The sequence below is a fragment of the Drosophila mauritiana genome, chromosome 2R (assembly GCF_004382145.1).
Source record: "Drosophila mauritiana strain mau12 chromosome 2R, ASM438214v1, whole genome shotgun sequence".
Lineage (NCBI taxonomy): Eukaryota > Metazoa > Arthropoda > Insecta > Diptera > Drosophilidae > Drosophila > Drosophila mauritiana.
Window position 1 is genome coordinate 3,855,143 of NC_046668.1, and position 144,179 is coordinate 3,999,321.

General features: G+C 38.7%; 3 protein-coding genes and 3 long non-coding RNA genes across 11 annotated transcripts; 3 read left to right on the forward strand and 3 right to left on the reverse strand.

Annotated features, from left to right (window-relative positions):
* Positions 1-6,006: 6,006 nt before the first annotated feature.
* LOC117136224 lies at positions 6,007-9,063 on the reverse strand. The gene is made up of 3 exons (XR_004459082.1): positions 8,708-9,063; positions 7,716-7,742; positions 6,007-6,546 (listed from the first exon to the last, which is right to left on the reverse strand). It is a non-coding gene; the product is annotated as an uncharacterized LOC117136224 (long non-coding RNA).
* LOC117136223 (protein gustavus) lies at positions 8,048-16,268 on the forward strand. 4 transcript variants are annotated; one of them, XM_033296998.1, is made up of 4 exons: positions 12,292-12,521; positions 12,663-12,766; positions 12,851-13,740; positions 15,489-16,268. In XM_033296998.1, the coding sequence occupies exons 2-4, from the start codon at positions 12,705-12,707 to the stop codon at positions 15,626-15,628; spliced, it is 1,092 nt and encodes a 363-aa protein (XP_033152889.1). In that variant the 5' UTR covers positions 12,292-12,521; positions 12,663-12,704; the 3' UTR covers positions 15,629-16,268. The 4 variants fall into 4 exon arrangements, with proteins under 4 accessions (XP_033152893.1, XP_033152889.1, XP_033152890.1 ...); XM_033296999.1 differs by having other exon boundaries at positions 12,293-12,521; positions 12,663-12,730; XM_033297002.1 differs by lacking the exons at positions 12,292-12,521; positions 12,663-12,766 and adding an exon at positions 8,048-8,134.
* Positions 16,269-17,508: 1,240 nt separating this feature from the next.
* Positions 17,509-18,350, reverse strand: LOC117136518. The gene is made up of 2 exons (XR_004459097.1): positions 18,271-18,350; positions 17,509-18,203 (listed from the first exon to the last, which is right to left on the reverse strand). It is a non-coding gene; the product is annotated as an uncharacterized LOC117136518 (long non-coding RNA).
* Positions 18,351-20,705: 2,355 nt separating this feature from the next.
* On the forward strand, positions 20,706-32,050 carry LOC117135882. Its single transcript, XM_033296428.1, has 3 exons — positions 20,706-20,824; positions 23,689-24,638; positions 30,293-32,050. Exons 1-3 carry the CDS (start codon positions 20,797-20,799, stop codon positions 31,535-31,537), a joined length of 2,223 nt encoding a protein of 740 aa, XP_033152319.1. The 5' UTR covers positions 20,706-20,796; the 3' UTR covers positions 31,538-32,050.
* A 25,837-nt stretch (positions 32,051-57,887) lies between these two features.
* On the reverse strand, positions 57,888-114,982 carry LOC117137959 (transcription-associated protein 1). 3 transcript variants are annotated; one of them, XM_033299722.1, is made up of 21 exons: positions 114,694-114,968; positions 108,526-108,711; positions 103,843-104,040; positions 103,357-103,523; positions 94,810-94,900; positions 91,937-92,075; positions 90,324-90,696; positions 82,976-83,060; positions 82,787-82,921; positions 82,534-82,737; positions 79,637-80,254; positions 76,290-77,682; positions 75,470-75,765; positions 73,387-74,973; positions 73,044-73,326; positions 72,246-72,396; positions 66,291-69,084; positions 65,229-65,765; positions 64,513-64,632; positions 62,558-63,775; positions 57,888-58,560 (listed from the first exon to the last, which is right to left on the reverse strand). In XM_033299722.1, the coding sequence occupies exons 1-21, from the start codon at positions 114,928-114,930 to the stop codon at positions 57,988-57,990; spliced, it is 11,385 nt and encodes a 3,794-aa protein (XP_033155613.1). In that variant the 5' UTR covers positions 114,931-114,968; the 3' UTR covers positions 57,888-57,987. The 3 variants fall into 3 exon arrangements, with proteins under 3 accessions (XP_033155613.1, XP_033155614.1, XP_033155616.1); XM_033299723.1 differs by lacking the exons at positions 57,888-58,560; positions 62,558-63,775; positions 64,513-64,632; ... (15 more) ...; positions 103,843-104,040; positions 108,526-108,711 and adding an exon at positions 113,412-113,549 and having other exon boundaries at positions 114,694-114,982; XM_033299725.1 differs by lacking the exons at positions 57,888-58,560; positions 62,558-63,775; positions 64,513-64,632; ... (15 more) ...; positions 103,843-104,040; positions 108,526-108,711 and adding an exon at positions 113,575-113,844 and having other exon boundaries at positions 114,694-114,982.
* Positions 114,983-115,801: 819 nt separating this feature from the next.
* Positions 115,802-117,076, forward strand: LOC117137218. The gene is made up of 2 exons (XR_004459140.1): positions 115,802-116,435; positions 116,636-117,076. It is a non-coding gene; the product is annotated as an uncharacterized LOC117137218 (long non-coding RNA).
* Positions 117,077-144,179: the final 27,103 nt, after the last annotated feature.

Consider the following 144,179-nt stretch of genomic DNA (forward strand, 5'->3'; position numbering starts at 1 on the left):
CAACAACATCCCGATTTATTACATGCCCTACGACCCCCCACAACAACATCCGGTTGGCATACAAGAGATGGCAGAGGCACGAGAAGAGCCAACTGAACCTCCTATGGAATTAATAACAGAAGCTGAAACGGCTGAGAATTTTCGGCCCCAAGCCTCGGAACAAGCCAATTCATAATTATTAAACACAAAGGACTCAATTTAAAATGCTTAATAGACACAGGCTCAACAGTAAATATGGCCACTCAAAATTTTTTCAAATTACCAATCCATGAGATAGCAAAGAAAATAAACTCAAGTAATGGCCAGTTCATTGCACAAAAGAAAGTAACGTTACCAAAAAATAATCTTTTCCCTAAACCATACGATTTTTTGATATATCCTTTTTCAACTAAATACGACTTGATTTTAGGACGACTATTACTTGACGAAGGAACTACATCAGTAAATTACGGACCCCGTACAGTTACAATATACGGCCACGTGCACGAAATGATCGATGCCTTCCTTCCTTCAGAAGAAATACATATTCAAGATTCACAGAATAATTCCTTTAGGCTAGACCACTTAAATTCCGAAGAAAAAGCAAATTTGATAACCCTCCTAAAAGAATTCCAGGACCTTCAATATAAGAAGGGAGACCAGCTCACATTCACTAATAACGTAAAACACACTATTAGAACATCCCATAATGACCCAGTATACAGAAAGCCTTACGGATACGCACCCGGACTAGATACGGAAGTAGAAAACCAAATAAAAGAAATGTTAGATCAGGGAATAATCCGAGAAAGCAATTCCCCTTATTGTAGCCCCATTGTAGTAGTACCCAAGAAAACAGACACCTCCGGACAGAAGAAATACAGAATAGCCATAGACTACCGTAACCTCAATGAAATAACAATAGCAGACAAATACCCAATACCAAATATGGACGAAATCTTAAGCAAGTTAGGAGGATGCAACTATTTTACTACAATTGACTTAATCAAAGGGTTTCACCAAATAGAAATGGACCACGAGTCTATCCCCAAAACAGCCTTCACAACTAAGACAGGGCATTACGAGTATACCCGTATGCCATTTGGACTGAAAAACGCCCCAGCTACCTTCCAACGATGTATGAACGATGTACTTCGTCCACTATTAAATAAAATCTGTATGGTATACTTGGACGACATTATTGTATTTTCAGCTTCCTTAGAGGAACATCTTCAATCCCTTAGAGCTGTCTTTCAAGCATTATCTAATGCTAATCTAAAACTCCAATTAGATAAATGCGAGTTTTTAAAACACGACACATATTTCTTAGGACATTTGGTTTCTCCAGAAGGTATAAGACCTAACCCGGAAAAACTACGAGCAATTGAAAATTACCCCCTTCCTACTAAGCCGAAGGAGATAAAATCATTTTTAGGACTCACAGGTTTTTATAGAAAGTTCATACCCCATTTCGCACAGATTGCAAAACCCCTAACAACATGTCTTAAAAAGGACAAAAAAGTAGATAGTAAAAACCCGGAATATATTGAGGCATTCAAAAGGTTAAAACTCCTTATTTCTAACGATCCCATACTTCGATCACCAGACTTCAAGAAAAAATTTGTACTCACAACAGACGCTAGTAATGTAGCTCTAGGAGCAGTACTTTCTCAAGATGGTCACCCCATAAGTTATATTAGCAGAACACTTAACGACCATGAAACAAACTACAGTACGATTGAAAAAGAACTACTAGCTATTGTTTGGGCAACGAAAACGTTTAGACACTATTTGCTAGGTCGACATTTTGAAATAGCAAGTGATCACCAACCGTTGTGCTGGTTGCACAAGATGAAGGAGCCCAACGCTAAATTAACAAGGTGGAAATTCAGACTTGCAGAATACGACTTCGATATTAAATACGTCAAAGGCAAAGAAAATCATGTAGCAGATGCCCTATCCAGGATTACTATAGAGGAAGCGTTCTTTACTGAAGCTACACAGCACAGCGCCCAAGAAGACAACCAGAATTTAATTTCCCTAACAGAAAAAGCGGTAAATAATTACAATAGACAAGTCATTTTCACTAAGGGACCAGAAAAAGTAAAACAGGAGAATTATTATAAGAAAAAGATCATTCATATTTCGTACGAAACACTCACTTATAAAAAAGCCAAACAGTATTTGATAGATTACTTCGTAAACAACCACAGCGCTTTATACATAGACAGCGACGCTGATTTTGAAACAATACAGGCAGCCCATAAAGAAATTATCAACCCAAGCACCACAAAGGTAATTAGAAGCCTAACTTTACTAAAAAACATTAAATCATATGCAGAATTTAAGGAATTAATCCTTCAATCCCATGAAAAGTTATTGCAGTTAATCCAGAAAGTTAATCCAGAAAACTAAGAAATTAATTAGTGAAAACTACTTTTTTCCAAATAGCCAACTACAAATCCAAAACATTATAAACGAATGTCAAGTTTGTAATCTAGCAAAGTCAGAGCATAGAAATACCAAAGTCCCATTTAAACTCACGCCAAGTATAGAATTCTGTAGAGACAAATTCGTTATAGATATTTATTCAGCCGAAGGCAAACACTATTTGAGCTGCATAGACACTTATTCAAAATTCGCTACACTAGAGCAGATAAAAACCAAGGACTGGATAGAATGCAAGAACGCCCTGATGCGCATATTTAATCAATTGGGAAAACCGAAGCTATTAAAAGCAGACAGAGATGGTGCATTTTTAAGTCTAGCATTAAAAGAATGGTTAGAAACAGAAGGAGTGGAACTACAGCTAAATACCACGAAAACAGGAGTAGCAGATATAGAACGTTTTCATAAGACCATTAACGAAAAAATAAGAATAATCAATACTATGAAAAATACTGAAACAGACCTGAGTAAAATAGAAACTATACTTTATACTTACAATCACAAAACAAAACATGACACCACGGGACAAACGCCCGCTCACATATTCTTATACGCAGGACAACCTACCGTGAACACGCAGGAACTAAAGAGAACTAAAATAGACAAATTAAACAAAGGTAGAGAAGACCAGGATATCGACACAAGATACAGAAAAGGACCATTGCAAAAAGGCAAATTGGACAACCCATATAAACCAACCAAAAACGTAGAACAAACAGACCCTGACCATTACAAAATTACTAATAGAAACAGAGCTATACATTACTACAAAACACAATTCAAAAAACGAAAGAAAATTAATCAAACCCATACCCCGACTCAAATGGCTACCAGTTAGACTACACAGATTCACAATTATATTTTGAAAAAGAAAACAAAGTGTATAGTAATGAAAATAAAGAAATAAACAATGAATGTGTCACCAATATAATTAAGCACCTAAATCCAATCTGTAATTTTAAGCCAATACCCACAAATGAATTAATGAAATATATAGAATAATGATGTATACAAAACTAAAATTAAGAAAAAACCAAAATGGAATGGAATGGAAGAAGTTCCACTACCCTTACTATATCCATTAATCCCAGCCCAAGTATAGGCTTATCTTTAAGGGAAGGGAAGTGACGTATTCACGCCAACTCATCACGCTCAGTTAATTGAATATTCGCGCCACCCAAACTGGGCCGCTCTTGGTAAACGGATTCCCAAGCCTGACCTAGCAGTTTCGTCTGCTCTCTCTAAAGCTCTCCTTAACGTAAACATCCAAGAACATCACATGATTTTACTGTTTAAAGCTATTTTCTGCGTTATCTGCGTGTCGATCGTCTATTACTTCACTTCACAACCTTGGGAGATATTCCGTTTTTTTCCTATTCCTTATTTCTGTAACCCATAGAGGCCCCTCCTCAATCTCACTCACATTTGAAATCAGTCTTAAGTTGAAAGTTATACCGTAAAGTTCAATAAGTCTAAAACCGATACTTAATAAAAACCAAAACCGAATTTATTCAGTGTTTAATTTATTTCGGAGTTGATCCTAGTTTAAATACGGATCATTTGTTCGACTTGAAAAATAAAAACTATTTAACTTTCAGCGTTGATCTTAGTTTAAATACGGATCATTTGTTCGGCTCAATTAAAAAACTATTTAACTATATATATTCTTGATCAGGGTCAAAAGACGAGTCGATCTAGCTATGTCCGTCTGTCCGTACCGAGATCTCAGGAACTATTAAAGCTAGAAGATTGAGATTCAGCACACAGATTCTAGAGACATAGGCTCAGCGCAAGTTTGTTGCCACACCCACGCCCACAAACCGCTTCAAACTGTCACACCCACACTTTTGAAAAATGTGTTGAAATTTTTTAATATTTATATTAGATTTGTAAATTTTGTTAGATTCGCAAACAAATTTTCCCACGCCCACTCTAACGCCCTAAAACAACCCAAAACTGCCAGGCCCACATTCTTCCGTCCCTTATGGAGAGGCCTAATGAACTGCTAACAGTTAATGCTGCTGTCAAAGAGATTCCAAATATCCGGATCCAGCATGGCACACCAGAACAACTGCATAGAGGTGCCAACTTTACATTAGTGGCGGTGGAAAGGAAAGAGTACGCGGTCGCCGCTTTCTTGGACATCCAAAAAGCATTTGATACAGTGTGGCACCCTGGCCTCCTGCACAAAGTCAAAAGTCGCTATACAGTTGTTCCAAGTTTTTAAAAGTGTCTTGGAATAGTGCACATTTTGCGTGACGATCGATTGGTGAAAGTCTTCTCTAGAATGCATTGAGGCAGGTGTTCCTCAAGGAAGTATTCAGGGGCCAACATTGCATTCCACTCATACAGATTGCGACATATGCTGACAACACTGCAGTCTTACAAGAAGCAGCTGCATTAATCTAGCAACAAGCGGACTACAGGAGTACCTATACGCATTTCAGAACTGGGCTGCAAATTGGAACATCAGCATTAATGCAGACATTCGCAAGCCGGATAAAAGGCTACTCTGGTGTCTCACTATATGGAACAGTTTTAAAGCACATACCTTGGTGTCATTCTTGCCAGAAGATTAACCTTTGGAAGATATGTCACTCCTTTGAAGAATGTTTTCATATTTATTCTAAGTTTTATTAGTCTTGTAAGTGTCTATCTATTGGCCAAAATACTTTTTGCCCACAACTGTCACGCCCACACTTTTGAAACTTGTGTTAATATTTTTTCATATTATTCTTAGTCTTGCAAATTTCTATCGATACGCCAAAAACATTTGGCCAACCACTCTAACTCCCACAAACCGCACAAAATTGACACACACTTTTTTTACATTAAATTTTTAAATTTTCATTCACACTTCCAGCTCACTAAAGCATTCTCTCTGGTTAATTTTTAAATAAAGCACCAAAGACTGCACCTTGTGCTTTAGAGTCGTTTAGATGGCACGATTACCCCAGATATCTTGGTTAAGGAAAGTTGGTAAAAGGGTAAGAACCTTGGAGACGGACTTTAAGAAACGTAATCCTTACCACTGTATAAGCCCTAAGAGACTCTTCGGTATTGCCGGATTTCGTCAAAGATCTAATAACTTACGATAGGGATTCCGAGAAATATATTTCTTGGATTAATAGGGCTCAACCCATTGTGAATCGTTTGGGATGAGCCTATTTATAGGTCAATCCTTACTCAAATCGGACAGAAAGTTGGAGGCGGTGCTGATTCATCGCTTAATGCCATAATGTACGGGAGGACGATTGGCGAGACGGAACATATGTACCCTGGAATACGAACTCACACGAAGCATATATTATATTATTATTATATTATATTATATTATAATATTATATAATATTATTATATTATATTATATTATAATATTATATATAATATAATAAATTTCAGTATTAATTGGATTGAAATTTGAAGACTATGTCACATAGCAGTACAAGTATATTTTTAAAGAGTATTATTATCTTTTTAATGGAAAAGATATCTTAGAAAAAAACCTTATACCCGTATTTTGTACCACCATATTTTTTAAATTAATATTATTCCGAGCCAAAAAGGAAAGCAAAACCTTTTTCTAAAACTTTTTATTGCAGTTGCACTACCTAATTTTATGACCGGTATTGAAGCACTTTATGCAAAATGTGAGCATTTTCGCTTCTTTGAATTTATTAGCTCGGGTCCGGGTTTTGAAGCTCTGGCATTTATGAATTGAGTGCCAAGGAGCATTGCAGAACGCACAGGTCGCAGGGCTGAGGCATGAAGAAATCTGATGTTCTGCTACTTTGCACCTGGCTGCCTGGAGATTAGCTTGTTACGGCGAATTCCAGTTCTCCAGCGTCCTGCATCACTGATCTAGAAACGATGCCATGGATTCCCATGTTGGAAGTTTCTAGAAGACTGGTCCTCCAAATGCTCCTCCCATTTCGCCTGACTCTCCGGATCCAGCTTTTGAATAGATACTTGAGCGATAATTCATCCATCGATTTGTTCCCTTGAGCCCATTCCATTTAGCGGGCGAATAGGAGCGTTGAATTTATCAGACAGTTCACGAAGCATTGAAACAGAACCACTCTACACTGCCCTTAGCCTCAGAATCTCAGTAATGTGTGCCTGGAATGTAACAAATTCAATGCTATAGCATAGTTCCCATCCGAGCGCAGTGTCCCTCAGATATGCGTAGATGCTGCAACTGCAACTTTTCTATGTTTGTGAGTTCAGGATTGCTATGTATTATCGTCGTAAACATAGAATAGAAGTTCAGCCAGTTAGCTCGCTCAAGAGGGTCCTATGCCGGAGTGCTACTTAATTTAAACAGGTTTGTTAGATTTGCCCTATTTACGTCGGGGTCACCAAATCTTGAGCTTATTATTAGCTGTTTTTGAGCAATTAGAAGACGAGTTTTCTGTCGCGATTTTGAACGATATCTTTTATTGATTGAAGCGATATGTATCGCATCGATTCGATATGTACAAGATAACGATAGCGAATAATAATCAGAGACTCGATTGAAGAGCGAACAGCAAAACGCTAAGCCAAAAGTATTGGTGCGAGAGGGGAGAGCTTAAATGCTCACGCAGCTGATCTGCGTAGATAAAGATGATATTGCTACACAGCTGAGGTCTAGTAAAGTTGAACTGTGTCTTCAAAGCTAGCATGTAAACAAATAACAATATTAGGAATCGTTGGCGACTGCTTGACCCGACTGCGATGTTTAATTAAAATATATGTACCAACTTTTGATAGCCAATGTGTAAAAAAAGATTTTGGCAGAACTGATACATGAGAAATCATTAAAGCATAAGAATGTTGTGAACATTTTTAGAAATTAAATGAAAACTGGTAACAAACAAACTAGAACACAGATAAGTTCAGTCGTAAGAGTCAAAGCCAATAATCGATGCATCATCTTTTATTTTACTTCTGGTTCGTCGGAATCTCCCCTCTTCAGACATTTCAAGGAACTTGACCAAAACTTAATATATGTATGTTGCAACTTGGTTTCTTAGATCATAATTGATTTCGACCGGCAAATCGTATTCTAGCACAAGTACGCACACATGCAAACTTGCTCATGTATTGTTTTAGCAAACACAAGGAAGATCATTATATTTTTAGATTATTACGCTCTCAATCTTAGGCGAGCGGAGAGCAATTTTGGACGTCACAAAAAAAGTGCAAAGTGCAAAACCAATATATGGACGTTACGTTATTATTATCTTGTTATTCTTAATTCAGTGTAAACAAAATATGTATTTGCAGCTTTAAACTTATAAAGTTACCTTTACGGATTAGGGTCCATCAGGCACCTTTAATTAAAAAAATTTGTAATTTGGTGATAAAATTATGTACTTTTTCATTAGAAATGTAAGTCAGTTTAAATAGATTTTCAAATTTGTTTAATTTACATTATGTTCTGCTACGCATGTCTTGAAACGGCTTGACTTAGAAAGTCTTTACAAAACTGCAGTCTTTGAAGTTATTTATAGAAATTATATAATTTAGAAGATTTATCAGTCCTCAAAAATCCCACTCATTCCGCACATGACAAAAATCGTTACATGTCACAACACTGTTGATGTACGTGTATATGTGGATATACAAACAAATGAATGTTTTGTGCATCAAAGGTTCCTGAGTGATATTTTGCTTTATGTGTTGTTTTATTTTAATCATAGCAAATCGACAAGATAAAAGTAATGTAAGTTTCACAGGAACTGATAAATGAGATTCATACAAATCTAAGCGTCGGCATTGATAAATTTATTGTACATTTGGAATGTAAGAACATATGTATGTTCATATTTATAAACGTTAATCAAATAAAATTTTGAGTTATGTGATAAAAATAATTATATGTGAAAACCTGTCTGTACATATTGAATTTCATATATTCAGTCTCCTCGGATTGAATCGGTATGAGCGTACGAAAGTTCTTCATAAGAATATTAATTAGGAGTGACACCGATATCTTCAAAAATACACACATACGTAATTGCACACAATCTTAAAGATTTGTTGGAAAATATTTAAAAGCGAAGGAAACGTTTATCTAATGCATAAAGTTTTTGTATATAAATAACTATATTAATGATCAGGATTACTAGACAAGTCGATCTTGCCATGTGCTTCAGTTATACGATGAACTTTTCTCGAATTTGTTTTATGAGATGTACCGATTCGTCGGTGCATAAACAACTTTTCATTTATTTTCTATTAACTTTAAAAGTAACGTTGAATCAATGTGAAATTTTGGTTATTGCATAAAAATTACATTTAAACCAAGACTGCATCTCTACTTTCCTTTTAAAAGCTAACGTGCTGGCTTAACTCAAAGAAGGCGGCGTAAGCCGCTTTCACTCTTGCATATCGTTAATTCACACACACGTATATTCCCGAAACCCACAATGTAACGTTTACTTTAACTTACTTTACTGCATCCTTTAGTCTTTCAGATTATTACTATTTGTTATACCTGCTACCCCGTTGAAAGCTTTATAACAGGTAGAAGAATGCGTTTATCGACCATATAAAGTATATATATTCTTGATCAGGGTCAAAAGACGAGTCGATCTAGCTATGTCCGTCTGTCCGTATCGAGATCTCAGGAACTATAAAAGCTGGAAGGTTGAGAATCAGCATACAGATTCTAGAGACATAGACACAGGCCCATAACCCATGTTGCCATGACCAATCTAACGCCCACAAACCGCACAAAACTGCCACGCCGCCACTTTTGAAAATATGTTGATATTCTTTCACATTTTTATTAGTCTATTCTATTTATTAGTCTATTTATTACTATTTTATTAGTAATTTCTATCGATTTCCAAAAAAATTGCCACGCCCACTCTAACGCCCTTAAACCGCAAAAAACTGCCACGGCCACATTTTTTAACAAATTTCTGGATATTTTTTATAATTTAATTAGTCTGTTAAATTTGTATCGATTTGCCAAAAAACGTCAAATCAATACTATTTTTTGCATTGTTATCATTATTTGAATATCGCATAGAAATAGTAGTAGCCGAATATACATATTTTTTTTTGAAAAATTGATGTTACAAAAGATTCTACGCACAGTGCCCTGTTAAAGTATGTCGTCAGTCCCGTTTTACGTATTATTAATTATAAACACAAATTATAATATGAAACTGTTACTTAATTAAAAAAAAAACACTTCTTTAAAAAAAATAAATAGTCAAGGTATACATTTTTAAATAGTATTTGAGTAGATCATTTTGCAACGAAATTGCCCGAAACTCGAAATATGTAATTCCGGTTCGTAGAACAAAATTAATTTCGGCCAAAAATCGTCTTCTAGCACAAGTACGCACTTACTCGTTTATTCTTTTAACACACACAAGCAAGTACGTTTTAATTTTAAATTTTATACCCTCTCAGTTTTACGCGAACGGAGAGAGAGCAATTTTGGTCGTCAACAAAAAAGTGGATGCATAGTGTAAAACCAATGAATGGCCGTTTCGCATCTTGTTATTCTATTGTCTTTGCTTTAACCCGATCACTAAGTTCAAATCAATAAGGAATTCAATAAGACAATTTGGAAATCTTGATATACAAGCCTTAGGAATGATACGAATAAAAGAAAGATGTTAGACATTTCTTTAAGTGGTTGGCACGCACTAGGTATAAGTAGCCTTGATCTCGAAATCTACATTTTTTTTCGATTTCCTTTTGATTTTCCTTTATACTTGCGAATTTCTATCGATACGCTCACTAAGTTTTGAAATATCTTCCTAGCACACAGCTGAATATAGGATTCATGGTAGTCTTCAGAATCTGTGATTGTTATGAATATTATAAACTAGTACTAGGTGTTTTAAATTCGATAGTATTTTTTTCACAGTACTTAAAAAAATATCTCTTCATCATGTACTACCATATGTAATAAATATTTAAATTTGCTTATATTCTAGTCTTAAGTTTGAAAGCATTGGAAAAAACGGTTCATATAAAAATTGGAAAGAGACAGAAAAGAATCGCGAGGCATTTTTGTTGCACTTGCTATATAATTTATTATTTCTTGTGTTAAATTATAAATTAAAAATTTTGTGGCTGCTTTTAAATTATGGTTGGTATTTTGCAAGTAAGTAACAATATATCAATAAAATCAATACAAAAAATATTTTGATTATTCTTCGTTATTTTTTCTTTGTTTTGTAATTTTTTATCAGTTACCAAAACACAGTCGCCAAGCCTCTTCTTTCACTTATAAAACGCCCAAAACATTCACGCCCACACGTTTAAAAAACTTTTAAAATTTTTCTCATTTTATTCCCCAATATCTATCGATATCCCAGAAAATGATTTTCGCGTTTACATTCCCCATTACGAAAAATATAAAATATTTTGCAAAAGTGTGGGAGTGGCAGTTTTGGGCGGTTTTAGGGCGTGCCAAAAGGTTTTTTTTGCAAATCGATAGAAATTTACAGGACTAAAAATTCTTTTAAAAAAATACAACACATTTTTCAAACGTGTGAGTTGACAGTTTTGTGCTATTTATGGGCTTAAGAGTGAGCGTGTACAAAATGATTTTGTCATACCGATAAAAAGTTTCAAAACAAGTAATTAAACAAAAAATAAACCTAACATTTTTCGAATGTGTCATGGTTGTTGGTGACTTCATGCACCTTCTTAGCCATTTTTGGGGTCGAATTTTCTTGCTTTGCGGATGTGTATCGGGTAGAAATTTAAAAGCGGAACCAAATTAACGGTGTCTACTTTCAGGACTATCTCTACGACAATTCCGAGGCACCGGAAAAAAAGTACAGAGTCCCGACAAAAAAAGTTCTAATAACTCCGATGGAGATTTAAGCTAAACTTTCCAAAATAGCCACGAATTTAAAGAACGGGTCAAAGACTAATTTCCATAGATTGAAAAAGATTATTCTGGAGCTGCCGGCAGAGCGATGCGAAAGGCTTAATCATAGCTCGTATAGTATACTTTTAGGGTTCGAGTATATGCACATATACTTCGATTATAATGTTGTGACCAATTTCACTACAGTTATTCTTTCTTATGTTTTTACTGTATAGGTTAATTAACATGATGTATTGTCATTGTGTAGCGGATTGCGAGTCATAATACGACGAACTCTATTCGTTTGACCATATGGCAAATAGTTGCGAATATGACTTTAAAATTAAAAATTTACTGATTGCAGCTAAATTTTCATTTTAATGAAAACGCAGTTGTGTCATTCCAAAGTGCGAGTGTAATGCTGTTCCACTTTTTGTTTTAATTTAGAAAAAAAAACGAAGGCTAATATTTCCACTAGCCTTACCATAGGGGTATGTAAAAATGCTATTAAAAGGGTTAGCAGATGGAGCATTAACGTCACAAGTGCTGTTCTTCGGAAACAATCTGCGATGCCGAAATTGTTATAGAAACCTAAAATAAATTGTTTTGCTCATTAATGACAGAAGGACACGATATAGGAATATATATCTTTTTAATTCGTTTCCGATGTTATTGCTCTGGAAATGCATACTTTATCGTAGATTTCTATGTAATGTGCAATGTGTTCTATAATCTGCATGTTGCATCCCCAGATCTAGATTCTAGACGTCATTGTATCTTTGGAACAACATAAGTGTCAACATAATCAGTTTATCACACAAACTAGAAGTCCGCGAAATTGTAGTATTAATTAGGCAACTTAAGATATCTAATTTACGATAATCACTAGATTTGCAAAAACGAAAATTGAGCATTGAGAATGTTTAGTATTTAACAAAAATTGTGCCGTGTATTCCGCCCAAAAGAAATCTTTTATGATTAATGCCATAAGCACCCTGTTTTGTTGGCTCGGTTTTGTAATACTGTATGTAAGCCTACATATATTGTGATCGGACAACCCGTGTGTTATCTTGAATAACAAATTTTTTTATTTACGTTGAAAATAGTTGTTTGTTTCGTTTATATTTTAAATACTTTCTACATATTTCTGTGCATAATGAACATTACGATTTCACAACTAAGTAAGAAAAGAAATTAACTTCACTCGGTGACGCCATTTTGTCCAATTTTTGTATACTGCTTTATAAATGGAATTTGGTAAAAAAAGGTAAATTTTGTTCAAGTTTATGGCCAATTTAAGTAATAAATGCTCCACATACTTTTTGTGTTTTTACAAAAGTTTAAAATATGTAAATATGTACGAAATGTTTTATAATATTAACCAGTTTATCTGTATTATTGTTTAAAGGTAATGTAAAGTACATGGAATGTAGAAGTGTCTTCAACGCGAATGCACATATGCATATACATGTCTATGTATGTATGTATATGTATGTTTATATGTTTTTATATGTACGTATGTATGCTCTTTTATGTGTATACATAACGTATTTCATTTCAAGGTAACACAAAATCGTTAATTTTCTTTCTTTTAAGGTATAAGGGTGGTCGGACACCTTCTATTAGGTCCAGTGAAAGGCGTCGTCCTCAAAGTGTTTCATCTATATCCACACTATCCCCGAGAGTTGTTTTGTCAAGATTGGAACCAAGGGAGTTTGAACGTCTTCGACTATCCTACAAAATTGCAATCGACCAAAGAAGATCCAGAAGCTGCCGTGGCATGAACATGGGTCAAAAAATTAGTGGCGGAGTCAAAACAGTTAGTCGCAATGATTCACAGTCTACATTCAAACCAATAATACCAAGAGAGTTGCAAGCTGATTTCGTTAAACCAGCACGAATCGATATATTGCTTGATATGCCGCCAGCATCTCGAGATCTTCAATTGAAGCATTCATGGAACTCCGAAGATCGGTCTCTGAACATTTTTGTAAAAGAGGACGACAAGTTGACATTTCATAGGCACCCAGTGGCTCAAAGTACTGATTGTATTCGCGGCAAAGTCGGACTTACAAAGGGATTGCATATTTGGGAAATTTATTGGCCAACAAGGCAAAGAGGAACCCACGCTGTTGTCGGGGTATGCACTGCAGATGCACCTTTACATTCAGTTGGCTACCAAAGTTTAGTTGGATCCACTGAACAAAGTTGGGGCTGGGACTTAGGAAGAAATAAATTATACCATGACTCAAAAAACTGCGCTGGAGTTACATATCCAGCCATTCTTAAAAACGACGAAGCTTTTTTAGTTCCAGATAAGTTCTTAGTAGCGTTAGATATGGACGAAGGAACACTAAGCTTCATTGTTGATCAGCAGTACCTCGGTATTGCGTTTAGAGGACTGCGAGGAAAAAAACTATATCCAATTGTTTCGGCGGTTTGGGGACACTGTGAAATAACAATGCGTTACATTGGTGGATTAGATCGTGAGTAAATTTGATATATTAAATACATATAGACATACCAGATTCTATGCAAAATACGAGTATATGGGCATAAAGTACATTCGTTTATTGTTAATCGGGGTCTCGGAAACTATGCGAGCTAAAAAGTTAAGATTAGGTATGCAGATTTAATTAGGGAATATGGTGTGCAAGTTCGAAAAATACTTTTCGATTTCTATTAATATGCTCTGATAGGGCTGAGTACATCCCTTGAATATTTAAACTAAATTTGTTTAGCCTTGCAGAGGGATGTACATATGTTTCATGTATGTATGTACATACATATATATTTCAGTATATATGCATTTACATCTAATAACATAAGTACATAGAAATATACCTATTATATTAATACCTATTTGATATTTACCACTTTTTTGAGAGAAATGTTTTCAGTTTTTATTTGATCATATATATTCTTATAGAATAATATTAAATAGAAATATTAAACAAAGGAGAATGCTAAAGTCGAGTTGTCCGACTGTCCTTACTCGTTAGTGGAAATTTCATAATTTTTCAAATTTTAAAATTGTTTCAAAATATAAGTGTGACCGTTTTTGTCGTTTTTTTTGGTATACGAACAGACGGCCAGGCTAGATCGACTCGGCTCTTGATCCCGATCAAGAATATGTATACTCTATATAGTCGGGAACGCTTCCTTCTGCCTGTTACATACTTTTCAACGAATCTAGTATACCCTTTTACTCTACGAGTAACAGGTATAAGAGGAAGCGGGTATAAAAATATATATAGTTTCGTTATTTTTAATCAAATAGTTTTTTCATGCAATACACATAAAATGTTTTTAATATATAAAGTTGACACTTTTAAAATATATTTCTATTTTAGTTTTTGTCTTCTCAAAGTCTGTATTCCCTCAACTGGGATGTACCGTATGGAGTCTATTTCTATTTCGATCGTTGTCACTACCAACGTGCAAGTCCAATTATTGTTCGACGTGAAAAGGCTTAAAAATAACATATATGCTTCTGTTATAAAATAGCACAACACGTAATCTCTAAATGGTTTAGTTTGTAAAAGCAGTTTGTAGTAAAGACCGTTGCACATTGCTTTTGCCGAAGCGGAATGCGTTGCTCGGACGGCCCGAGTGGCATTCCGGTGGCATTGTACCCCTCCGACTTGCATTTGGAGGTTGTGAGTTGTGTCACTTTTCATAAGGATTGTGTAAATCTGTTTCGTACATATTCGTTTACCTTTGCAGCATAATCCACTGGTGTGATTATGATTATATTATTCATCATAAAAATTATTGATTAGAATCACTATTAGAATCACTTCCACATCGTCGAGATCTCGGGTAATGTAAAAGCTAAACAAGATTGGAGATGCAGATTCCAGAAAACGGGACGCAGCGAAAGTTGGTTAACTGATTTTGCCATGTACACAAGCTGGCCAAGCTGTTACGCCCCCACTTAAAGAATGTTATTATATTATTCCATTTTCTTATTTGTCTTATAATTTACTATAGAGATCTCAAAAACTTTTTGCCACGCCCACTCTAATGCCCACATATCCCCAATGTCAGAGAACTGGTAACGGGTATCTGATAGTCGGGGAACTCGACTATAGCACTCTCTTTTGTTTTAAATTAATTTCTGATTACATGATCATTGCGAAAAGTACATTAGTTATTTAGATGTCGTATGGTATTTATTAAAAAACTATATATATTCTTACAAAAAAACGATTTCTTACTTGTATCTTTTAAGCTGAACCGTTGCCCCTAATGGATCTTTGCCGAAGAACAATTCGTCAAAAAATTGGCCGCACAAACTTGGAGGAGCACATTCAACAGCTTCAACTTCCTTTATCAATGAAAACATATTTATTGTATAAAAACCGCAGATAATAGTTTTGTTAAGTAGATGGAGGAGCAATTTCAATTTTTGCTGCATGTGATGAAAGCAGCAAATACTAATTGTGTTAGATTATAATAGTATTAGATCAATGTTTGTCTGTCCTCCAACAGGAAAATCATAGGTATACAATTCGTAATAATACTTTACTTTAGCTATAAAGATTGATTGTATATTAAGAAGCATTCAAATAATAGTATGTACACGGAATGACATCTCATCTTGCAATAAATTGGAGAATCGTGTTTCTTCATGTAACATTATTTAAAAACTATACTCACTTCGTGTTATATAAAAAGCATATTTGTATAAATATTAAAACTTAAAAAGCGCAGTTTTAATTATATGTATGTATGTATAAATAATTCTAACAATATTTAACAAAACTAAGCTCTGAAAGTAATTGGTTTACTTTTTATAAATATATTTCGGGAGAACAACTTGAAATATCGAAAATATTTATTAAAATTTGTAAGCTGCTTTTAATTTTTAGGCAAAAGGCCTGAGGACATAGAAAATTCTGGAAGTAGCGCAAATCACAATTACAATATTGCTCTATAGTTGCTGAGTAGTATTCAATAAAATGATATTACATTTTTACATAAAAGTATGTAACGGCCTTAACATGCAAGATTCAATATATGTTTTCCTTTAAGTGTTCATAAACAGAAATGTGTTTATGCGATGTATATTATTTCTAAACCCAAAGTAAAGCATACAATTCAAAGGTTGGTTCCTGATGTGCGAGTTTTAATTTTTGCAGACTACAATATCTGACGTGACTGCATGCCTACTTCGACTTGCTACAGTGTTTCATACGGTATTTCCAAAAAATAGCATAGATCAGTAGAAAGGTATTTTACGCTTTTAGTATAAAAAAATTGTGCCTTACACCCGCTACTCGTAGAGGAAAGGGTATACTTCATTCGTTTAAAAGTATTTAACAGGCAGAAGGCTATATAATGTATAAAGTATATATATTAATGATTAGGATCAATACCCGAGTCGATCTGGCCATGTCCGTCCGCATGAACGTCAAGATCTCAGGAACTATAAAATCTAGAAAGTTGAGATTCAGCATACAGATTCTAGAGACAAAGAAGCAGCGCAAGTTTGTTGACCTATGTTGCCACGTCCACAAATCGCACAAAACTGCCGCGCCCATCCTTTTGATCAATTTTTCCAAATTTTTTCATAATTTTATTAGATTTGTAAATTTCTATCGATTTGCGAAAAAAAGTTTGCCACGCCCACATTTTTTAACCATTTTCATTTTTATAATTTTATTAGTCTTGTAAATTTTTATCGAGTTGCCAAAAAACTCTTTGCCTCTCTAACGCCCTAAAGCCGAACCGGTTCCGGTTTTTTTCTATTTTTTCCCCAATGTCAGAAAACTGTTGAACTTTCACATTCGGCCTTCCACTAGCTGAGTAACGGGTATCATTAGATAGGAAATGATGATGAATGGATGATTTTTTGTAATTTTTTTGAAGTAACAAGTCAATAACAGCCTCCCCCCACTTAACCTGAGCGCATGGCGAGAAGCGCGCTGTTTGACATGTCCATGTGTCCGTCCGTTTGATCTCAGAACTATCAAAAACAGAATGTTGACATTAAGCATGCAGCTTCCAGAGACAGAAACTGCTCAAGTTTCAGATACGCGTTACTCAGCTAGGGGAAGTGAGAAGGATAAATTTCATCATTTTTTTGGGATATCGATAGGTATTGGAAAATAAATTGAGAAAAAAATTAAAAGTTGTTCAGAAGTGTGGGCGTGACCATTTCAGGTGTAAGGAGGGGTGTGGCCAACGTGTTTTTGGTATACCGATAGAAATTGGCAGAACAAATAATAAAGCAAAGAAAAATAAAAAGATTTTTCAAACGTGTGACAGATTTTTGTTTAATCGATAGAAATTAACAAGACTAACATACATATGAAAAAATAACAAAACATTTTTAAAAGTGTGAGCGTGGCATTTTTGAGCGGCGAACGCCGGTTCGTGTTGGCGTGGCAAAAAGTTTTTTGGCATATCAATAGAAATTTTCAAAAATGAATAAAATATCAGAGCAGTTTTAAAAGTGTGGCCGATCTGCGTTTCGCCATATCCATCAGCATATTTTCGATGCTGGCAGAGCAGCAGCGTAAAAAATTTCAGCCCAACATTGTTGCTCAGTTCAAGTTGCTGGCGCTGCAGTTTTCATTTGTTCCAGAGAGGCGTCATGTTATTGCTGAAATGGGCATGCTATGGGCGGGCGGCGCATTTCTGTCGGCACACTGCTACCGCTGCTCTGTTGTTGGTGTCGAACCAACGATGGATGATATTCCAGCTCTTCGCTGTTGCTGCTGGTGTTATGGTGTATCGGCTACATTGTTGTAGGCACTTGAACTTCTGCGGGCAATAGGGCTGAAGTGGGGTAGCGGAAAGGGGGTGCCTGCTTAAACTCCTACCCACTACAAGATCTGTGTCCCACAGATCATTTGGTCTTAGGTGATGCTTGACGGCGTTCTCCGCCTTAGATTTGCTGCGGGATCTGGATCAAGGGAGTCGCCAGGGTAGGGACCTGGACCTAAAAGGAATGTTCAAGAAATTTCATAATTTGCTGCCTATCACGTAACTTCCCGTTGTTTATTTACACTATGTACTGTTCTTATTCTCTTAGTCAATCTGCCTCTACTTCTATCGATCTGCTTTCCATACATAAGCTGTTTGATAGGTGCTTTCACTAAGAGTTTCCAGTGTTGGAAGATGAATTCTACTAGATTAATGAATGGTCACGTCCTTTGGGTTCCTTTAACATTTGCTAGTAAATCAGCGGACAGACGGGCATGGTCAGATCCATTTGGCTATTAATCCTAATCAAGAATATGTATTCTTTACATGGTCGGAATCGCTTCCTTCTGTCTGTTAAATACTTTTCAAATAATCTATTATACCCTTTTACTCTATACTATACTATATAAATAGCTTACCAACCGAATAATTTCCTTTGGAAACATAATAGACTATAGACGTAAAAAGGAAAAATTTAGGTACGACTTAAAAAAAAGGACTCCCCTAACTCTTTCACCTCAACCTGCATTGACGTACAAATCCGTTACTTTTTTTTAATTCTAGGTATAACAATGAACGACAAATATAAACGGAACACACAGTCCAGTCCAGTCCTAAATTTAATTGCAACACGTATACCCTCATCGATGTCGCCAAGTCAACGGTCGGTCATAGCCAAATTAGAATACGGACTGTTTCTATACGGCCACGCTCCCAAAAGCATTCTAAGCATTCAACTTCGCAATCCGTCTAGCCCCAGGAGCCCATCGCTCCACCCCAAGCAACATTCTCTAGAAAGCAAATATTCCCTCCCTAGAAATGAAACGAGACCTTCAAACAAAACCTTTATTTTTCCAAAAACACTACTAATAATAGACCGAACTATCAAATTTAGCCTAGAACCTAACCTAGAACTTATAACCCCACAAGCCCGAAAAACTCCACAAATACAGACCATCATGACCATCCCAATTCTAATAGACACATCACTCCGAACCCATAAAAAACAAGAAACATCTCCAGAATCATACCGAAAACTGTACGAGCTCACAAAAAATAATCTCAAACAACATACTTTAATATTCACTGACGGTTCAGAAATTAAATGCACTATAAACATTCACCATCACAACGGAAACAGTGCAATTGGCAGTACCAATAAATCAATACGTGTAACCAAATTATACTATTAAATCTAAAAATTAATTTTAATTTAAAAATTACATACTAAACTCAACAAATCAAAAAATTTTACGGTTTCGAAAACCGGAGCACCGATTTTGCGATTTCAATTCGAAATCGTAATAATTTTACGAATTCGATTACCGGAGCATGCTTGAATATCTGTAATTTGACTTTCTTCGCTAATGTACCAATACTTATTCAACTGAACGGAAATTTTTGGCGGTTTGTGTGCGTTAGAGTTTGCGTGGTACTCTACAAGTAACGGAAGTTACCTCGTCAGAATTGTTAAACAGAGACTTTATTTCTGTATTTTGGCAAAGACTATTTTGCACTACTACCAAAACTATACATATGTACATAGATAATCTTCAAAACTCGGTAATCTTCAAAAGAATACTACTTTTGAAGTTATTGACGCTTCTGCTGGAGGCGTAATTACATAGCTGTTTTTTTTTAGGGCCAAAGGAAATCAGTGCCGAATAAAAAAAGCTATCAAGCAAATATTGAAGAACAAGAGGGAGCGCTACAGTCGATTATCTCAAATCACATATCCGTTACTTAGATAGTAATAGTGCTGGAAAACCTTAAAATATTTTGCAAGAACAAAAATAAAGTTAACGTTTTTTTGCAAAATGTTCTTATCGATAAGAATTTACAAGACAAATAATATAATAATAATAATTATAAACTAAATTCAATAGAGATAAAAATGCCAGTTCGGTTTGTGGGCGTTAGAGTGGGGCTGCTAAAAGTTTTGGCAGATCGATAGAAACTGGCGAGTACAATGATAAAATCGATAATAACTAGAGCTGTTTTCTATAGAGTGGTGACAATTAAATGTGGGCTCTTAAGTGGGGGTGGTAACGTTCTGAAATAACATTTCAGAGCGTTGCCGTCACTAGAATCAGCATGTCAAATCTTTCTAGCATTTATAGTTCCGGGGCACTCTCTTATATGAACGGACGAAAATTGACACAGCGATTCAATTGTGATAGGCGGGAATATGTATACAGCTATCAAAGCTTTGAATTCGCTTTCTACCTTTTATATACATACCTATGAATCTAGAGTACCATTGTACTCTAAAACTAGCGGATATAAAGCTAAGAAGGTTTAATCCGTCTTAAGTGAGGTAAACGGTTTTTACATGGTAAATTTGATAGTTTTTTTGTATTTGCTATATTTTTTTGTGATTGTTTCGAAAGTACATTTTTATATCGATATTTCTTAGGAAGTCCCAACTGCTCTGATGGATGTGAAAAGTACACTTACTATATAAGCGTAAAATGTGAAATTACTATTATAGTATGCATTGATGATTAATATTCTTATGTGCCAAACGTTGTGTATTTGCTGACGTCTGCTGTGGTAATCAATTCTGGCTCTTTTAACATATTCAATTAGAATTCTATGGCCGATTAGTTATGGACATCAATGAATATAAATTATACAGTAAGTTTCTTTCTTGTCAGTGACAAGCAAAGCAAGTTTAAAATGTCTTGCCTCAATATCTATTATCAAATTCATCATATTTATGAATATGTATGAAATAACACAATAATTTGCTGTGTGTTGTGCAGAGGCTTGCACCCGAGACTGAGCGAAATCGATTAAAAAAATTAAAAGATTTCCTAATAATTAAAAGTTCGCGTCCTTATCAATATTGTCTATCAAGAAATAATATATTTTTGCCGACCATCACTGATGCATTGCCATACGTAAAGGGCATACAGCTTATTTCGTGCAGTTAACAATATGAGTTCGAATCGTCACCGCTGCCAAACTTTTTAAAGGTTTAAACAAAATTTAAATATGGCTCTGAATTTAAACATGTAATTCATTTTTTATTAATTTATCAGGACAACCATAAAAAACTATGATCACGGAGCCTTCTGGGTGGGCGACCTCTGTTTAGTGCCTTGGCTAGGCGATTTCTATGCCGCTCTAACCTGTCGTGGTACCGGCTAGAGTGCATGTTTATTGCCTCGAAGTGTTCCTTCCGAACCAATCGCAGCCGGTAATCATCCTGGCGATTCTGCTTTGGGCAGCCTGAATACGACGGATTTGGCTGTCGCAGGCCAAGCCCCAGATTTGACATCCGTTCCTTTATATTGAAGCTATGATTTGCTTGTAAATTGCCACCTTGTTGGAGAGTGACAATTTACTTCGCGAATTTTTAAGCCAAAAATTCATTGACGCCGCGGCACGTATTCGCATTCTTTTCACACTCACATGCTTCGAGAAGGTGAGTCTCCTATCCAGGATTACTCCTAGATATTTGGCTGAGTTTGACTGGTGGACAGGGGTACCATCAATGAGCACAGCCGGTGGTGTTCTCCGTTTAAGCGTGTAGCACACATTCGCTAATTTGTCACCATTGCCCATTCCGTAAATGTTAATGCAAAGTCCTGGATGCCATCAGCAGCATCGTGTTCGCAGCGGGACCTGTAGGTGACACACACGTCATCTGCAGATGTGGCCAACATTGACGTCCTCTGTCTCTCGTCTGGCCGCGGCATGTCTTAGCTGTACAAGCAATAAAGCAGAGGCCCAAGTACACTTCCCCTTTGCACTCCGGCTGCCACAGAGAGAGCCGAATGGAGTGGGACCGCAAACCTTTTAGAGGTACGACCTCAGGAGACCGAAGAAAAGTGCAGGCAGCGTATGCTTTATTTTTCGCAGGATACATTGATTCATTGAAGAGTATGTAACAGGCAGAAGGAAGCGTGGATCAGGATCAATAGACAAATCGGTCTGGACCGTCTCTTCGCCTGTCTATATAAACGCTAGTAGGTCGAGATTAAGCAGATAGGTTCTAGAGACAAAGACGCAGCGCAAGTTCGTTGACCCATGTTACCACGCCCACAAACCGCACAGAACTGTCACGCCCACACTTTTGAACAATATTTTTATTTGTCCTGTAAATTTCTATCGATTTGCCAAAAAACATTTTGCCACGCCCACTGTAATGCCCTACAAACGCCTAAAAGTACCACGCCCACAATTTTGAACCATTTTTCGATATTCATAATTTTATTAGTTTTGTATTTTTCCATTGATTTGCCAAATAACTATTTGCCATGCCCACTCTATCTTTTGAACAATTTTAAATATTTTCTGATCCGATTGTCGAGGAACTCGGCTATAGCCTTAAGTCTGCTTGTAATTAGGAAAGTTTACAAGATTTCAAAAGATTTATTGTGGAAAATGTTGATTATTATGTATATGAGATTTATCATGTAGCTTTCAGATACAGACGCAGTGCAAGTTTGTTTTCTGATGTTGCCTCGCCCACAAACAGCCAAAAACTGCCACGCCTTCGCTTTTAAATTTTTCAATTTTGTTTCGTTTTATTATTTGGCTGGCCATTTTGGCCACGCCCACAAACCGCATAAAAATGACACCCCTCAGTTTTCATTTTTTTTTAATTTTTATTTGTTCTGAATATTTCTATCGAGTGTCCATAAAACAATAAACATAAGGGATCTGATTGTCGAGGAATTGTCGTTTTTTTTATTATATTATATATATAATATATAATATTATATTATATATATAATATATAATATATAATATATAATATTATATTATATATTATATATATAATATATAATATTATATTATATATATAATATATAATATTATATTATATATATAATATATAATATTATATTATATATATAATATTATATTTTTTATATATATATATTTTTTTTAGCACTCAAGTGCTGTAAGTAGCTGTAAAATTCAAACTCGTCAAGTATATTTTTGTGTGTTTGTCCTAGGCAGACTTTGTCGCACCGGCGTTGCAGATGCTGATCATCCAACTGGCAATTTCTTTTTATACATGTTGCTTTAAAGTAAAATCTTTTACTAGATTGATTAATCAAAAAGTTTGTTGCACACGCCTAATCTCACAAAACTGCCAATCCCACAGTTTTTAAACTTTGTTTTGACATTTTTTCATTTGCCACGCCCAATTTAACACCCATTACGTATTTGATAGTCCAGGAACTTTTTTATTTGTCTTGTAGATTTCTATCGATTTGCACAGACCGTCCAAAACTGCCACGCCAGAACTTTTTTAAAAAGTTTTGATTTTTCTTGCCAATTTCTACCTGTATACCAAAAACACTTTGGCCACGCCTCTTCTTAATACCCAAAACTGTTTTTAACAATTTATTAGTTTTTAATTTATTAACGGTTACCTGATAGTCGGGGAGCCCGACTATAGCATTTTCCCTTGTTCCTGTAATATTTTTAAGAATTGATAAAATGTTATTCTCTAAGATAAATTACGCAATGTTTTTTTTCAGACGATTTATCGCTGTTGGGAGAAGTGACTGAAAATAACTACGACAATAATGTTGTAAACGACATTCTGAACTCATCAGCATTCTACAATGATACATCGTTAGATCTAAGTGAATTAATACCTGACCTTCAAAAAGAAGCCTTTGGATTGCATTTCTCGTCAAACACATTAACTTCAGAATTTAGCTTGAATACAATGACTTCAAGTTCCGCGATTTCTTGTTTGAAACAAATTCCTTCAGCGTGTTCTGGTGAATTTAAAAGAAATGTAAATGACAATAATTTTCAATTGGATCTTAGGAACAGTAGACATGATTATCCTGAGCCTAGTTCCTATCCCACGAGAAGCTTAAATCGTTCAAATGTAAACGGTTCTTCTAACGAATTTCTGGAAGAAACGCTCTATCCACTCCTAGTCGATTCAGATAAGATTGATCCATTTTTTGAACCTGCTAAAGTTCGGAGCCCCAACAAAGAATTCAACAGCACAATTTCTAATCTATCAGATATCAAAAACGAAATTAAGGAAACTTCCCAGGACTTGGGTTTTACTTCATATCACATTTCAAGGAATAATTCAACTTTAACCAAAAGCTTGCCAATGAATACGAAGCTGAACCCAGATAATCAAGTTCCAAAAACAGTTTTACCTTTGGCACATGATTACAAAGGGCTTTTGCCAACAGAGAAATGTAACGGAGAAAGGACCTTAAAAAAAAATTGTTATGTCGGGACTAATATCGTTATTAAAAAAAAAAATTCAACTTTTATACAATCATTGAAAGAAAGCACTACATCACATAAAATGGATGATAAGATCTACAAAAAATATCAACGTATGATTAAGAACCGGGAGTCTGCTTCTTTATCACGCAAAAAAAGAAAGGAGTATGTTGTTTCATTAGAGACTCGAATAAATAAACTTGAAAAAGAATGCGATTCCCTAAAAGCTGTAAGTACTCACTTTCAATTTAAATAATAAACTATTTATACTAAACTAAATATTTTTACTTGTCATTCATTTGGTATTTTAATCGCATTCCTTCTTAACATAATAAGTTGTTTACCTATTCTTTAATTAACATTCCAATTTTCAATTGATCTTAACCTGTCTGGGAAAACTCATCAATAAGTTAGGTAGCAACAACAGATGCGTTTGGAATGCATGTTTTGGAATATTTTGAAAAACAATAATCCAATTTTTATAGAATCGTTGAAAAGTATGTAACAGGCAGAAAAAAGTGTTTCCGACCATATAAAGTATATATATTCTTTTGATTAGGATCAATAGCCGAGTTGATCTGGCCGTGTCCGTCTCTCTGTTTGTCCGTCAGATTCTAGAGAGAAAGACGCAGCGCAAGTTTGTTGACCCAGGTTGTCACGCCCACTCTTACGCTCACATTTTTAAAAATGTGTTGATATTTGTTCAGATTTGTATTAATCTTGTAAATGTCTGTCAATTGGCAAAAAACTTTTTGCCACGCCCTAAAACCGACCTACACTGCCACGACCAAATTTCTTAGAAATTGTTGGATATTTTTTCTTAAATTTATTAGTGGTGTAAATTTATATTTCAATTTTTACTCATTTTATTCCCCAATATCTATCGATATTCCAGAAAAATTGTGAAATTTGGCGTTCGCATTCACACTAGCTGAGTTTGCCACACCCATTCTAAAGCGTAAAGCAGCCAAACCGTTCACGTCCACACTTCTAAACAATTTTTAAAAAAATTATAAAATTTCGGGTTAGCAATCACAATAGCTGAGTAACGGGAATCTGATAGTCGGGGGACTCGGACTATAGCATTCTATCTTGTTAAAGAATAGTATTTGATTTTATTCTCTCTATTCCAAAAATATAAAAGCCAACCCTTAGTCGCCGATTCGATATGGCCATTTCCAGCTTTCCGTCCGTCTGTCTGCCTGTGATTACTGCAAGTTTAACAGCTAGTAAATTTACATTAAATATGAAGATTGTGAACGCAACTAATGACTGTTTCAGAAGATTACCTCGTGCACTATAACACCCACTATACAGACAGAAAACGTAACGAAAAGACTTTTAAAAATGATTAGGTGTTTTCAATTATTTTATTTTTTATATTTGTCGATATGCCTAAAACAGAAGAACCCGACTATAGCAATCTCGTAATTGGGATTAGTGAAACCCACGCACCCTTACAAATCTTTTGGCGTCCGATTCTCGTTAAAAGCATAGCCATGCCAAACTCATCTTAAACAATTCGATATGTTTTTCAGATTCCCGCATTGTAATTAGATTTTCTAAGTCATATCAAAGAGACTAGAATATTCTAGTGTCTTTGCTCATATCATATTTTTGGATACCACTTCCCGTGGTGTAAATAAAAGTTCCAAATTAATACATTTACAACATAATAAAGTAAAGGAGGAAGTAATTAAAAAATTTGAAAACCCCTTATTCAAAAAAATTCTGATTTACTATTAAAATTGGAAAAAAATCGTATCTTATATATAAACAGCAAGAGAGAATGCTATAGCCGAGTTCCCCGACTATCAGATACCCGTTACTCAGCTGTTGTGATTGCTAACGCGAAATTGTATAATTTTTTTTAAAATTGTTTAGAAGTGTGGACGTGAACGGTTTGGCTGCTTTACGCTTTAGAATAGGTGTGGCAAACAATTTTTTTCAAACCGATAGAAATTTACCCGAATAATTATGAAAACTATCCAAAAAATTTTCGCAAATGTGTTTACAAGACTTATAAAAAAATGAAAAAATATCAAAACATTTTTCAAAAGCGTTAGAGTAGGATTTCCTTGAATCTGTAAGCTTAATCTCAAACTTCTAGCTTTTATAGTTCCTGAGATCTCGATGTTCTTACGGACGGGCAGGACAGATCGACTCGGTTATTGATCCTGATCAAGAATATATGTATATACTTTATACAGTCGGAAACGCTTCCTTCCGCCTGTTACGTACTTTTCAACGCATCTAGTATGTCCTTTTACTCTACGAATAACGGGTATAGTTACACCAGTTGCTAACTGAACTTACAAGCCAATAACTGCCGAAGAAAATAAATACATTGGAAAAATGCATTACCAGTATTCATTAAGCCATACCAAAAGCAATGGTGTTCGTTCAGGAATTAAAGGGTAATAATGTAAATCGAATTTTATAATATAATTCCCTAATAGTTTCGTGGTAAATTGCTGGCACTGTGATAATTCTGCTTCATGCGTCGGATTCATTCGTCAAATTTCTGACCGGCTTAGGCAAATCATTGGGTTGAACTGGAATTGTTGGTAATGCCGCCGGCCCCTTGAATCTGAAATTATGCGACAAACGCATTCAGTGTGTCCGGCCTTATCTGCTGGATTAAATGCATTTCACACACAATTTATGGAAATTGAATTTTAAAGTGAAAGTCTTTATTACAAACGTTTTGACATTCAGTCAACTCCCGCACATGCAAGTGCTCCCTTCTTACTTCTGCTCTTAGGTCGGTGATCCTTCGGGACTCGCAAATGAATTCACTGCCTTTGATACCATATTAGTAGCCTAAGCTACAGCAGCGGCTCCTGATGGTGGGGTTGCCTCTACTTTACTGGTGCTGTTACCAAAGTCAGTCAACCTACAGTTAGCAACTACGCAAGCCGAAGCCAATTCTGTTTTTTCAGGTGTTCACCAAATGCAATGTTGACATGGAGTTACTTTCCGTCAAAATATGCCGTTCTAATGGCAACTTATTTGTTTAATTCTGCTACGACCCAACATTCTGAATTCGGTTTTTCCAAACTGCAAACTACTTGCAGATATTTCCCCTTATTTACTAGGCATGCTTGGACATCCTTCAACTCAATGATGCAGTGTCGTACCCATGATTTACAACATAATTTACTTGCCGTTACAATAACTACTGCTCTTTCACTACCACATTTGAAAAATATAATGTCCAAATTGTACAACCGTACCATAAAACAGTATTGCATAGTCATCCGAAATTACTTTTTTTCTTTTTCAATTCGAAGTTCCACACACCATTTTATAATAACTACATAAGACACGAATAATGCTCACCTGCTTGCTGATTTCTTGCAAACTACATAGTTGTGATAGGGATGCATCAAAGACACTAGAATAACAAGATGCGTAACGGCCATATATTGGTTTGACCAAAGACACTAGAATACATTGAGAAATAACTGTTTCATAAAAATAATTCGTAGTAGTAAATAAAAATTTATAAAATAAATAAAAATATGAAAACTGTTTATGGCAAAAGTCATATCTTGAGGCACGAAGTGCGGACACAAGCACTCAACAATCATTGCCTTATTAATTTTTCACGCGTCGCTGAATACTCGAATGACAAATATTCTAATATAAAGTAATTTTTGAAATTTTTTTCGTGATACTATGATATGGCTATTACTATTTCTAAGCTTTATTTAAATAATAATAACGTTAGGGCAATGCAAAACAAGAATTTTTAACAAGTGCCAATTGATCAAAAATAATATAGCTTTAAAGTCTAAGAACTTCTAAGGTGAAGGGCATATTCTGCAAAATTTACAATGCATGAGCACACGTGTGCACACATACAGTTGTCTGCTATCACTGTATGCGTAGAAAAGAGCTGTTCGCTGTAGAGCTCTCCGCTCTCTCTCTCTCTTGAATAAAAATTCAAGAGAGCCTGAGAGAGAGAGAGAGAGAGAGAGAACCACCTCTAGAGACACGGCGAAAAAATCGTTTGCCAAAAAATCGTATGGCGTTACGCATCTTGTTATTCTAGTGTCTTTGAATGTTTGTTAAGATTAATGCGCTTTCCTTTTTATGGACTATGAGCTGGATGAGCTGGCTACTAAACGAGGTAGCAAGCATAATAATAGAGTCCTAATCGGTTATGGTACCGGATAAGTGTTCGTATCCGTCACAGTTCAAAGGGGGTTGGTGGATGACAGTTTCCAAACATCAAGCTCTATTCGCTTGCCGAAGCTTAGCCAGGTCTTTCAATGTGTTCAAGGCTGTATAGATCTGCAAAAACTGCAAGGTGTATTCTTTTAAACTGACGGAGAAATGCTGTCATTTTAAGCATCAGTACATGACGTGAAAACTCGCTCTTATGCTCCACAGGCTGTGTGTTGCAAAAGACTAGCGGCTTGGCATAATTGCAATAAGAAATTTATTACAACCAAGGCATTGAAAAAATTCAGACCGGACTATTAATTGAAGCTCTGATTTATTTATCAAGGTTTAAACCTCTAATGGAAAATATATATAGAATCATCATGAAAATAAATAGTTTATCAAACTGCCACGCCCACACTTTTAGAAAATGTTTGGATTTTTTATTTAATTTTTTATGAGCCTTGTAAATTTCTATCGATTTCGAAAAAAACCGTTTGCCACGCCCACTCTAACGCCAACAAACCGCCCGTGGAGTAGGCTGACTCGCCCACACAAACAATTAATTAAATTTAAATAAAATATTAAATAATAATAACTAAAAGTTAACTTTCTCCAAAACACTAGACAAAATCTGAAAGTCATCACAGCTTTTTAAGACATCAGAAAACAGTTTTTGTGATACCGAAATATTAGGTGGATAGTGTTCACAGTATTTCATTATTACAACAAAAGGTAAGGTATTAACCTGTCTGCTGCCCTAAGTGATAGCCGGTTGGTCCGTAGTAGGCGTGGCGTAGCCCACTTCACGCACTCTCGGGTTCACTGCGGAACACGTGGTTTGCTACTCGCGTCGAGTTCCACGGGATAACACGTCTGCCCTCGCTGGCTGACGGAAGGGAAGGAGGGCAAGCTAAATGAATGACAAGCTGGCGATCGTACGTACGTTATTATCGATAGATCGGAACCGCCACCCTAAGCTTCTTGTCTAACTAACTAAATACTAAAACGATGGTTTCATCTTAGTCTATTTTAAATGAGATTTCTCGTGTCCTAATAAATAAGGAATAGACTCCGTGTCCTTAATCTCGTCCTCAACATAATGGTAACAAAATACGAATACTAACAATGCTAATAATAAAGGGAATAATAATCGTGTCTGAAATGTTGGTATGTATTTAACCGGAAACGATGGTGGTGATGACTGTCGTCGTCTCAGAATGTATATTTTTATAACCGTTAAAATGGATATTCTAGATTCGTCATAAAGTATGTATTCAGATATTAGGAAGCGTGTTTGACCCTATAAAGTGTATTTATTCTTGATCAGTATCACTAGCCGAGTCAATCTGGCAATATATTTGTTAAATTAACAATGCAGATTCCATTAGAAAAGAGCGACACGACCAGAACTGTCACGTTTACAATTTTTACAATATTTTATCATTTTATTATTGTCTTGCTAATTTATATTGATATACAGTTAGGTCATGCCTACAAATCGCAAAAAAAAACGTAACTCCAAAAACATTGTATATATTTTTATATTTGATTTTTTATTATATATTTTATTTATTAATTATTTATATTTGATATTGCTGTTTTGTGTCAATTTTTTGAATGTTCTAAAAGAAATTGTACTTTCCCCTAGCTCCGATTATCTGATGACTTTTGAACTAAATTACGTTTATTTGTTTTAAAACTTTCTTGCAGGAAAATATCACATTACGAGATCAGCTATTTATGTTTGCCACCTCTTGCCAGTGTGAATCTGGAAATGCAAATGGTATTTTACATAACTGTTTAGGATCTGAACGAAGCGAAAATAAAAACGGAAGATTTACATCGAAGGCAAAGCATTGCAATAAAAATAATACTACGGCAACCATTAAAAAAAATGTTGCTATATTATTTGCTATGGCTTTTGTGGTATCTCTAAACGCTGGAAATTTTCAAAAATATCTCAACATGCCAAATAATTTGGAAGGTGGGAGTGAGATTGAGCCTGTCGGAAAACAATTAAGCATTTCCAATCGACGGTTACTATGGGCTGATTCAGAGGAGGAATATAACGAAAAAACCAATCTAAGTACATTTCTTTCAGACAAACAGAAAGAACCGTCTCTATATTTTTTAAGTTCTGGTATACGCAATCAAAAAATTAATTCCTTGGACAACATTGCCAAAAATGTATCTCATACTTACTCATATAATGAACCTCCACCCTTAACATATTTAAGTACACGAAACTGTATAAACAGGTGCAGGTCCCTTAATGGTTCTTCCAATCAATCAAAATACTTTATGCTCGCTCAAAATTTACATAAATGGATTAGCGGCACTTTAAACATATCCAATTTTTCAAAGGAAAAAGAGGACTCAAGTGGTTTTGAATTTTTTAATAATTATTTTGAGGAAAAACGTGACATACACATCAAACACGAAAAGCAAAAAATGTTTATTGATTTAAATGATTATACATCTGTTTTGCCAGAAAAACGGCGAAAACTGAACAATACGAAATCCTTTGAAAATATGCGCGAACAAATAAATGTAATTAGTAAAATCAAGAGAAGGGATGATACTTTTTACGTATTTTCATTTAATATGGATCACGCACTACTTCCAGCATTAAGTTACAACAGTAGTTATCGTCCAAAATTGTCGTTGGTACTTCCCTTAGAAAATCCGGGAATTAACGGTAAAATGAAAATGATTCAGGTAGACTGTGAAGTATTTAATACAAAAGACTTTGAAGTTAGCCATCATTTGCTTCCAGCTAAACTGCGTCAAAACATCAGTACACGGAAGCCCAACAAGCTAAATATAAAAAAAGCTAGTACTGAAACGCCAGTTAGCAAGACCCAAAGAGTTCGTAATTTTTACAAGGTTGGCTCTAGAAATCAAGCTACCGTCGCATCTAGTTTTAATAAGGAAACAAAGTTTAACAACAACTAACTATCAGCCTTATCTTGTTGTACAGTATCACATGTATTTATACCCGTAACTCGTGGAGCAAAAGGGTATTTTAGATTTATTAAAAAGTGTGTAGCAGGTTAAAGAATTCTTTTCCGACCTTTGAAAGTGTACATATTCTTACACCCGTTACTCTTAGAGTAAAAGGGTATACTAGACTCGTTGACAAATATCTAACAGGCAGAAGGAAGCGTTTCCGACTATATAAAGTATTATATTCTTGATCAGGATCAAGAGCCGAGTCGATCAAACCATGTCCGACTGTCCGTATGATCGTCGAGGTATCAGGAACTATAAAAGCTAGAAGGTTGAGATTCAGCATTTAGATTATAGAGACAAAGACGCAGCGCAAGTTTGTTGACTCAGGTTGCCACGCCCACAAACTGCACAAAACTTCCACGCCCACACGTTTGGACCAATATTCGATTTTTTTTTCTAATGTTATAGGACTTGTAAATTTCTATCGATTTGCCAAAAAACTTTGAAACTATGAAATTTCGCGTTCGCATTCACACTAGCTGAGTATCGGGTATCTTATAGTCGGGGAACTCGACTATAGCATTTTGTTGTTTTTGTTTTAGTATTTTCCTAGCTAATTTGTATTGTTGTAAAGTGTCAGGCGCTATTTTTTTTATTCTTTGTAAACTCTTTCAAAAATAAATCCATTTTGAACTATTATACATTTTATTAATAAAAACTGGTTATGTGATCGATGTAAAATACGTGAGCAGCGGAGTACAAAATTTAAAAGCTGAATAAATAAATAATTATAACGGAAATTTTATTCTAAACATCTTTAAATTTGGTCATGTAAATGGATAAGGGTTTACGATTGCTTAGTAAAGTGATGTCACAGTAATGTGGAAACTGACGAATAACAGTGGATTGTTTTCGGATTGAACATGCTGTTTGCAACAGCAAATGCTGATTTGGCCAACCCTGTCAACATACAGGCGGAGTCTGTCCAACAATGAAAGTTGGCGGTAAGCATGGGCATTCATCAAGGAACAGCTTTATCCATTTCCGATGTAGCTTTAACTTTGGTTAATTCAATTCACAGCTTCGAGTACTTAGCAATACTAAAGCCATCCAGGAATTGCAACCCGGAATTATAATCGCAAGTGCACTTGTAAACACTAAGAATGCAATGAGTCGAATAGTAAATTCAACAACTAAAGGCACTATTGCAAACTGCGCAAATTAAAAAAGCGAAACGTTGCAAGATTAAGATTAACAACGCAACGAACTTCAAAAGTATTAAAGTTTTTAATTTTTCATCGTCGTTCAAAAACGGCAAGTTGACAAACTGATGACAGCATCGTCGAGCCAACTGTACCCACGAAATAACTGCCTAATTCGGCGAAAACGCGATGGAAACTAGTAGTCGACTATCGCGAAATAAATAAATTCCATCTTCCAAGAATATAAGATATTTTTGATAAATTAGGACGAGCAAAATATTTCTTTTGGCTAGACCTGATGTTTGGATTCCGCCAAATGGATAATGCTATAGATTTGGGTCACAAGTGTACTAATAGAGGTATACTTCCTAATGATTCTAAAGACGATGTTACCAAAAACTATCCCAAACCAGCAAATGCAGACAGAGCCAAGCGATTGGTTGCATTTTGTAATTACTATAGAAGGTTCATTCAACATTTTTCAGAAAATTCGGGAATCTAACATTTAATGGACAACCAAATGCGAAGAAGTATCTAAGTATCTTAAAATGGTATTAATGCAACCCATATTTCAGCAAAGAATTTTGTAAAGCCACGAATGCTAGTAAACAAGAATGTGAAGCAGTACTATCCCAAGGACATAACGGCTAACAACTACCACTGGTGTACGCTTCAAGAAGCTTTACAAAAGGCGAAAGTAATGAGTGCACGACAGAACAAGAATTAGAAGCAATTCACTGGGCAATAAACCACTTCAGACCATATTAAGATAGGATGTATGGTACGTTTTTGTGGCAAAAATTAAGAACTTCAAAACGGAGAGTGTTTTTTGCATTGGGTTACACTAGCCCATATCTTTTATGATACCAAAATTGTAGGCGTGGCGCCGCCCCTTACATTTAATTAAATAATTTTAATTTTAATTTTCTAGCCGAAGCAAAATACAACTGATTTCGTGCTAGTGATTGCATATTAAATTATTTTACAAATAATAACCACCAAAATAATAAAAAATTAATGAAACAATTCAGCAACAGCCTTGTTTGACTCCCTTTTGGCGGAAATTACTCTGCTATGGTACGGCATTAGGGAACCTGAAGGTGCGGCCTAAAAACGTTAAATATTAAGATTACATTCAAATGAACACGAATTAAATTACCCACATCTTGTGTTTCAACATTGTTTCTGGGTAAACACAAGTGCCCAAAATGCTGACCAGAGGTCTGCATAATTTCCGTTGCCATCAACGTCAACGAACGGCTAAAGTTCGATCATCAGCACTTCTCCGCTGCGCCGCAGCTGACGCCCCCTGGGACTTAGGGAAATATTTTGTATCGTAGTTTCAATTTTAAATAAGCATTTACAATAAACGGTCGCTTGACACCTACAAAACTAAAAGAAATAACTGTAATTATTTACTGGCGTCCGAACAGGGACGAACGAATAAACGCGAACGACAGACAAAAATTATAAGTCTCGGTGCAAAATCAAAATTTTGCAAAAAAAAAACGTTCCAGTGTAAAATTCAGGCGCCACGTTTCTGGAGATCTTCTGATAAAACAATTCTCTATTTACAGTTCTTTTTTTTCCTCGTTCTCTGTTCTCATAGTGAAGCAGCCGCGGCGTGATTAAATTGTATTGCGTCCAAAATTGTTAAAAACAATGAAACCGAAACATAAATAGGCAAACAGTAGGTGGTCTCCTGACCACCAAAACACTTAGGCCAGCCATTCGCTGCGCCAAGACAATATGTGTCTAATTACGGTAATGCACCGTTCGCCGCACCCCGACAAAACTATCAACAGCAATGGCAACAATATAATGCCACACACCGTCCCTTTGCGACCATACCACAACTAAGACCAGAACCAATGGATGTGGACCGCAGTATACAGTCGCGAAACGTAAATTATATGAACAGCCCACATTTTGACGCCGGAAAACAACCGAGCCGATTTCAGACATAAACAAACGACAAAGAACCTACAACATCCAAACAATGAAAATGGGACAACCAAGTGTTGAAATAGCTGGGTCCAGTTCAAGCATGGCAGGCTATCAACGGTCGATGCAAGTATATGAAACCCAGAACGACATAAACGGCACCCTGAATGAAAATTGGTGATGGACAAACAGACAATTTGGACGGCGGGCAACGAGACCACGTTTTGCATTTTTTAGAGTAGAAGACTCCTCACTACCATACTTTGAATGTAGAGTGGGGATAGGAAAGGTTTTAAGAGTGTTGATTGACACGGGCTCTAACAAAAATTACATCCAGCTCAATTTGCTGTCGAACGCGATACCTCATAACAAGCCTTACATAGCTGACACTCCAGGCGGCGATGTGAAAATATCGCATTACAAAAGAGCAAACCTTTTCGACTTTTAATTAAAATTCTTTCTATTACCATCGCTGAAGGCTTTTGACGCCATACTTGGCAAAGATACAATGAAGGGAATGGGAGCCCAAATTGTCTCAGAAAACCTAACCAGGACACTGGAAAATAGGAAAAGAATCGTCCTCAAAGAAAAACACTTCGAGGCTGTTAGCACAATTAGTCCCAGAATAAAAAACTTAGAGGTAGAACGGAGAAAGAAATTAAATAAAATAATTAATTCTCATCCAGGTCTCTTCGCAGACCCCAATCAAAAACTAACCTACACAACCAGTGTAAGGTCACCAATCCGAACCACATCGGATACACCAGTGTACTCAAAATTCTACCAGTACCAAAAAAAAATCCCGACTTCTCTGGCAAAAAAAATACAGGGCTGTAATTTACTACCGAAAACTTAATATGGTAACTGTAGCGGACAGATACCGTATCTCTGATATTAATGAAGTGTTGGCCCTATTGGGAGACAACAAGGTTTTCTCAGTGTCCAATGTGAAAAGTGGGTTTCATCAGATTCTTCTAAAGGAATCTGATATTGAAAAGACATCCTTCTCCATCAATAATGGAAAATACGAGTTTCCCATTCCCATTCGGTCTGAAAAATGCACCGTCAATTGTCACGAACATATGGGTAAGATATGTTTTATTTATATTGACGACATCATCATATTTAGTAAAGATGATGAAACACACTACCAGAACCTTGACAACATTTTCAGAACTCTTCAGCAAGCCAACATGAAATGTTAGTTGGATAAATACGAGTTCATGAAGAGAAAAGTGCAGTTCCTAGTTTTCGTTGTGTTTGGCAAGGGCATTGAAACCAACCCAACCAAGGTACCGGCTATCTTAGACTTTCCAATTCCAAGAACAGTCAAAGAATTGAGATGATTCTTGGGATTATCTGGATATTACAGAAGATTTATTCCTAACTACGCAAAGTTAGCAAAACCACTTAGCTCGCATTTGAGAGGGGAGGATGGACATATTTCCAAGACATTATCGTCAAAAAAATCCGTCTCCCTTAATAGTGAAACAATGGAAGCCATCGAGAAATTGAAGAGCAGTTTTGTTTCTCCAGACGTAATACTCCACTACCCAGACTATTTTTTATTATTATCTGGGCTCTAAAAATGCTCAATTTTACCTTTAGGGTAAATAAATAAAGCAAAGGTGAAAGTCTTTACTGATCATCAGCCTCTGACCCATTCTTCAGTAGTGGGAATGGGAATGCGAGGATAAAAAGGTGGAAAGCGTATCTTGAGGAATATGACTATGAGATTTTCTATAAACCAGGCAGAGAAAATACTGTAGCCGACGCTCTGTCCAGAGGACCGACAGTCGAACAGAAAAACTCAGTAGCCTCAACAATGCACAGCTCCGACAGTTTGAGGCTGATACGTTGCGTTGAAGGCCCTATGAATGCATTCTAAAATCAAATTTTTTTCAGGAAGTCCGAGTCGGAGAATTACTCATTCAACATTCCAAACCGGCATTCCACAGGCATTTAGTGGATCATAAATTGTTCACACAAGATAGCCTCTTGTCAGATTTGAAGAAATATCTTAACCCATCCGTTATTAACGGAATTTCCACATCTGATTTTTAGGTTTTCAAGATTAGATTCTCTCAAACTAAAGTCAAAGACCTTGTTAACGAAGCCGAACAGGAGCAAGAAATACTTATTACACACAACACTGCCTGCGGCCAATTGCTGCCCGACGCTTTCACTGTTTATTCCTTCTCTCTACTCCTTCTTTCACGTTCCGTCTCACTACTTAATCTAACGCGCGGTCTGGCTGACTGATCCCGATCCGTGCTTGCGCCGACCTTTTATAGGCAGTAGGAATCCCGTTATTTCCCTTTTTGCGTACGTCCAGCTCGCGTGCAAGGTCCACTTATTGTACCGTTAATTCACGGTGCGTCCTCTTTGTGCACGCACCGCTATCGGTCGACCTCTGTGCCCTTGGACAATTTGAGTCCAGAAACCAGAGCGGTACCGTTAGTTCACGGTGCGTCCTCTTTGTGCATGCACCGTTGCCTCCCTCATGGACGATACACCCTGCCCCATAACCTCCTAATTCCGGCCGGGCCGAATCGCCGTCCGCTGTCAAGGAGTACACAGGACAACGCAAGGCGACTGCAGGAGAAGCGCCGCAGGAGAAGCGAGATCGCCGGAGCAGTTATGAATAAGATTGTAGAATAAATTGACTATCATAAGAACCCTCTGCTTTTACTTGGTCGGGCAATCACAGAAATCATAAATTTGGTGGGACGAACGCACAATCTCTCTAAGCTAGCTAGCTAACGAGCAAAAATAGAAAATCAGTTCGTTACATCTGGCGCCCAACGTTATCATTGGCCGGGAATGCATCGAGACATAAGAAAGTATGTGCGGAGCTGTGAGAGCTGTATGAAGTACAAGCCCAGCCAGCTACAGGCGGACGGGAAAATGTTGACACAGGTGCCGGAAGAACCATGGGAAACCATGTGCGCAGATTTCGCGGACCTTTTCGCGGTCGAAACACGGAAATTCGATGCTGTTGGTCCTGGTGGACAGATTCTCAAAGTGGACCGAGATGAGGAGGTCGAGGACTGAGACGCTGCGAAAGGCTGTTCGAGAGCGGATAGTGGCCAAATACGGGGTGCCCAAAATTGTGATCACAGACAATGGGGTGCAGTTCACAAGTAGGGCGTTCAGGAGGTTTCTGGAGGGGCTTGGGGTGCGACACCAGCTCACGGCTCCATATACTCCGCAAGAGAACCCTACGGAAAGGACCAACAGGACCGTCAAAACAATGATCGCGCAGTTCACAGGTGCCGATCAGAGGACATGGGACGATTACTGGCCGGAGCTGCAGCTGGCGGTTAACAAAAGTGTGGCGGAGACCACAGGATACTCGCCGGCATTCATAACGCAGGGAAGGAGCCGAGGCTGCCCAACGCGTTGTTCGACGAACAGACGACCGGGGCTGGCAAGTGCACACAGACACCGGCGGAGAACGCGGAGAAATTAAAGGAAATCTTCGAGCTGGTGCGGAGAAACATGGAGAGGGCGGCGCAGGATCAGGCGCGCCACTATAATCTCCGAAGACGGCCGTGGAAACCCAAGGTGGGGGACACAGTATGGGCCAAAGAGCACCACCTGTCAAAGGCAGCCGAAGGTTTCGCGGCAAAATTGGCCCCGAGATTTAATGGGCCGTTCACAATAAAAAAGTTCACATCACCAGTTATTTGCGTCCTGGACTACAATGCAACCAGGAGAGAGAAGACGGCACACATCAGCGATCTGAAGCCGGGAAGCGTTGGCGCCGGCGGGCCAGGGGACTTCGAGTGACAAACGGATACAAAAAAAAAATAAAAAAAATGGAAAAACACCGTTCGGTGAGGAAAGGGAGAAGACGATACAAGGTATCGAGGCAGAACAGAAGTCACACACACACACAGGCCCTCTGGAGCGCGAAAGCGGGACAGGGAGGGTATGCAGCCAAGAACCGTTAACAGTTGACACACACACACAGATGCGCATTCCGTGGGAGGCAAGTATGCGGACGGGAAAAGCTCCGTTACCGGTACGAGCCCGCGGCACAAGGAGCAGATACGGCACAACAGCCCGGGGCGATATGGAATAGGGATTCCGATTCCGGGGAGTGTGGAGGACCCGGAGGAGATTCCGTATGTCGAACTGGAGGACGAGCATCCGGTAGTGGACACGGAGGGCGCGGTGGAGGTCATTACCCTCTCTCCAGAGAGTGAGGAGGACGACGACGGGGGCAAGAAGGCCACCCCGGAGGTGTCATCGGACGAGGACGAGACCGCGCGGATGGCCAAGGCGCGGATTGCTTACCGAAGCGTGCGGCAAGCTACGCAGGGTCAGGGGTCGCGCCACCGACCGAGGACCCGGTGGATATGAGGAGGTTCATGGAGGCGCGGCGGTTCCAGCAGATAGTGGATGCGCGAAAGGTCGCCGCCGCCAAGGCCGCATGGCAGGAGTGGCTGGCTCGACTGCAAAAGGAAGAGGAAGCACTGTGGGCACCAGCGGCAGATCACAGAACTCCCTTGCCAGAATACCCCGGACAAATTATATATATCTGTTATATCTTATTGGGACGTTTGCCTCAATAATACGAATTAGTATTTGGTAGAACAAACAATTTACCAAAACATTTTAATAGAATAACTAGCATAGAACCATCTTATTATATTAATGATTATGCTTAAGAAATTAAATTCAGATTAGAAGTATCTTTCAAAAGAGCAAGAAAAATGCCTGAAGAGCATAAAATAACAAATAAAAAAATTGTGATTTAAATACAAATAATATAGATACATATATCATTAGGAGTTAAAGTTCTGTTAGGAAGTTAAGTAGGACATAAGTTAGAATTGAAATACACGGGACCATAAAATGTAGAAAATATAGAAGATAGATAACATAATAATATCAGGTATCAAGACCCGCACCCGTACTCTTAGAGCTGGAAAACCATCGATGGCACTATCGAAACTATCGATGGTCTTAAGTTTTTTTTCAAGCCATCGATGCTTTTCGAAAACAAACGATGGTTTCTCTGCACTGACGTCACTAACACTTTGATACAGCGAGAGAGAATTGTAAGATTGGTAAATTTTATACGGAATGAAATTTATAGTTTTTTTTAGATTATAGAAAAGAAGTAACTATTTGAGAAGATTGGTGGTGTTGGAAGAGGTTGGAGATGGATAAATACTTGAAAAGTAAGTACTTTTAATGCAAACACTCAAACTCGTTCGCGTACAATGTGCATATTTGTATGTTTATACATATGTGCATGTAGCCACAAAATATGCATTTACACCACTATGTTCTTGATTTCAGACCCTTTATCAACTGTGGATAACATGACTCCAAACCGTAAAAAGGAGATTTCACTGGTATGGGACCATTTCAAGAAAACTAAGGATGCTCACAGAGCGGTTTGCAACAGATGTGGTAAGCTTTATAAAACTTCTGGGAACATATCCAATTTATTGCATCACTTAAAACGTGCAGATCCCTAATATCTGCAGGCTGAAAAGGTTGCTCCTTTCACTAGTTTGGAACGGTTCCTAAAGACTTACCTCACTTATAAAAATGGGTCAGCAAAAAAAAAAGGAGCTGGACAAGGCAGTAATGCGTATGATCGCGCTGGATGTCCAACCCTTTTCTATTGTTGAAGATAGGGGATTCTGCGATTTGATTAGAAAGCTAGACCCGATGTACAAGCTACCCAGTAAAACCCATCTCTAAAATGTTGATCATCCACGTGAATATGAAGGTTTAAAATTGAAGTTGCAGGAGGATTTAAGTTACGTTGACAATGTATCCATTACTACTGATTGTTGCACATCGCGTGCTAATGAGGCGTATTTCACTATAACGTGCCACTTCATTAACGAATGCTATGTACTTAAATCAGTAGTTTTGTCGACGCAAAAACTTGTAGATGCAACTAACCACTGCTCTAGTAATATTGCGAACTCACTCAGCGCCGTTTTGAATGAGTGGAACCTTTTAAATAAGGTAGTAACGATTGTAACAGACAATGACGCGTCTATGAAAGAAGCGTGCGAGTTAATGAAAATGAAACATTTACCTTGTGTCTCGCATACTATTAATGTATTAGTGCAAGATCTCCTCAAAATAGATTCTATAGTGCCCTTACTAGCAAAGTGTAAGAGAATCGTATCGTTTTTCAAATCGAGTTCAATCGCAACAAAGAAACTTAAAAGTGAACAAACTTCTGAATCACGCTATGGACTTATACAAGAAGTTCCAACGCGTTGGAATAGCGCGTACTATATGATTCAACGGATTATTTTAGTAAATGACTCAATTTCTGCAGTGCTTCTTAACTCAACCAAAGCTCCAAGTCCATTATCAGCGGACGAAATGATCGTTCTGTCTAAATATCGACAAACAAAACGGTTTCGATTTCCTTAATAATACCTCTTATTTATGAGTTGCAGCAAAAATCATGCAAAGTATACAGCCAAGTGAAATCACAGCCTGCGCTTGATATTTGCGAGGCAGTAAAAAAACGATTGCCAGAGCGTTTCTCGCATTACGAAACTCGGACTGTTACTAGAATTGCTACATTACTGGATCCCAGATTTAAAAAGGACGGCTTTTTGTTTACATCGAACTCAGAGCAAGTCGCGAAAGCTTTGCAGTTGGAGTTATTTTCAAGTTTGTCCCGAGTTCCTTCCACACCTGATATTTCTACAAAAAAAAAACCAGGTTCTTTACTTTTTTAGAGACGAATATTTCAAATAAAGTTTACTCAAACAGAGCAGACTCAATAATGCTCTTGAGGACGTATTTTGAGAGACCTAATGAGACGGAGGATAAGGACAGTAGTAGACATGCTACTTTTTGTAAACAGAAACCAGAAACAATGATCACGTGTTGTCTTATTATGAATATAAAAAAACATTATTTTGTTATTACTAAATATTTTGAATACTGTCTTAATTTAAATAATAGTTTGCATTGAAGCAAATAAAACGTTTTTGTTTTTGTTTAAAAAATGCATTTTAATTCCTTTGCAGGCCCTTCTGCATTTTTCTAAAGGGCTACTGTAATATATTTTTTTTTATTCTGCGGGTATATAAACTTCGGTTCACGTTAAATTATAGTTTACTTTTTTTTTTTTTTTTTAAACTATCCATGGTTTTCTTACAAAACCATCGAAACCATCGATAGTGATCGATGGTTTTCCAGCTCTATTTTACGAGCTCCAATAAATGTTTACAGTTCACTTCTTGAGAGAATTACATATGTTCCTCTCCGCCGTGAACCTGGAGCAGTGCATTAGCACATGTTCTGCTGTTTCTTCACCGTCGACGCAGAACAAGCATTGGGCTGACTCTACGTGACGGAACCGGAGTAGGTAGGCCCGGATGCAGTAATGGTCCGTGTTAGGTTAGGTGGTTTAGCCGCCGTTTACAGAAGTTAACATTCGAAAACTATTTCAATTGTCTCTTTTATTTCGATCTGTACTCTAGCTTGGTTCGATCAGTCGATAGGTTTCTCGATAATATTTGTATGTATGTATATAGTAAGGATGGGTGTATGAATGTATAAGCTTATGACTAGATTGGCTATGTATAATTAGGTATGTATGACTAGGAATGTATGACTAAGAGTAAAGGAAGAGAGTAGAAGGAGCAGCCTACTACAGTGGTAGTCCAAGCATTTGTGTTGGAACTCTGCCCAAACCGCCATCTCTTGGATGAGCTGATAAGTCCATCTTTCCCATCGCGACGTTTGCCATCTGCTCTGCCACTCACCCAGTAGCCACTCGTGTGCCTCTAGCCTGGAAGCGCGACCACGCATTAGGCTTTTTACTAACGTTGGCGATGTTACTAACGGCCGAAAGAGCGTCCATTGTGCTCTTTCCTTTCCGGAAGCCATATTGATGGCTTCCTAGGCCGTTGATGCTCTCGGTGATTGCCTCTATTCCTGTATACAGGATACGTTCGAACAGTTTTCCAACTATATCCAGTAGGCATAAGGGCGGTAGCTGTTTGCAGCATGTGCTGGTCCCTTGCCTTTCGGCAACAGGACTAGCTTCTGGCTTTTCCACCTTGTTGGGAAGATTCCGTCCAGAAGACATTGCTGGAAGGTGGCCCTGAAGATAATAACAGCTCCAGGAATACCATCTAGTCCAGGGGCTTTGTTGGGTTTAATGCGCTTGGCTGCCTCAACGACTTCTAGTTCTGTAACGCACTGGAAATCTGGGGCAGGTGCTCCCTCTGTTCGCCTCCATAGTGTTGTCTGTTTTGGAAATAGCTCCCCTACAATGTTAGCCAGGACCACCGGGTCGGATGGGGTTACCGCTCTCCTCCTTAGCTTGTTGGTAACAGGCTTGTAGGCGAGGTCACAGATATCGCTGTCTACGCCATCCTGCAGCTCCTTAAACGACCGCGCTTTGACAGCCGCAATGCCGTGCTTGAACTCTATGCCTTTCCTCCTGAAAGCCTCTAAGAGCTCAGCGTGGTGGGTACTGCCTCTGGCTTGTTGCGCCGTTCTCCTAGCCCTTAGGCAATCAGACCGTAGTTGGCTTAGGGGGGCACTCCACGAAGAGACGGGTGGTTTGGGCTGTACCTTATTTTTCTTTGGCATGGTTGCGTCGCAAATTCTTCCCAGCATATTCATGAGGCCTGCCGCCATGGTCTCTGCGTCCCCATTTGGGATTTCCAGGGAATTGATTTGATAGGCCAGCATGGCCTCATCGACCTTCCTGGTGTCCCATGCTTGTCCGGCTGTTCTACTCTGCCGTCCCCTGGGCGTGCCCTCCGGGGTGAGACTGAAGGAGATCAGAGCGTGGTCGCTCAGCGTTATGACGTCATTGACCATCCAGTTGTTGTTGTCCACTAGCCCTCTGCTGACAAAGGTAACGTCAATAAAGGACGTACCCCTATCGTTGTTGAACGTCGGTTTCCGTCCGTCGTTCAGCAGTATAAGGTCCAGCATTCCCATGGCGTCAATCACAGCTCGGCCTCTGGCGTTGGATGTCCTGCTGCCCCATTCCACTGCCCAGGCATTAAAGTCGCCGGCAACGACCTTCGGGCTTCGCCCTCTCGCATGGTCCACGAGCGCCTCCAGAAACTTCTCGAACTGATCGGGGGTGTCGCTCGGCGGAGCGTAGCAGCTGTACATGTGCACGTGTTTTAGCTTCGCATAAGCGATACCCCGCATAGGTAAAGCAGCCAGTTCCTGGACGTGGAGAGAGCTGCAGCATTTGATAGCTGCTTTACCTGTCTCGTCAAGGATCATGAATGATTGTCCACTACCAGAGACGTAGGGTTCGCTTAGGAGCATGATGTCCACATTGCGCTCAACCGCAGTCTGGGTCAGGAGGCTCTGAGCTGCTGCGCAATGATTGACATTGAGCTGTACTACGCTAATATGGGCGTGCATTAAGGTGGTTCTTGGCTTCTTTTAGGGTCGCTCTGTAGGTCGGGCACGCAAAGCTACCCGTCGGGTGGTTTCTGTCCACCTCGCTGCTGCAGATCAGGCATTTTGGTGCTGCAACGCACCCCTTTGCCTTGTGCCCATGCTCACCGCATCTAAGACAGCAGTCTGCCCTGTCAGCGTCCTTGCAGGTTGCTGATCGATGACCATAGCCCAGGCACCTGTAGCATCTCGTGGGTCGGACGTCCTGGGTGAAACGACATCTTGACCATCCACGATTAAGGTGCCCTGTTTAAGGACTGCTATCGCATCGTTCGCGTTCAGCAGCACTGGGGCTATCTGCGTGCCATCCCGCATTCTGCGAAGGCCCCTGATATCCTCAGGATTTATCTGCAGACCCTGAAATTGGGCGACCATGTAGCTGTGGAGTTCATCTGCTGTCGTAGCCTCGTCCAACCCGCTGCAAGATAGAGCTATTCTTTGCGCTCCCGTGCGCACAGAGGCCAAGTCATTGAGCGCCGCTTCCAGGTCGCTCTTAAACTTGGGAACGCTTTCAGAAGCTTTCCCCTCTACCTCAAGAAACAGCTCACCTTTCTGCGTTCTCCGGATTTTTCGCACGTGGCTGCCCAGTTCGTTAAGGCTCGGGTCCGATCTTAGCTTCCGAAGCATCTCTGCGTACGAAGCCTCTCCTGTCTTTTTTACGATGAGTGCCTCAGGTTTTTTACGCAGGCGCGTAGGCTTCACCTTGGTCCACTCTGCACCCGTGCTAGCATTCTTGGCGACAGATGCGTAGCTGCCTGGCTTGGACTCGTTTGGTCTGGATGGCGCCTTTTCTTCACCGTTGCCACCCAACGTAGGGTTGCTCGGCTTGGGCGCCTGGGCGTTTGGCACTTGCACCTTGGGTACCTGCGCCTTTTGAGGAGCCTTTTTGGAAGGCTTTTGTACCTCCGTCTGGGTAGCACTGCTCTACAAGCGGTGCTCGCTAGAAGTACCTTCGTACAGCTCTATCGCTCTGTTGTTAAGGGCTGAGAGTTCGGAAGCTATGCCCTTTGTCTCTCGTGTCACGTGGCGTTTGGTCTCGAAAGCGGATAGCAGGATGTTAATCTTGCCATTCATCCTGGTGAAAATCCCCTCAGGTCCTCGTTCTGGAGAGCCGTGGTCAGGTCCGAAGACCGATGAGGGGAACCAGCTGGGGACTTCCCTCCCGTCTTTTGGGATGGCACGGCGATGTGGTCCATTGTCTTCTGACTTGTCGCGGTCGTAGATGCTGTTGGAGCCAAGTTCTCCACCTCTACAGCATCGCTGCAGTCGCTAGTCAACGGCGGCTGGGAGCCTGCGTGCGCACCCCTCGCCACCGACGGGACTGAGATTCCGTCACCATGGGTCGTGTTACCGACTCCTCTGGTGGGGGATCTCGAAAGTCGGGAGCTCCTCCTGAACGGGTCGTTGCGATCAGGGGGACTGCCCCCCACTGAGCTGTCCATCAACTGAAGGATGGCCTAAGGTTACCTAGGCGAAGCACCAGCCTTAGAAAGGGGTTCCCACGTAGGCCACGGATTTCCCCCTGGCTTTTACGGATGGAGGTTTGTACCGCCTCGAATCGGACACCAGAGCCTCTGCTTAGGCACCAGTACGGTGAGAGGATGATATTTGGTCTGTCCGCGACCTTTGTGCCTTTTCCCCTTTTTTAACGACTTGTGCGCTCCCAGTAACCAGTAACAAAATTAAATTAAATTAAATTTCAACGGTTTAATTTTAAATTTAATTTTGAATTTCGAGCCCTTCTGTCGCAACACAACACAAATCAGACGGTTGATCTGGAAACGCCGCCCTCTCCAGATCACCCGTTGCGCCGAGTTGGCAGCGCTATCAGCTGTTTTATCCGCTGCAACAAACGCCAGCTAATAAATTACCTATTTACATGAAACAGGCGCGCAATTAACTCGCGTGATTGCAGCGCAAAGCTGTGGCGCGACTCCACCGTGTGGTTTTGTCAGTTTGCCGCGCACACCGGCCGACACAACTTCTATAATTTCGGATTTTTCGCGCAGCGTTACTTTAAGACGTCCGTCTTCGCGGCGATGTAGACTTGGTCCCCCAAAGCAGGCGAACAGCATTTGACATTATGTAGTGTGTTTAGCTATTGAGCTTTTTCAATAGCTGTTGCGAATAATAAAAGCCGAAGAAAGTTTGTTTATTTTACGACACTGTTTATTTTGCGAATTGTTTACGGCAGTTAGGGCCGACAAAGAGCTATATCGAATGCACAAGTTTAGTCTTTTCCGAAACACGAAGAAGTGGCAATTGGCGGGACAGACAGCCGAAATGCAGCGCCCAAGCTTAACGTAGGTAGATAACAAAAAAGAACAAGGAATGAGCGCCGTACAGCATTTATGCGTGCGAGAACAGCGGTTTGCACTTGGGGCATCGCAACTGCTACCACTGACTAATTCGGCTTACAATATTAAAGAGTATGAGATTAGTCTACTGCACAGTTTTGGCGGCTGCATGACCCAACATCCTCCCCCCGTTGGAAGCTTGGCTTCCAACAGAGTCCTCAAGGGGAAGCAGACACAGCTTGTTCACTGCCCGCCCCGCAGGGGCTGCCTCTGTTGGCCTCCATAGAGTGGTTTGCTTTGGAAATAGCTCCCCTACTATGTTAGCCAGGACCCCCGGGTCGGAAGGGGTTGCCGCTCTCCTCCTTAGCTTGTTGGTAACAAGCTTATAGGCGAGGCCCCAGGTATCGCTGTCTACGCCATCCTGCAGCTCCTTAAACGACCGCGCTTTGGCAGCCGCGATGCCGTGCTTGAACTCTATGCGTTTCCTTCTGAAAGCCTCCAAGTGTTCCGCGTGGTGGGTACTGCCTCTGGCTCGTTGCGCCGTTCTCCTAGCCCTGAGGCAATCAGACCTTAGTTGGCTTAGGGAGGCACTCCACCAGTAAACGGGTGCGCTGTGCCTTACTTTTCCTAGGCATGGTTGCGTCGCAGATTCTTCCGAGCATAATCATGAGGCCTGCCGCCATGTTCTCTGCGTCCCCATTTGGGATTTCCAGGGAATTGATCTGATAGGCCAGCATGGCCACATCGATGATTGAGATTGAGCTGTACTACGCTAATATGGGCGTGCTTCTTTTAGGCTCGCTCTGTAGGTCGGACACGCAAAGCTACCCGTCCGGTGGTTTCTGTCCACCTCGCTGCTGCAGATCAGGCATTTTGGTACTGCAACGCACCCCTTTGCCTTGTGCCCTCGCTCACCGTATCTAAGACAGCAGTCTGCCCTGTCAGTGTTCTTGCAGGTTGCTGATCGGTGACCGTAGCCCAGACACCTGTAGCATCTCGTGGGTCGGACGTCATGGATAATGCGACACCTTGACCATCCAACGATTAAGGTGCCCTGTTTAAGGACTGCTATCGCATCGTTCGCGTTCAGCAGCACTGATGCTATCAGCGTCCCATCCCGCATTCTGCGAAGGCCCCTGATATCTTCAGGATTTATCTGCAGGCCCTGGAATTGTGCGACTATGCTGTGGAGCTCCTCTGCTGTCGTAGCCTCGTCCAGTCCGCCGCACGATAGTGCTATTCTTTGCGCTCCCGTGCGCAGAGGCCAAGTCATTGAGCGCCGCTTCCAGACCGCTCTTGAACTTGGGAACGCTTTCCGATGCTTTTCCCTCTACCTCAAGCAACCGCTAACCTTTCTGGGTTCTACGGATTTTGCGTACGTGACTGCCCAGTTCGCTAAGGCTCGGGTCCGATTCTAGCTTCCGACGAATTTTGCGTACGAAGCCTCTCCTGTCTTTTTTAAGATCAGTGCCTCAGGTTTTTTAGGTGCTAGCATTCTTGGCGACCGATGCGTAGCTCCATTGCCACCCGACGTGGTGTTGCTCGGCTTGGGCGACTGGACTTTGGGCACTTTCACCTTGGGCACCTGCGCATTGTGAGGAGCCTTTTTGGTAGGCTTTTGTACCCCCGTCTGGGTAGCACTGCTTGCTACTAGAACCTTCGTACAGCTCTATCGCCCTGTTGTTAAGGGCTGAGAGTTCAGAAGCTATGCCCTTTTTCTCTCGTGTCACGTGCCGTTGGGTCTCGAATGCGGATAGCAGGATGTTGATCTTGCCATTCACCCTGGTGAGTATGCCCCTCAGGTCCTCATTCTGGAGAGCCGTTGTCAAGTCCGAAGACCGATGAGGGAATCCAGCTGGGAACTTCCCTCCCGGCCTACGGTTACCTAGGCGAAGCACCAGCCTTAGAAAGGGGTTCGGATGGAGGTTAGTTCCGCCTCGACTCGGACACCAGAGCCTCTGTTTAGGCACCAGCACGGTGAGAGGATGATATTTGGTCTGTCCGCGACCTTTGTGCCTTTTCCCCTTTCTTAACGACTGGTGCGCTCCCAGTAACCAGTATCAAAATTAAATTAAATTAAATTTCAACGGCTTCATTTTTAAATTTAATTTTGAATTTCGAGCCCTTCTGTCGCAACACAACACAAATCAGACGGTTGATCTGGCAACGCCTCCCTCTCCAGATTACCCGCTGCGCCAAGCTGGCAGCGGTATCAGCTGTTTTATCCGCTGCAACAATCGCAAGCTTATATATCTGTTATTTACCTGAAACAGGCGTACAATTAACTCGCGTGATTGCAGCGCAAAAGTATGGCGCGACTCCACCGTGTGGTTATGCCAGTTTGCCGCACACACCGGCCGACACAACTTCTTTAACTTCGAGTATTTCGCGTAGCGTTAATTTAAGGCGTCCGTCTTAGACCTGTAGACTTGGTCTCATCATATATATGATGACGTTACCAGGTGGAATGAAAAATCTGTGCATTGTTATGAACCTGACCGATTAATACCATTAACCGATAGATACCAACTCTGGTATTACGCTCAGGCCACATACTGTCCACCGAGATTGCACGTGCGTGTTTTGTTTGCAACGATTTCAACCGAATAAAGGAATTGTTGATGAAAACGATGTAGAGTACGGTACTCTACTCGTGTTCTAACTGGCCGACCCGCGCTTGGTTCGTCTCTGTATAGGCAGGGGCGGTCCAGTAATTTCCCTATTTTGCGCACACGGTTAAAGGTCCACAAATTTCCTGTTAGTTCACGGTGCGCCCTCTTTCTGTTGCCGTTACCGTTCGACCTCCAGCGGGTACCGTGAGATCAAGGTCTCTCCGCTTTGCCGGAGTCCGAGGTCCATTACTCTTCCCGCATTCCAGCCTTCTTTGCTGTTTCTATGTGGGGAGTCTTAAGACTCCTGGCGTTACCACTTCATTGTCGTATCGATGTTGCCGAATGCTGCCCATACTGGGACCGCGTGTTGAGAATCCATGACCGCCGCTATCGCAGCGCCCTCATCTAGATTTTTTCCACATGTAATTCCGGTGTTGCAGCTCATCGAAGTTACGTATTGCGGTTCATGTTAAAAAAGTGGTCATATTCACTGCTCTTTTCTTTTCAGCTCCGCTACGTATGGATACCCCTTGATGATCCGCGGTGGCTGAACCTGGGGACCCGAGCGCCGTGGAGACCAACTTTCGGCTCGAAGTGCCATTTCTCGTCTCGCGTCTACGGCAGCCGGCCTGCCTTCCTGGCCCAGCGCGCTGCCTCACCCCCGCATCTTTTTATTTTCCAGTGAAATGCAGTGCCACCCACCGTATAATGCTATATGGGATTTAGTTTTAAATTGATCGAAATTACCTTTGTGAACTATTGCAAAAGGGACTTGCCCATTTCCTGTGAAATTACGCAACCAGTAAGACCGTGCAATAAGATTTACTACTTTGCTTTTTTGGACATGATCCCTTTTATTGTGGTATTTTTATTCCATTAATATAGCTATATATATGGTAGTATTGATTATTTTTATCTTTTGTGTGTATTTAATACGGTCAGCCGATGACGTCCACCAATCAGACCCTATCCCCACTATGGGGGTGGAAGGTCTGGCTGACTTAAACCGAGACGACGATGATAGTCAGCAGGGCCCGCCGCCCCGATGTGTTTGGGTTTCGCGGTCGCCCGTTGCTGACTGCTCCGACTGGCCTGGACGACCTCAACGGTGGTGAAAAGAGTACCGAGAGTACCAACTTGAAAATTTTGCAAGGAACTTGCACGGAACGGCAAGGGTATCTAGATCGGATTAGACTCCTTTCAAATACTCTCTACCAATCAATCAATCGAGCTGCGGTCCGCGCCCTGCTGTGATTTATGGATGGGGGATTTTAGACGAGGCATTCATATAAGAATCTAGGTATCCTTGGTTATAGGGCTTTGCGCATGAATATGGCACGCTGAAGATGCAATTTGAGCCCCACAACTTTAGTATCTCACACACCACGCCTACATCGACAGTCAGTCTAAAGTCGGTGCTCGAGGGAATGGAGATTTTTTAGAGACTAAAGACAAAAGAGCTTGAGACGAAAGCTTTGCTCGCCAAACACAATTGCAATCTTTAAAGCGTTAGAGTGGAAGTGGCATGTGCCAAAGTACTCGCGGTGCGGTTATGTATCTAGAATCTAAATGCCCATTTAAAATTCTTAAAATTCTTTTAAGAATAGTCTTTTTTTTAATTATATGGGGTACTATATGGGGTCAAATACGCTTCCACATCAACATTTAGGATTTCTGGAAAGCACTCTGGAAAACGTAAACTTATAATTTCTTCTGTATAGCAGAAACAAAAAATGCGTGCTTCCATTTGGTCCTATTAATTTGAAGGTACCAAAGGAAAACAGGATAAGTTTTTTCGAACGCCGCGAAGTTAAGATTGCAGCAATTAAGAAGGTCTCTAATTTAGCCATGTTAAATATGTTAAAACAATTCATTTTTTCAACACCACTTAAACTCAACAAACTACACTTCCTCACATCGCGGAGGTGATTTACATGGAGCTCGGGCACCCCTCCAATTGGCAAGTGAAAGGACAAAAACTAATCTCTAACAACAAGCCCAAAGCACTATCTTATACCCGCTACTGTTACTCAGCTAATGGAAGCGAGAACGGGAAATTTCACAATTTTTCTGGCATATCGAATTGATATTGGACAATATAATTAGGAAAAATAAGCGGCTTGTGGGCGTCAGAGTTGTTATGCGGAAAAGTTTTTTTTATCACATCGATAGAAGTTTAATATGAAATGCTATAGTCGAGTTCCCCGACTATCAGATACCCGTTACTCAGCAAGTGTGAATGCAAACGAGAAATTGCATCATTTTTCTGGGATGTCATAGATATTAAATTAGAAAAATATAAATAATAAATAAATCATATAAAATTAGAAAAAATTAAGAAAAAATTCCAACGTGTGCGTTAGAGAGGGCGTGGCAAAAAGTTTTTCTACGATTAAATGTATTACTATTAGTTTTCATAAATATCATTATTATTATATATATGTGGGAAATGAACCAGATCAGGGAACTAAAATGAACGATGAAACAGAGAGCAAGAGAGTAACGCGCAGTGGCAACGCTCATTAACGGAAAAAACAAAAGAAACAGTTGGAGTAGAATGGTGAACGAGTGCAGTCACGAGTTTTTCAATCGCGCTATATACTTATGCAACTAGAGCTAAACAATTGTCATCAAACAATTAAATAATAATAAGCAAGAATTGTCATTAAAGAATATAAAGTGTACAATAAACAATTGTCATTAAACAATAAAGTAAAACTATAAAATAAATATACTACAATTTTGGGGGCTCAACCGGGATGGCCCAAGTTGTGTATGCATAAGTGCGAATTTAATGAGTGCGAGCGAGACAGAACGTGACGCCGCATCAATTAAAAGAAAAACGACAGTCTCTTCAGTAGCAGAAGAAGAATAACGGCGCAACGAAATACGCCGTCACATATACGAAGGCGATCGAGCGACAACAGCGACGAGAGAAGCGAAGCAGGAGAAACGAAAGAGGCGAGGACAACGAAGAGGCGAAAACGACGCTGCAAGTTGTGTATCGCTTGCTGTTAACATAGACTTAACAGAGTTGGCTGAGTAGTGTTGAAAACTTTAAAGAGAGGAATGGATCGGATTGAAATTCTTGCGTTGCGCGTTGATGACCTACGAAATAAGCTCTCTGAGTTAAATTTGCAGACAAGTAGTACTAAAAGCATGCTGCAACAGCGGCTCCTTGCTCACTACAGATTAAACAATGAAGAACAAAACATTTCGGACGATGAGTCAGTAGCAACTGCACCAATGATGACAAATGAAAATAATAAGTCATCTCTAAAAGATGTCGAAGGTAGTATATCTGAATTCTCAGGTACTATTGGTCGTGTTGATGTTGATCAGTGGATAAATGAGGTAGAAGAATGTGGGAGTACAGTTCAGTGGAATCAATTACAAATGTTTGTCTATGCGAAGCAGCTTTTACGAGGTGCTGCTAGATCGCTTGTTAAAAGTCAACAAAACATTCGAAGTTGGGAGATATTGAAAACTGTATTGCTAGATGAGTTCGAAGTTAAAGTGTCATCAGCAGAAATACATCCAAGTCTCTGTGCTTTTTGCCGACTCGAATGACGGTTAATGAACGGTCGTAAGGAATAAAAGGGATCACCCGGGATCTTGCGGCAGGCATTATGCGATCCCCACAATATCTGTGTCTCCGCCAAAAAATGAGTTTTCTCTCTGTCCTTTATCCAAATTCCGCTTTTCTTCTGATTTTTATCCTTCGGTGAATTTTGTTTATCATATCTTCGGGCTTAGTTCTAACTTATAGTTTTCGCAGCACGCTCGATTTCTTGTCTTGTTAATAATGATGTGTAGTCCGTGTCCGAGATCTGGGTAAACACTACCACCACCCCCCCAAGAGCAAGAACATACCGTTAACATACAGCGTACCCCAACAGCTCAGATCCTCCCAAAGCAGATGAACTTTCGCTACAGCTATAATTATTTATTACTAATGAGGCGCCACCTTAGTACAAAAAAAAATAAGGGTTTTTTCTTATCTCTTTAACAAATTCATTATTTATTAAAAAACTCTTCCTCGTCTATATAATTCTTTGATAACAGTTTTCTGATGAGATCTCGTCACCCGTTGGACAAGACGGAATGGAATCGAGCGCTGAGTAGGCTCCGATGCGCGTTGGTGCTGCACAAATTCGCATGGTTCGACGAAAGGCTTGCCAATACTGGAATTGAAAGCGAAGCGACGCATTCTCTGTGGAAGGCCACGCGCGCAATCAAAAGGCGTTGCACGAGTAAGGCGCCTTTAGTCTATAGCAATACTTCCCTTATCAGTGGAAGCTCGGGATAATCTCTATGATCCACAAACCTGGCAAGCCGGAAAGGGAGCCCGCCTCCTACCGGCCGATCAGTCTCCTCCCTTCAATTTCGAAGGTGTTTGAGAGACTGATTGTAAGGATTATGGAAGCCCAGGGGATTACCCCTGAGCACCAGTTCGGTTTTCGTGCTGGCCACTGTACTGTCGAGCAGATACATCGGGTCGTCAAATTCTGACTGCCTACGACAGTAAGTAATATTGAAACAGCTTCTTCTTGGACATTCGAGAAGTGTTTGATCGAGTGTGGCACATTGGACTTGAAGTAAAAATCAAGCAGACGCTGCCTGCTCCATATTTTGGGTTGCTAAAATCGTACATGGATGGAAGGAGGTTCGCTGTGCGCTTTCATTCAGCAATTTCCACCGAGCACAATGTGGCAGCTGGTGTTCCACAAGGTAGTGTCCTCGGCCCCCTACTCTACTGCCTGTATAGCCACGACATGCCGCAGCCGGATGTAAGCCTTTACGGGAAATCAATGCTGGCCATATTTGCCGATGACGTGTGCGTCACCTACAGGTCCCGATGCGAGCACGACGCAGCCGATGGTATCCAGGACTTTGCAGATCAGTTCTCGGAATGGGCAAGACGTTGGAACATTGTCATCAATAGCAGTAAATCCAACAACGTCTGATCCACCGCCCGTCTGCATCGAGGAAGCCCCCGTACCACAGCCGAACGAAGCAAAGTACCTTGGAGTGCTTCTGGATCGCAGACTCACATTTTCCAAGCATGTGACCGAAATCAGAACGCGCCTACGTGCTAAGGTGGCGAAGCACTACTGGCTACTTTGCTCGCGAAGTAAATTGTCGCTATCCAACAAGCTGACAATTTACAAACAGATCTTAGCACCAAACTGGAAGTATGGGTGCCAAATCTGGGGCTTGCCATGCGACAGCCAAATCAAAAGGATCCAGGCTATTCAAAATAAGGTAGCAAGACTCATCACCGGCTGCGAGTTGTTTGTTCGAAACACCACCCTGCACAGAGACCTGACACTCGCAACGGTATTTGACGAAATAAACCAGCACTCGAGTAGATACCATGACAGGCTGGAGCGCTTAAGAGAGATTACAACGATGACATTCTATATACCCACAGTGAGCATACGATGCATGTGTGGATACGTCAGACAAGTGTCCCGGACTAGAATCCATAGCTATGTACATAGCGACCACCCCACTATACCCCATGTGTCTTCGGCATGATCTTCCACGAAGCGTTTCCAGTCATCCATTTTCGCCCTCCCAATGACCTTCTTGTAGTCGGCTGAGGCTCAGCCCGACCAATAAGAGCTCTGCAGCGGCATCGTCATCACGTCGCCTTCCAACTTGGAGTAGGCGACGAAGTCTCCGTCTCAGTCTACCAACGTGCTCTCCTGCTGGGCGATCGAATCGACTTTCTTCCCAGCGCAAAATCGCCTCTGAGAAGTTTTCTGGAAGTTCGGCTACTCTATTCAGCATTTCCTCCTTGAACAATCGCCAACGTGATTGAAGAAGTTCCACGACGGCACAGGAGCTATGCTCTCAACTACTCTCGCGGTAGTTGGTTCGGCCACAACAGTAATTATGTTGTGGTCATTCAATTCCCACTCGTCCACTCTCCACTCATATGTCGCCCATATAGATGCTGCCTCGTTTGTTAAGTCACTACGAGCTCTGTAGTTATTGAACGTGTACACCTCTGTTGACTGGTTTAGGGCGGCAATTCTTGCCTCTTGCATCCAATCTGACAGCATCTCACCAAATCTGTAGTTAGGTTGCCACTCGGCATGACGAGTGAGTTTGCTAAGCCGCATGGGGAATTGCGGCGGTTCTGCTGGCCTGCAGTATACGCCATAATCTGTAGTGAGGGTCCTGATGATGAGGCATCCTGATGATCCACTAGGATGAAGACAGCCATCGCTCTCGCCGGTTGGTGAACATCCTCATTCCTTCAGTCAGCACATTCATTCCATCCACGCCTCGGCCACAGTTCGCTTGGATGAAGCTAAACATCAATGTCTAGCTTGCACCCTAGCTAGCACCGAGCCGTATATCGGGCATGTGTTCGAGAGCATGTAATGCCCCAGGAGTTCGGCACACGATGAACCCGATCCGAATCGAGCGTTTAACAGTCGGCTGTATTTTGGAATACGCGTGGAATAATTCTCATCGATTACCTTGAAGAAGGAAGGAACATCAACAGTGACTATTACATAGAGTTATAAGGACGAAATCCAAAGAAAAGAAAGTGCGGAAAGTCGAATTGTTTTCGCAACCGCCGTATTATCCAAGCGTTTTCATCGCTGGAGGACGCCCGGCGGCTACGCCCACGCTGCTTCCCGGCCTGCTGTCATCGCCGTTGAAACCGCTACCACTGCCACCGCTCCTTGTCCCCTCCACAACAATCTCGTCTAAAAATCTGTCTTGAACGATATCCTTCATGCTAGTCCAGTCATACAATCCAATTTAACAATACAGATCCTGAAGTTGCTTTATTTTCAATACGTCTTTAGTGCGGACATTACAAAGTGTATCGTCAGATCTGGGTTCACTCAAAGCTTACCTTCCTATACAAAGCGAGAAGTTTTGTCCCTAATCGCTGGGTTGTTCGATCCCGGCGGAGATCATGCAGGAGATTTGGTTGCAGGACTTAGGCTGGGCTTATAAGCTTCCCACCGAAAAGATTCAGATGTGACAATCGTTTTTAGATGAGTATTCGGACCTTATCCACATCAGCGATCGGAGATGGGACTCATTTAAGAAAGCCTATGGAGCGGGGATCTACATCAGCGGCTATCTACATCTAAACGGGGCAAAATATCCTGACTCGTCTGCTTACAGCCTTTGAAGTGCCTTTTAAGGGCATGCGGCTGCCTCACTGCCTCGAGAGGCCGTATTGTATATTAACGCCATCCGATAATTCTCCCCTACGACTGTAGACTGTCTCGCCTTCTCACCCAATATGCTCACCAGATTACTCTTCACGGCGGTAATCCCGGATCGTACGCCTGATCCGATCAAAGTATTGGAATCCTAAAATCAAGAATTTGGTGAAAGCTGTGGTGAATCCGTGTAAGAATTGTACATTTTACAAAAAAAAAGACTTTAAACCCCGCTAATGGGCGATTTTCCGACAGATAGAGTCACCTTCTCGAGGGCCTTCACCTACACGGGCAATGACTATGCCGGACCTTCTGAATGAAGGTGACTCACTCTTTTTCTATAAATTTATGTCCGCCCATATGTACACGTTTGAGGAGCTGACGACGCTTCTCTCTAAGATTGAGGCTTACCTCAATTCCAGATCCAGTACTCAGTATCTTAAAGGACTCCAAGGCGACGATATGGTAGTCGTCAAGCAGGAGAATCTTCCATCATCTTCCATGGCTCAGCAGAATTGGTTCTGCCTCCCCTGGAGCCGATGACCACATTCGGAGCGCAGACAAGCCCGAGGTATTCAATCCTCTTTGGAAGTACAAGAAGTTCCGCAAACTGAGCACTAAAAAGCGCCTTCGAGCAGTACTCATTAATGCTCGAACTGCCTAGCCCATCGGCACTCAGGAGGAGACTGCCGCAGCCAACAGGGTTGCAAGAAGTGTGGAGGGTGGGCAGTGGGCAGTGGGACAAATTTGACCATATTCGTCTCGCGGACGACCGCTTTCACCGGCCAGGAGCCAACTCCCTCGTGTTGTGGGCAGACGTATATGCGAAGCTGATACAACCGGTGTTCATAAAAATCGAGCATGGGTTGCCTGTCGCTCAGAACACTCGCTCCCAGACAGCGAGTTTACCACTCCGCTGTACCGAGGCACTCTTTTTGTTAGGTTTAAATTAATATTCATCCTCCTATGTATGTAGCAGGCAGAATGGAGCGTTTCCGACCATATAAAGTGCATAAATTCTTGATCAGGATCATCAAAACTTTTTGCCACTCTCACTCTAACGCCCACAACTGTCACGCCTACACTTTTGAATTTTTTTTTTAATTTGTTTCGTTTTCTTGTTTGTCTTCCCAATTTCTTTCGGTATACCAAAGAAACTTTGGCCATGCACCTCATAACACCTACAGATTGCACAAACCGATCACGCTCACACTTTTGAACAATTTCAAAAAATTATTTCCCATTTGTTCCTTAATATCTATCGATATACTAGAAAATTATAAAATTTTGCGTTCGCATTCCCACTAGCTAAGTGACGGGTATATGATTGTCGGGGAACTCGACTATAGCCTCTTAACTGTGGTATTTTTAATACCTTCTATAACAATTATCCTTGTTATGTTGGAGATGAAAGAGATCCAACTACCAGGGAAACATTCCTAGTACGGCGAGCTTATGCTGTCAAAGTGGACTCCACCGAACATCAAATGCCCATCCCTTGGCCCAAGTCCTTTAAAAGGACAAGATCAGTATTATAAAATTTGCTTATGAGAATCTGCCTTATGAATTAAATTATGGACTTTTAATTAACTATCCGACCTTTTATATTTTATGGTCGACCCTCTTGAATAATGTTTAATGTCTGCAATGGTTAGTCAAATTAATAAGTTTTTTCTTTCAAATGTTATCATTTATTATACGGTTGCTTGGTGGCTTTCATACAAAATATCATTTTATTTCGTTTTTAGAGTAACATTTGCAATATTATAGCCAGGGATGCCAAGCAGGATCCATGCGACAAAGATTATCAATGTTGGTTGCCGATTGAACGAGTACGGAAATCTTCTTATTTTCAATGCTATCAAAATAAGATATTTTATTGAAACGCGTCATTATGATATCCACCGCTGAATTCACAATGTTTACTGAGTGCTCCATACAATTTCCCTCGGAATAACGGTCTTCAGAGCCTTCGATCAGTTTACATTCTCTGAAACCTTTTTTTTGCAGGGCTATTATTTCATCTCTTAAAATAGTTTGTAATATTGAGCATAATTTGTAATTTGGTTGAATAAAACACCGAGCTGTTGCCACAATTGCTGCAGATAAAGGTCCAGTTATTCCAAAATGTGTTATAAATTCACCAACATTCGGAGTCAGGCGAAATGGAACAGGTCTGTGTTGATTAAGCTGGCACTTATCATCATTAACATCAAACTTAAAATAAGATATGTTCATTAGTCCTGAGTCTTGATGAAGGTACATCATATCCGCATTCAGTCGAGTAAGATTCAGAGCGTGTTCGCATAGGAATGCCAAAGCCAACTGCAGGGTAAGCTGAAAAATAAATAGAACATGTTAAGAGATGTTTTTGAATTAAAAAGATAACATTTAAAAGAAGTATATACTGTATAAGGTAGGCCACCTTAATATAAAGAAGACATCCGATATACCTGTTGTAGTGGACTTAGAAGAATAAAATATGTGCTCATATAATACATGCGTAAATACATATGCACCCAAGAATTACGAAATCTTTCGAAACTGATCAAATCTGCCAGATTAAAAAAAAAAAGGATATTTACAAGGCACACCTATATAGTTTATATGTTGGTATGAATGCCTAAAAAATTCCATTACGAGTTAGTCGGTTGCGATATTTCGGACGAAAAGCGAACTTTATGAAGCTAAAACACCAAAATCTGTTTCTTCTTAATTGCATATGGATCGTAGAGGTTATTCAGGGTTATTCCTTATATACAAGTGAAGATTCTATTTAAGTTTTTAATATTTGCTCAAACATATTTCATATTAATAGTTTGTATATGTTATGTATAGCGGAAAATCCCGAGCGGGCTGTGCGCAAAAGGGGAAATAATGGGATCTCCGCGGCCTGTAAAGGGACGTCTCGGGGCAGTCAATCACAACACGCAAGGAGCCGTTTTAACGCAAGGTTAGTCGAGGAGAGTACCGGCGCGAGTGGCGCGGTAAGGACGCGGCCGCGCAATCGAACAGTTAGGAGACCGCGCGTGGAAGGAATCAGTGAGTCAGAACGTGCAAAGGAGATCGTGAGTGAGATCGCGCAGAGAAGTTGGTGAAGAGCAAACTGTGGAAGTGTCGGACAGCAAGAGGCCCGCAGGACACGGAAGGAGGAGCACTGCAAGTGAATAGTTATCCTGAGAGTGGAGGTGATGGACCTGGCGTGTCTTAAAAGGTCAGTGGAGTCAGTGGTCAGCAAAGATAGTCCAAGGCCGAGCGTTGCGTTGCCTCAACTCGTGGACGATACACCCTTCCCCATACCATCCTCATCCCGTTCGGTCTGGCACGTCGTCCGTTGACAAGAAAGCCCAGGACAAGAAAGGCAAGTTGTCGCAGGAGCAACGCGTACAATAAATCGACTTTAATCAGAACCTCTGTTTGTCCTTGGTCGTGCAATCACGGAAATCATAAATTTGGTGGGCTAACACACAAACTCTCTGAGCTCAAAAATCGACCAAGAGAGTTTCGAATATAATTAACTAGCGACAACGATAGTCGAGCAAGTCGTCAATAAAGTCATGCTGTGCAATACGGTGAAGAATACTCAATTTTTCTTCTAGGGACCACATTTTGTATATTGGGTATATTAAAATCACCTAGCACTACCAATTGGCCCTATCGGGCAGTCTATTTGAGACGGATTTAATGGCGTGCAAAAGATTTAGGCATTCTGGGAATTCAGAAGTCGGCGGAATGTAAAAGCACGTGATATAAAAAGATCTGTCCGAAAATGACAGCTTATATGCATATATACGCATATGAATTCTGCATGACGGGACTCGTCAAAAAGTAACTCATCTGGCGTGTAGATGGTAGACCGCCATTAAGACTCCACCTCCCCGTCTGGAGGGACGATTATGCCTGTATATTGTGTACATACCTGGGGAACTTCAGAGTTAAGTATCTCCGACTTTAACCAATTCTCTGTAAACACAATATTATGGAAGACAAAGGAAAGGCAATCCGAAATTAGCTAGCTTAGTTAGCTTGATACTCTTACATTTTGATAGGTCACGTGTGGTCTTATTTTAATATGAGCTTTGCATTCTTTTACCACCATACTATCCGGCCAAAAATTACCAGCCTATAGGGTCGAAAAAAGCTCATTAGGAATAGTTACCTTGAAAAAAGAAATCTTTTCAACTTTCGGTTTTTGTTTTGTCTTGTATATAAGAAGAAAAGAAAATGCATAATTTTTATTATATTTGAGTAGGCTTAAACACTCTTACCTTAACATTACTTAGCATAAGTACAAGAAAATGTAAGTACTTTAAATATATTGATCGATTTGCTAGTCGATGGTTGTGCTACAGAAATCGCCCTGCGGCTATGCATGACCAGCTAGCCTCTTACCTACTCCAGCTAATCTATTTAACAGCAAATCTATTGTTCCCTTACCAAAATCGAAGTCGTTTAATAATTCTTGGAGCAGAGAAGGGAAAAATAACACCTTCTCTACACCTCGTTATTATACAAAATAAGTCGTTACCAACGTCCGAATTTCTAAAGTAATACGACTCCTGGTAAGTCCATTTGGTTTAAAGTAACTAGCCTATAAAGCTAAAAGGTGGGGTCGGAAAAATTAAAAAACTTTGCCCATCGTTTGCTTACAAATTTGTTTTATTTGCCCACGTCCAGTTTTCAAGATCTGAATTTTCGAAGATATCAAAATATATTTTTTTTTTTAAAAGGCTATACTAAATATAAGACATTAAAGACAATCCCGGTCTACTCAAAGAATGAAGTGTTTGCCCATGTCTTATGATGCAGTAAATATTATCATTAACAAACGTATGACCACCCTTGTAAAACCTTTAAAAAAAAATTTACGTTTGCGCACTCTTAAAAAGAACTAATTTCCTTAGTCCATCTCTTAAAAACAAATAATTTCAAATAAAAACACCCACCTTTTTAAATTTATTTTTATCGTTTGCCCACTCTTAAAAATAATTTATTTCGTTTGCCCACCTTGTAGGAGCCCGTTAGTGGAATCAAACGGATTTTAAAAGTAAAATGGCTTGGTTAAATTTTAGTATTTTCTTAACAGAGGTGGAAATCTGGCAGCTCTGGCCTAGCACCAGCTATCGCAACACTTCTTCTTGAAGCTGTTTCCCGAGTATAAAAATGCGAAACTAGCGGGATGTTACCTATTTTGTGGCAAAACGCACAAAAACCACAAGGTAGTAGGTACATCTGGAATTTTGGCAGCTACCGTAAGTGTTCGCAAGCCGGTTGCTTAACGCATCGGTTAAAACGCTTTTAATTTAGCGAAAGGGTGATTAAAAAACGTAAGCCAGACGTCGGACCACGATTACGCACATGCAGACTCCATAACGAGACCCAACCTCAGTTGAACCCGTTCTGAGCGTTCCTGCTGTGGGGGAAAAATATCATTGCAACAGCAGGAGGTTGCAACTATGGATCTCGGCCTGCTCCAAGTTAGGAGTGTGTGGAGACATGGCGAGCAGTTGGCGAGGCTTCTCGTTATCTTAGTAAGGACTGATGAAAGTTTCGCAACAAACAACCTAACCTGCAAAAATCTAAATTTGATAATCGGCTCTTAAGGGAGTTAAACTGCGTCGTGGAACTAGATTAGGGTACATTCACGCTTCATATAAACTATTATAGTACGTCGATAACCAACATGGGAAGACCTTCAACACAGTTATGAAGACAGGGTGAGTGCAGAATATGTAAGCCTGATTTTGGTTCCCGATAAGTGCAAGGCACTTATAGGTTAAGACGCGATTTCTACAAACAACAAACATTCTCGTAGAAGCGCAGATAGGGGGTAATAATAATTTTCGGTCTCTATTCAAATGACACGCCTCACGTAAAATAAATATTAGGCATGATTATGCTATATATGGTGTAGGTGCCCATAGCTCACGGAGACGGGAATTTTAAAGGCACCCTGCCACAGGTTGTTTGGCTAGCTGATATTTGAAGGAAATTCATCACAAAGGTCGTCCGTCCGAAAGAAACGAGAATAATCAGGCATTCTATAGCATTCAGGCAGGCTATAGCATTCTTTCTTGTTTCATTTATATACCCTATAAATACCACTTGATAAGTGCCGTTTGATTAATGCCGTACTAGTTGCACTTTTTGTACCATTGCTCTAAAAATCAATATCAATCCTGATGACATTCGAATTTCACCTCGACATGTTTCAGAGAATTAAAAAACTTAGCTTAATAACCTTTTTGTACATATGTGCTCTCAGCACATTTTCAAAGATTTTAGTCATAATAATAATAATGATATATATACATAAAAATTGCATATTGCTTACCATTTTTCGGAAATGCCAAAAGTCAGTAGCCGCCAAAAATGTTTTCAAAGCCCAATGTTTTAGTAATGTTTTTGGCACCATAGTCCACTGAATTTCAGAAAATATTTCTCTTAGTAGGGTATGTGTAGTTGGAGTTCCTCGTGCCTGTACTTCAGAAAGACGATCATAATACTTAACTATTGGCATGTCGTAGTCAACCTGCATACTTTGACAGCATTTTTTAAATATTTTTAACAATGAAATACTGTTTGGATTATCTTCTGCTAATCTCATTTGTGGCGATATTGGGACTACCCTTGGTACCGTTATGTTTAGAAATCTTCGACTTGTCTCTTTTTGCTTTTCTAAATAGTAATTCAACATGCGTTTCAACTGCAGAACTCTTTCTTCTCGGCGAGCATCTCCCAAACCTGAATCAAGAACTACAAGGTACGGATATATTTTTCCGTTAGTACCTCTTATGTATAACCTACGCGCTGCCGTATTATTTTTTTGTACAATTTCCACACGCGGCATGAATCTTGCGATTCTTACATAATAATGAGATGATAAGGGAATTAACAATTCTCCAGGAAGTTCAACCTCAGCTGTCTTCTGACTAAAGTTTGATAAAAACCTACACTTGTCTTCTATCAAAAATGATGTGGGTAATTTTTTAACTTTAGTCTCAAGGACTTTTATCCATGTTTTTAGTTTCGATATCAAGTTGTGCAATTTCATGGCACCTGGTTTTGAAAAATCGAAGTCATTAGTGAATTGCTCCTTCATTTTTTGAAATACTGGATCTTGAAAAGTAACTTGGGCGCGTCGAGCAAGAGACTCCGAGGCTGCTGAATTGGAAATTGAGGAGGTTACTGATCCCGGAACATTTTCTATTCCAATGCCAAACGTAGAACCCAGCTTTTTGACAAAATGCAACGTGTGAGGGGTTATGGTTGAATGTTGAACAGTGTCCCTTTTTTCAAAGGCTATGGCATAGCATTTAATTAAGCCTTGGCGTAGTTGTCGAAGAACTTCCTCGGTCCAGCTTTCTCTAAACCAAACCATTTGGTCTACAATTCCTTCCAAGGAACTTAATATTGTTGGATGTACTTCTCTCTGTAATTGCATCACCTTAGAGCAGCGCCACATGGGTGGAGTTGCTTTAATGGGATTTATTGATGAAATGTTTCCGTGACTTCCTCCCCTTCCAAAACTTAAAGTAGTTCCATCCATGGTCTAAAAATAATAAAATAATAAAATATTTAGTTATCTTACGGCTTAATCTTAAATAATTTAGAAAAATAAATCTATTGGACATTTTCAAAGCATTTATGTACATATATATATTTAATACCTACATATGTACACATTAAAACGCTGTCAGTAGGGGTCACCACAATTTAAGCCAGAAATTTACTCAAACTGGTCTCTAATTTTAAAAGCTTCCTACTTGAAAACTTACGGGTAGGGTATAGAAGAACTCTCTCTCGTTATACACGTTACTTTAAGAGTAAAAGGATAAAAGGATAAAAGTATGTAAAGTAGAAGTTAATTTCCGAAAGTATAACAAAGGATATACTAAATTCGTTGAAAAAATGTAGCAGATATAAGGACATTTCTGACCCTACAAAGTTTATTTATATTAGGAAATATAGATTGAAAGTCTAAGAACTTCTAAGGTGAAGGGCATATTTTGTCAAATTTACAATGCATGAGCATACGTGTGCACACATACAGTCGTCTGCTATCACTGAATGCGTAGAAAAGAGCTGTTCGCTGTAGCACTCTCCGCTCTCTCGCTCTCGAAAAAAAATTCGAGAGAGCCTGGAGCCACCTCTAGTGCCACGCCGAAAAAATCGTGTGCCAAAAAATCGTATGGCGAATAAATTAAAAATATATGCTTGTTGTCTTTTAAAGTACATAAACGATTATTGAACATAAAAAAATGTACAAATAAAAAATAATATACTTACCGAGCATGAACTTTTTACAGCCTGTTCAGCAGTTTTATGTTTTTCGCGTTGTTCGATTTTCAAAGTCAAATATAAAGTCCGAATCGGGAAATATACCGCTTGAGGATAAAGGCGTCCAATCTATATTATTTACAAAAAAGGTTAGATTATTTGTATATTTTAGAAATACATGCAGGTTAGTAAAAACTGATATTATTTTATAGAACCGTATTACAAACAAGACTAATACCAAGATGAAAAAAAATAAAATCACTTTTCACAAGTGTGGGCATGGCTGTTTTGGGGAGTGGGCGTGGGAATATTATATGTATAATATATATACTTTATATAGTCGGAAACGTATCCTTATTCCTCATTCTTTTCATTACTTGTCTTGCTACTGTCTATCGTTGTGATTATAAAGAATATTAATAATGATTGATTATTTGCCTATTCTCCGCGCCAAAATCGATACCATAGAAAATGGCTTAAATTCGATGCCACAATATCGCATAAGTTTCGCAAACATAACTTCAACAACGCCAGTCCAGGGACAATCAATTTAATGGTATTGCACGAAAATTCTTTACTCTAACGCAATGATGTGTTGTAAAAGCCGCGAAAATGTTTGCCTAACATAAACAGCCTGCTATTAAGGGGACGAAACTATATTAAGTTGACTGGCTACCTTAATCCTAAAATGGGATATACATAAATGACACATTTGTTTTACTTACTTGGCTTAAGAGATTTAATATAACATCCCCTTCGAACTGTTCTAAGCAACAGAGCAACTGAGGAATCCATGGTAGCCAATAAGAGGGTGGAATGCCGGGCACATACTTTTCCAAAGTACTTATGAGGATTTTAGTACTATTATCATAAGACAGAAACCACAAAACTTTTGCAATATATTTTCGGGTTTTGCTTTCAATTTGATTTCTGCTTGCATGCAAATAACAAATTAAAGCATTGGCAGCTAATGCGATTTGCCTTTCTTTTAAAAATATTTGTTCCATATAGTCTCCCCACATTGCCCACGCTTTGGTAAGGCCATCATGAAGCTGAGCAGCAGCACTAAATGATTTTCCAGCCTCTTCTGATCTTCCTATTTGTGCTAATAATAGCCCCTTTAGAGCATAAAATTCAGCGTTCATTTCACCAGTGAAGTATTTTAAATTGGTGGACTCGATTACTTCCAGGGCTTCATTAATTTCATTTTTTCCAGATGTTGATGGCATTTGCAGGTAGCATTTAACTTGCTGACGAATTTTCTGCAAATTTAAGAAATTAGTATAGATTGGGCAATAGCAAAAGTCGGTTGGTAAAATTATACTGGCATATTGATAGAATACTTAAGTACATTATGAACGTAAAATGTTAAAATATTACAAAAATATTAATTAATAAGTCCCTTCACGTAATAAATACTTTTAATGAAATCTAGTAGACCCTCTCCGAAAAACAAATAAACAAAAGAGAATGCAATAGTCGAGTTCCCCGAATAACAGATAACCGTTGGAAAAGTTTTTTTTAGCAAATCGATAGCAATTTTAGCAAATAGCGATAGCAATGAACCATTTTTTAAAAATGTGGGCGTGGAAGTTTTCGGCGGTTTGTGTAGACTAAATCTCAACCTTTCAGCTTTTATAAGAAAGCTTTTTATGCCTAAGAGGGAATTTCTCAGAACAAAATGCTGTCGGACTATCAGTGCGCTTCCACACTCTAATTGCAGATATGAATGGGAGAACTCTAAATCTTAATTAATATATGAACTCCATATTTTTTGATTTAATTACCTGAAAACAATCCACAATCGGAACAGACGGGATTGTATATATCCTGGATAATGTCTCCTGACAAACACCAGTCAAATTGTGTTTCCGAGCTATTTTTCCAAAAGAAATTATAGCTTGTGCTGAGGCGTGAACTCCTAGCATTGTACTTCCTTGATCCGACTGTTGTTCTAGGTGTTGTGTTATTATTTGGTAGTGATGTTGTCTCCATGTAAATATGTCACTCCAATGCGATAAGTCATCAGAAATAATAGGTAAACGATTACGCCAAGTTTTCACGATAGCTTTCATATCGTGGAGTGAATTATTGCGCGATTGAGCTAGTCCCTGGTGGATTTGACTTGCTTCATGAAGCTCCATAATTTGCTGTGATGCTTGAAGATACGGCAAATGAATATGTGAAACTATGTTCGGCAATCGACGCCACTCACGAATACATAAGCTGGATGCAATTTCAACATATCGTTCGATGTTGCCTGTTTGTCTTTCTTCTTGGTGGAGAATACTCAAATACCCTTTGTAAAGGTTGATTTTAAAGCCGTAGTGCTTCAAATAGCATTGTTCTGTTTTAGCCAGCGCGATTTTCATCAAATTCCAATCAGGTACGCGCCACGAACTTTCCAGAATCAAAAACATATTTTTGTCCTTATTAGTTTGGGCATAGTCCAGCAAAATGTCCCATTGGTTCAATTCCTTAGCACACCGCATCCAGTGATTTTCCCACAATATTAATTCACTATTAACATATGTATTAACTACGCCGTTACTTAAATCTTGTTTAAATTTGGTCATTGCTAGATCATAGGCTCCTTGGGCTTCTTCAAAAAATCCCATTTGCTCATATGAAACAGCTATATTTGTTTCCGGGTAGTGTGCAAATTTAAGCCATAGGCCAGCCCAAAGATCTTCCTCATGCATCGAAGAATACATTTTTGAAAGTGAATCAAATATATTATTTGATTGTTGTACATCCACGTCAGAGAATTGATTTTCACCGCCATCACTATCCTTGGATTGCATTGATTGATTAACGACCATATCTTCTAAAACAAGTATAGCTCTATGCCATAGGTTATGAGATTTGCCTAGGTAAGCTAATAAATTAGGTGGAATATATATGGGTGGCGCACATTTGGTTAAACTCTCTACAAAAGTATTTAATGTACTTGGATAGCAGTCTTTTTGATTAACGTTAGTTCCAGACGATAAAAAGGGAACCAGTTCTTTTGTGATATTACACCTTTGGTCTTCAGTGAATATACTCCAAATACGTGGAAACATAGATAGCCATACGCTTTGAGCTAACTGTGTATCAATATGACATAGCTGGGATGTGGCGACAAGCATCTGGTCGGTCCTAATATTTCGGTTTGCTTCTAAAAATTCAGCTTGCTTGTAAACTAGTTCAACCAGAGTAACACGTCGATTTGGTAGTATTTGTTGACAATCTTCTTTGCGATCAGCAGTGAACTCAAGTGTTAAATCGATATCAAACACGTCGTCTTTATCATCAACAGATTGTATAATATCAAAAGATTCGGAATGAGAGGATAAGAAGGATACAAAGGAATTTTCCTGTGTTTCTGATGAATTTACTGGAATGACTGAAGTAATGCTGGGTATTTTAAATTGTTCATTTGAACATTGAATTTGCATCATTGTATTGGCTGTTAAAATAAGCAATTCAATGCATTGTTTTATCCAATAATGGGAACCAATTGTGTCCCAAGCTTGGGAACAAATTATATATAACAATCGATCGTGAAGTCTACGCCGCATTGATGAGTCCAAAATCTCAAAAAATTTGGAGCGTACGTTTGGATTTTGAAAACGTAATCCGTTTAAAAAAGCTCCCTCCAGTTTGTTTGTTAACTCAGTTTGCTTAAGGATTTCATCTCTATATATAAAATTTATGATTTCCAAGAATTGTATATTAAGCTCAATTTCATCAGTGAATTTCTTTTCAACGTTTTGCATTAACTTTACCAGCAAGGCAGACTTTTCGCGAATAGAAGGAACTTGGGTCATAACATTTGGCTCTTTCGTTTTAATCCATTCATCGAGCATTTTAATTATACATTTTATAATTTTTACCTCCGTGCTCTTTTCAATTAGACTAACCAAAATGGTGCCTATGAAAAGTTTTCTGATTTCCACACTCATTACAAAGATCCTATTTTTGATTAATTCCAAAGAGAGAACTAAGAGTTCTAAAGGTAAAGCATTTGAATCAGGAGATTGGCTAATAACAGTATTACCACCAATGGCGTTTATGTGATCCTTTGTAAGACGATTCAATACCCTTATAAACTGGACTAAAATTCGATCAATATAACTTGCATTATTTGTAGTGCACGCTTTCAAAATCATTAAGGTACCAAAAAGCGAAGAAGCATTCGGTTGTGGACTCTTTTCGTAAAATGTTAGGTTCTCAGCGATCATTTTACTAACAGCGCTATATAATAGATCGAGATCTTCATGCTTATGTTGGGCGTCAGGTGGAAAAATTCCCATTATTCGAGTCAAAAACATATGCATTAACCGCACTATTCGTGTATTTTGATGAATTATACACAAGGACAGGCCTCGCTGAACCGGTCTTATAATTGACACCAACTGATCTGGATTTAGTATAGTAGTTAAAAATGTTAAAAAATCTATTCCAGTACATATGTTGTTTAAGTTGTGATGCGGAGTTTCCACTGTAGCAAGAACTTTATCAAGCCAATTAAGCTTAATATCAAATGGTTGAGGCCAGATCTCGGGACGCATCGCCATTTTTAATAGCATAACGCACCTGAAAATAAAGTTATTGGTTTTAATATCATAATTATGAAAAAACTTGGTTCCGTAAATTAAATCACAAGTAAAATCACAAGCAAGAGAGAATGCTACAGTCGACTTCCCCAAACTATCAGATACCCGTTACTCAGATAGTGCAGAGCGAACGCTAAATTTAATCATTTTTCTGGAATATCAATAGATGTTATATGTTTTGTATGTGTAAGGAGGGGCGTGGCCAAAGCCTTTTTGGTATACCGATAGAAATTAACAAGAAAATCAATAAAACGAAGAAAAATCAAAACATTTTTTAATAGTGTGAATGTGGCAGTTTTGTGCGGTTTGAGGACGTTAGAAACAAACTTCAGCAGCTTCTGTATTTATGGAAGCTGCGTGCTTAATCTCAACATTCTAGCTTTTATAGTTCCTGCGATCGAGGCGTCCATAGGGATGGAAGGACATGGATAGTTCGACACGGCCATTGATCCTTATCAATAATTCTGCAAGTAACGGGTATACAAATCTTTAGGAATTGTTACCCACAATATAATCGAATTATACATGTTACTCGTATAATAAAAGGGTATACTAGATTCGATGAAAAGTATGTAACCGGGAGAAGGAAGCGATTCCAACCTCACGAGGTATATATTGTAACGAACTGTTTTCTTTGGTTCTGCTGGCTACGAATTTCAATGGCTTGCTCAGAGAGTTTGTTTGTTTGTCCGAACTAGAAGAAGACAGGGTTTCAAATTAGATTAGCTTTTTATTGTCAGCCCGTTTCGCTAATGGACTCCACAAGACCTCGCCGTCTGCTGTGCGGGGTTAGTCCTTCGTCGTCCCTCTTATGCTGTCCCGCGTCTGCACACTGACTGGTTATTCGCGTCCGTTTCTCGAACGGCTGACCACCTGTTCTTACTTCCGTACTCCTTATTCACTGTCTGCGCGTTCCTAATTGCGATTTCAAGCTTACTGCCGTTCTCACTTTCACGTTCCAACTGACTGCCGCTTTCATTTGCTGATCTCTTAGTGACCGACTGGTGACCGAGCCAGCGTCCTAACCGCGCGACTAGCACATGAACCAAAGACAAACTCTCCTCGACTAATGGTGTAGAGCTGCGCTTGCGCCGTCCCTTTATAGGCCGCGGGGATCCCGTTAATTCCTTTTTTGCGCCCGCTCGGCCCATTAAGGTACAAAGTCCAACGAATGTACCGAAAGTTCACCGTTACCGTTCGACCTCTGTGCCCTTGGCCACCTTGAGTCCAAGGTCAAGCGTGGTACCGTTAGTTCACGGTCTTCCCGCTTGCCGGGCTCCAAGTTCCACTATTTCCCGTTTAACCTGGCTGCCCTTGACCTCAACAAGTCCCGATCGAATCGATGGATTAGCACGGAAAATGTTACCCCCACTCTGATTTCAGAGGCTACTTCCTCCTCAAGCGTGAAAAATCTAAACACAATCCGACCTCCTATCGTCCGATTAGTTTGTTGGCTATCCTATCCAAAATACTTGAAAGATTATTATGCGCAGAACACTTTTTGTACTGTACGAGGCCGGACTGATTCCTGCTCATCCGTTTGTTTTCAGACTCTCCCATTGAACACCTGAGCAATGCCACCGGCTTGTTGAGCGAATTGTGAAGGCTTGACCTCCACCATCAATTGACAACTAAGTGTATTCTGCTGAAAATACAGTATATGTTTTTATATCAATGTCACCCCAATGTAATTATTGTCCAATTCAACAGAATTCTAATTATTAATAATAATAAAATAATAAAAAAACTAGTATGTCGAAAGAACATGGACGATTCTTATTTTTTGTATACACTTGCTTGCATGAATGAACAGCTAATTAGAAAATCTTACGAAAAACTATTACACTTGGCAGCAGATAAGTGCGTTAAGGATTTGAGCATTGGTTTCGAGCATTGAGAATTAATATTGATCATTTTATTAAGCGCCTTTCGTGAATTTCATTCAGTGCCGATGTCTATACACAATAGAACCTTGGATAGTATTCCTAAGCCTTGTATTCCGTTTCATGCACTCCATATTTCAAAGAGAAAGCATGTTCTGGTTGATGTAAACCAATGCTAGGGAAATTAACAGAATCTTCTAGTTAGTCCGATTGGTAAAAATTACTTAATAAGGTGGAATATGGAATTAATAACGCAGTGTATTTTAATATGATAATGATAATGATAATGATAAGGATCGATACGAAGTAGTTGATATTGATAATTGCCAGTTAACTTAAAATTTAGAGGCGTTTTAGAACCGGCTAGACTTAGGCCTTAGATAAGTAATTTTAATGAAACACTGTTGCCATTTGTACATAAAAAGCGTTGTCGATCTGTAGTTAGACAGTCTCTCGAGAAAGCGCCAAACACAAAGTTGTGAAAGACTAAAATACGAAAATAAAAGTTATCGATATGCAAACCTGTTAAGCTCCGTAGATCCTAAAGGTTTGCTAGAGCATTAGAATTTTTATAATCAGTTCTTGAATAGCTCTGGTATAATGAACATCAAATAAATATAATAAAAATTAAAAAATATATTTATTTTTTATTATACCTAAATATTTCATTATTTAAACATTCTCAGTTTCATCACTGTTATTTTTAAAGAAAAGAAAAGAAAGAAGAGAAAACTTCCTTTGAAGTTGTCTTACTCGGCGGTACAGCCACATTTTTTAAACAGTGATAAATTGTGGCTCATAAAGTGACCATTAATGGTCACTTTTTAAAATATATGTACAGAATAGCCCTTTTTCAACTTCCTGTGCCTCTCGGATCTTGGCCTTTCGTTTTCTCGACGACATTCTGAACTGTATTCTTTAAACTTCAGTTCTGACTCTACTTGGTAATTACGAAATGATTGCAATTATTGCCTCATCCATTCTGTTTCACACTATATTTTTATCGCTCTATCGCATTGTCGGACCGACGCTAAGCAGGACAGTCAATATATCGTTTGTAATATAAGGCAAGGTAGGAAGAGGATGGATGAGAATGACGTTTATATGCACACAATCTGCCAATTCTTTGTTTCTTTTTATTTATTAGTGATGAGATGATGACAATGATTCAGTAGTGATCGTACTTAACGTTTAAAGAAAATTTGTGCGCGGCATTCCTGGTATGAATATAAGATATGGGTACAACATAAATACATACCTTCGAGACAAACTTTCTCCTGGCGAAAGTATTGGCGCTTGCGGGTCATTAACCTGACATGCTAAACGTATCAAGAAATTTAAAACCGTATCACAGTAGGATTTGTCTATTGATCGCAGTATGTCATCAGGCTTAGTATGTGATCCCACTCCTGTATAAATAAAAAAGTAAAAATTAAATATTTTTTTTTATTATCAGTTCTTATAAGGTTATGTTGTTTGTTGTTTTCAGTACTGTATATGGATCTATATTTTGTTCATACTAATACCACATGATACTTTTGGTAAATAGATTATGAAATGAATAAGATTGGGGGCAAGTCAAGTAGTTAAAAAATATTTTTAATTTTAAATGAATAACTCTTGGCACACCATTTGCTGCGTGAGTTAATATATTTTGATTTCTACATCTATCAACCCACTTTTCAAAAGTGTGGGCGTGGCAAAATTGGTCAACAAACTTGCGCTGCGTATTTGTCTCTAGAATCAGTATGCTGAAACTCAACCATCTAGCTTTTATAGTTCCTAAGATGTCGACGTTCATAAAGGGACAGACGGACATGGCTAGATCGACTCAGCTATTGATCCTGATCAAAAATATATATACTTTATAGCCGGAAACGTTTTCTTCTGCCGGATACATGCTTTTCAACGAATCTATTATACCCTTTTTCTCTACGAGTAACGGGTACAAATATCCAACAATTTTTCAAAAATATGGCCGTGGCAGTTCTGGGTGGTTTTAGGGCATTAGAGTGGGCAAAAAGTTACTTGGCAAATCGATAATTTTTTTACTTTCCTTGGACTGTTGTTTCTCTTATAATATCGAAAGACTTTTTTCGAGTTTCAACAAAATCGATCCCTGATCGTTTTACTGAGCTTTCCTGTATTAACTCCTCTTCGGTTCCATCTGTTTTAGTTTCACGATCATCCTTAATACGATGAAGCTCCCATTTTATAATAACTTCTGCTAAGTCCACGGCAAGTTTTTTATGTTCGATAGATGCAGTAGGAGGAAACCCAAGGCGCTGCATATAGTTAATCAAGTGTTGCACTAGTTGATGTCGAACCGGAAAATACACCTGCAATAAAAATTAACTAATTACACTGTTGTTTTAAAAAAAAAACAATTTTTTTCTTACTTTATAATGACGAATAATGAGCTGCAAAATATGAAATAACTGCTGCATAGCGTGACCTTCTTCAACTATAATTTTTTTTGTCCAGTGTGTTAGCATAGTATTTCCATCCTCCATTCGCAACGGCATAGCTGGCGTTAGAACATCAAGTGCCTGCTTAACAATAGATCTGGCCTCTAATGCATGTCCTTTCAGCAAAGAATGAAATACTTGTAAAACTATTTTCTTGTGGATGGCCAATCTTGCGATTATATGCGAAAGTAATAAGTGACCGTGGTATCGTGCAGTAGGGTCCACTGAACTTTTACTCAGCAAACAGGGCCAGGCAAAGGTCATGAGGCGTCTAAGCTTGTTACCTTGGCGCTTATTATTAGCATCTCCGTCATGTATGTGCTGAGATGCACGTTCTACCAATAAGCATGCTAGTTGTAACAGAGCAATTCTTACTGCATCATCATATTGTTTATCTGGGTCAAACACCTTATTGATAAAAACGGACACAATATTTTTTTCATCTTCTTGATACGGGGTCGGAGGAGCCCCAATTAGTTTATTTCCTTCACCTTTATCAAAACTTACAGCAAAACAGGGTATTATGACTGCTGTAATTATTTTGGCTTTTAGCTCTTCTGAAAAAAAGCTGTTATTAAAGTTTTCAACAAAGTAAAAGAATGCGTTTCGTTTCCAGTTAACTGTAAAACTTTGTGCTACCGTGTGTTGCAAGAAGTCTCGCAGGAAATAGACATCCGGTATAAATCGAAAGCATAAAGCCCTTAATAATTGAAACAGCAGTTCAATGTCATTCGTATTGTTAGAAAAGTAATGCAAAAGTATTTTTCCAATCAAATGCCATAAATCACATAGAACGTCTTCAGAGCTTAATGTACTTAAATAATTCTGCCAACAATTTTTAAGGGCGTCAACAATATCTTGTCGTGTTGGTATCCATTGATCGTCTGATTCCATTAATGTAAAAATTATTAAAACGGCTTGGTGCTGAATCTCATATTTGAGTGCTTCTGGAAATTCTGTCTGTGTATTTAAATAATGTATTAAATTATTATACCGACTACTTTTAATAACTGCTCGAAATGATACTCCCGTTTCGTGTTTCAACAAGTATATAAAAAGACGATTCCACTGCGGATCTATCATAAGGGATTCCGTTAAAAATAAATCCACTGTTTCTGTTGGAAATCGTTGAAGAAACTTAATTAGGGCTTCTCGATATGGACTCGATGCCTCAATCATTAAGTTTTTTTCGGTTTTTAAGACAAGTTGGCACAGCTTTTCAATGTATTTTACTGATGCTGATATATAGAAAAACATTTCGATTAGTATGACAATTTTCTGTTCATATTCTCCACCTTTCGATGATGCAAAAAAATTAACGTTTGGACTTGTGGATTTGTATTCACTAACAAATATTTCCATAATTTTAGAGCAATGTTGCAAAATTTGCTCGCTTAACTTCTCATTGAACATTTGAGGAAAGATCTGAGTAAAGTAAGATAGGCGTTTTATTGCAGGTATTGATAAATTTCTGTGGTCGCCCAATTTTAAGAGCAGTGGGCGCATTGCAGATTGTATCTGAAAAAAATATAAAAATTTTATTATTCATATATGATGAATGTAAAGAAGAATGCCTTAAAGCAGAATAATACACGATTTCTTTTATCACCCGGAGAGCACAAATAGCGGTGATCATATACAAAAAAAAACTAGAGAAAACAAGAAAGATTGTTAATATCAAGTTCTCCGACTTTGTTGATATTGATCATATACATATATTATGAGGAAATGGATAATTCCGTAAAAATGCAGAGATCAGTTTGGAGAAAGAGAGTTTGGATACAGTTTGTAAAAAATGAACCTATTTAAGCTTAGCTCAGCAATAGTTGTTAGAACCGTTTCAGATTTTTAAGAATTAAGGAAACTAGACTATTTGGTAACATTTAATTCAATCTTTCGCCTTTATTATCGGTTGCCATAAACTTGAATATGTTTTCAAAAACGATAACATTTTATAATGTTGTGATGTCTATTGTGAAATTGGCAATATTTCAAATATCCCAAAAATGCATACCTTTTCTTTTTCCAGAGTAACTCCAGTTATAAAATGCTTCATGCAAAGAAACGCAGTTGTCTGAAGTTCTGATTTATCACTTTCCATTACTTTAAAAATTATATTTATTATTTTTTCTTTGTATCCGATATCACTTATATAGTGGCATGCTGCTAAAGCTCGCAACGCACTAGTCCTAAGTGGTATAAGATTCGGAACGTTTTTGTAACAGTCCAACTTTGCTAATGTGGCATCTTCGGCTTCACTTAGTGTTAGTAACTCGTGAAAAAATAATTTGTGGTAGGTATTCGTCAAATCTGAAAATTATCAAATAAAATCGCAGGTTAAAAAAAAATTTTAAACTTGGTCTTCATACAAGAAAACTCAGAATTAAGTTAATTATTTGCAAAGTGCAAATAAATACAAGAGATAATGCTACAGTCGAATTTCCCGACTATCAGATACTCGTTACTCAGCGCGGGAAATTTTTTTTTTGCAAGTCGATAGAAATATACAAGACTAATAAAAATGTGAAAAAATATCAACCTACTTTTAAAAAGTGTGGGCGTGGTAGTTTTGTGCGGTTTGTGGGCGTTCGAGTGGGTGAGGCAACATGGGTAAAAAAACTTGCGCTGCGTTTTTGTCTTTAGAATCTGTATGCTTTCTAGCTTCTATAGTTCCTGAGATCTAGACGGACAGACGGAGAGGGCTAGATCAAGAATAAATTTACTATATATAGTCGGAAACGCTTTGAACGAATCTGCTATACCCTTATACTCGACGAGTAACAGGTATAAATATTAAAAACCAAAATCCTTTTTACGAAATTAATTTAGCTTACCAATTGTAAAAAGTCGTGGCTCCAAAGTTGTGCAGAATGTATTGCCATCCATAAGTCCGATTTGCGCATTTGCAGGTTGATGTCTCAATAAATGCTTCTTTGGCGGTATAATGTCAGCGAGAACGTCTTTATGCGGATCCATAACTTCAGAAACGGTTTTGGATTGTATTGTACCAATATGTTTAAGTAGTATCATAGATTCTTCTCTAACAATGGTATTAGGGCTTGTGATGTGCCGCACTAGTTCGTGAATAACTTCATAAGTGGCTTTGACTTGTAAATCTTTTAGATCTATATTTTTATAACAGTCGTTTATTGGCGTTAAACAAATTTCCAACATGCTTTTCATATAACTTTTTGTTATTTCAATAGCACCATTAGAAACATCTCCCTCTAGGTCCATTAATACAAACATGAAAGCTTTTAAAAAATTAAACAGATTTTGAAAGAGGGCTCGCAAAGACATATGTTTGCATAAAAATTGAATAGCTTGGCAACCGCCTACTTTTGAGTACCATGGCCGATCATAGCATAAGGATACCATTTTTTCAGCTAGATACTGTATTATGGGCAATTTACACGCTCTGTCTTTATTACCCATAATATTTGTTGCAGTTTCAAGTATAATACCCATACAAGCTATTCCGGGTTTGCATAACTCCTTTTCTTCATGACCCATGCAAGAGGCCAAAGCATCTATTAATATCATGGGGTCAATTCCATGCGTGGCTTGGTAGCCCTTTTGTGGAAAAGGTCCGGCCTGTTGTGCAATAGCTACCATAGTATAATGCCTGACAACAGCAGCCATTACTGGGCACACTGAATCACGCAAGTCCTTTGTTGCTGATGCAACCAACATACCTATGAGGGCTGTCTGATGAGTTTCTCGTACAGTTTCGTTTCCGACTTTATGTTGAAACGTAGACCAATTCATAATTTTATTTTCAACAAAATCTACATGTGTAAAAAGTTTCAGGAGCATATGTTTTTCATCATCCAAACTAATAAAAGCAGCTAAGAAGCACCTGATTACTTCCCAGCTTTGCCTCCTATAAAACTGGTCTGTAGAATTTGATCCCAATGCTCGAAAGGCGGACTTAATCGCCTCATCGACAGGAAAATCTATTGGCGTTTCGTATTCCTGAAAATAAGTTACGATGGAAATGGTAGGCTTGTCGTTTACAATATACGACAAAGCTTGTGGCTCCACCATCATTTTTCGATTGCCGCCACCAAATTTTCCTAGAACGCGAAAGGCAACCAAGGCGGCGTTATCCTGATTTCTTAAAGTTTTCCACAATGCTTGCATTAAAGCAGCTCTCACTGGTTGTATATGATCATACAAAAAGTCTGGTTGCAAATTGTCAACGCAAAGCTCTAAAGTTCGCAGGCCCTAAAAAAAGTTGTGGAAATTAAATATTTTTCGTTAAAATTTCAAAATATCTGTTCGATTTTTGAATTTTCCCGATTATATATTCCATTATTAAAAAAACAAGCATATACATAGAAAATGGAATAAAATAAAACAAAAGAGAAAACGCTATAGTTGAGTTCTCCAACTATCAGATATCCGTTACTCAGCTAATGGAAATGCAAACGCGGTTCTTATTAGCTAAACTTAAAGCAATCAATACTATCTTTTTTTTATTTTTAAGTCTTACTAATATTTATTTATATTTATATATTTCCGCGGTTACTCTATTCTTTTCTATAACGCATCTATCTTCTCGCTAATCGAGCCGTACAATACACGACAGCGCCCCTCGGTTGGTCGGTTGGTTGTGTAGAAAGTATGAACAAGGGACTCGCGCGCAAAAAAATAAAATAAAAAAAATAATATACGGATAAATCTTCTGACCGATGCTGCCCGCCTAACTAGGGTAAGCCAGGTCGTTCAAGTTTTCAAATCTAGGATTAGCTGGGTAGTAATCGAGGTAGCAAACATAATAATAGAGTCGTAATCGGTTATGGTACCGGCTGACTGCTCGCATTCGTCGAAGTTCCAAGGGGGGTTGGTGGATGACAGTTTCTATACACCAAGCTCTATTCTCTTGCCAAAGCTAATCCAGGTCTTTCGAGATGTTCGAGGCTGTATAGACTCAGAGATCGGAAATTATATTTTCAAAAGATCGCTCAAAAGGTTTGTTAACGTTAAGAACGACTTTCGATATGTAACCGGACTATTAATTGAAGCTCTGTTTAATTAATTAACGTTTAAACCTCTAATAGAAATTATATATAGAATCATCATATAAAAAAATAAATCGATAAAAAGTATTTGTATAGTGATATTACTTCTGGCTACACATCCAAAATGAAATGTTATACATGTTTATGTTTAATGATATATTTGGATCAGACTTTTTTTTAACTGTAATATGAGTGTTAAGCCAGTCTAGAGTATATGAATTTATTGGTCATTGGTTAAACTATTAAAACAGCATTACCACAAATAAACTAGTATTGGTTATAGAACTGAATCTGGTAATAGGGTTTATTTAGCATTACCCTACCAAACCTACCTGCCTAGCCCTACATTTTCAACCATTTCATATTTAATGAGCTTTCATAAAAAATGTTTTCAATATGGAATTTTCTATTTTGAATGCCGAAATAAAAATTTTAAATTATTATACCTGTCGTGTCTCCAAGCCGCATTGTTATGTGAAAGCATGCCAACGTTAGAGACAAGTTAGTTAAACTTTACTGCACCTGTGCAGCAATATCATCGTTATCTATGTAGTTCTCCCCTTCCGCAATCTATCTCTTTGTCTAGTCACATTTGTTGGAAATTATGAAGACCATAGAAAGAATTCTTGACTGGGATCAACAGCCGAGTCGATCTGACCATGTCCGTGTGTCCGTTCGCATAAATTTGAGATCTCAGGAACTACAAAATCAAGAATGTTGAGATTAAGCATGCGACGCAGCTCAAGTTTGTTTACTCATATTGCATGCGCAAAAACCACCCAAAACTGCCACGCATACACTTTTGGTAAATTGTGTGTATTTTTCACTTTATTATCAATTCTTGTAAATTTTTATCGATTTGCGAAAAACAAATTTATGCCGCGCCCACTTAACGCCAAAACTTCCACACTTTTGAAAAATGTATTGATTTTCCTTCGATTTATTGTATGTCTTTTAAATGTATATCAGTATACCAAAAACACTGGCCGCGCATCTCCTTACACTTACAATGTAAAACACATTTTTTTCATATTATTCCTCAATATCTAATAATCGCTTTCACATTTCCACTAGCTAAGCAACGGTCGAGAAACTCGACTATAGCGGTATCAAAACATAATGAAATGAATTGTAAATTTAAAGGCATATGTAATTACCTGACTTATTAACGTAGGAGATCCGTTTAACGCAGAAACTAAAGGGTCCATTAACATTGGTAAATAGGGCAGTAAAGATGACAAGCGGACCGGAACTGTAAGGCAGAGTTCCACGAAAAGATCTCGCATGTGCTGTTTATGAAATCCACTCTGCAGGCGATTTAATCCTTCTAAAAGGTTTGGTAAAAGTGGCAGAAACTCTTGGTATAATAGGTCATGGCTTCCTCCTCCAATCGATCTAAACAATGCCCTCAGAAGTAAAAAGTAGTTATACGGCTCTTCCGATATCAAAGCCAATTCCATGGATCGATTGACTATTTTATGGAGATGTGGACGCAACATCTGTTCATTTTCGACCGGAAAAAGACTTACGCTGCCGAATACCAACTTGAATAACCGCAGATACAAGTTAGAGCGTTCCAAGTTGGATCCCATTTCTTCCATTTTGTTCAATAGATATTCCACTAGCACAGTGGCAAAGAGAGGTGAAGTAGTAGGATTTGCTAAAAAGGAGTTCGCTATCACTTGTAAGGACTGATTTTTGTAGATCCTTTCCACCAAGAAATTAATTGTAGTTGAAAATATTTCTTGAAAGTTTTGGGAGTGCATCATTAAAAACTGTTGAATAAATAAAAAGAAGCAATTAGTAAATATAATTAAAATAATGTAAGCTTAGCTTTGGTTATCATAGAAAAAGGACCCTTGCTAAGAGCTTATATATATAATCGAATGCTTACTCGTCAAGGCTTTGCAGCTTTTAGAATCAAATACAAACTATACAAACAACGCAAACTATAATTTTAAAAACATTAATCGTTAATTAAAACTCCAACCAGAGGTAATGCTAAAGTTTAGTTCACCGACTGTCAGATACCGACATCTAGTGTAAGTGGCATATAGATAGATGTTGGAGAATATATGGAGAAAATTTGAAATTTACAAGACTATTAAAATAATGAGAAAACATTAAAGCGTTTTCAAAAGTGCAGGCGGGGCAGTTTTGGGTTTGTGTGCGTTAGAATGGGCGTTGTTGACCTAGTCAACAAAATTGTTGCCCTGGTCGGGGACTAAAATTTCCATTGTTCCGCTTCTTAAAGGAAACATCCACGAAACCAAAGGTAACGAAATACGAAGAACACTTTCGAACTGTGTCCAAATATCTGGAGGAAACAAAAAAGAAGAGGAAAGAGGAAATAAAAGAAGAAAACGATTTGTACTAAAAGGAATCGAACCCGACGTCGCCCCTCTGAGATTCAAATAGCCCTTAGATACAAGGGATTCTGCTGCAAAAATGGTTAGCAACATATTTAACAGGAACAAAGCTCCGCAATTACACTTTAAGATCGAGCTCGAAATAGATATCAAAGCCATAAAAAAACAAAGGACACCAACTTTTCAAGCTGCAGTTGTTATTGCATTGAAGGATCACCGTGGAAGAACCACACAAACGGCAAAAATACGGCAAGCTACAGAGGCTATGCGGTCTATAAGGAGCTAAAGAGTCGCATGAGACGAGCGACAGGTTTGCGTCAACCAAACGCGTCAAACAACGCCAGACGTAGTTTTCGCTAAAGCAGACAAATTTAGTGCATCTCCTACTCCGAAGCTTTACAAACAGCCATGGAAAAATCACTCCAGCCACACTCAGAAAACGCTCAGCATACCCTTTTACTCTACGATTACCGGGTATAAAAATACCGGTTCTCAGACTATCAGACTATGCTTAATGTCTACTGTTACAAGAACCATTTAAACCGTTTTTAGTTCCAGTTCGCACTGGATCCGAAATAGTTTTATAAATTCGTTAAAACTAAGAGCAAAGCATTTTCGTAGCCTTCATCGCTATTTTTTGAAAGTAATACGGTAACATCGGATCAGGCAGTAGCCGATCTATTCGCCAAGTTCTTTTAAACAACGTATTCTACGTTACCTCATTCCGAACAGACATACTCTTATGCGGTATCTAAGTCGAATCTAATATCCCACCAAACCGAAGCTCAATACTTTACGATCTTCAGCGTGTTAAGCCAGTCTATTCTGTGTGCTGTATGCGCAGATTCTGTGCGGAAGCCTTGGGAAGGTCTCTTCTTAAAATGTTTACCTTATCTCTGGAATCTTCACAGTAACAGATTGGATGCAAGCAATTACAGAGGAATCTGTTAATCGTCGCCTTTCCCAAGTTTTTTTTTTAAATGCACCACCTTTGCAGGTAATCTCACAATTAGGTGTCCCACACGGGAGCCAAGCCAATTTGGTCCGCTTAATCTTAACTCATTTATTAACGACCTTCCCTTAGTAATAAAACATTCAAGTGAACTTCTGTACGCAGACGATGTTAAATTATGCATTTCTTGTCATTTAGACTTACAATCCGTTCTACAGGGTGTGGCAGCATATTTTCCTTTTTCCAGATTTCAATGAAAACTATTGTAATAGTAGGCATCGGAAAATATCTATTTATTTTTATGATGTAGGTAAAAGACTGATAAAATTATGAAAAAATTTTGAAAAATGGTTCAAAAATTTGGGCGTCAAAAAATTTTGAAAAATGGTTCAAAAAGGTGGGCATGGCAGTTTGGTGCAGTTTGTGGTCATTATTGTTTATAGTTTCTAATATATCGATCTTCATACGGACGGACAGGCAAACGGACCAACAGGGCAGATCGACTCGGCTAATGATCCTGATCAAGAATGCATATACTTTATATGGGCGGGATCGTTTCCTGTTTCATATTTTTCAGCGAATCTAGTATACCACTTTACTAAACGAGTAACGGGTATAAAAAATTCATTTGCTGCAATATTTGGATCCAAGGGAAAATATTATCACATTTGAGGACCTACCAATAAATGTTAAAAAAATTTCCAAACTAAATGTATTCCGTTGTATTACTTACTATGCCACTAAAGTGCTCCAAGACTTCTTTTTCCTCTTTACTTCTCGAAATCAATCCAGAAGTTCTCTGTTGATTTGGATTAACGTTTATAGTGTATATATCTAAAGCCTCCATCGCATAGTAAACCAAGTCGATGTAAGAACATACAATTTCAGGTCCAAAAATTTTTTCATGGCTGGCAAGAATTGTGTCAGTTAGCTGAAACTTTATACAAAAATATTAAAAAAAAAACGAACCAAATAAATTCTTTTACCTTTGAGTTAAAAAAACCCCAAGTTATTGTTTTTACTCCACCAACAAGAGTTTTTACTAAGCTTCGAAATTCAGCAACATTTACGGAATAAATCCATTGTGATCCAGATGCAGATACTTGGATGTTGGATATGTCCTAAAATAACATAACTCACTTAGTATGATTTCCATCACATTCATTAATACGTACGTCTTTTAGATCTGGCGCGTTAATTTGTGACATGGAAACGTTGCCAGATGAATTTACTGTGGCTCCAGAAATTGAGTGTCCTTTGCTTTAAAAAAGAAGAAAAAATAGGCCAACAAACGTTAGTACATTAAATAAACAGGATCTATGAACGTGAAGAAAAAGCTAGTAAGTTTGTGAAGCGTACCGCGCACAACAAAAGAAAAATAATGAATGTAACCAACAAACATATATAAAAACAAGAGAGAATGCAATAGTCGGGTTCCCCGACTATCAGGAACCTGATCAGGAATGCATCTGCACTCAATCTTTGCTGATTGCATTTCTCCGAGTGATTGTGGCCAACAGTGTCCACTATAGCATAACGCACCATCGATGCCCCCTCTTGAGCTCCCAAAATTTCTTGGAGGCTATGCAAACTGCCTAGACTTGTATTCTATGTCTAAAGACAGTTCAGTTTGGTTCCGTTTCAATGCTTTGTGAACTTCGTGAACGGTCGGAAATATTTAAATCTCGTTTTCCCGGTCTAAATAAAGTTGGATCCGGCGAGTCAGCCCGAATAGAAGGAGCATTTGGAATACCCAGCCTTCAAAAATTTAATTCCAACGTGGGATACCATGGCGTATTTTCTGGAGCAGCAAGGTTCTGGAGACTATGGATTTTGCCATGACAAGCTATGCCCCAGGCAATCAGGGGGAAAGTAATTCAACATCTGTGTTGCGTAGGTCCGACCGTCTTGCCACAAGTCTCAGCCCTTCAACATGTGGCTTCTGTAATGCTCCTGAGAGAGCCTTAAAAACATGATCCCTGCTGATCAATTAAAATAAGCAAAAAGGTTCGAACTTTGCATACATTGCCTTAAGACTGGTCATCAACTGGAAGTGCAACTCCAGCAATGGTCGTGCATGCGGATCTAAGCACCACACTCTTCTTCACATGGGCACCACAGCTTGAAGAAAAGCTTGCATCTGATTCGCATCTGCACTCCGCGTAACGTCTGCTACTCTTCTTGCTCAGGATCTTCAGTTTTTTCAGTTTTGATTCAGATGGTTCGTCGTTAAATATTTCAATGCGAACTCGAACGTCTTAATACTCGACCGACATCACTGATGTTATTGCCTCCAATATTACCTAATGTCAGCCCAAATAAAACATTTGAAATCGCTATACACATAAATCGACTTATTATTTCTCGAAAAAAAGCTAATAAAAAGCTTATTAGCTCAACATTTGGTTTTTGAAAAAATATGGCAAATGTAGCGGATAGTTTTTTCAAAAAATAGAGAGAATAGCGATAATAAGAGGCATCCGCCATACGGTTTAGGAGTAAACCAATTAAAGCTAAATATAAAATTATTAACCTCAGGAAGTTTACCTAGCGAAAACCATGAATTCGTTTGGTGGACTTTTCTAATTTTTCTTTTATTACGATACCTGTGACGATTGTCGTCACCTCGAACTTAGTATGCGATGGATCTTCATGTTGAGTAAGATGAGCTACACTGAACAAAAACACACTTTCATGATTGTTGCAACACATAGATAAAATAATCGACGAAGAGAGTTTCGAATACAACTGACTGACTTGCGACAATGATATATTGGGCAAGCTGTCAATAAAGTCATGTTCTGCTATAGCGAGACTTGTAAGACACCACCAGTGCCAGGTACAATAATAACACCTAAAGCTATTAATTGGTCACTATCGAACAGTCTATTTGAAACGGATTGGATATCGGACAAATGATTTAGATCTTCTGGGAATTCAGAAGTCGACGGAACGTAAGAGTACGTAAAATAAACAGATCTATAGGAAAACGACAGCTTAACGCATATGAATTGTAACTTTCAGGACTCGTCAAAAAGTAACTCCTCTGAAAATTAAGACTCCACCTGTCCGTCTGGTTAGACGATCATACCTTTATATTGTAAACATACCTGGGACTTTAATCAATATACCTCCGGCTTTAATCAAGTCTCTGTATACAATTTAGTTAGGGACAATTAGGGCCAACTTGAGCAGGTAGTCCGGACTCTATTCCACTGTGGTGGTAAAATAATCGGGAGAGGATCCCTGGTTGAGAAACCATTACAGAAAAGTCGGAATCTCTGGCGATCCCAAACTAAACTCCCTGCCGATTTTAGTAACATTTGAGGTTTTTCAGCGATCGATAGCTGATCAGCTGTGGAGTCATGTTGATCACTTTCTAGAGGCAAATTTAGCGCGGAAATGAATTCATCAGCTCGACAAAAACTATCTCTAGCCATGCAAAACTGCTGCTTAGTCGTTTCAAGCCACCTTTAGTTTGGCGGATAACCGATTAGGCAATCATCACAAAAGTATTTAAGATTTCGGCCGCTAAAACCAGCTCACCTAGTGTACCATTTTATCACATAGCCAAAACGTCATTTCTTTCTGGTCAGGCTTTGTAATCCGTTTATTTTTATAGCACACAACATTTGTATCCTATTGTACGGTTGTACCGCAAAAGAGCAGTCTGTCCGCGTAGAATTTAAGATTTTGTGCGGAAAAGCGAGAGACAGTGCATTTTATGTGCAAATAACAGTTGACAACGCATGAAAAACAGATTCAAAACAAGATAGAATGCTATATTCGAGTTCCCCGACTGTCAGATACCCATTACTCAGCTAGTGTGAATGCGAACGCGAAATTTCATAATTTTTCTGAAAAATCGATAGATATTGGGGAATAAAATGAGACAAAATTTAAAAATTGTTCAAAAGTGTGGGCGTGGCCGGTTGTCGGCTTTAGGGCGTTAAAGTGGGCATGGCCAAATAATAAAATTCTGAAAAATTTCGAAAAATGGTTAGAGTAGTGCGCTACGTCTTTTTCTCTAGAATCTGTATGCTGAATCTCAACCTTCTAGCTTTTATAGTTCCAGAGATCTAGACGTTCATACGGACAGATGGTTAGTCGGACGGACAGACAGACATGGCTAGATCGACTTGGCTATCGATCCTGATCAAGAATATATACGCTTTATATAGTCGGAAACGCTTCCTTCTGCCTGCTACATACTTTTCAGCGAATCTAGTATACCCTATTACTCTACGACGGTAGAGTAGAACGACCAAATGTTGCAGAGCAGGGCTGGGAAGCGCAGGAAGCCTGAGTACATAAACCTGGCCAACGGATCCAGACAAAGGACAATGGGAATGTTCGAGGCGAGAATCCGATTTGGAGGAAAAGCATTCACAGTATTGTCCCTAGTACTGGAGAAGGTTACAGCTGGGAATAGGTTCCCTGACGGGACACAGCGGTCTGAGATGCGCAAATCTGCAGATAACAGGGGGTGGTTAGGACGAACAGAAGGAGAACCAAGAAGAAGTGGACAAGCCGTGGACAAACAAAGACCAGTATTCGAGAACATAAGCAGGGTTAGCAACACAAGGTATACCTTCAGGATGACAAACCAATAAAGAACAAGTAGAGTAGTTGTAAAAAAGAAGAACGAGTGGAGAATTAGCATTAGCTTATTGAACGACAGAACAGAAAATGATGCCTACCCAGTACCTAGTATGAACTTCATTCTGGAACCACTAAGAGAGGCAAAGTTCATAAGCACCAAAGATCTGAAATCGGTATATTGGCAGATCCCGATGGAAAAGGATACTCGGCAGTACACAGCATTCACGGTACCAGGCCGCGGTCTATTTCAATGGAAGGTAATTTGCAAACGGACGCCAGTGATTTTGGTATAGGGGCGGTCTGTCTTGACGCAAGACGGGGATAACGGAGAGGTGTAGGTGTAACGGAGGTATTGCGCGACGTAAAGAGAAGAGACATGGAAAACAAGACAAGCGAACCGGAGTATCGACTATAAGCGAACAGTCTGTATAAACTGAGCGGAGCTGAGAACGACCTACAACCATACAAGCTGTGCAGGGGAGGCGATCCAACAACTACTCACGGAGAGCCACAGCACTGCAGAAACGGGACACTTGGGCACGTCAAAAACACGCACATGGGTGAAGCAGCAATACTTCTGGCCGCGATTGGCAAGGACGTTCGGAAATTTGGCAAGGTGTTGCAACAAAAAGGCAGCACGGAAAATGCTAACGAAGATTGCAGAAGAACCCTGGGAAACAATATGCGTGAATTTCGTTGGGCCGCTACCTAGAAAAAAACACGGGAATACAGCCATCTTGGTGATCGTCGACAAGTTTTCGAGATGGCTGGAACTGGCGGCAATAAGGCAGGCCACGGCAGATGCGTTCCTACGGGTATTCCAGGAAAAGATAATCTCGTCCGCAATGGAGAAATGAAACGGACGAACCGAACGGTGAAGACGATGTTAGCGAACTGAGGAGCAAAGAAAGTGGGACGAGCATGTACCAGAGCGGATGCTGGCATACAATAGCAGTACATCAGTAGCCACACAGTTTAGCCCAGAACAGTTGATATTCGCGAGGGAGCTAAGGTCACTAGGCACGATATTCGACAAGGTGACAGATGGCTCGGGGCTTATGGAGAATACTGTAGATGGAAACGGATGCAGGGAGTGCAGAAGGAGGCCATGAGACATATGGAAGAAGCGTCACAGCAGCTGAAAAAACATTACAATCTGCGGAAGCGATATTGATTGGCCGAGCTGGTCTGCTGCAAGACAGAGTAGATAAGCAGGAGAAGCTACAGCAAAATATTTGCAGAGCGACAATAGAGAAAAGAAATGGCGGCATTCGTTGTGTGAAATTTAGCAGAGACAGCCGCAACAGTGAAGAAAAGGCGAAATTGGTTTGAAAGAAACCGAAACGTTGTAATAATGTTGTAAGTTTCAATTGTTAACTGTAATATCAATATTTTATTATTATAATATATATATCTCAGTTTACATTTATATATAATTTATAAATTAAAGAACCAAAACAGACAGAAGAAAAACTTTGAACTTATGTTTTCAATTTTATCAACTTTATTGCACAGATATTTGAGGCCATTTTCAGCTAGACCAATTCGATTGACACCATTTGTCAAATGCGGCGGAGAAATTCAATGCAAAATTGGTACCAAAGTATGACGGACCCTAGAAGGTAATATGATTTACTTCACAAGTGACCATTGCGGTCAAGGACCCAACAACCAAGAAAACAAAGCGCGTGTACATCGGGGACACAAAACCGTACAAAGGGTCAAATGGAGCATAACCGCAGTAATAAGCTGCGGAAGGAAGGTGGAAGACAAACAGTACGAGAAAAAAAAAAAATTTTTTAGTCACGGACGGACCTACGGTATGGTAGGTGAACTGAAACGTTGTGTCTAAAAGGATGGGAGAGTGTGACGCGTACCGCGCACAACAAAAGAAAAACAAGAGAGAATGTAATACTATAATTCCCCGACTATCAGATACCGAACTATCAGGAATACGAGCGTGAAATTTCATAAATTTCTGGGATATCGATAGATATTTTGGGAATAAAATAAGAAAACATTTAAAAATGGATTAAAACTGTTGTGTGACCGTTTTGGGCGTTTTGAAGATGTGGCCAAGGTTTTTTTTGGCATACCGAAAGAAATTGGGAAGAATAAAACGAATAAAAATTTAAACATTTTTCAAAAGTGTGAGCGTGTCAGTTTTGAGCCGTTTGTGGGCGTTAGAAAAGGCGTGGCAGCATTGGGCAAAAAACCTTCGCTGCGTCTAAGTCTCTAGAATCTGTATGAGTTCTAGCTTTTATAGTTCCTGAGATCTCAACGTTTATACGGACAGGACAGACAGACGGACCAGGCCAGGACGACTCGGCTTTTACTCCTCATAAATATATAAATACATATATAAAAAATGATTAAAAACGCTTCTCACTACATATCAGACTATTTAACAAATAATACTAAAAAAGTATAATAAAAGCTAAAAGATATAAAGTTTTAACTTTTCCGATTTATTTTTAAATAATTGCTGTTCATTTTTTATCCAATAGGGACACTCTAACTTTGAAAGCTCATTGGGGTCATGTTGTTTGAGTGACAGATGTCAATTGAGGTGTGTTATATTCATTTAGTCCTCAAAAACCAACATGGCAGGTGTCGAGCAGCAAAATTCATAAAATGTTTTATGAAAATGGGTCTTCAGTTCGATCAAAGTTCCGCGCACTTCGCCATAATGCGTTAATGTAATAAGAACAAATTTTCGAAAAATTTATTCAGGTACATTTTTTTTTATTTCAAAGATTAAGCGCCCCAATGAAAACCCATTTTAATCCAAACAATTTTCTAAAACGTAAAAATGCCAGTAGAAAATGGCGGATATCCAAAAAGATTTTTTTAAAGGTTTTTCAGAAATTGTTTTTCTTGACCCAGCATATATATTTTTAAAATTTTTATTTTTTAGCCAAATTTTACGAAAAGCTAAGCTAAATCAATGAATTCGACCATTTCTCGAAAACGGTTATGACTACTTGCTATTTTGTTATTTTTTTTTTTAATTTATTCTAAGGTCTTTAGTAATAACTAGAATAACAAGTTGCGTACCGGCCATACATTGGTTTGTCACTATGCAGCGACTTTTTTGGTGACGGCCAAAATTGTTATTTGTCCACTCGCTTACGCTGAGAGCGTAAGAAATCTAAAAATAGAATTTGCTTGCTTGTGTGAGTAAAAACAATAGACGAAAACGTGTATATGTGTGCGTACTTGTGCAAAAAGATGATTTTCGGGCCGAAAACAATTCTGATCGAAGAAACGAATTTACATATTTGGAGTTTTGGCCAATTTCGTAGCAATATGATATAACTATTATAATTTTAAAGTTTTTTAATTTCGTTTATTTTGTCAAATTTACAATGCACACGAATGCTCAGTGTGCACACATGCAGTTGTCTGCGTAAAAAAAGAGCTGTTCGCTGTAGATCTCTCCGCTCTTTCGCTCTTCAACAAAAATTGGAGAGACTGGAGCCACCTCTAGAGCCACGGCAAAAAAGCGTGTGACAAAAAATCGTATGGCGTTACTCATCTTGTTATTCTAGTGTCTTTGGTAATAGGGTATACTAGATGCGCTGAAAAGTTTGTAAAAGGTAGAAGAAGAGTTGTTCGACTACATAAAGTATATATATTCTTGATCAGGATCAAAAAGCCGAGTCGATCCAGCCAAGCCCGACCGGCTTTGCTTTTGAGTAGTAAGCAGACCAATTGTCAGGGAACTCACATGCTGTTTAAGTTTTTTGCTTAACCTATTTGCACTTATATTACATCATTTCTAAAACTCATTAAAATCCTTACAAAAATTAAATAGGTTAGATAAATACCTTACTGTCAACCTTAGAAAACATTGATCGCACCACTATGGATTTACGATGTATTTCTTAGGCTACTGTAAAAATATATGCACCGACTTACCACTTTTGAATTATTAATGGCAGCTGAATTTTTGCTATAGTTTCAAATTTTTTTACAAACACTTTTAACAGTTTTGAGAGTAACGCTTTTGATCTTTGGGGCTCTGTTTCACTGTGATGACGTAAACAATCAACGAGATTTAACAAAAGCTTGCAAGACATGGTTTGTATTCCCACAGCAAGTGATTCATCATGAACATTTTTTGAAAACAGATTCACTGCTTTTATTAAAACGTCTATATTTAGGCTTTGGCGAACGTGGTGAGCTAGGTCAGCTAAAGTTGAATACGCCAATGGCCGAATAGAATCCAATGTAACTCCTTTTCCAATAAGCAAATCCTCATCAAACAATTGTTCGATTGATGGAATAAATTCTATAAAAAAGTTTAAGAGGAAATAAAACAGTAAGAAATCGATTGCATCAAATGGTTTAAGAATCAGCGAAACATTTAAAATTAAATTTTTACCGCCATTGAAAGAGTAATATAAGGTAACATAAGTTTCGATAAGTTTCCGCAGAATTAACAGCTCTTTCTTGGGTTTTTATATGCATTGTATATTGTATATCAGCTGGCAGCGTAGGTCGTTCTTTTGTACTCACTCTTCGTTTCTTTATCGCTAAGCATAGATTTCGGCGAACTTTTTCGCAGTCAAATACCTCTTTTGTTGTAGCCGCTACTCTTAGCGCAAATTCGCAAGAAATCAAATTTATAATTAAAAAAAAACAGGCTGAGTTTTAATTGGATAATTAAGATGCCAAAAAGCTAACAGTACTTGTGTAATATAAATTTGTAATATTAGGAAAATCTAATTTTGAAAACAAAGAGAAAATGTTTTAGTCCAGTTTGTTAAATACCCGTTACTCAGCTAGTGGGAAAGCGATCGCGAAATTTCATCATTTTTCTGAGATTTCGATAAATATTGGGGAATGAAAAATATTCAAAAATTGTTCAAAAGTGTGAGCGTGGCAAAAAGAAAGAATACTAAAAGACTTATTATAAAAATATAGAAAAATATCGAAAGGTAAGGGTGTTAGAGTGGGCGTGGCAAAAGGTTTTTTGCGAATCGATAAAAATTTACAAGACTAATACAAATATGAAAAAATATCAAAACATTTTACATAAGTGTGGTCGTGGCAGTTTTTGGGCGTGGCAACATGGGTCAACCAACTTGAGCTGCGTCTATGTCTCTGGTGTCTGCATACTTAATCTCAACCTTCTAGCTTTTATAGTTCCTAAGATCTCGACGCTTATATGGACGGACGGTTAGTCTGACGGACAGACAGACATGGCTAGATCGACTTGGCTATCGATCCTGATCAAGAATATATACGCTTTATATAGTCGGAAACGCTTCCTTTTGACTGTTACACAATTTTCAACAAACTATACCAAACTAGTATACCCTTTTACGCTACGAGTAACGTGTATAAAAATATAGTTCATTTGAGATCGAACTATAAAAGAGACAAAGGCGCAGTGCAAGCGCCCTTACTTTTAAACAATTTTAAAATTTTTTCTCGTTTTATTCCCCCTTATCTATGGATATCTTAGAATGATGAAATTTCGCATTCACCTCCTGTTTTAATTATGCAACTTTTATTTTAAAACTTACTTTGACGTAAATCTGTAGCAAATATATGACGGGCAGCAATTAAAAGTTCTTTTCTGAGATGAGCAGCTTCCTTGGGACAATTTTTCATTAGGTTGAGCATTCCGCTGGTTACAGATAATGAACTAGCTATTACCACTTCCTAAAATAACACAAAATAAGTAAGATATATTAAAATAAATTAATTTATTTACTATTTACTATCGAAATACAAATTAGTGCCGTCCGCAGTCTATGTAGAGAGGAAGCGCACGAGAGACTGCCTCATAAACACGAAGCATGAAAGAAAGCTAGCCGAAGTTATTTACCCTTGCAGCAATAAAATACACTTATAATAATGTATACCGTAAAAACATTATTTCTTACTATTATTTTCAATAAATTTTCAGTTGAGCATGGAGGACATGGATATAACTGATTATGAAGTGCATTCTTTTTATATGACCCCAAATGTATCCTGTAACAAACTGATTTTTCTATTTTTGCTCACTACGAATTGCAACGGCTAGCTCAGAGCGTTTGTGCGTTCGTCCCACCAAATTTATGATTTGTGTGATTGCCCGACCGAGGAAAAGCGGATGGTTCTTATCATAATGGATTTATTCTACTGTTTTATGCCTGACTCTTCCTGATCTCGCTGCTCCTGTGGCGTTTCTCCTGGAACGCCTTGCCTTCGGTCCGGCCGGGATTAGGATGTTATGGGTCAGGCTGTATCGTCCACGGGCGAGGCAACGCTCGGCCTAGGACCACCTTCGCTGACCACTGACTCCACTGACCCTTTCAGACACGCCAGGATCTTTTCCTCCACTCCCAGGATCACTCTTCCCTTGCAGTGCTCGTCCTTCACTTCCTGCGGGCCACTTGCTGCCCAACGCTTCCACTGTTTATTCTTTCCCTACTTATCCGCTCGTTCTTACTCCCGAACCCCTTTTTTTAACGCACCATCTCACTACTTCCTTTCACGCGCGGTCTGGTTGACTGAATCCACTCCTCCGCCTTCAGACTCCATTCCGACTACGCAACTGCGCGGCCGCGTCCTGACCGCGCGACTCTCCTCGACTATTCTCGCGTACGTACGGCTTCTCGCGTATTGTGACTGACTGGTACAAGGGTACAAGGTCCAACTCATGTACCGTTAGTTCCCGGTGCGTCCTCTTTGTGCATGTCCCGTTACCGGTCGACCTCCGTCCCCTTGGCTGCTCGAGTCCCGGGTCCGTTAGCGGTACCGTTAGTTCACGGTCCCTCCGCTTTGCCGGGGTTCAAGGTCCAGCGCGGTACCGTTTGACTTGACCGCCCTTGACTCTTTCTGCATCGCAGCTGTCTTCGCTGTTGTTGGCCACTCCCCTGCACCCAAATTTGTGGGGAGTTTTAAGACTCCTCACAATCCTTTGCTGCTCTAAAATCAATTACAAAGAACAGTATAACTGCCGTGATCTTACAATCAAAGGCCTAACCAAACCATTAAAAAAACCGTTTGCTTTGACTTTTTCCGTCAATCGAATTTTAGTAGGTCTATACCTACGGGAGGTCTATACTATACGAGAGCGCTTAAAAAAATTTAACGGAAAACGCTCAAAAGAAAAAAGCAAAGTAAAATGAAACGAAGTTTGGTGTTCAATTGTGAGCTGGTGTACGCGTTCAGCTTCCATATCGAAAGTCTTTATCACCAGATATGGGTGGTTCCGAAGAGGAAGTGTGAGGAGTATGAAAACTCATCATCGAGGCGTTGGAAAGTCTAATATCTCGTTTACTGTCAGATATTTGCCATGCGTATTACAAGGCCTATACTTCATCTGGGCAGTAACTAAGAGGGTATCCACCCAGCGAGGATACGGAAGAGGGCAAGGACCTGGCCCGGTCAGAAGGGTCTAGAGTCATGGGCTGGTGTCTTGCGACAGGAGCTGTCGCGGGTGTTGGCAAAGCTGGTTCTGGGAAGTGCTTTGGTTCGACCTAACAGAGGATAACCTTGCGGCCCCGCCACCATAACATCCTAGGTCACATTCGAGCCGGTGCGACGCGGGACGACGAAGGAATGACGGCTCGACGCAGAAACCGAGTATTCTAATCCAAACCGAGTGTTAAACTTAAAACCCTGTTTTCTCCTGACCCGGGAAATCAAAATTCTCTGAGCTAGCCGTTGCAAGTCGTAGAGAACAGAACCGGACGGTAACGTTTAATGGAAGCTGTACGTCTTTCCTGGCGATACGAGACCTACAACATATTGCAGCTAAACCTTCCGATGGCGGTTATTCGTAGGAGGCTGAAGCGCCCATTTGCTGTGTTTGCGGAAATCTTTTATGCGAGAACTTTCGTTTAGGACCTAGGCGATGATTTACCAAGTGAATAGCTGCAATTTATGTGCGAGTTAAGATGGGGCACAAAATATAGCTTAACTAGGCAATGCTTGTAAAATCTGTGTGTCTCTCAGGGCTTCAGATATGCGGGAGGTGAGCACTGTTCTCTTAAGTATGATAATGCTCACCTTTAACCCACAATTTTAGACAGACTCCATCATTGTTTTGGAAAGCAATGCCAAGTCAGATTGTCGCTGGGTAACAAGGCCAGCCTGGAGACGACAATCGCTGAATTCACAGAGGTTAAGAAACGGTTACATGTTCAGGCCGAACAACATTCAGCTGTGTTGCATTATGTCTTTTGCTTTCGAATGATTATTTCAATCCAGACAGACGGACATTGCCACTTCGACTTGGCTATTGATCCTGATCTAGAATATATATAGTTTATATGGCCGGAAACGCTTCCTTATACATGATACATGCTTTTCAATGAATTTGGAATATACCCTTTTGCTCTACGAGTAACAGGTATAATTTAAATGTATACATTTAACATTTACATAAATAATATTAATTTACCTGAAATATTCGGACAATGTACGCCAAAAATGACAGAGTTTTAATTTGTGCACCCATGAATTCTACATATATTTCTTTCTGAGGAGAATTTCTGAAAATATAGTTTTGAAAAACGGATTACATTGAAGCCAAAAATGTTTTTTTTAATATTTTTAATATTTCTTTCATAAATATTTTACCTTAAATGCTAAATGAACTATTTGGTACTTTGCAAATATGTATTTTAAAGAATAAATGTTTTAAAAATAAATTTTAGTTTATTCAACCTACCATAGTTTATTTGTTTAAAACTTTGGCTCCACCTTCGATTTCGATCGATAGAAATTTGAAAGACTAATTAATATATGAAATCTTAATCTTCTAGTTTTTAGTTTCTGAGATCTCGACGTTAATACGAACGGACAGACATACAGATGGACAGACGGACGGACAGGGTCAGAACACCTCGTCTATTGATCCTGATCAAGAATATACATACTTTATATGGTCGGAAACGCTTCCTTCTACCTGTTACATACTTTTCAACGAATTTAGTATACCCGCTTACGGGTATAATTTGTAAGGATGCTAATAACGGGCCAGGATAAATACTCAGCCAGTCCAGGATCCTCCACAGAAAATATTTATTTTGTGAGACAGAATAAAAGGGGCATATCTAGGTCCCCATTCCGGTAAGATGCTGCGTATTCACGGGGTGAGAAGGTGCGAAGCGCTGCGAGGAGAAGTTTCATCATTAAGACAGCTGCGTATTCGCGGGGCCGCTTCCTTTTCTAGTTATACTAACAACTATATAGTGACGTATTCACATAATTAGCACTGTCCAAAGAAATAAGAATATGCTGAGTGGCAAAAACCACACAATCCAGACCAACTCATTTTATACAATCAATATCCCTAGCGGGCGATCTCGCTCCAGAAATAATGTAAACAAAAGGGCAGTATAAGAAAGATTTTTGTCACTAATATATAGTCTTAAAGCTGAGATCAAAAGAATACGAGAAAACTATTTCTTTGATAATTCTGTATTACTTAGCGTTGTCCTTAGTCAACTGGCGGGACATTAGTTCGACTCAACAATATAACAAATAATTTACTATATATAGTAACATATTTATCCTACATATGAAAAACTTTAACCAGTCTTTTGAAAAGCTTCACTCTTCAAAAGACTCATAGTAAAGACACAAACCATTAATCAATAGAAATCTTAAGTTAAGTTAACAAACATGTAAAGCTTCTCCATCCACAAACGAAGTGTTCTTTATTCTTTTCCAGGGAGAACTCAGGGAGAACGCATTTTTGCTGCTGCCCAAAGTTCCTCTTATGGAAGCCTAGACTGTTGGAAACCTTCAACGACAACCACAAAGTCTATCGTTGCGCAAAACTTTTGTTATTCTATATGGTCCTTTAATCATAGGGATTCACTTTTTAGATACGCCTATGTGTGAGTCAAACTTCTTGATCACCAAATCTTCTTTTTCGTATTTATAAGGATCTTTTCTTTTCTTCGTAACTTTTTGTATTCTTGTAATTTTTTTATGCATGTTTTTACTATCCTTTTCTCTAATTTTATATAAATTTATATCTTCACTATTTTTATTTATTTCTTGTAATCCTTCTATTAATCTACTCCAAACAGAAATTGGATCTTGGATAGTTGATCTTTGCATTGTATTGGTAATCGCATATTCGACCGTTTCTAAAACAGTATCCCAATGCTGACCTTTGTCTGGTTCAGTCAACTTAGCTATAATAGGGCCTGTTTTATTTCATTTTTGTCTAATAAATCTTGAAATTCCCCAGATGTAATACATGTCCCGCGATCCGAAATAATACATTTTCGTCCTAAAATTGTCTTTCAATGCTAATATTGCTTTCTAGATATTGTTGTTTTTGCAGGATTTTTCTCTTATTTTGGAAAACCAGTAGCTCTTTGAAATCATTTCTACCATTTTTTCTATGCCAACGTGTCCTAATTGATAATGATAATTAAACAAAACAAGACTTTCCATTTCACTCGGTACATAAAATAAGATAATTCTTATCGTTCTTCCGATAAACTATGCCATTACGCATGCGATTACCGACCCTACATATGTTTTAAGGTGTACTAATAATATTGTAGAGACAGCGCCCACCTGGCTTTTCTTGGACTTAATTCTTTTTTATTTAATGCTAGGGGAAAAGCACTACAATCTGTCACTATTTTGAACTCTATACAATGCTAAAATAGAGGCTTCTAGAAGATTCACTTTTAATGTTTTAAAACACTCTTAACTCTGCCGCACCGAATTTCTATTTTTTCGAAAAATCGTCTAAAATAAGAGCATAATCCAAGAAGGCACTGAACTTATCCGTTTTTTTCGGTACCAGAAAATTTCTTACTTGAGTCTTGTTTAATACCAGCTTATGACATATCGTATTCTAAATACTTTATTTCGCTTTGAAAGAATTCGCATTTGTCTATTCTTAATTCCAGTTTGTTATCTACTAATCGCTTAGGCACTTCTGTAAATATTTTTATATGACTTTTACTATCTTTTGTTGCTATCAAAATATCATTCATGTAAATGAGAACCTTATCTTATTTTACCAAATCTGCGAAAACTCTATTTACAAATCTCTGAAAAACTGCAGGAGCGTTTCGTAAGCCGAACGACATTCTGAGCCATTTGTACTGTCCCATTGGTGTAGTGAACGCAGAGTAATTGATTGCGTTTTCGTGCATATGCACGTGAAAAAACCTGTTTCTGAAATCTAGTTTGGTAAAAATGACTTTTCAGAAAGTTTATCAATAGTTTGAGTATAAACACCTATTTTTCTTTTCTTAACAAGAACAATTGGTGATGCATATTCTGACTCGTTTGCACGTATAATCCCGTCTTTTATGTAATCGTCTAACAAATTCTGAAGTTAAATTTTCTCTGCGTATGATAATCGTCTTGGAGGGTAGCTGAATGGATTCGTTTCGTCAAAATTGAGTTGAGTTGATTGATGGGACTTCTGGACGTTTTGGCTTCACACTTCTCGTATTCAATTGATAGTATTTCTAACTCAAAGTTGTCGTCATAATAAGTACATGTCTTGCTCTCATTTCCACAATTTCGTTCCAATTTTACGTATTTCGTATTATTAAATTTTTAGTTATTATTCATTACTCTGTCATCTTCAAATATGCTAACAAGATCATTTGAGCAATAATTTTCCGAATCTCTATTTGAACAATCCTTTTCTGAAAATCGATAATTTGAACAATCTTTTTCACAATTTCTATCATTTGCTACATCATTTTCTCAATTATTATTATTTTAACAATAATTTTTCTTACTATCTTAAAGTTACAAATGTTTAAAAAATCTCGTCCCAAAACTGTTCCTTATGCCATTGATCTGTTTGTCACAATTAATAACTCAAAATGCAGTATTTCTTCATGGATAATGACATAACATAATATTTTTCCAATTATATATAAAGGGGTAACGTTTAAGCCAACGTAATTTGTAGGCCAGTTACTCTCCCTTTTTGTGCGTTGTTCGCAGTGGTGTTTGGTGTTGTTTTTTGCATGCACATAAACTGCACTTTTCGCTCTCACTCTCTCTCTCTCTCTTACGCTCTCCCACACAAAATTTAAATTTCTCAGCGTGCAGACTGCTCTCGTGCGGTTCTTTTAACAGTTCGCTTAAAAGTTTTGGTCTTGTGTTTTCGTGCACGCACAGTGGTCTGATTTCAGTTAAACATGGAAACCGTAAATTTTGTCTGCTTTTATAAAAATTGTTGCCAGGTTATAAAACCTGAGCAGCCAAAAATGACTTGTTGGCTATGTGATAGAATGGTGCATACTAAGTGCGCTGGTTTTAATGGCCGTACAAGTGATGACCTAGCCAAGGGTAAAAATCTAAATTACTGTTGTGATGCTTGCCTTGTGGTTGCGAACGAGATGAAATCGTTTATGCGCCAAACTAAAGGTGGCTTGAAAGAACTGATCAACCGTTTTGGCGTAGCTAGAGATAGTTTTCGTCGAGCCGATGATCTTCTTTCCGCGCTTAATTCACAGTTTAATGGCCTTAAGCTATTAGATGAATCTCCAAAGCGCAAAAAAGCCGCTGGTGGTAGGCTGCCTAAGGCCCCGCAACCACAGGCAAATGATCAACAGGACTCCACAACTGATCAGCTGTCAATCGCAGCATCTAAAAAAGATTCGGAGCAATCCGATCAATCAGCTGTGGATGGACCCCACCCTGTGATTGCTAAAAATTCCGAATTGTCTGCACTGGTTTCTCAACCAGTGATTCCACCTGTCTCGATTAGTTTACCACCACAAGGGAACACTGAGTCCGGACTACCGGCACAAGTTGGCGCTTCAGAAATACAATCTGCAGCGCCAAAACCCCTCGCGGTGGTTCCACTAAAGAAACAAATTTTTGTTTCTCGGCTTTCCCCTGATCAAACATCGTCGGATGTATTGTCTTATATACAAGACAAAACAAAAGCCGATAATATAAAAGTGGAAAAATGTAATTTCTCTTACGCTAGGGACATATCATCTTTCAAGATAACTGTCCCAAACGAGCTCTTTTCGACCATACTATATGTTCGAGTGATTTTTGGCCGGATAGTATGGTGGTAAAAGAGTTTGAAGCTAAGACCAAAAATAAGAAAAAGGTGCCCGTGGGAATTAAACTTCCCTCACGTGGCCAGACCACTGCACCATCCGCCTCTTCATCTTCTTCCTCTTCAAAAAACTAACTACAAAACTTACTATCTCCTATCAAAATGTTAGAGGCTTGCGTAGCAAATTAATCAAATTGTATTGTGATAGTCTTTCATTTGCATCCCATATTATAGTGCTCACAGAGACTTGGTTAAAGCCGGAGATACTCAACTCCGAAGTCTTCCCAGGTATGTACACTATATATAGGTTTGACCGTCCCTCCAGACGGGGAGGTGGAGTCTTAATTGCGGTTAGATCTACCCTCGCGTCGGAGGAGTTACTTTTGGACGATTCCCGTAACTCGGAATTCGTATGTGTAAAGCTGTCTTTTTCCGACAGATCAGTTTATATTACGTGCTCCTATATTCCTATATATCTTCTGAATTCCCAGAATATCAAAATCATCTGTCCGCTATCCAGTCCATCTTGAATAAACTTTCTGCCAGGGACCAATTGGTAGTTCTAGGTGATTTTAATATACCTGGCACAATGTGGTCCCCAGAAAAAAGATCGAATATCCTTCTCCCTTTAGCACAACATGACTTTATTGACGGCTTGATCGACTTATCGCTGTCGCAAGTTAATTATATTCCAAACTCTCTTGGTCGACTTTTCGATCTATGTTTTGTAACAAGTCCTGAAAGTGTGTTTCTGTACAGGGTAGTACCTCTTACTCAACATGAAGATCAATATCATCCTACTTTCGAGGTGGAAATCGACTTAGGTACGGTATTAAAAGTAAATTCAGAGAAGTCAACAAAGCGAATTCCCTGTTTTCGCAAGGCAAATTTTCGGAGGCTAAACAATTTTATAGCTGGCTTTAATTGGTCCGATCTTTACTCCTGCAACATAATGGCGGATGCGATTAATATGTTTTATACCGCAATTAAATCATTTTTTGACTCTTGTGTTCCGATGTACTATCCGTCAATCTCTAAACCTCCTTGGTTTAATAAAGAGTTGACACACCTAAGAAATGTAAAGTCCAGACTCTATATGAAATTTAAAAATACCGGTTCTCAGTCCATCCTTTGTAAATATTTAAGCGCTCGGTTAAACTTTACCGTGCTTAATGCTCAGTGCTACAAAAATTATTTAAACCGTTGTAAGTTCCAGTTTGTATAGGATCCGAAACAGTTTTATAATTTCGTTAGCACTAAGCGAAAAACAAGTTCTTATTCTTCTTCACTTTTTTTTTTTCTCTAATTTTTTTTTTGTTCTGTTCTGTTCGAAAATGTTCTGTTCGTTTGGAACATGTTCTGTTCCGTTCGAACATGTTCCGTTCGAACATGTTCCGTTCGAACATGTTCTGTTCTGTTCGAAAATGTTCTGTTCGAACATGTTCTGTTCTGTTGGAACATGTTCTGTTCTGTTCGAACACATTCTGTTCGAACATGTTCTCTTCGAACAGTTCCAGTTTGCACAGGATACGAAACAGTTTTATAATTTCGTTAGCACTAAGCGAAAAACAAGTTCTTACCCTTCCTCGCTATTTTATGAAATCACTACGGTTACATCGGATCAGGCAATAGCCGATCTATTCGCCAAGTTTTTTCAAACAACATATTCAACTTTACCTCATTCCGAACAGGCATACTCTTATTCGGTATCTAAGTCGAATCTAATATTTTGCCCCACTATAAACGAAAGCTCACTGCTTAACGATCTTCAGCGTGTTAAACCGGTCTATTCGCCAGGTCCCGATGGAATCCCTGGCTGTGTGCTCAGATTCTGTGCGGAAGCCTTGTGCAAGCCTCTACTGAAACTGTTTACCTTATCTCTGGAATCTTCACAATTCCCTCATATATGGAAGGAGTCCTTTGTGATTCCTCTTCACAGAAAAGGTAGCAAACTGGATGCAAGCAATTACAGAGGAATCTCTAAATTGTCGGCTATCCCAAAACTTTTCGAAAATGTTATCACTCCTCATTTGCAGCACCTTTGTAGATCAATCAAATAACCGTGTCAGCACGGTTTTATGAAACGCAGATCAACAACCACTAACCTCTTAGAGCTAACTTCTTTCGTAAAACAGGGTTTCAAAAATAATCATCAAACAGATGTCATCTACACTGATTTTAGTAAAGCATTTGACTCTGTTAATCATTACCTTCTAATAAGGAAATAAGGTTTCCCTGTTGATCCTCTAAATTGGATTTCAAGCTATATGAATGGCAGGACGCAACAGGTCCTCTTTGAAAATTCTCTATCTATCCAAATCACATCTGGCAAAGACACTAGATTAAAAAGATGCGTAACACCATACGATTTTTTCAGCGTGTCTCTAGAGGTGGCTTCAGGCTCTCTTGAATTTTTGTTCAAGAGAGAGAGAGCGGAGAGCTCTACAGCGAACAGCTCTTTTCTACGCATACAGTGATTGCAGACACTTGTATGTGGCAAACGTATGCTCACGCATTGTAACTTTGACAAAATATGCCCTTCATTTTAGAAATTCGTTGCCTTTAAATCTATATTATTTTTGATCAATTGGCACAATGTGAAAAATTCTTGTTTTGCATTGCCCCTATTTATTATTTAAATAAAGCTTAGAAATAGTAATAGCCGAATCATATCACGAAAAAAATTTCAAAAATGACTTTATACTAGAATATTTGTCATTAGAGTATTCAGCTTGCGACGTGTGAAAAATTAATAAGGCAATGATTGTTGTGTGCTTGTGTCCGCACTTCGTGCCTCAAGATATGACTTTTGCAACAAACTATTTTATCAATTTGTATTGCGTAAATTTTTAATATTTCGGAAAACTAAAGGCACCATCTGATATTTTTTTTAAATATTTGTAACATACACATTAAAGTTTTTGAAATATTTTTAAAAATAATAAAAAACAAATGTGTATAAAAAAATTTATCATATTGTTGAGCACAAATAAAAGTAGTGTATATATATTACACATAATTAATTATCAACATATATATAAATATGTAAAGGGTAGCTAATTCGAGTGGCGATCTTAACAAACGAATTTAAAAAACTTTAAGATTATAATAGTCAGGGCGTGAATTATTAATTTTAATTTTTTTCATCATATTGCCCAAACTCCATATACACGTTCTTGTCTATAAACCAATGTATGGCCGTTACGCATCTTGTTATTCTAGTGTCTTTGCATCTGGTGTCCCGCAAGGGAGTCACCTTTGTCCGCTTCTTTTCACCTAATTTTTAACGACCTCCCCTTAGTAATAAAACATTCACGTGTACTTATGTGCGCAGACGATGTTAAATTATGCCTCCAGCGCAAGGACATTTCGAGGCATTTGGACTTACAATCTGATCAATACAGCTTTCAAATATGGTGCCGTGATAACGTATTAAACTTAAATGGCTCCAAGCGTAGAGTTATGACCTTTTGTCGGGTCAACCCAATACGTGCAACTTACACTCTGACTGAGTGCCCTTTGGACAGAATAACACGGATTGATGATCTTGGTGTTCCTCTGGACCCTAAACTCTGGACCCTAAACTAAAACTGACCATATTTCGACTATTGTCAATAAGGCCAGGGCTGTGCTTGGTTTTATAAAAAGGTGGTCCAAGGTATTTGCTGATCCTAACACGACCAAAACCTTTATCCGTCCGATTCGTTAGTATGGACCACCTGTCTTGAGTCCTCAATACGTAGTTTACTCATACCACATTGAATCGGTCCAAAAAAAACTTCTTACTGCCTAGCCGACATTCAGATGCAAACCGTATATTACATCATCATCTTCTCGCGAATCGAGCCGTACGATACACGGCAGCGCCCCTCGGTCAGTTGGGCGGGAGGTGTGGCCGTGGGACCCGTGAGAAAAAAAAATAATAATAATAATTACCTTCGTGTTACTGTTGGTTGCAAATTAATAGTCGTCAATATAAGAGGAATGAATTCAGAAACTTCTTGATGTACAGCGTTTTTATATATTTGATACATTAGTACAACTATTATAGGTAGCTCTTGTAAAACTTTTAAAGACAATACTCCACGAGGAAGGAGATTATACTGAAAAGAAAAACAGATGATTAGTAAATATTGTTACAAAATAGGACTTTTCTTAAATTAAGTGAGATACTACAAAAAAATAGAGAGAATGATATAGTCAATGCGGGAGTGCGAACACAAAATTGTGTAATTTTTCTGAATAAAATGAGAAAAATTATGAAATTTCCCGTTCGCATTCACACTAGCTGGTAGTCGGGGAACTCGACTATGGCATATTCTCTTCTACTCTACAAAATACTCATACTAAGAAGTGGTTGTGGAAACATTTTTTTTTTAAATATATTTTGTGTATTCACAGTTATTAGCTAAAAATACTTACAATTTGTTGTTGAGAATTTGAATCCAGTGCCTTTTCAACATGGATAGTTCTAACAGAATATGCTTCGGATAAAAGTACTTCCAAATTTAAGTCCTTTAAATCGGTAACCCAAATATCATTCGATGTTTCAAATATAGATGTAAGATGGTTAGGAAGACTTGTATAGATTTCCTTAACAAATCCCAAAAAAAGTTGAATCTAAAATATAAATAAGAAGTTTAAAAATTATGATTAAAAGACAGAAAACAAGCTTCAGGAAGCCGGAGATTAAGGGTAAAAGGTTGTAAATGGTGGTATCGCGGAACGGTTTAGGGCTACCGATAGGTAGTCAAGTCTCAATTAGATTCGTTAGAAGTTAGAGATAATCGTGACAGGATTTCGATGTTTATGTAAGTCCGGCACACTAAATCTGTAAAAGCTAAATTATTTTTGTCGGGTAGAATTTCTGCATTTTGAGCTATCACAATGAGAGGGAAAAGAATCTGCGGTACGCAAGATATAGATTGTATTTTGAGTTAAGTTCAATCAGTGCGTATTCTACAGAATAAAAACCCAGAATGTCGAATTCGCTTGCATAACTTATGGATGTTTCCAAACGTACCCTCCAAAGAAGCACATGAATTCACATATTTGGAACGTGCAACAATATCAGTGCACCGATATTTTACAAGCAAGGCTCTTCGACGAGTAGTAAAGGTTTCTCCGTTACTACTGTTTGTGGTCATTCAGTTATGGGGTTACTCAGAAAGGGCAGTCCATGGGCCGACAAAGGGAACTCGTTAAGTTCGCTGGAAGAGCTCCTCGAGAGCAATCGAGCATTGGGAAATATGAATCTCTAATTCAGGAGAAAGGGTTACTCCATGCGGAATTTGTTTAAAACTACAGCATATATCTTGCCCTTCTGAATCGTGTTCCAAAGGAAGGCTTTTGTCCCAGGACAACTTTTCCTTGCACAACAGCTGAATAAATATATTGGAGTTTGTGATTACTGGGCCGACCAAAACAAGATACAATTCCTTCCAAAACGGATGATACAATTGAACACCACCTCCTTAATTAAAATTGACCAGCCATCAAAACATCGACGCAAAGCTTGGTGGTGGTGGTGCAATCTTCTTTCATGCCACAATGTTCAGGCAAAAACAAGAGAGAATACTATAGTCGAGTTCACCGACTTTTAGATACCCGTTACTCAGCTAGTGTGAATGCAAACGCGAAATTTCATCATTTTTCTGGGATATCAAAAGATATTGGGGAATAAAATGAGAAAAAATTTAAAAATTGTTCCAAAGTGTGGGTTTGGCAAGAACTGTTTTGGCAAATCGATAGAAATTTAAAAGACTAATAAAATTATACACAAATATCGAAAAAGGGTTCGAAAATATGGGCGTGTCAGTTTTTTTGCGGCTTTAGGGCGTGTCACCATGGGTCAACAAACTTGCGATTCATCTTTGTCTCTAGAATCTGTATGCTTAATATTAATATTAATAATATTAGCTTTTAGAGATCAGATCAATAGCTAGATTCTGATCAAAAATATATATACTTTATATGGTCGAAAACGCTTCTTTCTGCCTGTTTCAAACTTTTCAACGAATCTAGTATACCCTTTTCTTTTAAATGGTAAAAATAGAATGCACTTTCTTGCTTGTTTGTTAAAAAAATAAACGAGATAATGGGTACATATGCGTTCGTACTTGTGCTATAAGGGCGGAATCTACGAAACGACGTTACATATATAGAGTTTTGGTCAATTTCGTTGCAATATGATCTACTAAAATATTATTTAAAAATTATTGCCATGAATTATATTTTTTTAAATAAGTGTTGGCAAATAATTAAATACCGTTTACATATTTACATTTATGTTACAATTAGCAATGTGTAATATGTCATTTCCGTTGTTTAAAACACTGACGATCTTGACGGCTCAAAACTGAAAATACAACTGAATAGAAACATAATAAGCCAACAGAATCCTTTTCGTCGTTTGGTTTTCGTAAGTACCTTTTCTTTAAATTCTGCTTGCCCTTCTTCCATTACTATAGTGATCAAAAATATAGCGACTGGCACATGCCTACACAATAATACACATACCACATGTACATGTACAATGTACAATGTTTGGGTGTACAACCCAAACACCACCCTACACTCCAAGAATGTCAAATGATCCTCAAGACAAGCTTGAGTGGAATAAACCCAAACTCTAGATAAGTCACCCACTGGTAGACTAAACATCCGTTGCCTAATTTAAACATTCCTTGCTTAAGCCCTCGCACCATCGGCACGTTCCCACGTTCAAAGCTCGGACTCGCAATCCAGAAAACAAAAATAATAATATTTTTTTTATTCAAAACTACAAGAATTATAATATAATCGGTCAGTGTTTTTCTCAAAAACAAATATGGTAATCATTCAGTAAAATAAAATTCTATTTATTTTACATATTAGTGTTGCGATTATTTAATTGTATATTGTTTTAATTTATAATATAATGCATCTTCATATTCTTCATATAATTTTAAATGAGGACATTGTAAAATTAAAATAAAATTTAAAAATATGCTTATTCTGCAGACTGTGTGACTGTGTGTAGGCAACAGTGTTCGGGTTGTACCCGATTGTGCACGATTTACAAGTATGAGCAATCGGCGGACTTCGGGTTTTGAATTTCCTTAACATATTCAAAAGAATACATCTACTTAATGCATTATCAAAAAGTGTTTTTTTAGCGTTTTTATTATTAATTAACATAAATCTTTTCTTTTCAAAAAATAAAGAAATCGGAAAAGTTTTTTCCTGCAATTATAGTTTTCTAGTCGCAGAGTAACATTCGTTAAATAGTTTGTGATATGTGCTGAGAAGCGTTTATGATCCTGTTTTCAGCAGCCATAGCAACAGCAACGAAGACGAGCGCAAAGAAAAATTAGCTGCAGCTTTCGTTATTTGGGTACGTAAGCGTAAAAATAACTCTATATGTACACGCAATCTTGCGTAACCAACGGAGTTACTATTAATGCTCACTGCCTTGTCAAAATATTCCAACAACGAACTCAGCAACAACACAGAATTAATTAAAGTTAAAGCTTTAAACAAATTTTTACGATTTGCACTATATTGTTTATAAACAGAATCACGTCGTTGTCACCAAAATGTTAATATGCCTTTTTATTAGCTATTATGAGCAATAAAAAGACTAATTGTGGGTAGAGATTTCAAACGATTTATCGAACGCTATTGGTTTTAGCGATCGAGATTCTGCATCGATGCGCGCATGAATATTGAATGAATGGAATTGCATTGCGAACAGCAGAAGGTGCGGGAGAGTACAAGATAGAGGAGAGCTTAATTGTGTCTACAATGTTGACAATAATTGAAGACAAGTTAAGGTGTTGCTGGCGCCTGCGAGACCTGACAATGCATTTTTTTGACATCAACGTGCCTGCGCCATGTGTGTCTTCTGTCGAGGTGTACTCCTAAGTACGTCACCTCATCTGCTTTCGGGGGTGGTATGTTGTTCAACAAAAGTGGTGGCCACTCTTTTCTGATTTGCTCCTTCGCCAGTCAGTTCGTCTATGAGGTGCAATGCCAGCTGTGCTGCAGCTTGGGTAGGGGACCTTGAATGGCTTAGGATACCTGTATCGTCAGCTACCGTGGCGAGCATTTGTAGGGATGTCGGCTGTATAGATGAGGCGTACAGAAGGACCAAAAACGCAGCCTTGGGGTATTCCAGCCTCAATTTTATGATCAGTGGCAGTGACAGTGCAAACTTTCTTTCATAGAGGTATGACCTTAGAAGTTTGTATGTGCTTTCGGGTAAAGCTGTCTTAACTGTAAACATTAGGCCACCAAACCAGTCGAATGCTCGGGAACACATTTAAAAATACGTCCGTAAAGTATTCTCTATTTTTGAATCCTGCTCATATTTAAGCTAAAATACGTTTCACTTGCTCAGTGGTTCCGCGGCTTTCTCGAAATCCAAATCGATGGGCTGGGATTTTGTTGTGAGCGCTCAGATTTAGATTAAGTCGGATTAGCAGTCATCTAGCCATGTCCGTCTGTCCGACTGTCCGTATGAACTATAAAACTATAAAAGCTAGAAGGTTGAGATTCAGCAAACAGATTCTAGAGACAAAGACGCTGCGCAAGTTTGGTGAATAACTGTTTGCCACGGACACTCTAACGCCCTCAAACCGCCCAAAACTGCCACGCCTACAATTTCGAAGTATTTTTTTTTCTTAGTCTTGTAAATTTCTATCGACTTGCCAAACAAAAATCGCCACGCACACTCTAACACCCACAAATCGCCCAAAACCTGTACGCCGCACCTTTGAAAAATGTTTTGATTTTTCTTTGTTTTATTGTTTTTTTTGACAATTTCTACCGGTAATACCAAAAACACTCTGGCCACGCCTCTTCTAACGCCATAAAACCGCCCAAATCTGTTCACAGCACACATTTTAAAAATTTTTTTTTAATTCTTTCATTTAATGCCTTACATCTATCGTAATGCCGAATTTTTGCGTTGGTATTTCCACTAGCTGTGTAGTCGGGGAATTCGACTATACAGTCTCGGTTGTTAAATAATAAAACATTTTTTGTTTACCAATAAAAATGAACTCTACAACACAGGTTATATGAATTTTTGAATATCGAGTATTATGAAAAATCTTTACTTACTTCAGAATTAAATGATGGTCGAAAATGCTTATGCAGTTCAATTATAATGCGCAGACATACAAGGACATTTTCTTCGTTATCAGTTTTAAGTATTTTAAGCATCATTGTTATTATTGTCTTTACATGTTGCCTTAAGCTTTCCGTTATAGGCAATCGATGAATCATCTCTAAAATCAGCTTACGTATCTGAAATTAAAATGGGAATGTTATGAGAACACTTTTGTGTTACTTTTCATTTAGATTGTTTTTCGATGTTAAGCAACCTATTTTTAGAACGTGGCTGTGCGCTTTAAACTTTATTTATTGTATTTATGTATTTAAGAAAAAAATAAAAATAGTGTACAACAGGATACATTGAAAATGATTCCGAGGCCTTAGCATTCATCAATGGATCAAAGTCAACCTAACACCATAATATTCTTGTCAATTTTTTTTGCCAACATTTCAGGTATGAACACCACACCCCAAGCACAGAAGATGAAGAAGAGCAATCAATTTACGGCTGTCCCACCTCTTTAGAATTAACAAGAGAGAATGCTTAGCTGACTTCCCCGACTATCAGAACGCGAAATTTCATAATTTTTCTGTGATATCGATAGATTTTGAGAGACTAGTTGGCGTTAGAGTGGGCGTGCCAAAACCGTCATTACCACAATTTTTCATCTTTTTTTAATTTTTTTACATTCTTACTTCCATTATCTGAGTAACGAGTATCTACTAGTAGGGAAACTCGACTATAGGACAGTCACTTATATACCCATAAATCGTAGTGTAAAAGGGTAAACTACATTCGATAAAAATTAAGTGACAGTTAGAAGGAAGCGTTTCCGACCACATAAAATATATATATCCTTTATATTGATATATAAGGATCGGTGTAAACGTCGGGATCTGAGGAACTATAAAAGCTAGGAGGTTGTGAGGGAATAAGCAAATAGATTCTAAAGACATGGTAAGTTTGCTGACCCATATTACCAGGAACAATTGTTCATTGTAAGGCCTAATAATTTCGGGAATATAAACATTAATATAATACACTCCCTAGAAAATAATTCTGCCTGCAACATCTGAAGTTATAAGAGAAATCGCTGTTTATTTAAAATACGAAGGCCCAAGCAATTTTAAAATTTGTTTCTCATTTTATTCCCCAATATCAATCGATATCCCAGAAAAATTATCACATTTCTCGGTCGCATTCACACTAGCTGAGTAATGGGTATCTGACAGTCGGGGAACTCGAATATAGCATTCTATCTTGTTTTGAATCTGTTTTTCATGCGTTGTCAACTGTTATTTGCACATAAAATGCATTGTCTCTCGCTTTTCCGCACAAAATCTTAAATTCTACGCGGACAGACTGCTCTTTTGCGGTACAACCGTACAATAGGATACAAATGTTGTGTGCTATAAAAATAAACGGATTACAAAGCCTGACCAGAAAGAAATGACGTTTTGGCTATGTGATAAAATGGTACACTAGGTGAGCTGGTTTTAGCGGCCGAAATCTTAAATACTTTTGTGATGATTGCCTAATCGGTTATCCGCCAAACTAAAGGTGGCTTGAAACGACTAAGCAGCAGTTTTGCATGGCTAGAGATAGTTTTTGTCGAGCTGATGAATTCATTTCCGCGCTAAATTTGCCTCTAGAAAGTGATCAACATGACTCCACAGCTGATCAGCTATCGATCGCTGAAAAACCTCAAATGTTACTAAAATCGGCAGGGAGTTTAGTTTGGGATCGCCAGAGATTCCGACTTTTCTGTAATGGTTTCTCAACCAGGGATCCTCTCCCGATTATTTTACCACCACAGTGGAATAGAGTCCGGACTACCTGCTCAAGTTGGCCCTAATTGTCCCTAACTAAATTGTATACAGAGACTTGATTAAAGCCGGAGGTATATTGATTAAAGTCCCAGGTATGTTTACAATATAAAGGTATGATCGTCTAACCAGACGGACAGGTGGAGTCTTAATTTTCAGAGGAGTTACTTTTTGACGAGTCCTGAAAGTTACAATTCATATGCGTTAAGCTGTCGTTTTCCTATAGATCTGTTTATTTTACGTACTCTTACGTTCCGTCGACTTCTGAATTCCCAGAAGATCTAAATCATTTGTCCGATATCCAATCCGTTTCAAATAGACTGTTCGATAGTGACCAATTAATAGCTTTAGGTGTTATTATTGTACCTGGCACTGGTGGTGTCTTACAAGTCTCGCTATAGCAGAACATGACTTTATTGACAGCTTGCCCAATATATCATTGTCGCAAGTCAGTCAGTTGTATTCGAAACTCTCTTCGTCGATTATTTTATCTATGTGTTGCAACAATCATGAAAGTGTGTTTTTGTTCAGTGTAGCTCATCTTACTCAACCTGAAGATCCATCCCATACTAAGTTCGAGGTGACGACAATCGTCACAGGTATCGTAATAAAAGAAAAATTAGAAAAGTCCACCAAACGAATTCATGGTTTTCGCTAGGTAAACTTCCTGAGGTTAATAATTTTATATTTAGCTTTAATTGGTTTACTCCTAAACCGTATGGCGGATGCCTCTTATTATCGCTATTCTCTCTATTTTTTGAAAAAACTATCCGCTACATTTGCCATATTTTTTCAAAAACCAAATGTTGAGCTAATAAGCTTTTTATTAGCTTTTTTTCGAGAAATAATAAGTCGATTTATGTGTATAGCGATTTCAAATGTTTTATTTGGGCTGACATTAGGTAATATTGGAGGCAATAACATCAGTGATGTCGGTCGAGTATTAAGACGTTCGAGTTCGCATTGAAATATTTAACGACGAACCATCTGAATCAAAACTGAAAAAACTGAAGATCCTGAGCAAGAAGAGTAGCAGACGTTACGCGGAGTGCAGATGCGAATCAGATGCAAGCTTTTCTTCAAGCTGTGGTGCCCATGTGAAGAAGAGTGTGGTGCTTAGATCCGCATGCACGACCATTGCTGGAGTTGCACTTCCAGTTGATGACCAGTCTTAAGGCAATGTATGCAAAGTTCGAACCTTTTTGCTTATTTTAATTGATCAGCAGGGATCATGTTTTTAAGGCTCTCTCAGGAGCATTACAGAAGCCACATGTTGAAGGGCTGATACTTGTGGCAAGACGGTCGGACCTACGCAACACAGATGTTGAATTACTTTCCCCCTGATTGCCTGGGGCATAGCTTGTCATGGCAAAATCCCACGTTGGAATTAAATTTTTGAAGGCTGGGTATTCCAAATGCTCCTCCTATTTGGGCTGACTCGCCGGATCCAACTTTATTTAGACCGGGAAAACGAGATTTAAATTTTTCCGACCGTTCACGAAGTTCACAAAGCATTGAAACGGAACCAAACTGAACTGTCTTTAGACATAGAATACAAGTCTAGGCAGTTTGCATAGCCTCCAAGAAATTTTGGGAGCTCAAGAGGGGGCATCGATGGTGCGTTATGCTATAGTGGACACTGTTGGCCACAATCACTCGGAGAAATGCAATCAGCAAAGATTGAGTGCAGATGCATTTGTGAAGTCTGCTTTGAAATCTCCCCCTGAACTAAGTATTTTAGAGTCACGAGAATCATCAACAATAACTATACGGCAGAAGCAGAGATTCTAAATTCGGTTTAGGCGGGAAGATGAGCCCAATGAGGAATTAGCGACAGCTTCTGTTATTTGGCTGTGTACGCGCAAAATATAACTCCTTGTGTATGTATTTGCACTCATATGTTCACTACCTTTAATCTTGTCTGAATATTCCAGACACAAATTGTTATTCAACAGAGCACTCAGCAGCAAGAGCGATTTAAGTAAAGTTAAAGCTCAAAACCGCCTTGTATGATTTGCACATATATTGTTTATGCACAAATCACGAAGTTCCAAACGGAATTACTTTTAGGCAGCAACAAGGTAGAATTTCATAATTTGTCCCACTCGAAACGAAAGATCACTGTTTTACGACCTCCAGAGTGTTAAGCCTGTCTAAGCCTGTAGGTTCCGATGAAATCCCTGGCTATGTACTTAGATTCTGTGCGGAAGTCTTTAGCAAGCCTCTACTGAAACTCTTAATTTTATCCCTGGAATCCTCACAGTTCCCCCTCTGTGATCACTCTCCATAAAAAAAAGTAATAAATTGGATGCGAGCGATGACAAAAAATTCTTTTAGTTATCGGCTTTTTGATCCTTGGACAGAATAACACGGTTTGATAATCTTGTGGTTCTTCTGTGGTTCCGTAAACTAACATCTTCAGATCATATTTCTACTATTGTCAATAAGTTTTTATAAAAAGGTGGTCAAAGAAATTGAGATGTCAATAATTTCATGGGACTGAAGCGAATCAAATGTCCATAAAAAAATGTGCATGTGGACCTGATATGTAGCAGCGTCGCTTCCCGGGTGAATATAAGAAGACAGATTAAACGGCTTCTAATCCGTGCCAGATATAGCCACCGCCAACTGATCCGAATGGAGTCATTATCGAACAGTTTGATGAGTGTATTACAGTAAGTGCGGCAAACAGGCAAAGGTTAGTGTTAAGCCAGGTTTCAACCAGTAGTATATTATCGTAATCGTTTTTAGAGCCCAGTGTAAACGATGCTACAGTCTGATTAAACTTCCTTTATAACGACCTTTCTTTTGAAAAGCGCGTTCTCATTTTCTTATGCTCCGTGTGTACATGTGTGAGTGAGCTAGACAAACATTCTTATTGCTTAAAGCTAGCTTATAAATAGGACCGAGATGACAATTTAATTCTTATATCTACCGTACGTAAACTATGCTACTGCACGGTCCAGGGGCCTTTTGATTATCCATCCTACCACACCAGGAAGACTAGTTGTCTCTTAATTCTCGAGCCAGCCTTGTTTTGAAAATATAAGTTCAGTTCTTCTTTTAGATGAATTAGATCGTGTTGATGTAATACTTGCCAGGAATTAATAAGAAAGTGTAATGCATTCCATTTAACTCTAAATTTTTTTCAACTTTCCTGTGTCGGTGTAGTAGGCATGTCGTGGGCCGAGAAATTTCCGAGCCTATGGGATAGGGAATTGGCAAAACGGTCCACTTAACATATAAAGATACATATTTTACGTTTTTGCACGCTCCAGAATTTTTGAAATCGTTAAAGCCAGCTCAAGTACGCAGCGGATCGTGTTCTCAAGTATGGTGTTACTAACACGTGCAATTCCTTTCAATTTTTGGGTTTATACACATGCCAAAACACACACTTAAATCATAACTTTGATGATATAAATTTCATTTTATTATACTCGTTGCTGGTAGAGTATCGACTCAAACTTATGTCCCCTCAGTCGACCGAGGTCAACGCTAAGAATAAACAAAATGAATAAATGAAGTAGGTTTTAAGTCTTTATTCATTTGATCACAGCTGAAGACTTAAGCTGGTGTTGAAAATCTTACGTTTACTGCCCTTTTGTTTACATTATTTCGGTAACAACGCTTTGGATATTGATTGTATACAAACATCGAATATGGATTGTTTGCATTGAAAGGACCCCTCTGCTTATTCTTTTTTCTGAGGACAGTGCTGAGCAGGCGTGACAACATGGGTCAAGAAACTTGAGCTGATCAGGATCGCTAGCCTAGTCTTGAAATTAAGCATGACGTTTGCAGAGCCTTAGACGTATGTTACCCCGCCAGCAAGCTGCACAAAACACCAATTTCTTTAGTTTCAAGTTTTGCAAACATAATACTAGCTAAGAAAGCACATAATAAATAATAAATGTGTTTAAAATTTAAAAATTAAATTAAGTTTATATCGAAAATAAAAATATACTCTTTTTGCATTGAATCATACTTCTACTGGCAATGTATTTATATTCTCCGCGCAAAACTAAGTAGCTGCCTAGCATAAACACAATGCACGGTCGTTTTGAATATCAGAAACAGCGGTTTTCAGTTTTGAAAGATTGTTCCTAGGGCACCGGTAGCTCTCTCTATCGTACATATGTAATATGCTAAACATAAATAAGTATTTAAAAAATATTATACAAACATAAAAGTGCTGATTATTGGGAGTTACAAATGTAAACACAAAACATTTTCATTTTTTTAAAGATAACTATATTAAAGCCCAAATTCATAGACAGTTATTACAAACAAGTATTAATTAATTTCTTAATTTAGGACTATACAATGCTAAATTTAAAAACTTACGTGTTGCATTGTGTTTTCTTGAATAAACTGAGGTTCACCATCCTGAAGTATCCGCATAAATATTTTTAAAGAATTTTCTAAGAACGACGGATATGCCGGACTTTGCATTATCATTTCAAAGTGTTCACTCAGCTCTTGAGTAGCTTTAAGCTTAAGTTCATCTTTAGAAGAGGAATCATTTAAAATATTTAAATAATTCCGAAATGTATTCACCGGCACATTTTCAATAACCGACATTGTAGAATGTTAACTTGTTAAACAACAAGACCGCTGTAAACAATAAGGAATCGTCGGAAATTCTATGTTCGATAAATTCGATTTTATTGCTTTTCAAGATTTTTAGCATATTAGAAATGTTGAAAAAGGTACACCAAAATATTTTACAAGAATTGCAAATTTTTTGTAATATAGAGCTCCCACTGAATGCATCTATATGCATCCTTTTTTTCATAACCTTCAGTGTTAAAAATTGGCACGGTATAAATTCCATGGTATTTGCATTTTTACTGCAGGATACAGAGTATATCTTTAAGTTACATTTAAATATTGTTTTATTTCTATTTTATTTCAAAGATTGTCTAAATCTATCAATATTTACGTGTGGGAAATTCAACATAATAAATTCCATTTCTATTCTATTTATTTATGGATGTAGTAATAATTCTGTATAATAATGTAAAATTTTTCTTTAATATATGTCGGTCGAAATACTCGGATTATTACTTATATGGTATAAATAATAAAATAGTGCCAATAGTTCAAAATAAATAAATTTTAAGACTGCATTAATACAAAATTAATAAATTCACTAAGTTCCCCAAGATTTTTAAAAACCCTATTTGACTTTATTGCGTTTGTTGCGGATATGGTCACTGATATGATTGCCGTTTTTGTAAAAAGAATTTAAAAATATACATTTAATTATGCAAATTAAAATTGTTACTATTTAATAATTTATTGCGTTTGTTGCGGATATGGTCACTGATATGTTTGCCGTTTTTGTAAAAAGAATTTAAAAATATACATTTAATTATGCAAATTAAAATTGTTACTATTTAATAATTTAAAAAATAGTTTTCATTTTTATTATTTATTATTTATTCTGTGATAGACTTTTTCACTTATACTATTACAAGACACTTAATTACTAGCTTATCTTTGGTTTTATATTGTTCACGATCTCGTCCCGATTCAGACTGATTCAGACTGATGTTCTAATCCTTAATCCTGATCCACTCAACCTCGGCCAGAAGCTTTTTATTCGAACTTCATCCAACTTTCAGTTATGTTTCAGATAAAAGCTTTATGCTGAAGTTATTTCAATGCATTGTGAAATTAAAATTTGCTGACTGATGCAGTTTGATTGAAGCGCAAAAAGTTGATTGATTAATTTTGGTTATTTATGCTAGGGGTGCTATTGTCGCCAAAGAAGGGCAAAGACAAGCAGCCTAAGGCAGCCCTAAGTGTTGGTGACAAAGACAAAGGCAAAGGCAATGCTGCTGAGATTGGAGTTTGAAATTTGTTTATCAACTGGGACAGATTGCTATATTTATAGGTTGTATAGCTTGCATATATTGTTGCAGAAGTAGAACTCACCGACAATGGCAAGTCTTAAGATCATTCCACACTTAAGGATGATGACGAAAAGATAGTGTGAAACCAAAAAAAATTGTTCAAACTATTTTTACTAATATGTTTGCGTTTCATATAAAACTTACAAAAAACAAGCGGAGAAGGCTAAGGTCTGAAATACTAGTATATAATTAAATGAAGTTGTTATCTTTGGGATTATGACCCAATAATAAAAACCCAAAGAATAACGTGTATAAACCGAGAAACTTATATGACCATTGGTCAAAAACATAAGTTCAGAACCATAAAAATTAATCAACTCAATTCAATGACATAAACTTTGAACCCTTTGACATACATTTTTCCCAAGATCACTGTGATGACCGGCATTGCCAACAATCAAGCATCGGAAAAGCGTGAAGAGCGACTGAGAGGGAGAAGACAGTTTACTCTAGTGGAGTCGACCAAGGAACGCGCTGTGTCAATGGCAAGACATATTGGTAATAAATTGACTTCCACCGAAAGCCAAAAAGTGTGTTACGTTACTGAATAATCGGGTCATTACATTGGCGACGAGTGACAATATCGGTAAATAATAATATTAACTAAAAAAATTTGGTAAATTTGCCAATCAGACAAAGAAGAAGAGGCCGAAAGTTTGTGTGCATTTAAAACTCTAAAAAAATGCCGCCGGCATTTACATGGAAATAATAAGGAAAAGGAGAGAAGGAGTAAACAGAGAGAATGCAAATCGGCACTTTGCCAACAGAAACCAAAAGAGAAGAAATTATTACCATCTTTTAAGAAAAAAGCTAGGGAATTAATATGAGTTGCAAAAAAAAAAAATAATTTAAAGGTCGGGTGAAGCAGGCTACCTTATGCAAGCCAAATAAGGAAAAACAAACCAACGAAAACAGCTAAACCTCAAATGTAAATTGGGGATATTATTGAACTGAGGCTGGGTAATAATTACTAGCCAAAATATAAATCTAAAAGTTGTTTTCGTTGAAAATCCTAACTCTCGGTCCCATAATGGAAATGACTATATAAAGTATATATATATATGGTGCCGTGATAACGTATTATATTTAAATGGCTCCAAGTGTGAAGTTATGACCTTTTGTCGTGCCAACCCATGACATGACCAAAGCCTTATTTATTTCGCTAGTCCGTCCGATCACCTGTTTGGAGTCCACAATACGTAGTTCACTCGGATTGCACTGAATCGGTTTACCGATTCACCATCGTGGTGATGTTAATAGTCCCGAATTGACCCCTACAGAGTATTATGTTCTTTCTATAATAGACTTTATCCTATTCTCAGTAATTTTGCCTCTGCCGCTCTTAAAGCAATCAATTTTAACTTTTTTAGTACATAATTAGATCCTGCTAACACTAATATTTATTAGAGTTATGTTATTATTTAGTTACATTATTTATTATTATTTATGACATTATGTTCATTTCCTCGTCTCTGTTCTCTTTTCTATAACGAGTCTATCTTCTCGCGAATCGAGCCGTACGATACACGGCAGCGCCCCTCGGTCGGTTGGGCGGAAGGTGTGGCCGTGGGACCCGTGCGAAAAAGAAAACAAAAAAAAAATTCAAAAAAACTTAAGGAGGAGATACAAAAGCTTGTGCTGGTGCATAATGTAACTCACCATGGAACCACAGCGATTGCCCCAACCCAATTAATATTTAATAGAATAATACGCGACAAAATATCAGGGATTGAAGAATTAAATGAACAGTTCACAGACTCTGCGGAAAGAGATAGAGATATCGTGCAAAAAAAAAAGGAAAGGATGCAGCGGATAAAAAGATAGGAGCTAAGAAAATCGATATTAAGATTGGCGATAAAGTGTTGCTAGAAAACGTAGTTTTTCCAAATAAACTAACACCGACTTTTGACCAAACTGAGTTTGAGGTATTAGAGAGACATAAAGATAGCAGGTGGCGGCAGAACATTAATGAGGAACGTTGCACACCTAAAGAAGATTCCAGGCGACGTATCTGTCGCACCAGCGCCCGTGTTGGGTATTCTCCAAACCATTCCAGCATCTTTTCAGGAGGCCCTAGAAGACCAGCCGTCGGAAGCACCTGCTCAACACTCACCTTCAAAGGTGAAACCACTGAAGCTCTGTCTCAAATATAGAGGAGGGATGTGGGAACCTGTACCAAACAGCGACGCTACTGGGACAAGCAGCGACGTCACTGACACGGGAGCGGGGAGACGCGGCGATGAGTGGGCAGCGAGAGAGGGAGATTCAGTCAATTGTGAACCACATGATTGATAAGTCGTATTACCAAAGAACGAATAAAACGGATCAATAACAGAAGCTCAGCGTGTATCAATTGTGTATTTTCGGGGTCTTTACAACGGCGAATACAGGGTAGCGTGTCTCTTGGCGTTCCGATAATCTAAAAGCACCGAACGAAAAAGGAGCACCAAAGAACAAAATGAAAAAGAACACCAGTGCAATAGCGGAAGCGAAAACGACAGTTCACCGGTGCAGCTGGTGGTATATAAGGCTGTAAGTATAAGTGCGTAATCGACAGTGATTACAGTAATAAATAAAATAAATAAATAAATGTTGTTCAATATATGTATGTATTTTATAGAAAATAAAGCATATTGACTAATTTTCATACAATCTAGCTCTTCTATATTGATACGTGAGTGCCAAGAATTGAAAGCGAGGTGTAATAGTTCAGCACAAAAAAAAATTCACCTTGTCTCCAACTCCAGCTTTCAATTTTTGCACAAATTTTTGGAAATTTGGAAATGATTTCCTTTTGGTAATTTCCTTTACGGTTAAAGTCCCACGGTGGTGGTAGCAATAATCAGGAACTAGGATCAGGGTATTACGAGACATTAACCGACACGAATATGTGCAATATGCAGTTAAGCCCTAAGCTAGTCGCGGGCAATAATTATTTTATTTAATTAGTAAATGAAAAAATTAAAAAAAATTTCAAAAATGTAGGCGTATGAGTTAGAGTGGGCGTGGCAAAAGTTTTTGCCAAACCGATAGAAATTTACAAGACTAACATAAACGTGAAAAAACATCAACATATTTTTCAAAAGTGTGAGCGTGGCATATTTGTGCAGCTTGTGGGCGTTATAATTGGCGTGGCAACATGGGTCAACAAACTTGCGCTGTGTATGCTGAATCTCAACCTTCAATCATATATAGTTCCTAAGATCTCGATATTCATACAGACAGACGGACACGTCTTGACCGACTCGGCTATTGATCCTGATCAAGAGTACATATACTTAATGTATTTGGAAACGCTTTCTTCTGCCTGTTACATACTTTTCAACGAATCTAGTATACTCATTCAATCTACGAGCCTATGATGATTTTATTATAACGATTAAAATTCTCAAGGCAAGAATGCAGAATAGCCGAAGACATTCTACACCCTTGAGAGGGGGTCGAAGATTTTAGCTCTTTTAACCTTTTTTTCAATACAGCCAATGTCCAGTATTCTCCTTTTAAATCTCTTAATTTATGGATTCTTGTAAAACCGTGCAGTGTTACAAGTCTGCAGATAAGGAACAAATTTATTAGTATGCAGATCAGAAATTGTGTATATAAACTGCTGCCTAACCCTAGTATGGTGATTTTCCTCGAAATCTGTATGGTGACATTAAGACGCCACAAAAATTGACACCTCTAGCAAGAAACGGGCGATGTCCACAACGGCGATCAACATATTCCTGTCACATTACTTAATAAGTGCAGGAGAATCATCTCCTAGATACCAAATATAAAAATTCTTTAATAACTTGGTTAATTATTTTCCGAGTTGTGGTGTATGACCATAGTTGTGTTGTTCAATTTTAATTCAATTTATTGCTTTATTTAACTTTTAACAGTTGTCGATGTGATTCTCACCTTGTTATTGCGAAGGGATTTGATATAATCTTTCAATTCCGTGAGTTTAATAGGCTTTACAGGAAGAGTTATCTCCAATGGGCCTTCTAGGGTTTTAGCAACCAGTTGTACTCGTCTTGGCGATGCTGTCTCGAACGGCTTAAATCAATTCTCAGGGTTTCTGGCAAACACAGCTCTGTCCTGAGGTGATTTTCCCCAAGTGCCATCTGGGCTACGAACTGGAAACTTAGAAGCAACTTGCCTCTTGAATCTTTTCGTGACCTTTTACAGCGCAATTTTTGAGTTTTCGTCGGCAGTAGCTTTCCCCAGGAACGCTAGATACGAAGATACTTAACTCCAAAATCTTCCCAGGTATGTACACAATATACAGGTATGTGTAACGAATCGATTTTCTGTTTCTGCTCGCTACGAATTGCAACGGCTAGCTCATAGAGTTTGTGCGTTCGTACCACCAAATTTATTATTTGTGTGATTGCCCGACAACGGAATAGCAGATGGTTCTTATTATAGTCGATTTATTCTACTGTTTTATGGCTGACTCCTCCGGTGATTTCGCTGCTCTTGCGGCGTTTCTCCTGCAACGCCTTGCCTTCGTTGTCCTGTGTACTCCTTGACAACGGACGACGTGTGGGCCCGGCCAGGATTAGGATGTTATGGGGCAGGGTGTATCGTCTACGGGCGAGGCAACGCTCGGCCTGGGACCACCTTTGCCAACCACTGACTCCACTGTCCCTTTTGGAGCACGCCAAGACCTTGTCTTCCTGCGGAAGACCTTCGGCCGGCTGAAATGGGTTTAGAATCTTTGCTGACCACTGACTCCACTGACACTTACAGACACGCCAGGATTTTTTCCACCACTCCCAGAATCACTCTTCCCTTGCAGTGCTCGTCCTTCTTTTCCTGCGGGCCACTTGCTGCCCGACGCTTCCACTGTATATTCTTTCGTTACTTGTCCGCGCGTTCTCACTCCCGACCACCTTCTTTCAACGCTCCGTCTCACTACTTCCTTTCACGCGCGGTCTGGTTGACTGAATCCACTCCTCCGCCTTCAGACTCCGTTCCGACTGCGCGGCCGCGTCCTGACCTCTCCGGTCCTCTCCTGGACTGTTCTTGCGTACGTACGGCTCCTCGCTTGTTGTGACTGACTGACGGGGTTGCACTGGCGCCGTCCCTTTATAGGGCGCAGGGATCCCGTTATTTCCCATTTTCCATCTCATACACCGTTAGTTCACGGTGCGTCCTCTTTGTGCATGTCCCGTTACCGTTCGACCTCCGTGCCCTTGGCCGGCTCGAGAAATATGTCATTTTCTGATAGATCTGTTTATATTACGTACAGTCTTCTGCATTCCGCAGTCTTCTGAAATCCCAGAATATCTAAATCATTTGTCCGCTATCCAATCTGTCTCACATAGACTGTCTGATTAGGGCCAATTCTAGATGATTTTAATATACCTTTTACAGATACCAATGTGTTCCCCAGAAGAAAAGTCGAAAATCTATTTTCCTTATAGCACGACATGAATTTATTGACGAAACTGTTTTGATCAATTTTTGTATCTATGTCTTGTAACAAGTCCTGAAAGTTTGTTTTTGTCCAGAGTAGCACCTCCTGCTCAATCTGAAGATTGAGATTGATCTACTTTCGTGGTGAAAATCAACATAGTTACCGTAATAAAAAAAAAGTCAGAGAAGTTAACCACGCGAATTCATTGTTTTCGCAAGCCAAAATTTCTGAGGATAAATAATTACACCCTTTACTATATATAGGGTATACCATACTCGTTACATACATACATAGTTTTGTAACAGACAGAAGGCAGCGTTTCCTACCATATAAAGTACATTTATAATTGATCAGGATCAAATGCCGAGTCGATATGGCCATGTCCGTCTTTCAGTCTGTCCGTCCATATGAATGTCGAGATCTCATGAGCTATATATATGTAAGCTAGAAGGTTGACATTTAGCATACAGATTCTGGTGACATAGACGCAGCGCAAGTTTATTGACCTATGTTGACACGCCCACTCTAACGCAAGCTGCACAAAACTGCCGCGCCCACACTTATAAAAAAATGTGTTGATATTTTTCACATTTTATTGGGCTTGTGAATATTTATCGATTTGCCAAAAAACTAAAAATGCTCTAAACTGCCAAGTTCACATTTTGGAAATTTTTTTTGGATATTTTTTCATAATTTTATTTGACATGTAAATATATATCGATTTGCCAAAAAACTTTTTGCGACGCCCACTCTAACGCCCTAAAGCCATCAAACGAAATATATAAAAGTGTACATAAACGTGGAATATAAATAAAAAAATATAATATAATAATATAAAAGAAAAAATAAAATAATAAATATCAGTACGATTTTATTATGTGTTAAAAAAGTTAAATTGATTGCTTTAAGAACGGCAGAGGCAAAATTACTGAGAAAAGGATAAAGTCTATTATGGTAAGAACATAATACTCTGTATGTGTCATGCAACTTATAGTTAGTTCTTAATGATTAAAGATTAAGGGTATGTAGTTTCTAGTAAATCCACTTGGAACAGAGAAGTTTAAAAGACTAACCAATTCCGGACTAATAACATCACCACGATGGTGAATCGGTAAACCGATTCAGTGCGGTCCGAGTGAACTGCGTATTGTGAACTCCAAACAGGTCATCCATACTCAAGAATCTGACGGACTAGTGAAATTAATAGGGCTTTGGTTATGTAAGGATCATCCAATTTCTTTGACCGCCTTTTTATAAAACCAAGCACACCACCTTATTAACGATAAATTTGTCGACGATTTGAAAAAAAAATTTAGTAGACATTATTCGGAGTGACAAAATGTCATCAGCCTTTTCGAGACTTTGGTTCATAAAGATGCCAGCATTCCACTTTTCGAAAAATTTAATTATTTAATTTCTTGTCTTTCTGGTAAAGCTTTAGAAACAATTAAAGCTTACCAAGTCACCGAGAGCAATTACAAAAAGGCTCAGGATATTTCCGAAGATATATGATCCGAAGTCGAGAATAAATGCTAATGCGTTTTCGTCCGATTTTTGGATCTTAATAGTTCTGGTTACCATCCTGATCATTCGGTGAACGGAAGACCCCTATTAGCAGCCCCTATTTCCATAAATATGTATGTCCCCTAGAGACAACAAAATTCCTTCCACTCCACATTTTATCATTCCCCATCAATGGGGAATGGGGGCCGTCGTGTTTGCAAAACATCGTCTCAGGTGCCCTTAAATGACGTTCCGTGGTGGGGCCGACTATTCGAAAAGAGTTGAACTCGACTCTACTCCGCTTCCGGTTGCACAGGTATGCCCTGACTGCCGATCTAAAAAAGATGTATCGTCAAGTGGTGGTTCATGAAGCGGGTAGGAGGTTTCCACTCGTAGTATGGAGGAGAAAATACTTGAGATTATACAAGCTCAACACCGTCACATATGGTACTGGACCAGGCCCATTTCGTGTTATTCTGTGTGTAGAAGGTTAAGTGAATCTGCACGATATCGATTCCCTAGAGCTGCTGATGTAATTGGATCCGATCTTTGCTGCATAAGGTTGGTCCAAGTCTTCATCGATTGAACACATTCATTCATGAAGACATGGGCACTTCGTGTAACTTATCGTTGTTGCGAGTTGGGGGGCGACTAACTAACGCTCCTATATTATACGATGCAAAGTTTCCTTGCTGATGACGAAACGCTCCCTGTTTTTACAGAGCTACGTCCGCCACCTGCACTATTGAAACTCTTATGTCGGGCCTCGAGCGCTTGTGAGCATCCCACCACAGCGTATTTGGATCGTATACGCTTAGGAACTCTGCAGTCAGACAGTTCGATTGATAACACAATTATGGGGAATTTACCCGCAGATAGACTCCGTTCTCTCTGCCCATTTGCGATATATGGCGTTTATTTTTGTTAGCCGGTCTATTCGACGTTGAACATTCGACTTTCCTTACGTTGATTTTTCGTCGTCGTGGCAGCGGACAACCTGCCGCCTCATGGTAGCTTCTAGAAAAATGACATCGCGACGCACGCATGGGAGAAATGCTCCGCAAGCTTGCGCCGCCGCCAATTTGTTGAAGCCGTGGAGGAATTCAACGGGGCCGGTGTTGGCTGAAGTTCTAGGATGGATTATTATTATTATTTATTATTTCTTTAAGCTAGGCTTTAAGTATATATGGAAAAATCAGTTTGTCGAATTATTACGCATTATCTTCGATGCCGCCTAAAAAAATAAATATTTTTCCAACAACGTTATCGGCTTTTTCTTTTTTAATAAACAAATTAAGAATTTCAGAAATAAATAAGATTCACCTTTGCGTTAAGTGCTTGCGAAAGGGGCATAGTTTGCAGCAATGTAATCTGACTATTGTATATGAATCATAATCCATCCACACCATCCACCTCATTTTCAACTCCACCATGTAACCCAAATTTGAGGTCTCAGCCTGTGTCATCTCCTTATCAACATTAGTATCAAGCGTTCATTCATCATCGCATCACACGTTCCGTGCATCATCAGTTAGAAAGACCTCCACCACAAATATTATGCAAATTGATTAAGTGTTGCTTTTAACTGCTATTATCTACATAAGAAATATAATTGGAGCACTTATGCCTTACCGAACAATTTTAGATTCAGCCTCTCAGCTAAACCTCTTTTGCTCTTTCCCATGCCTAATATCGAAGAACGAATTCAAGAGGCAATGAAATTTCGATATTTCAACACAAAGGCAATATGTTGCACTATATGGACAACATTCTCGTTTGCAGAAAATCCTTCGATGAGATGACTTCATAATTGTCACGGGTCTTAAGCGCACAAAGCAAATGTGGCTTAACGTTAAACATCGATATACGCGACCTTTATAATGACACCATAAATTTACTAGGACACCAGTTAAACGCCAGTGGTCTAGCCCACGAGAAATAAAGACAAATGCCATGGTCGAAATTCTGAAACCAGAGAGCATCACCGAGACCACAAATTTCGAGACCTTAAAGACTATTTTCCAAAAAACAAATCCGCAAAAATGTCAAGTTCGGGCGGGAGCAGCAGCAGGAAGACGCATTGAATGAAATAAAACAAAAACTCAACTGTTACAACTCATATGTAAGCGACTACATCAAAACATGCGTAGGTTGCGCATTCTACAAACACCAAAACAACAGATTTGGTTGGATGGTATCTCGAGGGAAGTCGACTATGCCAAATCATAAATCTGTTTTAGCAGACATCACCAAAACCCTGCTGATTATTTTGGCAAGTTGAATTCTTGCCATCGTCAAAGCCAAATGCGTTGCCGGAAGACTTAGATGAGAGCAACTATTCAATGAAAATTGCAATCCACTAGGGAATGGTCAATACTCTGTTCGCCTCTTGTCTAATTCTGGATTTGAATCTATAGGTGCTTTCTACTGCCTGGATCGTCGTCGTTTTATGAGCTGGGAAGCTAAGATGGATAAAAACCCAGCCCCAACCCAGCAATTTTAAGGGAGTATAATGATCTAGGCCACATGGGTCTTATAACAATTATTGGTTCCTACCATCGGTAACACAAATTTTGCCCCACCAGTTCGTACAAAGGCATGACAGCACGAGCACAAAGCGTGTTTGAGTGGAGAGAGAGCTCCACGGTTGCCAGAACCGATTCTTTCGCCACCACACAGTTATCGGTCGTACAGAACTTAAAATCAACAATTCCTAATACAGCCAAGGGCTTTCGTTGAGTTGCATGGATTGCATGGATAGAGTAAATGGAGCGTGGTTATACTTGCGATCGGAGAATAATAGATAATCGACAGTCCATATGATCTGTGTCAAGCCAGGAGTAGCTCCACTGTAGGCCTTAACAATTCCAAGATTATAACTTTCCAAAGCAGTTTTATTCGCCGAGCTAATCGTAAACGTCAAGGAATCCATAGATTTCGATTGCGCCTCTCATTGACGGTCAGACTCGCCTATTGTGTTGGCGTGCATTCGGCAACATCCGAGGGAGTTCATCGTTTTATTTCAAATTGCAGAGCCGAATCTATGCCATTAAAATGCTGTCTTTCAGTGGAGGAGATCAACTCTTTGTACTGTACTTCTTCTGAGCAGTATCCAGCAGTTTCACTTGGCAAAAGAGTATGGATTTCAAACCCAGGGCAAGTCGTTTCTACAGAAAAGCAAGCTGGTTTCGCTTAGACCTAACTCGGTTCCGTTGGGTTACTTCGAGTCGGTGGAAGGTGAATCATCAGAAAAATAAGCATGCAGGACCGCAGGCGTTGCTTGCCACATTACGGCAAATGTTCTGGCCATTGCTAGTTTCATCAATAAATGCGTTCGATGATTTAAAACACCTAATGGGTAGCCTGCAAGCAAATCGAATAATATAGCATTTCACACTTCAGAAGTGGATTATTGTGGACCAGTCTATCATAAGGCAGAGAGCAGAAACAAGGCACTCCATTAGTACAATATCGCCGTCTTAGTTTTCTTTCCAACGAAGAAGGCTTATTTGAAAGTTGTTCAGGATCTCACGACAGATTCTTTCATCGCAGCGTTGAGAATATTCATCAGTCTTCGAGGCAGTCCGCGTACCATTTCGAGTAACAATGCTACAAACTTTGTTGGTGCAAAAAGCGAACTTGGCGAACTTCTAGAGCTACTTTTGAGCTAACCGCACACGGCATCGATAACTTCCGCCTGCTTAGCTGATGGATCCGATTGGAAGTTCATCCCTCCGCGTGCCACGCACTTCGGTGGTATATTGGAGGCTGCTTTGTTGTCCATGATTCTATCTTAGCCATCGAACAATTTAGAAGTCTTTATTCTTAACTCCCGTACACTCCTTCCAATTTTAGAATATGCTAACGTGCTAACGCCGAAACAGCTACAAAAAATTTTCTGAGCCTGACATCACTCATCTTCTACTATAGTTTTGCTGAAGGAGGACAACATTCCACCGTTGAGATGGCAGCTTGGGCTCATTTTTTTTTGTTTTGCTGAAGGAGGACAACATTCCACCGTTGAGATGGCAGCTTGGGCTCATCCAGGAAGTCATATCCGGCGGGGACGGCGTCATCAGAGTAGCCATCGCCGAACTAGCCGTTCTGGCCATATATTCCAATATAGTTGGAACCGTAACCCTTTCAATAAGGGGAGTATGTTCGGAGAACATCGCTAGCGCATAGTCATGCGCGCATAGGTCTCATCTCGCCCTTCTTTCTTCTCTTGCTAAAACAGAGCATAAATATACATTAATATAATCAAAATATAACCCTAAGAGTGGCATATTGGTTGTCTTCCCCGTAAACAATTTGGTTTATGAAATAACTTGGCAAATAGATCGGTTATTGCTTGATTTAATGTTACCGTAGTTTTTTTTTAAGAACTAGCGAGGAAGGGTACGAAATTGGTTTGGAGGTATGTTAGAGATTGACGGTTAACAAATTATTTAATTCCGGCTTTCGCAATAAAATTATTTAACCTCCGAAAGATGGCCTTGCGAAAACAATGAATTCGTTTGGTTGACTTCTCTGATTTCTCTTTTATTATGGCTATACAGCCATAAAAAAGTCATAAAGCCAATAAATTTCTTTAAGAAGAGAAGAAGATAATGGAAATGGATAGGCACAGGCAACCGGACTCGAAGAGAGATACTTGGTGCCTGTTTTGGATTCACGTTCTCGATTGAACTTTATATCCGAAAAGTTCTCCCAAAGGCTTCGGCTGTCGCGGAGCAACCTATAGATTCGAAGCATGGGTGAGAGTTTACTTACGCCGGAGCAGCGAAACTGTGAGTAGTTTTAAATTGTCTTGGAAGTTCGACTGCCATTGAAATTGTTAAATACCGTTTTCTGAGCCTCGTTCGACATTGTCAGGGCGAGATTCCTATCTCTTGATCGCAGACTATGCAAGAGGCCGTAAGTAAGCCCGAATATGTAAAGACCTAGGACACATGTGTGTCGTAAGTCATCCACAGTTAAACACTCCAGATAATTATATTACTCACCACTGCGTGCTCAAGCCTAATATCACTTCAATAAAACTAAGAGTGGTTTTTAATGCATCTAGCCTTGTCCTGAAATCGCTCAACGATTTTTTATAGATACGACCAAAGGGAAAAGGGAAGTTACAGCTATTCTACAGAATGGCCAATTGGCCTTAAATGGGACCAAGTACGAGACATATTCATGTTTTCGTTCTCACCAAGAATTGATTCAGACAACATATTCTTGTGTGGCTTGCGTCAGTGGAGTCTGTCGAGATACCACGATATTGTCTCCAGCCAGCGCACTCTTCAGATACACGGCTTCTGTGACGCCTCCATAAGTGCTGCTGCATCTACGCACGCAGACTGAAATGTGCCAAAATACAGAGTTGCTCCCAACAAGAAACTATCTCTACCAAAGGTAGAATTTTATGGAGCACATTTGTACGCACAACTCTAGAAAATATCAAATCAATCTTCGCAGAGAGCCAATCTAGTACTTATGGTGCGATTCTCTAATTGTTCTATATTGGAATCACCCGGCCACATTATCGAACTTTGTCGGCAATCGAATTTCTGAAATTCAAGAAATTACATTAGAACGCCACTGGAGGCAAGTTCCTACTGTGAGGAGTTAAAACTCTGCACAAATACAGATGTCAACTGCGGAACGAGGGCCTACCTGTTGTCAATTACGCAACAAATCAGCCCGTAGTAACGACATTGCAAGAGTGATGGTTTGGAGAAAGGGATTTTATAGAAACGGAATTTGTAAAGAGAGAGTTTTGAGAAAAAGGGGTCTGGTCAATTGGAGATCGAGAGTCTAACGGAACAGAGTTTGGAGAAATTCAATGGGGAGAGCGAGAGTGAATCTGCAAAAAATGAAGCAGGACACCAGTTAAAAAGAGGGTACATGCCTGCCGATACGAAGCTGAACCTTGGACGATGCAAACAGTAATGCCGTGTGCCTAAGGATGGTCTATATACGCAGGCTGAGCGCTGGAAGTCGACAGTCGAGAAGAACGAGAAAACAAACGAACAACTCGAAGCAACTTTGTCGCATCGCAGTCGAAAAGGAGGCAGTAGCGGGACAGGCGAAAAAAACGCGAAGCAGCAAGGGAGCTACAGACGTGAAAGTCAACAAGGAGGTAAAGCGGTTGCCCGGAGCATTCGTAGGAGCTGAGCAGTCGTGTTACCAGCGCGACCGGTCAGAGCAGAGGTTGGTGGCGTAAACCAGGCAATTGCGTGGAGCGTTAGTGGAAACTGAACAGGCATCTGGCGGGAACGGCGGGGACAGAGCAAGGGACAGGAGGTTACAACATTTGCCTTTAGAGCACGACACCTGTTCACCCTAGTCTGGTAACGGTCACGCCTAAGTTCAACAGCCCATCACGTTTCGGCGGCAATACCTATTATAGCTGTCTACTGGTCATAGCTTGTACTCGTATGTACAAGTTTATTCAGCGCTACAGTAAGCTCACGACATTTCAATCGCCAACGCAAGCAAAATTGCAGCAGGCCCTACATTGCAGATTGCTTTTAACCACTAAAGCGCGGCGCCTAGAGCTAGCAGACTACACAGAGACCCAAAAGCGTCCTGTTCGACTCCCAGCTAAGGATCCCATAGTATCGCAGTTCGTTCGCTGTCTAAGTCTCCAAAACTATAACCCCGGGCCAAGGACAGCAGTCGCTTTATTTCGACAACAGTTCTGGATAGTAAACGTAAGCTAGTATTTGACATGTTTGATAGAAATAAGCAATCCAAATAATACAATTAAGAAAAAAAATTCGATTGTTTTTGGCGATGACATTGGTTGAAGAGATGTAGTCGAGTTGATAGGCTGAGGACACTATCTGGATTCACGAAGCGGGCAGTGAATAAGCTGTGACTGCTACCCCTTAGGAATTCTGTTGAAAGCCACGATTCCAACCCAGCCGCCAGCAATTCCTAATTTATTTTTTTATTTGCTGCCAACTTAGTTCTTAGTTCTCAGCTGTGCAGAATTATCTTTTGTTTTCCCCTCCCCGCTTTCAGGAGCTCTCTCTTGTCCTCACTCTTTCACCTACACCTTTGGCTTAGCGTTCTGCTGTTCGCAATGCAATAATTCTAACATTCGCTTTTCGTTACCTATACATATCGCATCTATGCAGAATTTCGCTAGCTAGAACCAATAAAAATATATCAATAAAAACATATAAGCCTTTTGATGAATTTTTAAATTAGATATCCTAGAAATATTCGCGTTCGCATTCACACTAGCTTAGTAACGGGTATCTGATAGTCGGGGAACTCGACTTCTGCATTCTCTCTGGTTTTGTCTGTTCTCGGTATGTTTTTTAATTTAATTTTTTTTTATTATCTGCGAGTCATAGGTAGGCGTGCCTGCGTAAAGTAGAATTTAAGCTGGTATCTGTCCGGTTGTATTATGTTTAGTTTTATGGTTGTTTGAGTATAAAATTGTTTCTATTCTTGTTTCCATATTTTCTCTATTATCTTTAGTATTGATAATTCGTATTTTTCAATTTATTGTTTTGTGAAGGCGTTCTAAATCTGCTACTCCTGTTGTGCTCGTGGTTATAACAATTTGTATTCCTTCATTATTCAGCAAAACTTTCAATATTTAATGTTGAGTATACGTCAATACAGGATAAATATTGTTCATTGTCAATAGCATAAAAATCTATGACGTCTCTGGGATTTTTTCAAAAATTACTTTCGGTGGTCTATGTTCTGTTTTTGCAAGATTGCAGATTTCGCAATCAATAATGATATTTTGAATTAATTTAATATTAATAATGAGTTTCTCTAAAAAGTCGTTTTATTTTTTCGCTACGAGTGTGTAATAATACATTTCTCGAATTCAGCGTAAGAGTTTTAGTTTAATTATACTTTTTTAAATTGTTACGACTGTTTGGGTTAATATTTTCATGATACGTATCTTGATAGTGGGGAACGTCACTGTTATTATGTATGTAAATTACGCTACTGTGGTTTAGAAAATATTTTCTTAAAAAGCCTTTTGCTTTTGGTAGTCATTTCAGAGTATTTTATGATTATAACTTTAGTAAAATATTTTGATATGTCTACTTGGTTTATGGAATCTTTTATAAATTCTATTTGTCTATTAAAATTATTTAATTGTTTTTAAGTGATTTGAATTACTTTACTTTCTGATGCACTGTGTTGCTGCTGTTGAAATATTTTCTTCTTCATTTATCATATTTTTTTTAATTTTAACGCGAGATAAAGCGCTTGCTACATAATTTAGTTTTTTTCAAATATTTTAATTTAAAGTTTTAAAGTTTACAATAAAAATATGGACAAAAGTGGTTGCCCCATCAATTTCTAATAATTGTTTTTCTATTGTACAATAATTCTTTTCGTTGTAATTGGTTTATTGTCTTGTGGATAGCTCCTATAGCAAAATTGCTGACATCAGTAGTAACTTGAAATGATTTTAAAAATAGGGGCAAATGAGAATAGGGTAAAGGGCTCTAAATTTTGCAAAAGATTTATTATATGATTATTTATTATGATGATTTATTTATTATTTTATTTTAATTATTTCTCCTTTTATAGATTATTTTTACAGATTTTGGAATGAACTTGCGGTAATATCCGCATAATCGGATTTAATTTCTTTAGTGGTTTTTGGAATGGGAAATATTTCGATAGCTTTTAATTTATTTATTTTAAATATCTTTTAATAACTTAACAGTATATATATTCTTGATTAGGATCAAAACCCAAATCGATATCTAAGGAACTATAAAAGCTAGAGGGTTCACTAAGAGCATGCAGATTTTGGAGACAAAGACATAGACATTACATATTTTTATTAGCGTTGTAATTTTGTATGCATTTTCACAAAAAAAAATTGCCACTCCCACAGACCAACCAAAACTGCAAGGCCCAAAATTTTGAAAAATTTTTAAGTTATTTTTAATTTTATTACAAAATATGTACATATCGATATCCCAGAAGAATGATTAAATTTCGCGTTTGCATTTCTACTAGCTAAGTAACGGGTATTTGATAGTCGGGGAACTAGACTATCAGATCAAATAGCTATCGGTGGACGGAACTGTTACGAGATTTGTTTGTACATTTATATTTCGAAGAAGCTTTCCTTACCATCATGCATTTCTTAACCGGTTTATTTATGTGATATATGTACATAGATATATATATGTACACATATGAATGTATACATATAAGCTGTCCCATAAAATAAAGATGGGAACATTTGAGGTTAAACTTGAGTCTACATAACAACTTTTACATTTAAACTATGCTCAAATATTTCTGGATCACTGTAGTTACAATTATAACTTGTTGTTGTTTAAGTCAGAATCTAATTCAAGGCAAGGATATTAATATGATTCCGACTGTAAAAAACAAAATTATATCCGAAGATTCAAGGCAGCTGAGTAGACAAAAAAACGATGTTAGCACCCCAAATTTTATTAGACTTGTACTATTACGTTTACTTTACGGAATCGCCACAAATATGGGGTTAGAAGACCAATTGGAAGACGTATTTAACGGCGCTCTTGTCCCACCAAGCGGTAATGATGCACTTGATTTTGAGGAATATGGTGATGATGATAATAGCCCAATATTATTGGAAAATATCTTCAGTGATGAGAATTAAAATTTAATTAAAATTATTTTAAGTATAACTCGTGTGTCAAGATAATAAAATAAATTGAAAAAATTATTTTAAATAGTTTATGTTTTGTTTCTGTGAATACATAACTACAATATTTATACAGAAAAAAAATATATATAATATGTTTTCTTTATATCACACCGAACGCATTTTGGAATATTAAAGCTATGAAGATATTATGGGCCATGCTTAATATTATATATTATAGAAAATACTTTAATTAACCTAATTGTTGATTTCCTTGAATCCAAGTTGTCATGTCACAGTGTAACTATCACTGAATGGTCATGTTGTTTATGGAAATATTATGTTAGCAAAGACATTAGAATTATAAGATGCGTAACCCCATTCAATTGTTTGCATAAAATTTCTTGGCGCTATTGTTCAAAAGGCAGAGAGCGAAGAGCTCTAGTGCCAGCACCCAGTCGGAAATTCGTGTTGAAGAAAATAAGTATTACAGAGTCCTTCTTTTTTCACAGCACAACGAAACAATTTTTTCTTCCACAATAAAGAAGCTTGATAGAAGCATTCATAGGAAGACTTCTTAAAGTGATCTACCAAAGAGAGTAGAATAAGATGCGTAACGGCCATACATTGGCTTTGCACTTTGCACTTTTTTTGGTGACGTCCCTCTCTCCACTCGCGAAAACTGAGAGCGTAAAAAATCTAAAAATAGAATCTGCTTTCTTGTGTGAGTAAAAACAATAAACGTGAACGTGTATATGAGTGCGTACTTGTGCTAGAAGACGATTATCGGGACAAAATCAATTTTGATCTAAGAATCAAATACAGTATGTCAAGAAACTGTTTACACACTGTAAAATAAATAGAATTTTTTTATACACATTTGGAGTTTTCAGCAATTTCGTTGCAAAACTTTAACAGGGTACTGGTAACACTATCTTTTACATAATTAATATTAAGTTCATCAATATTTCATTAAAATAAAGTTGCTATCTGGAATTGTTATTACTGTTGTAATCCAAAACATAAATTTTCCAACAAATAAAAATACATATAAAAAAATGTATTTCTAATATATATTATTATGTGATATTTTGTACAGAGATTCGGCTATTACTATTTCTATGTTATATTTAAATAATAATAAGGTTAAGGCAATGCAAAACAAGAATTTTGTATATGGTGCCAATTGATCAAAAATAATATAGATTTAAAGTCTAAACACTTGTGAAGTGAAGGGCAAAAAAACAAATTCACTTGTCAACTGTCACTGTATGCGTAGAAGAAAGCTGCTGGATGTAGAGCTCTCCGCTCTCTCGCTCTTAAAAATCGTATGGTGTTAAGCATCTATTTATTATAGTGTCTTTGGCTCTACCTTAATGTTTTTTTATGTACTCTTTTGAATATGTTTAAAAAAGAAAATACCCGATGTTTAACGATTGCTCTTGATAGTGCCAAAAGTGTGTAAACTTGGAATTTGTTGTTGTTTGTTTTTGTTGTTTCTTGTATATTTAATATTGTTAATTTGTTTTTTGATTTATAAGTAAAATAAATATTGTTTAATTATATTTCATAAAAAATTCGTTTAATTAAGCAAAGAACCCTTAAGTTTCACCTTTAAAGTCAAAAATTCAACTTATTTCACAATGTGTAAACAGTTTCTTGACATACTGCATATCCATTTTCTTACATTGGCCGACGCTATATTTTTATCGACATAGTGCAGACACTATAATAACAAGATGCGTAACGCCATATGATCTTTGGCACACGATTTTTTCGGCGTGGCGCTAGAGGTGGCTCTAGGCTCTCTCGAATTGTTCAAGAGCGAGAGAGCTCTACAGCGAACAGCTCTTTCCTACGCATATAATGACAGCAGACAACTGTATGTGTGCACACGCATGCTCATGCATTGTAAATTTGACAAAATATGCCCTTCACCTTAGAAGTTCTTAGACTTTAAATCTATATTATTTTTGATCATGGTGCCACCATTTGAAAAATGTTTGTTTTGCATTGCCGTAACGTTATTATTATTTAAATATAGCTTAAAAATAGCTATATCCGAATCTATGTAAATAATATCACAAAATAAATTTCAAACATGACTTTATATTAGAATATTTGTCATTAGAGTATTCCGCTTGTGACGCGTGAAAAATTAATAAGGCAATGATTGTTGAGTGCTTGTGTCCGCACTTCGTGCCTCAAGATATGACTTTTGCAATAAACTGTTTTCATATTTTTATTTATTTTTATAAATTTTTATTTTCTGTTACGTATTATTATTAAGAAATATTTTTTTCTTAATGTAATGACTTCTTTTTGGAAAATTTATGTTTTAAATTACAGTAGTTATAATAATTTCCTTTGCATTTTCTTTAATTACTTAGTATAGTCATATGACTATACTACTATACTATACTATACTATACTATAGTATACTCAGTCATATGACTTAATAATAATGTATTTTTATATTATTTAACATTCAAACTAGATTCAGTTGAATTATTTTGTTATATTCCAATTTGATATTTTTAAAAAGTGCGCAATTTTGGGTGGGAAGAAAAGCGCGCCAACTTTTTGGTTTTCCTTTGAATTTCTCTTAATAAGTTTGCTTATAGTTGACTATACGCAGAGCTGCTCGATTTTTTGAAATTTTCGCTATATAACCGAGTTTATATTTAATTAAAGTCGTTTTGTTGCAATGGTAAACTAGTGAAAACTAAGATCGAAGGTTATATAAATATAGGACCCCGTTACAATTGTAATGGCTTCCCCGTGATGTTACCTGGGTACCGATTATTACATATATAACATAAATTTTATTTTTAACATTAATATAACTATGCAAATGGTACCTAATTCGAGCGTCGATTTTAACAAACTATTATTAAAAAAAAAATTATTAATAATTGGTTTATATTATTTTATTTCATCATATTGCTTCGAAATTGGCTAAAACTCCGTTTCTTCGATCAGAATCAGAATCGTAATACAGGGTTTCAAAAATAATCTTCAAACAGATGTCATCTACACTGATTTTAGTAAAGCATTTGACTCTGTTAATCATTACCTTCTAATAAAAAAACTTGATCTTATAGGTTTCCCTGTTGATCTTCTAAATTGGATTTCAAGCTATCTGAATGGCAGGACACAACAAGTCCTCTTTAAAAATTCGTTATCTTCTATTCTCCGAGTCACATCCGGTGTCCCACAAGGGAGCCATCTTGGTCCTCTTCTTTTTACCTTATTCATTAACGACCTCCCCTTAATAATAAAACATTCGCGTGTACTTATGTACGCAGACAATGTTAAATTATGCCTCCAGTACAAGGACACTTCTTGCCATTTGGACTTACAATCCGATCGAGACAGCTTTCAAATATGGTGCCGTGATAACATATTAGACTTAAATGGCTCCAAGTGTAAAGTTTTGACGTTTTGTCGTGCCAACCCAATACGCACGACTTACACTCTAAGTGGGTGCTCTCTGGACAGAATAACACGAGTTGATGATCTTGGTGTTCTTCTGGACCCAAAACTAAAATTTTCTGACCATATTTCGTCTACTGTCAATAAGGCCAGGGGTGTGCTTGGTTTTATAAAAAGGTGGTCTAAGGAATTTGATGACCCTTACTTGACTAAAACCTTATTTATTTCGTTAGTCCGTCCGATTCTCGAGTACGGATCACCTGTTTGGAGTCCACAATACGCAGTCCACTCCGACCGCATTGAATCGGTCCAAAAAAACTTCTTACTTTTTGCCTTGCGGCGCCTAAATTGGGATGCAAACCATATATTACCTCCTTATATCAGTAGACTACTTTTAATTAATTTACCATCCCTAGCTAACCGTAGAACTATGCTTGGAACAGTTTTTATTGGTAAGCTTATTCGTGGGGATGTTGAGAGTCCCGACTTGATTAGTCGGCTTAACTTCTCGGTTCCAAGTAGATTCACTAGAAACTATATACCCCTTATCTTAAATCATTGTAGATCTAATTATGAGTTGCATGACCCTTTCAGAGTTTTATGTTCTGACTATAATAGACTTTATCCTATTATCTGTAATCTTGCTCTCTGCCGCTATTAAAACAATCGATTTTATCTTTTGTATTACATAATTAGATCCTACTAACACTAATATTTAACATAGTTATTCCACATTATATTCATTTCCTCGTTCCTATTCTATTTTTTATATCGCGTCTATATCTTCTTCTTTGAAAATTGGATTGAGGAGAAGCCTCAGTATTTGAACGATATTTGTATTTCGGGAGAGCCTCGCTCTTGCGTTCTTAAGATTAAAAGATCAAAGATCAAAAGAGCAGTCAAATCTGCTTGGGGTCAGGTTTTAGGATGTTTACAAGAACGACTGAGTGCCGCTGCCAAAGAATTCTTTATTAGAAACGGATGCTGCGTAGCTGGGATACATTATGGAAAATCACTAAAGTGCATTACTGTTTTCTTTGAAATAATTAAAGTGGCCGGTTTGGACCACCCAAATACGTCACTATATACATACATATATTTGATAAAAGAGTAAGCAGAAATTTAAACAAACGGTAGTTACGAAAAGAAAATGACGAAATGTATAGAAGGGGACAGAGCAGTGTGAGTAACAAACAAAAACAACTGCAGGTTTGTACATATGCATCGTTGTATTTTAATTATTACATTTTTATATTGTTATTATTATTAATATTTCCCAATACAGTTATTTTTGTCTTGCCAATGTTCCTCTACCAGGATGTTAACCAGTACACATATCGAGATCCAGATGAGGACAAGACAAGGTTGAGCACAAAACAGCAAGTGCTCTACAACGTGGCAGGCATTTAAGATTCTTTTTCAAGAATTATGAACTCGATGAATGGTGGAACAAATGCCGCAACGATCTTAATATTCTTCACCAACTACATTTGCCACGCTTTGCACACAACAAAAAGGATTACATTCAAATACACAAATTTTCGGATGCATCCATCTACAGTCGAAAAGTACGGAAGACTCACCCAGGAAAAACACGGCGCTGCCGTGTATCGTACGGCTCGATTCGCGAGAAGATATAGACGCGATATAAAAAAGAGAACAGGAACGAGGAAATGAATATAATGTAAAATAACTTTGTTAAATATTAGTGTCGTGGCTGTTCCGCGCAATGCATGTCATCATGACAACACTAAGGAAAATCCTGCCGACTGCACGCAAAGGGCATGCTCGCATCTGACATGCTCAACTTTGACCTTCGGTGGACGGGATCATCGTGCCTGGTAGATTCGGAGAAGGCTTGCGGTAATGTTGAAATCCCCAAGGTCCTGTTCTTCCCTTTCAGAAAATCACGGAAAAGTGGAGATGAAAGCTTTATCTTTAATCACACAGCAGGAATCGCTAAAATCTTGTCCTGGACAACACTGTCTCACGTACATGCCTCCATCTGCTGATCTTTGATGAAATTCACATCGCGCGAATTTCCAGTACCAAATTTTATTTAAGACAATCGGCCTTTCCTGTTCTGTGTTCCAAACTGAACTGGACTTAACTTATTTCTCGAATAAGAGCTTAAGCTACAAGTGTTTACAAGAATGCTTATGTTGTCTAAATTGTGTCCGCGAAAATGCTGTTGCGGCAGTTCCAGTTGTTCATCCGAACTGTCGCAATTGACATCCTGTCCAATGCTGAGTCGGCATTGCAACAAAGTGTAGTGATCACTTGAGATCGGTGGGCGATGAACTGCTTCTTAGTGGCTTGGCGGGTGGTACCGAATTACGTATACACTGTATGGTCGATTCGGTAACTCGGCAATACAGGGTATTTGAAGTCGGTGAGAAGGTGTTGGTCAAATCCAACCGAAGACTCGGCAACAAGCTTACTCCTCTGTGCGAAGAAAGAGCTGTCGAATCGGTCATAGGGACCACAGTCCTCATTAAGGGACCGATTACACGCGCCCCAAATACATCCCCATTGTCGATGGACGGATCTTGGTATGGGAGGAGTTTGCCCACGTGAGACACACCGCAAATCTGTCGGAATACGCGCGCGTGGTGGAGGAAACTATTGCCTTAATGAAAAAGTTCCCACAGTCACACATGAAGCACTTGCTGAATGTGGACTTGGCGCACGTCTGAGATCTGTTGGATGCATTGGGCACGCAACACAGGGTGGCCAGGAGCCTAGTCTTTCTCGGTTCTATGCTGAAAGTCGTAGCCGATACGCTAGACGATAGCGATCTTGAGAGGAGTAGGTTCTTAGAAACGGGACAAGTCGACGCGAATAATAGGCAGATAGAAATCAACACTAAATTTCAGAACCAGAATAATCAACTAACCTCCACAGTCAATTCTCAAAACGACAAGAGGGTCGTTAGCCATTTGTATAAAGCTCTGTTAGCGAGAAATAGAATGCTCATGATGAAGCTGCAAAATTTAATTTTGGCTGTGACACTTGCAAAACTTAATACCGTTAGCCCAAAAATTCTCGACCATGCAGAATTAAAATCAGTTTGGCTTGAGGAGCCCACCAACACCCCATAGGGGACCTTATGTCTGTGTCGTCTCTGAAAGTCCTACAGTCCAGTACCTCATTGCACTTCATAATTAAGTTTCCTAAAATTAAGTTTACTTGCAAAAAAGTTACTATCTTCCCCGTTAGCCACCAAGGACCCGTGCTGCGAATCACCGACAATGTTGTCGCAGAGTGTGATAACGAAGTCCGCACTGTTAAGAACAGCACAGCACCGTCTTTTGCCGGTTGTCATCGAGTAGCTCATGTGCCAGAAAGCTCCACACTAGCGGCGTGGCGCACTGCGAAATGCAACCAAGCAGCCTGCATCCCATCACCTACGTGGATGACGGGATTGTCATCATCATCGACTGAGCAGCCAAGGTGCAAGTAGACAACAACACTGAGATCTGGGTGCACGGGACGCACCACATCACCATGTGTGACAAGTCTTCATCGTCTTAATGAACGGAACCTGGAGATAATTCGGACGTTCATGGGGAAACTGACGCTGATCGCCCTCATCGAGAGCTACCCGTTGCGGTGTCAATCTGTTGCCTGCTCATTTGTGTCGGCGTCGTGGTCTGCCGTATCCAGAAGGCTAGAAGATCTGCAAGGCAGTTAAATGTGGCGATTGCTCAGATCAGGGCGGCCGAGGGCGGACTACATCTTGAAGGGGGAGAAGTTAACTAAAGTTAACGCCCACGGACGGCTAAATAAAATGAACGTCGCCGCATGGCCGGCAAACACAGCATATTTGCGTGGCCGCTATGAACTTGAATCCGCAACCGGGAACTATAAAAGCGGTGCATTCTCGCCTATCAGCGGCCATAAGTATTTGCCCGTTCCCATTGCGTAGATCTAACGTGGAAATGAACTTCGCGTTCCTCAATCTCTTCAGGATGTGGTTGATACGAGTTCCGTGTCCGGAACTGATTTCGCTTTCAGCATTGGCCGGCAATTGGTCATTGGCCAGTCTTCTTTCCTACTAGGACTAAGAAGGGACTATGTGGGCTGTGTGAAGGCTCTATGCATCCATGTTCTGGTAAGGCGCCCACCTGTTCGTCTATGATTCGTTGCATGGCCGGGTTCTTTGGGAAGTAGCGCTGTTAGAACGGTCGGTCGTCTCTCATTTCTCAGCTATGTTACTCCTGTCGAATTGTGCCTGCTGCTCGTTGAGCAACGCTGCGACACGTGGAGCGGTCACGAAATCCTTTCTCGTATTCTCTGTGCCTTCTCCTGTCGTTGGTCTCTACGTGGCTCTGCTCTAGTACTCCTCCACCGTTCCGTAGCCCAAGCTTTCCTTCTCATCTGGTCTTGGACTCCATTGTCCTCTGAGTCCATGGTCGTTTCATGATCCTGTGTCGTGTTTGGTGATGCCTAGCCGTGGTCCTTCGTGGTCGGGGCTGTGGTTCCGCGTGGGTGTTCAGTTCAGTATCATTATGTCCGGGTCGCTATATCCAGGTCTTCGTCGAACCTGTTGTGGCGAAGAAGCTCATCTTTAGGATCAAGGGTTCCAGCATGGCTGCCATGACCAGTGGGGCCACCTGGATCGTCTTTCGTGCGAGGGTGACCTCTGGCATGATTAGTTTAGTGACTTCCGCCCGCAACTTGTCGAACAGATTTATCTGCGCGCGGATTGTGATGTCCCTGGCTTTGGAAAAATGGACTATGTACAAAAGTGCTAAGAGGATATTTATTTGTGCTACTGCGCCTAGTCCCGGACCAGTTCCCCAATGGTTCGGACAGCGCTGGGTCGGATGTACATTTGATATTCAGAGGCAACGCTCTCATATAGCCTTTTCAGATCTTGCGCTTAGTCGTAGCCGGTATGCCTTATCATAATACGAAGGTCTAACATATAGTCCCTCAACATTTTCCAATCTAGCTGCTCGCGACGCCGAATCTGGTCGTCCAACCGTTAAAGGTATCTAGGTGGAAGGAAAATTTCGAGGAATTTCCTTGGAGGCGACTGGTTTGGAATCATTTGTCGGCTCTGCTCGTCAGCAGAGTTCTATCATGTCCCGGGAAGTAGTCCTAGGTCTATGCCGTAGGACAATACCCGTCCTTCTACTCTACTCTTTCTGCTCTGACGTAAATTATCGACGACCGTCGGCAGGAAGCCCGAATTCGTCATCAAAGGCTTGTAATTCGGCCTTAATTCTAGAGCTTACTTGATAGCCGGGTACAATGCGGAACACGTGGCTTGATATTGGCTTTATTTATTTATTTAATCTTGTGCTTAACGTAATATTAACCAGATACTAAAAATAACAATGATAATAATAGTGGGAAAAATGATCGTGTCTGGAATGTTAGTATTTAATCGGTATCGGCGGGGGTGATGGCGGGTTAAGTGTATTTGTGTTGCCCTAAACCAGGGTCGTCTCAATCCCCCATTACTTTCGGGGGCAAAACGAATCAGATCCTTCCCCACTAGTCTTCATGGTGACCTGATATGAGTCTTAGCCGTGCTGCGGGTCGTCTGGCAGAGGGTCGAAGATATAATACTCGTCCTGTGGAGGTCCAGTTCGACGCTGTCCGGTGGGTTCGTGTCCTATCGCGGTGGCGCTCGCTCATAACGAGCGGTAAATTGAAGCTCTATCCCCATCTCTTGGAGAAAAGTCTCGGAACGCCTTCCTGGTGACCTGGGTGCCGTTATCGCACACGAGTTTCCTCTGCGCTTCAAAGTGACTTTCCGTAGGGGTATTAATGCGACCCGTTTGTTGAAACTTGCGAATAAGACCCTCGTCTTGGATTTTATAGTATTTCATAGTATTTCCCTCCTTGGATCGGGGCAAAGGTCCCACGAAGTCTGTGCATAGGATGCCGAACGGTTCGCTGACTTGTCGGGTGAGCATCCTTCCTGCTTGCTGCCGCTGTTTGATCTTGTACGGAAGGCATTGACGCACGTGGCGCCTCACGATTTGGAAGCTGCCGTGGGAGCGTCGTGGTACTCCTGTAGAATGCGGGCCCGATGCTCAGCTGCTACACACAGCTTCCAGGAGATATAATCCTGGTCGGCGGGGCGATGTCCGAGGTGTCGATAGAGTTCTCCGTTTTCGATGGTAAAGTCTGGGAACTTCTGTGGCTCTTCTCGGACCTCCCGTAACTTTCATTGTAACCCCTTGCACTGTAACCACTTGACTTCGTATTCAGCAGTCGATAGTCCACACATGCGCCATTGGCCGGTCTTCTTTCGTACTAGTTGGTCGTGCAACCGCTGGAGGTACCTAGGTTGGAAGAAAATTTCAAGGAATTCCCTTCAATGCGGCTGGTGTGGAATCTTTTGTCGGCTCTGCTCGTCAGGCGAGTTCTGTCTTGTTCCGGGGAAGTAGTCCCCGGTCTCTGCCGTAGGATAATGCACGTCTTTCTACTCTGCTCTTTCTGCTCTGACGTAAATCATCGACGACGGCGTCGGCAGGATTCCCGAATTCCTCGTCAAAGGCTTGTAACTCGGCCTTAATATAGAGCTTACTTGATAGCCGGGTACACTGCGGAACACGCAGTTTGTTACACGAGTACCACGATAATACATATGCACCCGCAGGCTGGCGGAAACGAAAGTGGGCGAGCCAAAGGCCTCGGTTGACCAGCTAGTGGTCGTACTGGACTGTACTAAAAAATACTAAGCTAGAACTCTAAGCTAGCAAATCGAAGGTCATTAATATTGTTTACCGAAATGTTCCCTTATGGGATTTAAAGGTAGGCAGTTATAGAAAAAGAGTAACATAGAGAGGTTGCTTCGCTGGACGGAGACTTAGCACAACATCCTTAGCCGGCACGCCGGTTGTAGCGCCCTCCTGGGCGATGTCATCTCCGGTAGCAGCTGCTGTTCCTGTGTCCGCAGACCCCATCGCTGCCTGGGAGGAAGGGTGCTTCGCTGGACGCGCCCTAATGTATATATGGGTCAAAACGCTTCAGGTTCCGTTACAAACACACGATATTTACAACACTACTACAGATAACGTGTGCCAATGTATTTTGTCTAAATAAGAAAAGAGAATATCTCTTTATAATGATAAAAAAATGTTCTATTGTCAACAAGAAAATTATGATTAAATTATCAAAATGAAAACTTAGACATGAAAAAAATTACCATTATTAATTCGAATGCTGTGTAATTTAACAAATATAATGTATCAGCCTGTAATAGACATTTACTCCGTTTAGGCAAAGTTTTTTGCAACCAAATTTTAAGGTCAGAAATGTTCATTTGTGGTTCAACAAAGCGTTTTGTTCTTATCTTATGATAATATCAAAACTTACTAGAAACCATATCTAATATTTTTTAACTGCAGTCGCGTCTATTCCCGCTTGACAGTTTTGCCAATTTTCTGCGACCACTCTGAGGCCAAATTTCGCAATGATTGGCGACGATTAGCCATTGGCCGGTTCCCTTTTATCACTGGGCAATATTTACAATATTGCACCCTAGACCTAGAAAATTGTCGAAATAATTTGGAATTTCATTGCTTTTTACACGGCCGTGTCTTCGTTATTTGTATTCGTCAAATGGAAAGTCGAAAAATTTTGTATATCATTCTGCAGTGTATTAAAATACACGAAAATTAAATTAAATGAATTATATTGTGTTTGGTTTTATCATTTTCAATTCTTGAAAGAAATCGAGAGAGCCAACTGCTTAAATAGGAATTTGGGAGGGACAACATCCTCCGGATCCCTGATTTGTAATAATCTCTAATCAATACTGGCTTCCTAGCTTCAAACCAAACGGTCGTGTTTTTTTTCGCTCCGATTTTTATTTTGTGTTTGTCAAACCAGCCAAGGTTTTTAATAATTTTTTTTTATTATTTATTTTATTATTCTTGAAAACATAACTATTAAAGATCCGTTAGCTTCGCGGGTTATT

Bases quoted from the DNA above. Each gene is read 5' to 3' on its own strand.
- LOC117136223 (XM_033296998.1), top strand. From the start codon at position 12,705: ATGCACATATGCATATACATGTCTATGTATGTATGTATATGTATGTTT. The intron at 12,767-12,850 runs GTACGTATGTAT...CTTTCTTTTAAG, and splicing joins ATGTTTATATGTTTTTATAT to GTATAAGGGTGGTCGGACAC. The intron at 13,741-15,488 runs GTGAGTAAATTT...GTATCTTTTAAG, and splicing joins TTACATTGGTGGATTAGATC to CTGAACCGTTGCCCCTAATG.
- LOC117135882 (XM_033296428.1), top strand. From the start codon at position 20,797: ATGGACATCAATGAATATAAATTATACA. The intron at 20,825-23,688 runs GTAAGTTTCTTT...GTTTTTTTTCAG, and splicing joins CAATGAATATAAATTATACA to ACGATTTATCGCTGTTGGGA. The intron at 24,639-30,292 runs GTAAGTACTCAC...ACTTTCTTGCAG, and splicing joins AATGCGATTCCCTAAAAGCT to GAAAATATCACATTACGAGA.
- LOC117137959 (XM_033299722.1), bottom strand. From the start codon at position 114,930: ATGTCGGTTATTGAAAATGTGCCGGTGAATACATTTCGGAATTATTTA. The intron at 74,974-75,469 runs GTATGCATTTTT...TATTTTTTTCAG, and splicing joins TTACTCTGGAAAAAGAAAAG to ATACAATCTGCAATGCGCCC. The intron at 69,085-72,245 runs GTATGTATTTAT...CTTTATTTTCAG, and splicing joins GGAGAAAGTTTGTCTCGAAG to GTGCGTTATGCTATTAAAAA.